Source organism: Natrix helvetica (assembly GCF_964273705.1).
Source record: "Natrix helvetica genome assembly, chromosome: 1".
NCBI classification, from domain to species: domain Eukaryota; kingdom Metazoa; phylum Chordata; class Lepidosauria; order Squamata; family Natricidae; genus Natrix; species Natrix helvetica.
In genome coordinates, this window is record NC_138548.1 from 193,308,932 (window position 1) to 193,453,110 (window position 144,179).

The 144,179-nt window shown below is 42.5% G+C and overlaps 1 protein-coding gene across 1 annotated transcript; it reads right to left on the reverse strand.

The window, feature by feature from the left end:
• Positions 1–19,366: 19,366 nt before the first annotated feature.
• LOC309389230 (complement C3-like) lies at positions 19,367–92,624 on the reverse strand. Its single transcript, XM_081947345.1, has 40 exons — positions 92,476–92,624; positions 78,809–79,001; positions 71,817–71,979; positions 70,228–70,298; positions 69,906–69,991; positions 68,828–68,910; positions 68,287–68,377; positions 67,449–67,551; positions 65,836–65,956; positions 64,123–64,238; positions 63,586–63,732; positions 61,889–62,098; positions 61,588–61,782; positions 61,179–61,340; positions 60,954–61,083; positions 59,640–59,714; positions 55,143–55,343; positions 54,057–54,168; positions 52,128–52,213; positions 51,873–52,012; positions 50,254–50,466; positions 49,177–49,240; positions 48,759–48,845; positions 47,351–47,554; positions 46,685–46,760; positions 46,316–46,478; positions 40,445–40,540; positions 39,150–39,300; positions 37,398–37,561; positions 35,184–35,342; positions 32,641–32,791; positions 30,244–30,298; positions 29,171–29,258; positions 28,539–28,628; positions 26,854–26,959; positions 24,233–24,322; positions 23,990–24,073; positions 22,703–22,786; positions 21,089–21,224; positions 19,367–19,664 (listed from the first exon to the last, which is right to left on the reverse strand). Exons 1-40 carry the CDS (start codon positions 92,544–92,546, stop codon positions 19,523–19,525), a joined length of 4,959 nt encoding a protein of 1,652 aa, XP_081803471.1. The 5' UTR covers positions 92,547–92,624; the 3' UTR covers positions 19,367–19,522.
• Between the last annotated feature and the right edge of the window lie 51,555 nt (positions 92,625–144,179).

Below are 144,179 nucleotides of genomic sequence, written 5' to 3' on the forward strand. Positions count from 1 at the left end.
TCTGACAGGATATGTGGATTGTCTATGAGGAACCGTGATTCTTTGAATGATGATAATTAACTCCTTATGTGTACTTTTGCGTGTAACTAATTATCTTTTAGTGCTTTAGACTTTCTTGTGTAATTGAATAAATATAGTGTGTTGGGCTTTGTCCACCTCAAGTGGTGACCCCGACGTGATTGGAAAGGGAAAATCCAACGGGATTCCCCCCAATGCATCCGCCTTCCACTCTACTTTCGCCAGGACTTGGACCAGAGCTCTTCATCAGTTTGTCGCGGGTCGACTCTGATTCTACGTAAGTAATGGGTGGTGATCTCTCAACAGTTCAGTTAGAACACGTCAAGGAGATAAAGGAGATAACTAGGCGAAATTATTTTTATTTTCAGCTTAATGGGAAAGCAGGTCAGTTGAAAGAGAAAGAAATAAAGAAATTGTTGCAGTATACTTGGGAAAACATACCATCTTATCCCTCATCGGGTAGTATTAAAGTTAATACGTGGAGAAAATTGGGAGCGGTTTTTCATCAAATGCCCCGAGCTCCTCCCGATGTTTTGGCAGCTTGGCGCTCCGTAATGGAAGCCATAGAATCCCAGGAGCGACCTTTGAACGCTCTTTTGCCTCTCCCTACAGAGGGGGCTCCTCCGTACTCAGAGATAAAGTTTTACCCACAGGCACAATCAGGCTGTTCTCCTGAAGTTCATCTTAGTAATCATGGTCATCTTATTCCTTCTCTTGCCACTCCGGGGTCTGTTCCTTCTGCCCCCGTAATTAGTGACCCACAATTAGTTAAATCAGGAGCAAAAAATATTGTAGAAGAGACTTTGAGCATTGCTTTGCAGCAGGGTGAATTAACCGCAGAAGAGGCTATGAATTTATCCCCAAGTGCTTATCCAATTAGTATTGAAATGGATGCACAGTTAAATCCACGGCGGCAGTGGAAACCTTTGCCTTTGCGGACCTTGAGGGAGATTAAAACAGCAGTTAAAGAATATGGCCTTAAAAGTAAATATACTCAAGCCTTATTGGAAGCTACAGCTTTAGGAAATATGATGATACCGGAGGATTGGAAAGGTTTGATGAGGATGTTGTTGACCTGCTCAGTATTTGGTTTTTGATTTGCAGTGGCGTCAACAGGCGATTGCTAGGGGCACAGCCCAAATAATACCTGATCAGATTTATGGTTCAGGACAATTTTCTACAGTAGAGCAACAACGAGATGGCACTCCTGAGGAGGCTTTCCCTGTGATTGTGATGGCTGATTTTGCAGCTTTGAGTAAGGTTGATGACACCCCCGGTGCAGGGAAAAGTTTCACTCTCATTAAGCAAGCTAATGGTGAATCCTATGGTAGTTTTATTGATAAGCTTGGTGGCTTGTGGAAAAAAAAAAGCTTCCTGAAATACCTATGATTGTTTGGCATGAGCAAGCATGAAGGTCTGATTGCAGTATGAATGTGAGTATGTGTCCCCCATGCCCCAGGGAGTGATAAGTGAATGGATCCAGAGATCCACGTGATTGCCTGTGTGAATTCCCCCCCCCCCAATCTTCCTTCTGGGTCATTCTTTGGAGGGAAGTAGGAAAGGCGGGGAGAATGAGTGCTCATTTTTACCATGAGTGTGTGTATGAAACGCCCCAGTGATACCTGTGAATGACTCTAAGAGCAGTTGGTCAATGGAACGGCTTGCCTCCAGGGGTTGTGAATGCCCCAACACTGGAGGTCTTTGAGAGGATGTTGAATGGTTATTTGTCTGAACCCCTCCTGCCTAGGCAGGGGGGTTGGACTAGAGGACCTTCAGGGTCCCTTCTAGCTCTACTATTGTATTGTATTGTATTGCACATTGTTCCAGAAAAAAAGCATAACTGCATGAAATGTTACAATCTTTTTTGCTCCAAATTTCTTTGTTTAAATGCACACGGAGGTATTTTGCTAATTAATTTATGGCAGCTGACGGGGAACCTTTGTTTGGGTTCATCCGTCTGTGTCTGCCACTACTTAAAGTTTTTTATTTGCTTTATTTTGTTTCTCTTTCGTGCCCTTGCCACAGTTGAAAAGATTAATGAGATTTTGAGCATTCCATTTGTAGTTTGCGTAACTTGTCAGCTTATTCTTTTAATATTTTTAAGATAAAAAGACTCCGTTTTAAAATGTCTTGCCATTATTATTTTTAGGCAGTTGTTGAATTAATAACCTTGGGTTTGTTGTAGAAATTGGACCGATTTAATTAATATTATTTTTCCTATTCCAAAATCTGATTTTTAATTTTGTTTTCAGAACAGCTTCTTTCTTCAGTGTGCTTTAACTGACTATGTAGTCTGTATTTCATATCATTTGCCTGAAGTTCTTTGGCTTGCATGTTTAATGACTTCTTTTCCTACCTTGCAATACCGTTGTTCTTGCAACACTAAAAATTGTTGCTACTTTAACTTTTCACATCTTTTTTAACAAACTTTTAAACTATATTTCTGACTTTCATTATGTGTGTCAACTTAGTTTTAATTTTCTAGGTAATTTTTTTAACTGTTTTTTCTTCACATTTTTTTTGATAATTTTTTCATCAAAATGCCTGGGGACTGGCACAATTTTGCCATATGCCACTCAACCAGGTCAAGCAAATTGTTTCATCTTGCCCCCAGTGTTTTGGGGCATCTCCCTCTGGGGACACGGAACTTAATCCCCATGATTTGGCCTCTAATCACTATGGCAAATGGATGTCGCCTATGTTTCTTTTTTGGCTCCTTAGAAGTAAATTCATTTATCTATTTTTTTTGGCCACATTTTATTGAGAAGAAACAGCTACTCATGTTTTTTTCTCACCTTTTTTCAGCCTTTACTGCCTTGGGCAAACTTTTCTTTTTAAAGACTGATAATGGCCTGGCCTATTTTTCATTGGCCTTTTTGTAATCTTGTACTAATTGGAACATTATTTTAATTTTGGGTTTTTTTTTCCTTAATTGGTCCTTAGGGACTGTCTTCTCAAACAAATAAAAAAGGAGGGATTTTGGGTACCTAACAATTTGGTGTACCCCAATTTGGCTAATTTGGCATAGGTAACATAATAGATTTAAAAAGTTGGTTTGCCTCCCCCGCAAGGGGGACGAGGACATGCTGTGCTTGCTTCTACAGATCTTTGTGGATTCTAGCATGTGACCAGTTCTCAAATCCAGTTCCAGAGATGACCAAGATGACTTTACAGACAGCACAGTGGCCAATACAATCTTGCCAAAACAGCTGTCCAGTGATGTGAATGTTTACCTGAAGCCAACCATTGAACAATATATTGGCAAAGCAGGAGACCTTGGAGATGATCTTTGGAACAATAATAATTTTGTAAAGGATGTTGCTAAGACTGCTAAAAAATTGAATCTTACAAATTGTTGGATTTGTATGCATATGCCTGGGGATGCAAAGGGAGGGTTAACATTACATGGGTTGCCTTTTAATTTTAGTGGATGGAAAAACTTTAAGCCTGAGTTTAAGGCCACATATACTATATCAGCTAAGGTTCATTTAAAGTTGAGAGAGAGTGCTTCTATTTGTTTCCAATCATTTGGGTTGTTTTCCAATGCCACCAGCATGGGGAATTGGTCCCAATGTAATAAGACTCATATTTGGAGTTCCTCTCAGAGATGTTCTGCAATATGGAGTCAGCTGACTGCCAAAAACGGGAATACAAAGGGCTCCATGATCTACGAAAGTAATATGACAGTGACCGAGTATTGGGCTTGCAGTTTTATGGAAACTTTAATCACCATAGCTAATTCATCTGGAAAAGTTGCCGTGCCAAAGCATGTGGCTCCTGTGCGGGAACGAAGGATATCGTCAACTCCCTAAGGACTGGAAAGGAATTTGTACTTTTGGTTTGGTGATTCCTGTGGTTTATGCTATTGATAAATTACCTAACACTCGACTTCGCAACAAAAGGGATAACATTGAATCTCCTCTTTCTTTGGGGGGTAATATAGACACACAATTCAGTCGAGCAGTTTTACCTCCATTAGGAGTTGCTATGAATTATAGAGATTTGCATATTTTGAATAATTGGACTGTTGCCATGTTTAATGAAACCATATTAAGTGTTAAACTTATTAATCAGGAATTGAAAGAGATAAGAGAAGTTACTTTGCAAAATCGGTATACTCTTGACATTATTTTGGCTGCTAAGGGAGGTGTGTGTGCTTTGATTCATTCTCATTGCTGTATGTATATACATGATAATTCACCTAATATCACTAAAACAGTGCAAGTTATGGAAGATATGATCAAGAATAATCCGTTCCAAGGGACTGGTTCGGGTGTCGTAGACATATGGGGAGCCATGTGGTCCTGGTTGCCTGATGGGTCCTGGATTCGGAGCATAATTTCCACCGGCATCATGGTGGTTGTAGCCCTTGTGCTGTTTTGCTGTTGTATTCAATGTATTCCGTCTTTGATGTCTGTATGTAGGAATATGGTATCTGGAAAAAGGACAATTATGTACTCAAGCAGCCAAGATGAGCTTATGAAAATCACAACATTTGCAAGTGAAGGAAATAAAAAAGAAAAGGAGGAGTTGTGGGATTAAATTGGCTGTGCTCTTTGTCACGTACTCATGTCTGACAGGATATGTGGATTGTCTATGAGGAACCGTGATTCTTTGAATGGTGATAATTAACTCCTTATGTGTACTTTTACGTGTAACTAATTATCTTTTAGTGCTTTAGACTTTCTTGTGTAATTGAATAAATAGAGTGTGTCAGGCTTTGCCCGGGGCTACTCATCCCAAGGGCAATCCTTGTGTCCGTGTCTTTCATGGGTAGCCGGGAAAATCACCACAGAAAAGCAGCCTCAAACTTGCAATAAATCCCCACAATGCTTCACTGTTGCCTTCAGACACTTATTATTGTACCAGTCTCAAGCCCTTCAGAAAACAAGCTGCCTCCTCCTACAGCCAGATCTTTCAAATTTTGCCTCATCGGTTCAGAGCACCTGCTGCCATTTTTCTGCGCTTGAGTTCCTACGTATGTTTTCATGCATAGTTGAGTCACTTACCTGTATTTCCACATCAGAAATAGGGCTTTTTGGCTGTAATTCTCCCGTGAAGACTTCTCTGGCCAGAAATAGATGGGTGTAGATGGGTCCTACTTGTTTCTTCCAGTTCTGTGCTGATGGCACTGCTGGACATCTTCCAATGTCGACAGGAAATAAGTATGTTCTTTCACCTTGTACATTATGTTTCCTTGGCTGACCTTGACTCTCATCCTAACAAATCCCTGAATTGTGCAAGTGTGAGGATACTGTTTTCAAGCCAAAGAATAATCACACCCAATATTGATTTGATTTAGATTTTTCTTCTGTTCACTCAGTTTGCATTTTGTAAATCGATAAAAATAAACAATCAAAATATATTTTTGAAAGCATTCCTAATTTACAGCATTTTTGCACAACTGCCTATATTTTTGCTTACTTACACGTGTATATACATATACATATATGCATATATACATACACACACATATATATAGTGTATATGTGTATATTGTGCGTGTGTGTGTATATACATACATACATACATGCAATATTAAATACAGCAATTTCTTTTTTATCTTTTTTAATCAAGTAAAAAATAAAAGAACTCAAATATTTTTAAAGAAAAAAGAAAAGAAAACACCTGAACACAATTATGGCAAAAGACCAAAATATGCATTATGATGTCACATTGCAAATCATGCCTTTTTTATATTACACCTGATGATATCACATCTTAATATCATGATGCGTGTGACCACCACCCCTTGTCCCCATCATGCAGGTACATCTGCAAACAGATCTCATCCCCTAACTCAGAAAAAGTACACTTCAGCTAGTGATAGACTGCAACCTCAGGATGTGACTCTCCTGTTGGGAACGTCAAGTGTTACAATTCTATCTGAATGATAAGCTAATTATCAATCATAATTAACACATGTTTATTAGCAGGCCTGAGGTGGCAGCCTCTAAAAGCCTGCTTCCCTTTTGGTCAAAGGGTGTCTGAGGAGGATGCAACGTGTTTTCCCCAGAAGGGCTTCTTCCCAAGGGAAGGAATGGATTGTCCATGCTGCTTTCCCAGATATATATTTGCTCCTGGAAATAGGAGGCGTGTTTCTATGGGATCAGCAGGGTTTTCCTTAAGGCTGGACCACACCAGAGCAAGGCCCTTCCTCTGCCACTTCTGCTCTGAAGACACTGCAATATAGTTATTTTATTAAAGATGAAACGTTTTGCTCCAATGGACACAAGGCAGCACACACAAAAATTCTCCCTTATTTATTTCCACAATTAGTTGGAATGGGCTGAGAGTCAGTGATATATGAGAAAAGCTCATTCAATGAGATTCATGGATGTCTGTAGGTTCTTGCTGTCTTTTTGAATACATCTGAGCTTATCTAGTTCTAGAGAATATCACCCATTTAGATTCTTTCATTGGCACACACCCCCTCCCCCCAAAAAAGGCTACTGCATCTGCAGTCTGTGTGAAGAGAGAGTTAAGACTTGGCCTTGTTTACCCAGCTTGCAACACACTGCACTACCAGCAGCATCACCTTTCCTCTCCATTCCGGGAACCAGCTGGGATCTAGGAGCATTTACCTCCCCTTTCTGACCTTCACTGAAATTGGGAAAGAGTGGACACTCAAAGTGGACACTGAGCAGAGGGTCACTTTACTGGCATGCTGCTAAACATTATTAAGAGGCACAGAACTTTGATCATCTTTCTCTTTGCTTTGGAGTCATGACAGTAGGCTACAGCCTTCCCTCTAAGAATTTACAATGAAAAGGAGCACGTGGCTCTGAACTTTAGAGGGAAAACTAATTCTATTGATCAGATTTCAAGATTAATGGCATTTCCTCTTGCTTTAATATCCCCTTGTTGCTATTGTTGTGCTGATATGCAAATAATCAAATATATTGTGCAAGATTGCCCACTTCATGTATCCTGTGGTTCCTAGAAGATCTACACAAAGCAAGGGCAGATTGCCTGGGTAGCTGAGTTGAACATGACTGTCATACCCTTGTTAGAAGTTTTATATATAATTATGTGGGTTCTGTCTCTGTCTCATGACTCTTCTGTCATGTTCTTATCATCATTACAAATAAATAAATGCTTTGATAATTAACAGTTTTATGCAAATTCATTGACAGCCAGACAGTTTCTTTTATTGACTTTTACTGATTGCCAGAGTAGTTATTTGCATAGGTGTTGTTTCAATGCAATAAAGATTCCAGTTGCTATGGGACTCCAAAGCCAAAAAGACTTTGAAGTATGAACTTGTCAAATGATAAGAAAATTTTGCAGAAATTCTAGAGAAATCGCTACTGGTTACCTGAAAAGAACTGAGAAGCTGCTGTTCAGATTTCTAATGTTCAATCTGAGCAACAAAATCCATTCCCATAATTCTCATGGCTAAAAATCTCACATAACAACAGTCCACTTTGTCAGGGGAAATTTCACCCTGTGCTAATGAGGTCTAGAATCGACGGCTTTCCAAACAGCATATCTTCAGAAAAAGCGAAAATAAAAACCCGAGAACATGTTCTAATGAAAACAAAAGTTTTAATATGAAAATAAGAAAATAAACAAATTTCTCTAATTGTTACATTTTGGCAAGAGCAATTGTCGTCTACCTTCTTGGCAGACGAACAGAAGATCAAAAGGTAAAGAAGTCTCATGGAATGTGTGATGTATATGAAACGTGTTAAGAAGCATGCAAAGTAAATCATTGCTGATAAGGGCCTATGACCTGCGCAGTAATTATTCAGTTCAGCTAGCAAACAATTAACGCAGTGACACCCCTTCTTTTGCTAGTAGGGCTGATGTCATCAAATCATCATATAAGGCACATCTTCTTTCGCAGATACTCATGTGCTGCTGGAGGTGGTTTGTTGAGCACATCAGCAATCTGATCATGTGTAGAAACATATTGCAATTTAACAAAACCTTGCTTAACTAATTGCTTTGTGTTTTGATAACGAATGTCAATGTGTCTGGACCTAGAACCTGTAAAATGTGACTCAGAAATATAAACCACCGATTCATTATCTTCCATCACGGTGATTGGTCCAATCGGACGTGTCCAGATATCTGTGATCAAAGCATCAAACCACGTTAGAGAATTACATGCATCTGAAACACAAGCATATTCAGCTTCAGTAGATGAACATGAAACAAAACTCTGTTTTCTCACTTGCCAGTAAACAGGACATCCATTCAGGAACATCATGTAACCCAGTGCTTCTCAATTATTTTCTGTCATGCCCCCCCTAGGAAGAAGAAAATATTTCGCCCCCCCCCGCCCCCGCGCGACTGTAAATAGTATCATTTGTCTATAAAATTGTTATAAGTAGACCTCTGCATAACATAGCACACCGGTCTTTCCTCGTCTCCCACCGTAGTCACATGCTTTCTTTCCTCTTTCCCTCTTACTTGTCTATCCTTCCTTCCACCCTCCCTTCCTCCTTCCCTTCCTTCCTGCCTCCCTTCCAGTTCCCTCCTTCCTCTTTCCCCCTGCCTGCCTGCCTTCTTTCCCTCCTGCTTATCTATGCTTCCTTCCTTCCTTGCACCTCCCTCCCTTCTGCCTGCCTGCCTTCTTTCCCCTTTCCCTATCCTCCTATCCTTCCTTTCTCCCTCCCTCCTTCCCTGCCTCCCTTCCAGTTCCATCCTTCCCTCCTTCCTTCTGCCTCCTTCCTGCCTGCTTGCCTTCTTTCCTCTTTCCCTCCGGCGTGTCTATCCTTACTCCCTCCTCCCCTTCTTCCCTCCCTTCCTGCCAGCAGCTCCTCCAGCATCCCAGCTGGAAGAAGCAGCACAACAGTCGCCGTTACCAGGGGCGAAGGGGTGGCGGTGGCAAGATCGGGCGACTGCCGCCCCTTTGTCCCTTCCCCAACAGCGGCTGTTGCACTTCCGCTTCCAGACGGAATGCTGGCGGTGGAGCTGCTGGTGGGGAGGTGAGCTACGCGGTGGCGAAGACGGGCGGTCCCATGCTTCCCTCCCTCCCACCCCCGCCCGAGCAGGCTTCTTGCAGAGCTCCAGCCCGCGGCTCCAATGAAAATCCACAGTCCGAAGTGCTGCCACTTCCAGGCGGGATATATTATGCCTCGCCCACGCCTTCGCCGCCGTTGCACCCAGATGGAAAGGGAGCCTTCGCGCCCCCCTTTACGGAGCTTCGTGCCCCCCCGGGGGGGGCGCCCCACTATTTGAGAACCGCTGATGTAACCAGAAGTACGTTTGCGTGATTTCTTATCACTTGCCCAATCAGAATCAGCATAACAACATAACTTTGCATGATCAGTATGTGTTGGTTCTAGCAATAACTTCATGTGTTTAGTGTGTTTCAGGTATTTCAATAACTTCTTAATGCATGCCCAATAAAATTGTGTTGCTTTACCTACGTGTCGTGATAAAAGATTAACACTAAGTGCAATGTCGGGTCTGGTCCAACTACTAATGTATAACAGTGACCCAATGACTGAACGATAAAGTGTTTGATCCTCGAACTCAGGACTAAGTTGTGAAAATCTGTTTGCATGGGTGTCTTTGTTGTGTTAGCATCTTTCATGTTGCAATGATGCAAAATGTGGTCAATTTTCTCCTCTTGTGAAAGACTAAACCCCTTCTGTGTTTTTTCAATCTGAACACCTAAATAAGTGCTAATGTGTCCTAAAGATTTCAGTGTGAAGTATCTCTGCAAACTTTTAGCAAAAATCTCACTCATTTTCTTATTTGGAGCAATATAAACAATATCATCAACATAAACAAGAATTATCTCATATGCATTGTTAGATCTTTTTGTGAACATGCATTCATCAGTTTCAGACTTAATAAAGCCCATTGAATTTAGTTTGTCAGTAAGACATAAATACCACATTAAACCTGACTGTTTCAGACCATAAAGACTTTTGTTCAGGAACCAGGTATCCCCTTCTTGCTTTCGGAATCCTGGAGGGCTTCTCACATAGATCTCTTCATCTAGGTCTGCATGTAGATAAGCTGTGTCCACATCAAATTGGAAAACTTCTAAACCAAGAATAGTTGCAGTGGTTAAAGCAATTTTTACGCTTTCAGTTCTGACTGTTGGTGAGTAAGTGTTTGTGTAGTCCTCAGGATAACGTTGAGCGAAACCCTGAGCTACAAGTCTGGCTTTGTATAAAGACTCACCATTCGGTTTCTTCTTGATTCTGTAGACCCATCGAGTGCCAATGACTTTCTTGTTTGCTGGAGGTTTTGCAGGTGTAAATACATTAAGTTTCTTTAAACTGTCCATTTCATCCTGCATTGCATCATACCATTTGTCTTGCTCCGAATCAGGAAGCTGCTTGATTTGTGTGAACGTATCAGGTGGAAGTGTAACATTGCAAATCAAAGGCAAGATGTTTTTGTCAGTTGCCACGAATATCGTTGTGGAGGGATTCCTTTTGTGACCCTCTTGGAACATCTCGGAACAACAGTCCATTCTTCTTCATCTTCTTTCTCCTCGTCCTCACGTTCATCGCTAGCATCAGCATCCGCAGCTTGCGAAGATGGAACATCAGGTTGTGAAGAACTGGTAGAAGGAATATCTGCCTGTAAATTGTCATCAGGCTGTGTGGCATCTGCAACATAATCTCTAGGAAAATAAACTCCAGGATCATTAGAATGAATTCTGGACCAGTCAATATCTTCCTCAAAATTAGCAGATTGTGAAATGACAATTACATGTTTAGGATCAATAAATTTGCTCCATTTTGAATTATAATCAATACCCATAAATCTCAGTCTCTTTGCTACTGGACCTCCCTTTCTTCTTTGAGATAAGGGAATGTTCACCATAGCGTATGAACCAAAAATGTGGAGGTTCTTGAGATCAGGCTTGTAGCCATACATCATGTAGAAAGGAGTTTGATTGATTACACTGCTCCAAGTACGGTTGACAATGTAATTTGCATATTTGATTGCTTCACCCCAATATATGCTACCGAGATTGGCATCTTCTAGGAGACAACGCATCATGGTTTGTAGAACTCCTTGTCTTCTTTCTACGACTCCGTTATGAGTCGGTGTATATGGAGCGGATGTCTGATGAAGAATTCCATTCTTACGCATCCAGTCCTGGAAATGCTGAGACATGAATTCTGCACCATGGTCACTCTGGATTCTGGCGATGCAAACTTGGTATTGTGTAGAAACAAAAGTTGCAAAGTCTTTAAAGATCTGAAAGGTCTCAGATTTCTCTCTCATAGGATATACAAATCCATACCTAGAATGATTATTTACAATTGTTAGAAAATACTTTCTACCACCAAATGATGGTGGGAAAGGACCCACTATGTCAGTGTGTACCAAATCAAAAATGCGTGTTGACAGGCATGTAGCGTGTTTGGGAATTGCAGCTGCCTTGGATTTAGCTTTCCTGCAAACTGCACAATCCAAAAACACCTTACACCCCTTTAGATCCAAACCTTTTGCGAACTCCGACATCTTTCAAAGAACACGGAAACTGGCGTGCCCCAATCTTCTATGTCACTTGTGGATACACCTGGAATGCAAAGGTTTACCAGTTAGTGAATTTTCAACATTAACAGTTTCATGAGGAACCTCAGGCTTGCTCTGAGCAACCTGCTTCTGTTTTCTCTGTTTGTTGGCTTTAGGAGCCTTTGGAACAGTAACAGGTTCTCTCTCTGGACCAACTCTCTCTGGGCCTGTGCTGTTCATTTTTGGAGTTTGCATACTTGCCTGTGCTTTTGGCTTTAAGTAATAAACACCACCAATCAGCATGGTTTCAGCAACAATATCTCCATCTTTAACTATGTAACTTGCTTTTTCGAGGTGGTGAACCTGGAACTTTAACTCTCTAGACAAATGACTTTGACTAAGTAAATTACTGGTTGCTGAAGGTATGTAATAAACATCAGGGATGAATGTATTGAGCTCTTCAATGTAAACAGTTCCTTTTCCCATAACCTTGCAAGTGTGGTTGGAGAAGGAGTACAATTCTCGATATTCGGGCTCTGGCTCACCCATCTCTGTGAAAAGTTCCTTTCTGTAGGTAACGTGTACAGCTGTGCCACTATCTAAAGTCCACAAAAGACGTCTGTCGTACTTTGGATCAGGTTGTGGAACGTTGGTTATGGCCAATGTTGCGAGTGGAGCTTGTGGATCACGCCTTGGACCACGACGACCTTGTCTTCCGCCTCTACCTCTGCCTCTGGAGTCTGTTCCTCTGGGCTGGTATGTGACGGGAGCTGGAACTCGTTGGGGACAATCCCGGGTGTCATGTCCCATACGGTTGCAGATGTAGCATCCTTGGAGCGTAGCCTCTTCCTCGGAAGAGACGTATAGCTGGAGCTTTTGATGCTGGGGGTCATTGCAGTTGTGGTGTAGCTAATTTGATAGCTTCCTCCTCAACTCCACCTTTTTGGGAGGAGTTTGACTTGGTTGCCATCGAGGATTTGGACAGATTGCGTGGACGACTGCGACCTACCACATGTTTGCTGGACCCGTGTCCCTCCTGGCTTGTACTGGCTTCCTGGGAGGTTACACGCGACTGGCTCCTAGGCCTAGTGAACGCTTCGTTGGGTGAGGGGTCTCTCCCGGCCGCCTTGAAAGAGGCGGTGGTGAGACCCTTGCTCAAGAAGCCTTCCCTGGACCCTACGGAGCTGGCCAATTATCGTCCTGTCTCCAACCTTCCCTTTTTGGCGACGGTTGTAGAGAGTGTGGTGGCTTCTCAGTTCCCACGACATCTGGAGGAGAATGATTATCTAGACCCGCGCCAGTCCGGCTTTCGCCCTGGGCACAGCACTGAGACGGCCTTGGTCGCGTTGGTAGATGATCTCTGGAGGGCCAGAGATAGGGGTTGCTCCTCTATCCTGGTCCTATTAGACCTCTCGGCGGCTTTTGATACCATCGACCATGGTATCCTGTTGCACCGACTGGAGGGGTTGGTGGTCCGGGGCACCGTTTTGCGGTGGCTCGGCTCCTACCTCTCCGGCCGGACGCAACGTGTGTTGGCAGGGGAGCAGAGGTCGACCCTAAGCCCCCTTACTTGTGGGGTGCCACAGGGGTCGGTCCTCTCGCCGCTCCTGTTCAACACATACATGAAGCCGCTGGGTGAGATCATCCGTGGTTTCGGGGTGGGATATCATCTGTACGCTGATGATACTCAGCTGTACATTTCCACCCCGAACCACCCCAACGAGGCCATCGAAGTGATGTCCCGGTGTGTGGAAGCCGTACGGGTCTGGATGGATGACAACCGACTCAGGCTCAACCCTTCCAAGATGGAGTGGCTGTGGGTTCCGGCCCCCCGGTTCAACCAGATAATTCCATCTCTGGCCATTGGGGGCATTCAACTTGCCCCCGTGGAGTGGGCGCGCAATTTGGGCGTCCTCCTGGATGCCAGGCTGTCCATGGATGAACATGTGACAGCCGTGGCCAGGGGGGCGTTCCACCAGGTTCGCCTGGTGCGCCAATTGCGCCCCCTATTGGACCGGGACGCCTTACGCACAGTCACCCATGCGCTGGTGACGTCTCGCCTGGACTACTGTAACGCTCTCTACATGGGGCTTCCCTTGAAATGCACTCGGAGACTGCAGTTGGTCCAGAATGCGGCCGCGCGGGTGATTATGGGGAGTACCAAGTACTCCCATGTGACACCTCTCCTGCGCGAGCTGCACTGGCTTCCTGTGGTCTATCGAGTGCATTTCAAGGTTTTGATTACGATCTTTAAAGCGCTCCATGGCTCAGGACCTAGTTACCTGCGGGATCGTATTCTGCCCCATACATCCCTGCGACCCATCCGCTCGCACAGAGAGGGACTTCTCCAGGTGCCGTCTACCAGACAGTGCCATGGGGCGGCGCCTAGGAGCAGAGCCTTCTCTGTGGCGGGCCCAGCCCTGTGGAATGACCTCCCCCCGGATATTAGGACTACTACTGACCTCCGCTCCTTCCGTGTCAAGCTCAAGACCCACCTTTTCCAAATAGCTGGCCTGGCTCGACCATAACTTCGTAACGCTCCTGATGGGTTTTTTAATTTGGTAATTTTATTAGGGGATTTTAAATTGTATTTTTAACTGTCTTTCACTTAAGTCCATCCTCCTCCATGCACATATGTATATGTCTCTGTTCTCTTGTATATATGTTTGTCTTATGTGTATTTTTTATCCGTTTGATTGTACGCCGCCCCGAGTCCTTCGGGAGAGGGTTGCGGCTAATCAAATAAAATTATTATTATTATTATTATTATTATTATTATTATTATTATTATTATTATTATTTAAAAGTCTGCATATATGATTAACTGTGCGTTGAGCAATAGGCACGTAGTTAATCTTTGCAATGGCATCTTTCCATTCATAATTCAATGAGTTAATGATGATGATGATGATCATTTGGATATCATCAATAACATGGCCACTTTCTCTCAATTCACTTCTCATTCTTTTCAGTTTGGTCAAATATCCACCAATTTGTTCACCAGGTTTCAACTTCGAACCATGGAACTCAGACATGAGCAAACATGAAGATTCAATTAAAATGGGCCTGTAGCAATCTTCCAAAATAGTCCAAATTTTTTGGGCTGTTGCATCAGGTGGAAAGGTAACCTGCAATTCAGTATCCATGGACATCAACAATGTTGTGACCCTAGTCTCTAGGTCTCTTATTGCAGGAGTCCATGGTTGGGCAGGAGGATTAAGCACCATGCAATGGGTACCTTCTCTGCGAAGCAAGAGTGCAATCTCACTGACCCAGCCTTTATAATTCTGTCCTGACTCCTTTAATTTTGACTCACCAGTCAAAGGAGTGACAGAAAATGCCTGTTGAGGGATATGCATTTGAACAACTTGCTGTGCAGGTTGAAAAGCTGGTACTGGCGCTGGCATTTGCCTTTGGTTTTGCCTTGTTCCATCTAGGGAAAATCCAACACCACCAGGGGGAGTTGAAGATTTAACCTTTGGAGGCATTTGCATCGTTGCTTGATCATCTGGACGACTTATAGATAAGTCTGTTGTAATTCCTTTAATTGTTGCTCTAATAAATTTTCGCCATGAGATGGCAGTGCAGCTTCACTTCTTGGCTGCAAAATTTTTGCATGCGTGGCATAAGTAGTAGAATAGAGGAGATCACGTGACCTCGGTGATGTGTACATATCTCTCTGTTCTGATTCGCCTGACACTTTTTTTACCAGGGGGTGTGTCTTAGGCTGTTGAGAAGGAGGCAAGATGGCGTCCTCAGACATTTTGGAAATGGGGAAACCCCTCCTACTTGCCTCTAGTCTTCATTCTTTCTAATTAGCCTGGTCGCTTATCTTTTGAAGATAACTTGGAAGGAAAAGCCATAAATTGGGAAAATCCTTTCTGCAGCCATTTGTTGTCAGGGGAAATTTCACCCTGAGCTAATGAGGTCTAGAATTGACGGCTTTCCAAACAGCATATCTTCAGAAAAAGCAAAAATAAATACCCGAGAACATGTTCTAATGAAAACAAAAGTTTTAATATGAAAATAAGAAAATAAACAAATCTATCTAATTGTTACATTTTGGCAAGAGCAATTGTCGTCTACCTTCTTGGCAGACGAACAGAAGATCAAAAGGTAAAGAAGTCTCTGGAATGTGTGATGTATATGAAACATGTTAAGAAGCATGCGCAGTAAATCATTGCTGATGAGGGCCTATGACCTGCACAGTAATTATTCAGTTCAGCTAGCAAACAATTAATGCAGTGACACACTTTCTGTCATTTTACCCTGGCAATGCACTGCACTTTATTTAAATTTGTTCTGACATTCAAACCTTAATACCAATCTTAACTTTTAAGATTTTCAATAACCAAAGCCTGTATTCTAAATCTTCTTTAGTTTCAGGTTTAAGATGACACATACAGGTAGTCCACAACTTACAACCTTTCATTTAGTGACTGGAGAGGGAGGGAGGGAGAGAGAGGGAGAGGGAGAGGGAGAGGGAGAGAGGGAGAGAGGGAGAGAGGGAGAGAGGGAGAGAGGGAGAGAGGGAGAGAGGGAGAGAGGGAGAGGAGAGAGAGAGAGAGAGAGAGAGAGAGAGAGAGAGAGAGAGAGAGAGAGAGAGAGAGATGAATGGCTTCCAGTGCTGGAGAGGATGGGGAAGGGAAGTGGCCAGGCTGACACTCCCTTTCATTGGGGCATATGGAGCAAGACGGGGCTTCTCTTGCCATCTTTTCTACCCTCCCCTGGCATGGCAGGGCTTCCTGCCCCTCACGTAGCCACACCCCCTTTTATCGATGCAATTTGGGGGTGGCAGATGGGGAGGGGTGGGGTGGGGGAGGAAGGCAATTCAGCCGGTTTGTCAAACTCCAGAAAAAATTAGCTACCAGTTCTACCAAACTGGTATGAACCTGCTGAATCCCACCGCTGCATACCCAGTTCCTGCAACCGTTCTTTATATGTTTTAGTCTCTAGGCCTTTAATCATCCTAGTTGCTCTTCTCTGCACTTTTTCTAAAGTCTCACTATCTTTTTTGTAATGTGGTGACCAAATCTGGATTCATTCCAGGTGTGGTCCAACTAAGATTTTATAAGGTGATACTAATACTTACGTGATTTTAATTCTTCGTCTCTGTTTATATAATCAAGGATTGTATTAGATCACCAAATCTTAAAGACTATGCAGATGGTTTGGAAGGGGTTAGTAGCAAAGCTAGTGTTGATATTGTAGAAATTAATGAAACTGAAAATTACAATGATGTTATTGAAGGGATGTGACTATCCAGCTAAAGTTGTTTCTCTGACATTCTAAGACTTAGATGTCTGAGTGATATCAGGATCTTCTTTTGATGGAAATTCCAGATTGGGTGATAAATCCATTTTCAGATACTGAGGAAGATGGGGTAGTGGAGGAACAACTCATAGAGCTGCAAAATGACATTGAACTGAAGCCAAAGTTTAAGAAATCGTACCAAGAGTTTTGGTTACAGAAAGAAATTTCTGATCGCTATTCTACACTATGAACAGTGGTTAGGAAGCTCCTTGTTGCATTTCCAACATCATATTTGGTGGAACGTGGCTTCAGTGTGGTCATCCAACTTCTCCCCAAGCAAAGAAATCGACTCCAGATTACTGAACATGGTGATTTAAAACTCCTGCTAAGTGACATAAAACCAGACATTGGGAAACTGGTATCACTTCATCAAGCCCATCCATCACATTAAGAATTTACTGAACAGTGAAGCAGGTACTAAATTTTACTGAGTTTACTAAGTTACTAGTTACTAAGGTTCTTGATAAAGGACTATCAGATTTTGAAAACCTGGTATCACTGGATCATGTTCAACAATTTTGTTGAATTAACATTAACTAAAAAGGTTTTTAAATTGGATTTTGAATAAATGTGCAATTGTTGCAGTTTTGAATTTTACTGATACTATCTTCCTTCCGTCATGCAAACCACACAGTCACATGACCCCCCCAGCCATGCCCACCAAGCCACGCCCACAGAACCGGTAGTAAAAAAAATGAATTCCACCACTGGGTGGGGGGCACTGAGGATCAGTTTGTAGCACCAAGGGGGCGGCGGACTGAAAAAGTTTGGGAACCACTGTGCTATTGCTTGCATTATATTGAATTCCAGTATGATATGGTCACTCTCACCCAAGGTTCCTGCAGTTTCAACTCCCACTATCACTACTTCTCTATTCGTAAGAATTTAGTCCAGTATGTTCCCTCTAGTTCCCTCCCCTACCTTTTGGACAACAAAGTTATCAGATAGGTTGGTCAGGAACCTATTCAATTTCTCACTTGGTGCAAAATTAGTCTTCCAGTTTATGTCACATTAATTGAAGTCCCCCATTACTATTGAAGTATATTTCCTACAAATATTTGTTACTTGGTTAACAAAAGTACATCTTTTTTTTTTTGCTTGGTTGTAGTATACACCTATGGCAATGTTATTCTTTTTTTCTTTTATATTGATCCATATGCATTCTAGGAGGTTTTCATCTTTGTAGCAATATAGTGGTCCTTTATATACAATACAACTTTTATGGGGTGTCAGATCCCTAAAAGCAATACTGCCATTCAATTGAGAGAAGGCTGGATTTAATTCATTAGTATTGCCTGTGACAACTGGTATTTTATAACTTGTATCCTGGCGAAGCACCCTAAAACTTGTAACCTGGTGAAGCACCCTGAAACCTCTTGGGAAATGTATGGGAGGGATGGCCATGTGGGTTGTGTCACTTTGATAGCCAATGGAAGATAGCCATGGGAATTTATGCTTATCCGTTTCTCAGGACAGCTGATAAAATAACATTTTAACACCTGCGGATTGGCTAAATCTGCATCTGACGAAAGGGAGGGGTCTCTACTGATTTAATTCTACTTGTCTTGCCTAAGGGTATTCAGATGCTGCTTTGAATCCATTTTCTCTGAGAACTTCAATTAATAAAAGGATCAGACAAACAAAAAAAGAATAATCCTGAAATATCACTGTTTATTAACAATCAACAGGATACCAAAGTAATAACTCAATTATTTATTTTATGTATAAACAATTTTGAAAAGCAGAGCAAAATGATAAAAAACTAAAAAAATCAAGAGGCAAAATAACATATATGTATTGGCTCAAAAATCTGTCTTCTGAGAATTTTCTTCCTATCATTGATTCTTCTAAATTTTAAGTAGGACAGCCAAAAATACTTCATTTCAAGAGTCTTCACTTTCTCAAGTTAGGAGGAGATGCAATCCTTACATAGGGTCTGGTTTATAAAAGACTACAAGTTTATGTTAGGGTCTCCAACTTCACCTGGACAGCTGCTGCACACTTCCTTGACAATCTTAATACATCTTTTTTAAAAAAAGCTTCTCGAAAAAAGGTATCTGTAGACTGTGATCCTCCTTTATTAATACTAAACTGGCTCTAAAATAAATATTTATCATTTTTATACATTATATATAACTGTGAAGAACATTAAAGAGGGGATAGCTGCAATCATCAACATTTCTTTTATGACCTAGATATGAACTTGTGATGCAATTTGTAATGGATGGAAAGCTGTATGCATGGGAGAGTTATATATGTGCATGCCTTTGCAATTTGCAGGAAATGACAAAGCACTTTGAGTATTGCCTTGGGTGGAAACTCAGCAAAATGCAGAGATCTCTATCTATTCTGTTTAATGGAATAAAATTACAAGGAAGTAAATTTATATTCTGCATTGTGTGGAGCTGTGCCACCTAATCCTCTCCCTCAACTTTATTAATCCCAGTTAATATTGATCCACTAACACATTCATCCATCACTAAAACAGTACTTTATAATTTTCTCTGAGAACTTCAATTAATAAAAGGATCAGACAAACAAACAAAGAATAATCCTGAAATATCACTGCTTATTAACAATCAACAGGATACCAAAGTAATAACTCAATGATTTATTTTATGTAGAAACAATTTTGAAAAGCAGAGCAAAATGATAAAAAACTAAAAAAATCAAGAGGCAAAATAACATATATGTATTGGCTCAAAAATCTGTCTTCTGAGAATTTTCTTCCTATCATTGATTCTTCTAAATTTTAAGTAGGACAGCCAAAAATTGTCAGTGTGTTGGACAATTGAGCAAAGTCATCGCACAAACTCTGGAATTCATCATCCTGGCATTCATCTTCATTTGGCCATCTCTCAATCCAGGTGTTCTTTGTAATGAGGTAGGAAAAACTGGAAAGAGAAACAGGATAGTTAAAAACAGCCCTGCAGAGAAATTAGTTCAACTGTCTCCAGTTGGAATAATGTGCTGGACTTGGATTGAATCCAAATATAGTTTTTAAACATTTCATCCTATGAATATGACATTTTAATTTTTATTTCGTTTTTAGGGGGAGAAAAGAAACTTTTCTTTTTCCTTAAAATCTGAATCCTGAAACAACTGAATTCTAGAAAATTCAAATGGCTCCTGCCGTAAAACATGATTGCTACAACAATGGAAAAATACACCCTTGTGTGTTGCAAGATTTGGCAGTATACAGTACAGATATGATGAATGAATGAATTCAATTATAAATCAGTTCTATCTCATAGATTGCTTCTCCCCAGTCTAAGACTTTACACATTTCAGTTGACATAAATAGCAGAAAATTGGATCTGAATGCTAAAGGTGTATGCCGTCAAGAAAAATTTAGAAGTATGTTTGTGGAACCCAAACGGAATGAAAAGAATGGCTCCCAGCTAGAACTTCTCAAAATCAACCAGACAAGGAGAATAAGAGATGCATCAGGCTTGTGATAGTTAAGACAATCCTAAATTCAGGGAGACTTTAAGAAGTTTGAAAAAGTGTGAACAATCCTTATGTTGCTTTGAAAGGTTAAATCACCCAAGCAGTATTTTGATTTTCTTCAGGAAAATCAGTATCAACCTTAATCTTTCCAAAAGCACCTAAAGCACAAGGTACACGTTCCTAAGGATACAGTGATAATCTATCAATTTTCTTTCGTGTATATATTTGAGTGCATAGAAAAGAACAACTAGATGCAACCATCCCCCTATTGAACTATCTGTAAAAACAATGGTGGAAATAATTCAGCACAAAGTGAAAGGAAATGATTGGACTAGTAGGTCTGGGCTGCAAAAATTTGGGCAACCACTACTAGACAGTAACAAAGACATGCAGACAACTTTTATTCTTTGCTGAGTGAAATGTATAGATTCTTGCAGGCCTGAACTGGAGGAACTGGGAAATTTGTGGTTGTGATAGAAAAGACTCATCCAGGCAAGCACAGCTGTTCAGCAGGACATAGAGCATATGGGCTGTGTGGCTTGAAGCATCTGGGCAACAGCATTAGATATTCCCAGAGAGATTTTGTTGGGCAGATGGTGCTATCCATACACGAAGGAATCTAAAAATCCTAGTTAAGGTTATTCCACAGTCTTCCCTACAATGTTATACATAACCTACACAAGTGGCATCCAATACATCTGAAGACGAATGGCTATTTTGATATTAAAAGATTCAGGTTATGATTGCTCTCAAAGATGTAATACAACATTCTAGGGTACTGTAAATATATTGTTAGGGGTTCTGTGGATTTGATAGCAGCAAAAGTCTATAAAGGTTTAGAAAATTAAAAAAATAGTGAAATACGTACTCATCTTTCATGGGCCACAGGTCACTGCTGAGACCCCAGATCAGATAATCATTGTCCAGCTTCAGATTCAGAGCCTCCTGGCATTTCCTTTGACTTACATACTGGCGGGCCTTTGCTTGTGGAGTTCGGTCAGTGCCTGCAGAAATTAGATAGAATCTGAATAAATATTTCAAAAGGGACATAGTCTTACATTGGAAAGTTATGTTAAGTGACCAGAGAAGAAGGAATAGATGCATTTAGTGGGTGCATTGGCCCTTTCTTCAACTTCTGTTGGTCCATATTTATCACCTTGGGGCAAACAAACCATCTTCTCAGCTCTACCTTTTTCCTCAGAGAGGCAACACAGATACTGCAGCACCTGATCCTGAAAAACCAGTTCCCTATCTCAGTACTGGATCCCTTTTCAGGCTAACCTCATCTGTCTGCGGATCATCCGGGGAAGATTCCTATCAACAGAAGTGAAAGGAAGGCCACTTTTGCAGAGGGAAGGAGGCCCATTGACAGCTCCCCCCCCCACCTTACAACAGATCCTTCTCACACTGGTTGGCGGATCTTCTGATTCACTGGAGCAGATTGATCAGGATACAGAAAACTGGTAGAAAGCTAAAAATGGCTCCTTCCTCTTTTTCTGATGTAACTCATCCCTAGCTCCTCATCCTCATGGACAAAAAATCCTTATTTGAAACAGAAACATCCTGTTTAGAAAAACCCTACGGTGAGCTTGAATTACAGTGATAATGATGAGGAGTAAGATGTTTCCTCTCTTTAAAACACAGAAAAAGAGTGGAGAGATCAGTTTAAAGGCAGGCTCCTCTTACAAGCAAGAGTTCACCAGACCTCCACCTGTTTCGGCATCCTTACTGTAACCAGAAGTTTTACAAGGGAGACTTTGTTTTAAGAAAGCAGACCGAAATCCCCTTATTCCTTTTGATAATTCATCATGAATAAGGGAAGTTTGAAGGAATTACTGAAATGCATTTGTGAGGATGATGAATCCCAAAGTGTTACCCAAAAAACTGGGAAATATTCAATCATGCACATTTTGAGAGAACTTCTACCTGACTGCCAATGGGAAATACGGCACTTTACTGTTCCATAGATATGTGAGCTTCTGTGCAATAAAATATGTCCCACTGACAAACTTGAGACATAAGGTTTTTAAAGGCTGCCCTCTTTTACATTTTTAGAGAACTATAGCATTCTCAATCCTGAAAAATTCTGGGAAACACTTAAGATGAAAATTCAGCAGGTAGGTGAAGTTATCCCAATATCTCGATAACTCCCATGCTGTTGGCCTTCTCTAGAAAGCTTCAAGAGCTGGCTTCAAGCCCTTTCTGATACGTTTAGGGGTATGGATGATATCAGCTGGATTCAGCCGGATCTGTTTTTGCTCTTTATTCTTTTTTCCTATTCCTTTAGTAATTTTACTATATTGCATTTATTATTTTGTTTGATTTTACTATACATTGCTCAGAATTAAAGAAGACTGGGGTGGCACTTAAATTGAATAAATTAAATCAAATCAAATTAAATAGATTAATGCGAACTTTCAAATAGGGTTCAAATGAACTTTCAGATTTAAAAAAAAGGTTTGTTTTAGGGGGAAATTCTTACCTCTTTTAATAACTTCTACAACTTTCATGACATAGATATCATTACCGTCTTTTTCTTCTATTCGAAGCAGCTTGGTTTTGTAGACTTTTAAGAACAAAGACAGAAACAATACTCATTAAGACAGCTGATTATTTATTCACCATGACTGGCATAATCAGAGAGGCACAGGTGCTGCTAATTGTCTGTGGAGATTCCCAACCATCCAGGTCCCAAAGGTGATTTTCCAAAAGGCAACTGGATTTCCTGTCTTACCAAGAAAGTCCAGCTGCCTTTTGGAAAAGCACCTTTGGGACAGGCACTGCTAACCTTTCCACCTAGACTATGGGCACTTCCAGGCTGGATCCTTGTGGCAGTCTAGAATCCTCCAAGTGAGGCCGCTGAGTACTAGCTCCACTGTGTGGGGTTCATGGACGCAGGTTGTGTATTTTCTCTTGAGGTGCCCTGGTTCTATGAGTGTGATGCTATTATCAGTCATGTGAGGTAGTCCAGACAGGACCTATGGCCAGATGGACTAAAATTACTTTCCTTTCCCTTTTACAGCCCAAGAAACTAGGAAGGGTTTTTGGGGAGACATTTGCCCCACTTGAATTCCTTTTGGGTAGGCTAAGCTGCCCCTTGTCTAGCCATCTCCCAAGGCCATTCCCAGATACCATTACAGGTTTGTTGGACGGACCTTGGGAGACAAGAGGAAGATCTGCAGCCTACCTAGGCAACGGTTTGATGAGAGGCAGCTCAGTCTTTGTGTTTCAGAGGAGACCCTCCCTAGTTTTCCAGAGACTAGAAGAGGAGGATGGGAGAAATACTTCCAGTCTTCACGAATCTGTTTCATGTAACTTTATGCTAAAGATCCTGCTAATGTGCCTAGTTGCTCTTCCTGTCTGGACTATCTCAGAGGGCTAAGTTTCCAAGAAGTCCTTTCCCCATTTTGTGAAAACTTTCACCTGCCTCCATTTCACAGCACTGTAGTGCTTAAACTCTGAGTTTTGAAGTTGGGGCCATGCAGATTTGAGAGTGAAAACAGTGTGTGTGTAGAGCATGGAATTGCTTTCTGAATCTCGGTGTTTTGGCTCTTATTCATTGATCCAGATCTATTTCTAGGAGCCCTGAATTGTTATGCTACACTGGAGGGTCATATCATATCATAACATATCAACAAGCAGCACCAAAATTTATTATGAATAAATTCAAATTGGCTACTCCAAATCATGACTTCTTGATAATTGGAAGTAGACCATTAACAATGAAAGGCACCACTACATTATTAATAAGATTCTACAATATAAATACCATAATCCACATTTGGCTCGCAGGCTTTTTGAATTCGTAACTGAAGATCAATATTTTTCTGCTGGTTGAGCAAGGAACAGGTTTCTTCAAGAACGGAAAAGAGAAGACAGCATGTCATGAAATGATTATTGAGGTTGCATGTTCTCATTTAAAAGATATTGCTAGGGGAAAATATTCCAAATCTTCCCCAAATCTTCCATTTTGTTGCTCAGATACAAACTTTACTCATTTATTTCAGCATACCTTCTGCACATCGGCAGATGTTACCGTGACATATCCTATTGAGAAGGCCTGTTCCTTTATCTGGATGGTAGAACTTGGTACATTTTTCATCTAAAAGAAGAATTAAAAATTATGTCCATACATCACATTAGGAAGTCTAGGATGATTATAGTTATAATTATTTAGAAGAACAAAGAGTAACCCATTTTTTTCAAAGAGATTTCCAATTTGGGGCATGTCTGACCTGACAATTCAATGGAAACTTATCAAGAATGTTGATTGGCTGATTGAGTTTTGTTAAGCATTTACCTGAGAAGCACAGAGCCCTACAATGCAATAAGAAAAGTAAGAGAAAATATCCCATTATATAATGGAGTTAGGAAGTTGGAACATGGACATCTGCAGAATTCTGCTCCTTTTGTCAAATGGCATTGCATTGGAAGTTTTGGGCATGCATGCAATGCCACAATTAACATACAAAAGGGGTGGGACTTGTGGTGTTTTACATTTGTCATCCGCATCCCCCTTGATGCCTCCTGTATATGGCACGTTTTGAAGGATTTAAAATAGACTATAGGTAGTCCTCAACTTATGACCACAATTGAGTCCTAAATTCTGGTCATAAGTCAGTGCTGTTGTAAGTTGAATCTTCACATGACTAGACTCAATTTTATAATCGTTTCAATTATGGTTGTTAACTGAGTTACTGCAGTTGTTATCTAATCACATGGACATTAAGCAAACCATGTAGTTGTAAGTCTGAATCCAGTTTATCAAAATGGAGGTTTTTTGGCAGAAGACTACCTGTATCCATGATTCTTATGGTCTAATAGAAAACCAATGCCTTCTAGTATTAAAGTCTCCAATTTTAGGGAGCTTCTGTGCAACATTACATATAATACCCTGGCTCTGGTAATACCAATACCAATGCAGAGTATTATTATAGTCCTCACATAGTGATCACAATTGGGACTGACAACTTGGTCGCTAATCAGAAAATCATGTGACTACAATTGACCTTATGAACTTATTTCCCCTTCGGTTGTTAAGCAAAGAGATGCAGTTGCTACATGAAAAATAACACGACTGTAACTTACAATTTTACTTCGCACTTCCAAATTGTACAGTATTGTGGCAAACAAATATGTATGCTAGTTTCAAAGTAGCAATCACATAACTGAGGGATTCTACAATGGTTGTGAATGCAAGGATTGGTCACAAAGTTATTTTTAGCACCATTATGCCTTTGAACAGTTGCAGTGTCCCATGGCCGTTGTGAGGACTACAGATGCCTTATAAGTGAGATTACAGGCCAATAGTTTTCCATTTTCACTGAAGTTAAGAAGAATGAGATCAAAATGGGGACAAATTGACCCTCCAGGTAAATTAGGTATCCTTAGGACGCAGCAAGAAATCTTAGGGTTGCGTCTATATGCAAAATCAGTGCAAATGCTTTGTTCAGCAGAATGTCTTGAATGAGCAAATCCTTTCCTGAAATTAAAGCACAATTCATTGATCTGTGCTGCCAACAAAACTGAATTAAGAACTGGGCATGGGTGATTCTCGGTTTTGGTTTTTCAACTTTGCAAAAATGATTGGTTGGATTGGAATTTTTTAAAAAACAGTTATTTTATATTTTAAACAGTTATTTAATATTTTATAAATGTGTATGCATCTGGAGATTTTCCCCGCAAACAAATGTCTTTTTGGAATGTTGCCTACTGTGTGTGTGTGTGTGTGTGTGTGTGTGTGTAGCTGCACTGAAAATGCTATTCAGAAATAAAAATGATAATGAACTTTCAAAATACTAATTAGAATGGCAAAACTCTTCCTCAGCCATGATAAGCTCAGTTTCCCGAGTCTCAGTACCACTTTTCCCACCCTAAGATGAGCATCAGGTTGCCCACCAGACCAGAGCAAAACAGAACCTTGGTGTCACTGTGGCTTCAGAATGGAACAAGTTGCCACACCCAATTTGCCATGGCCAACTTACTGCATCCAGCTCACCACAGGACTACTCACTGTGGGACAATTCAGCAATTCAATTTAATTATTTCAAATAATTTAAAAATTATTTTAATTTTTGTCATTCACATTTCATTTTGTCAATCCTTTTGCATCTTTTCTTTAATGATTCTATTCTACCTTTTCTTTGATATTAGTGTAGCTGTTGCTCCGTGGCGTTGTGCTATGGTGAGTTGGCTGCAGCAGGTTGGCCATGGCGAGTTGGCTGCAGTGAGTTGTCCTAGACCCCTCTAGCTTTGTTTTCTGCTCCTCAGGAGGCAAGCAAAGGAAGCTGCCAAAATACTGTACAGAGCTCTGTGTCAATAACTTTCAACGTTCTCAAGTGATTTACTCTTCACTTCAGCCTTTATAAAATGGGTATATTTCATAAAGTATCAATTATTGTTGGGCATTTTTGCCTAAGTTTGCCAAGCTCCAGTATGTTGAGTTCCTTGGAAAGAGCCAATTTGGTCTAATGGTTAAGGCACCAGGCAAGAAAGAAGGAAACTGAGATCAGCTATGAAAGCCAGCTAGATGACCGTGGGCAAGTTGTTCCCTCTCAACCTGATTCACTTCACAGAGTGGTTGGTGTTGAGAAAGTAGGAGGATGAAGGAGTGTTCAATACGTCTGCCATTACCTAGATTGTAGTAGCTGTACACCTTGACTGATCCTGGCTGAATGAAGCCAACTTCAAAATGCTTGTGAATCTTAAATTCCAGGCATTCATCCTCAGAGTGGGAGACCTGGGATGGAGAGAGAAGATAATTTTGTGAGTGCTCATTTGCCCACGGAAGTAATAAGGATTTTTCAATATACTGTAAGTTCCATCTGTATAACCAGAGATGCAGTGGAGCAGGTGGAAAAGGATGCTGTATCTGCCAACCAGAAATGGTCAACATTCCATCAATTCAAGGCCTGGTAGTTTTGTGGACAGGGTGAGTTCCTGTCACTGTGCCATACAAACTAAATAAAATAATTATGAAATAAATAAAATAAAATCTGTATAATTTCAAAGAAACTACTTATTCCAAGTTAGGTGCTCAAATTTGACCCAATGATTGAAGGATTAAGTTCTGTAAGTCTGTCCCAGTTGTGCAGAATAAAGGTTAACAATGAAAAAGGTTCATATATGGAGTGGAGCAGCAGGTTGAAATACTGATCAAAAGTTAGAGTACTAAAACACTTCTGACATATCTTCCTTTTGTTAATTAATAAATTAATCTATTTATATTTCATGCTTCTTTTTTTAATATCCAAAGTTCCCCCAGTGCTGTCTTCCCCATTTTGAGTCAGCAGAAAACTAGATTGGCACAAAATTGGCTTAGCCCATTGCCAATTCCCATCCTGCCCCTGTTGCCCCTCTATTAAATCATGACAGTCACTGGACTCTCCTCCAAAGGAATAGGAAATAATGGCTAATTACACAGGCGTTGAAGATCCCCTTGAGCAGTGATTGCATGAAGGGGAAAATACAGTTTCGGCATGGGTTCAAGGAAAGATCCCTTCAGTCTGTCTTAACCAGAAACTGTGAACAAGATGCAGGAACTATATAGAACAGAGTTCCCTTGAGCCATTCGGAACTGGGTTGCGGAAATGTCAGGCGAGTGTGTGCGCATCCTCACTTGTGCAAGCAGTGGGTGAGCATGTGTGTGCATGCTCCATTTGCGTGTGCGGTATGCATGCATGCATGCCACTTGTGCAAATGGAGCTGTGTGTGCTTCAGATTTCAAAATGAATGGAGTGTACTGGCTCACCCATGCTTCCCTCTGCCCAAAATACCCATCTGCCATTTGTAAGTCAGGCTATCTGACAGATGGCAAGATATGCTGTTCTAACTATCCACTGAACCTGTTAGGGGGAGTGACTGAGGTTGTTTCCAAAAGACAGATGGTGCTTGGTGGAAGGGAAAACAAAACTCAAGGAATCTACCAAGGACAGTGCCATTCACCATCCTCATTATTATGTCAGAATATAGATTGGTAGCATAATTTGGACTAGCATATGTTTGCTGACTCAAGGACTGGTGGCATCCACATCACTGCAATCATGGGAAACAGACAGGAGATAGTACTACATTTATCCATATGGATAAATATGGCAAATATGTGATATTTAAATGTAATGTATTCCAAATGCAAGAGATTATTATATCTTTTTCTTACTAGATATATGATCTGTTACAATCAACAATGAATTATGTAGATTTATTTCGCTGAATATTCATACTATTTTTTTTCAGTATAACACTCTTCCGTGTTTGCCTAGCAAACCAAATAACCAACCATGCAACTACTCAAAGAAATTGATTCCATAAGTATTTACCTTGTCTAAGTAAATGATAACAGCTCCTTTCTGAGCCATATTATTGTCCATTTCAAACTTGGAGATATATCTGTCGACTCCTTTCGAAAGCTAAATAATGAAAGGAAAGAAAGGATGATATTTACTTCATGAGTTGCAGATGATTAAAAAACATGGAATTGCAGCCATTTATACTGGCACTGTGTTATATTTATAGCAAAATCTGAGAAACTTTGAGACAGCCAAAAAGGGTTTTAATATTAGTAATTTGCCAAAGAATTCCACACAACCTTGTACAAATCAAATTCTTCCAACAGTCACATTTTGGGTCAATATAGAAATCACTGCTTAAAGTCAACCCCCCAGAAAGTTAAAATAGTTAAAAATTAAAATAACCTTGACTAGATTCACGAAGTTCTGCAGAATCAAGTCTTTAGTACAAGACTTTGATTTTTTTTAAATAATGCCTTTTATGTGTCATTGAAATAAAATTCAGTATCTTATTGATTCATTTACTGGTAATGAACATTCATTCATTCTCTGTGCAGTTTTAACCATGTAGGCAAGTGATTAACTATAACACGTTCTCTAATTCAGCATCTTCAGTGAAATACAGAAACAGCCATTTCAAGCCCCATGCAAAGCTTGCCTACCCTTGTAAGGTCTTCAGCATCAGGGAGAAAACCAGTCAGCATAGAAACATCAATTATTGTCATTGTAGAATCAACTTCTCCCAGATACCTAAAATCAAGAATAAAGAAAAAATGACCAAAGATGGATTTCCTAGTTCACAAACAATTTCCTCTTCATTGCTATGAGGGCAGTTCTGGATTTTTCAAAATGTTTCATCTTGAAGGAGAGAAATCTAGCTATCAGAGGTGAGTTGTAGGCTGTACACCCCAGTAAGGGCATACCGGAGCCAGCCTGGAGCACCGGATACCATTCCGGTACGGTGCCCGCCTGAGGTCCTTGCCGGTCTTTTAAGTCTTCTGCACAAGCGCTCTACTGAGCAGCTGGAGCGTCGCGGAGGATCGCTGAGGCGCTGCATGTACGCGCGCGCTGCCTGCTATGGACACATCTTATAAGCTGGCACTTGAGCCACCGCAATGTATGTGCTCCTAACTCCCATAACAAAGTTCATGGAAGTTTTTGCAAGGTTTATGAATTTGGGTGAAAACTGAACAAGAAGCATTAAGGCATAAAATGGAATGTATTTTTTGTTCTTTAAATGGCAAAACCAAGGTGAAGTCCTATCATTAGTCTTACTCTATAGTTCTCTCAAGTCCAGCTTAACATCTGATGGATTCATGAACACGTTTGTGGAATTTTCCCATCAACATTGAATAAATTTGCCATTACCTTCTCTTGAATTATTTTTCTCAACTTGTGAGTCTAGCCTACAGTTCTAGAGTGCCCTGGAGGTTTCCCATTCATGTACTGGCCATTCAGCTGTAGCATATTGCAATTTCTACATCCTTAAATCAATCTGAAGGACCTGCGGTGACTTAAGTCTTGCTCTTTGTTTCATCCACCAACAACAAAATGTTACAAATTAGGATGGTGCACAGAAAACAGATAAAACAGATCAATATATAAGCAGAGATAGAGTGGAAAGCTGGGGAAAGTATAACTATTTTCTTGAAAAGTAACACAAGTGCTTCCCCAAGTTATTACTCCAAATATCCTGTTACAATCCAACCTTTTCTTTAACATTCAGCATTCTTACCTAGTGCAGATTTTGAGCTTGAGGGCTCCCTTGGCTCCCTTTGCCTGTTTTAAGTCTAAAAATTACAAAAGAAATGGGAGAAATCAGACAAATTCTTAGCAACTTTTTTAAGTGAAAAGTTTGATTGTCCAACTGGCCATAACATCTTCTTGGAAAACAAAGCATTAATCTAATTGTTTTTACTTTCTATTTCTATAATTGATTGGGTTTTGAAAGAAGTCTTGAAAGAAGTAAATAGGGAACGTTCAAATCTAGACCAAAGTGTGTGAGTAGGAATTTTCAACCTGGGTGTAAAATGTCTCTCATCCATCATTTTGCAAGAACCAGATTCATGTTTTCTCTTTACATCTACAGTAAGTGCTATGGCACATGTATGTTTGTGCAGTGTTTGTGTGTGTGTGTGTGTGTGTGTGTCTGTGTGTTATTCTTTATCCTAGAAAAATAGAAAACTGGTGGCAGAAAAACTGGTGGTCCATTGAGTCTGGGGTTTTTGTTTGTTTGTTTATTTTTAATTGTATTTTTTTACTTTTTGTTGCATAATGGATATGTGTTTATCTCAAGCATATTTAAATGTAGTTGCTGATGATTGACCTACTACCTCTGCTGGAAGCTAATCTTGAAGTAATACATTCCAACATTACTTTTAAACTTACCTTCTGTCAGTTTGAGGTTATGCCCCCTGTGTTGTTGATTTTTTTCTTAATATTGAAAATACTTCCTTCTAGAACCTTATTCAAACTCTTTATATATTTAATGATTTTGATCATGTTCCCCCTATCCAGAGGTGGTATTCAGCTGATTCAGACTGCATACCAGTAGTAACGATTCTACGCAGTTCGGAGAACTGGCAAATTGCCCCACTGGCTGGCCTGCCCACCCCGCCTTGCCCTACCCCACCCTATATACAATAGTGGGCTGAAATTGCGGAAATCTTTTGGGAAAAGTGTATTTTTGAGGTTTGATGGCTAATAACACCACTTCTTTTTGCAGTAGTACCATAAAACTATATATGATTGGAAAGATAATTTAATCAAGAATGTAATGCAAAAAACTTTGTTCAATTATCTGTATTCTATGAAAAGTTATAGCCAAATAACTAGAAAAGGGAAGCACAACTTGCTTGGGTTGATATCAGGTAGCTTTTCTTTATCTGATTGTGGCCAATGAGCATGAGTGTTTAAAGAGCCAATCACGTGTCATCTTGTTTTGGCAATGAGCCAATCAGATCACAGTATGATTCAGTTACTGATGTCATGTATTGAAGCTGAGAGGAGGACATTGTCAGTGTGTTATGTGATTGCTATCAAGTTGGTTGTTACAACAATTCTCTCTTAAATAGTAAGGCTACAGCCTATCCTGCTAAGTTCATGCCCCAAACTCTGGAATTCCTTCTGCACATTTTTTTTGACAGCTCATTAGTGCCAAGATGCACAACATCAATATCACAATCCTATGTAGCAGTCTTAACAATATACCTCTTCTTTCTTCTGGCTGCAGAACCAGGCAAATATCTCAGCCTCTTTCAAAACGTGCCTATTCTGTCCTAAATAGACACCTCTTACAGTTGTGTCACCAACCAGAAGGGTACCAAATCATGGACCACAATGCCCTGCCCTGTAGAGTCGTTATCATCACAAACAGCTGAATCTGCCATCTCAGTATCCCTTTTAAGTTTGGCAGGGACATTATAACTATTATGCAGGGATACACCCAAAGCATCTTCTTCACTGCCCTTCTCCTGCAGAGTGTCAGAGTAGTATCCAAGCTTAAGAAGAGTACCAGCAGCAAAACAAGGGTTGTACTGAAGTATTATATTAAGGTATTGTAAGGAGTAAAAATATTAACCTAGTGAGAGTTGCCTTGAACTGTGAGATAAGAGGCATATAAATTTGATAAATAAAATTTGAGTTCTGCAAATGAAAAATGAGATGCACTTGTACTAGTGCCTCAGAATAGTTCACACTTATGAAACCGGTAAAAAATTCATTGACATGAATTGAAAGCAGTCAAAAATCTCTGCAGTTAATCTCTGGAGTTTCTAAAATTAAGAATGCCATTAAGACATTTTTTTTTGTTTTTTAGCATATTTTATCTAAAATTTTAAGAGTTAGTGCAACTAGTTAAGTGATAACAGAACAGTGGAGACTTAGTGGACAACAAGAGGCCTTCTGGCCTATGGCTATTAGACCATCTGTCCAAATCCCAACTAGTTTGTTGACTGCAAGTACTGGATCTCAACTAAGTATGGTTAATGATATTATTTCCTATCAAATGAGAGACTTTTTTATGAATAAATAGCAGAGAAAGCTTGTTCCACATTGAGATTCTAACATTTTAATCCCCCCCCCCAAAAAAAACCTTCATTACAATCTACTAGTTCTAGGAAAGCTAACTTACTCAATTGGACATTTTCAACAGAAACATCAAGATGGAATTTGCTGCAAACATTTTCATCTTCCCGCAATTGTGCGTTATAGAACGTCAAAATTGTCATTTTTGCTTTTCCATCACCTGATGCTGACACAGTGAAGTCTTCATTGAGTTTGGTCTGAAAAGCAACCAGGGTTAGTATGACCATCAATTGCAGTTCCTTGGCTATTTTGCTTTTATTTGATTGCATTTGTTGTAACCTGATATGAGATAGAGGTGGAACAGATTTCAAAATATAAAAAAGACCAAATCAAATATTTGGATGAAGAAACAACATTATATTAAGAAGGGATCAACAAAATCAAATCATAAAGAAAACTCATTTCCTTCCACTTTCTGAAGTGGAAGTTTCATTCCACTTTACAATGAAAGTAAAATTAACCAAATTATTATGCACCAATCTTTGCAATTTCTATGTATGTGTAACTTCATAGTAATATAATGTAGTAGAATAAATGGATTTAATTTTCTGCAATAGGAAGGTATAAATATAAATTATATATAAATTATGAGTGGTGCCATTTGATAATTACATTATATTTGCATAATAAACTTTCAAGCACCTGAAATCTGTGCAATAGAGAAGAGATTAAAATTCCCTCTTCTCCCAACAAAGTGGAGGGTAAAGCTTCTTATAAAAAGGTATTGGTTATTTAGAAATGGTCCCTTAGAGGCCATTGGTGATAGCTGGAAGAAAAAGCAGAGAGGATCCAGTTGTAACTGAGAGAAGTGTGTATGTTTCTTAAATCAAGAATTCCCAATAAAGGGGAGAGACTGTAAGGGCCATTGCTATAGAGAAGGTAATACAAGTTGTTCTTGATGTACAACCACAGTTGGACCAACATTTTGATTCGACCCAATATTATGACCCTTTTTACAATGGTTGTTAAGTAAATCACTGCAGCTGTTAAGCGAATATGGTTTCCTCAACTGACTTTGTTTGTCAGATGCCTGCTGGGTTGAAAAACACCAATCCAGAGAGAGAAGGCTCCCTGATGAGTGACAGCCATGTTCACAGGAAGTCCTCTTTTTTCAACTTACTAACAGAAGGAATCGCCATTCATTTAGCTTATATGACTCTCCTGGATCAGGGAGAGTCCTAGAATTACCCCACAAGACCCTCCATACAGCAGTGGTCTGCAAATAGTTTCAGGAGCTGGTGAGCCATTCAGCTGGGGGGAGATGGGACAGGCCTGCAATCACTTATTTGTTGTTAAAGCAACTGTTTTGGAATTTATTTTTCAAATGGAGAATAAGTCATTTCATTTCTTAACCAATTTAAGGGATTTTATCTGTATTAGTTAAAAGAGATTATCTTTAGTCACAACCTGTTACCCCTTTTTGAGGCACTTGTGCCATTTTTGAGACTATTGTTAAACAAAAAGAAAGACGGTTGTTGGAGACAAGCTAAAATAAGGAAGCCTAGAGGTGGTTTTATTTAATAATCTGTAGCTTTCGATAACTTTGTTGTGGGTGGCTGATATTCCCCAATCTTTATAAATTCTGATTGGCCAGGGAATGGATGGATGGATGGATGGATGGATAAATAAATAAATAAATAAATAAGTGAGTAAGTAAGTAAAAGTAAGTAAGTAAGTAAGTAAGTAAAAGTAAGTAAGTAAGTAAGTAAGTAAGTAAGTAAGTAAGTAAGTAAGTAAGTAAGTAAGTAAATAAATAAATAAATAAATAAATAAATAAATAAATAAATAAATAAATAAATAAATAAATAAATAAATAAATTCTTTGACCATTAGAGGGAGGTAAAAGGATGGGCAAAATTGAGTTTATTTTTAGAAAGGTTTTTGAAAATTCTCTACAGAAAATTATTCAGTTTTAGACCCACTAGTTTCTAAAGATGTAAATGATATTGATAAATGATATTAAATAATGATATTTTTTTTAAAGTTAGAGGGGGAATTATTTGTAGAAAATTATCAAAGCACTGATGCAATTTCACAAATATCTGACAATGTAAAGGACTTAACAGCAACTTTGGAATACAAACCTGACACCAATTTTTATTACGATGATAGCTTGAATACAATAGAAATTTTCCTCTCAGAAATAGAAAACAGCAATAGATCGTTTTAATTTTATCTTCATGTACTAAGTGAAGGTATTATGAAGTGCTCCAAAAGTCCCTCAGAGCCATTAAAATCTCTTTCCTAGGAATAGTTCTTGGAATTACAGACACAATTTCGCAATATTGTCTTAAATACAGCCTTTTGCAGCTTTGTGTGAGGAAAGGGAAGTCATTTAAAGCTACATTGTATGTTTACAAATAAGCTAGTAGTCTTAAGCCAGTCTCCCCTGATCTGATGCTTGAACATGGGCTAATATCCAACCGCCACAATTCCAATAGGGAGAACTGATTTGGGTTTTCTTTCCTGTTTCTTTAAATTCTGTATAGTTTTTCCCAGTTCTCGAAAAAAGATGCATTTGAACTTGAAACTGCAAAATAATTATTTCCAATTAAAGGAGTAATAAATACACTTGCTGAAATACTGTACCTCTGCTGTCCGGGCCAAAACAGCATTGTTACTATCAATTCTGTAGTTTAGAGGTAGTTCTCGTTCTGGCAGCTTAATAACAATATCTAACTTTAAGTCATTATAGATAGGCTTCTGAATCTGATATTCAGCAAGAGCTTGAAACCCCACAACTGTTGCCTGGAATGGGAGAAGGAAAAAATAAGATTGTTTGTCTTGGAGTGTCTCACAAAGGAACTGAAAATAGAGTGATGTAGTTTATCAGAGAAATAAATGTTTGACACATAGGGAAGAACATGGTGATGGGGCTTGCTGCAATAAATACCCAAACTATCTTTCTAATTTGTACAATTGTCTGTTAGACCATTTGATCATAAATGAGAAGATTGGTTACAAACTGAATGAGTAAACAAACAGTGGAGGGTTGACTTACATACACACACATACATCTTTAAAGAGCCTTTTATCTGTAGAACTAAAATATCTATGACAATAGGAAGTCTATGGATGTGATTTCCCTTGGTTCCCTTAATTTCAGTATGGATGAAGGACATAAATCCTAGATAATCTTCATGTAAAAAATCCTTTCAAAAACTATTCTTTGTCCTGCACATCAAAAGATTCACACACTTGCCTGCTAAACAAGTAAACAATTTTCTATCCAACCACCCCAACGAGGCTGTCGAAGTGATGTCCCGGTGTCTGGAAGCCGTCGGGGTCTGGATGGGGGACAACAGACTTAAACTCAACCCCTCCAAGACTGAGTGGCTGTGGCTACCGGCACCTCGGTTCAGCCAGCTGATTCCATCGCTGGCCATAGGGGGCGAACAATTGCCCCCTGTGGAACGGGCGCGCAATTTGGGCGTCCTCCTTGATGCCCGGCTGTCAATGGATGACCATGTGGCAGCCGTGGCGAGGGGGGCGTTCCACCAGGTTCGCCTGGTGCGCCAATTGCGCCCCCTACTGGACCGGGATGCCCTACGCACGGTCACTCACGCGTTGGTGACGTCCCGCCTGGATTACTGCAACGCTCTCTACATGGGGCTGCCCTTGGGACGCGCCCGGAGACTGCAGTTAGTTCAGAACGCAGCCGCGCGGGCTGTGATGGGGAGTACAAGGTACTCCCACGTAACACCTCTCCTGCGCGAGCTGCACTGGCTACCTGTGGTTTTTCGGGTGCGTTTCAAGGTGCTGATTACCATCTTTAAAGCGCTCCATGGCACGGGACCTAGTTACTTGCGGGATCGCATCCTCCCACATACATCCCTGCGGCCAATTCGCTCACACAGAGAGGGACTTCTCCTGGTGCCGTCCACTAGGCAATGCCAACGGGCGACACCAAGGAGTAGGGCCTTCTCTGTGATGGGCCCAACCCTCTGGAATGACCTCCCCCCCGACATTAGAACCACTACTGACCTCCGCTCCTTCCGGCAAAAATTGAAGACTCACCTGTTCCGATTAGCAGGCCTGGCATAATTACAACTGTCCCTCCTGGCAAATGTATTAACTGGTTATTTTAGGGGTATTGTTTTTAACTTATTGTGTGTGTTTTAGGGGTTCAAAATCCTATATTTATATATATTGCTTTGTACAGTTCTTTTAATTCCATTTTTAACCTCCTCCATTCCAACTGTACATATTCAATTTTTATTGTATTTTGATATATTTTGCATGGACTGTACACCGCCCCGAGTCCCTTTTGGGAGAGGGGGCGGTCTAGAAGCATGAATAATAAATAAATAAAATAAATAAAACCACCATGTAAGCATACCCCCTGATCTTTTCTCAGCACAAAACGTTTTCTCCTATGGATGTGCTAAAAAAAAGCTTACAGATGACTAAAATGGAACCTGTGCTTTCTTTCAGTCTATCACAGTTAGTCAAGCCCTATAGCACTTATTCAATGCCTTGTTCTAACTGCTGAGTAGTATACAAAGTACAGTCAGAAAAACACTCCTTATTCTTTTTCTTTTCTTTTCTTTTAGTGGGGGGAGCTGCTTCTCTGTAAAGCTTCCATTCGCTGTTTCTTGTCTTATCCTTAGGAACAATGGAGAATAAATCCACAGCCTCTTCCTTGTGACAGAACTTCAAATATTAAAAGACTGTTATAGTGTCTTGACTTTGCCTTCTCTTCCTTAGGAGAAACATGCAAAAATTCAAACTATTGTTTTGTTTTAAGCAGCCTAATTTAAAATAGAGCTCAGATTAAAATCTGACAATAAAGCAAAAGCTCACTTGGGTTTGTCCATATGTTCCTCCATAATAGTTCTGATTGGTCAGCCATCTGACTACGGCATCGGTCTCCTCAAATTTCTTCATTTTCAGCAGGGCCAACAAGGCATAGGAAGTGGCTTCAATGTTGTGGGTGCGAGCGTTATGTTCTTCCCAACGATTCCTTTCTAAAAAACAGCACAGAAACAGAATTAAGCCAAACAGATGAAAATATTGGTTACTTACCTTGAAGGTGACTTTGCATCGATCCATCTTGTGCAGCAATAGTGCCCATTCCTGGATTGGGAGGCCTTGCTCATGGTCACTCCTGTCTAGGTCACTTCCCAGCTGGACTACCTCAATGTGCTCTATCTTTGAAGGTCACCCAGAAGTTACAACTGCTCCAGAATTCAGTGGTGTTGCAGTTTCAGGTGCTTTGCCCATATCATATTGTTTTGCCATGGGAATTGCACTTGGTCCATTTTCTTTCTGTATGCAATACAAGGTGATGATTATCACCTTTAAAACATACATGGCATACAACCAATTTATTCGGAGGACTGCCTCTCCCTAAAGGTGCCATGTTTCCCTGAAAATAATACAGGGTCTTATTTTCTTTTGACCCCCGAAATAAGCACTTGGCCTTATTTTCGGGGAAGTCTTATTATTTTTGAGGTCCTGGAGGCGGCGAGCGTGGTCACCTCATGGCTGCTGCCTGTGTTGCAATATTTTTGGGGAGGACTTATTTTCGGGGGTGGGCTTATTTTAGCGCATGCACTCAAAAGCCTGATTGGGCTTATTATTCAGGGAGGTCTTACTTTCAGGGAAACAGGGTATCTGCCATTCCACCAGATTTGGTAGGGTTGCCCTGCTCCAGCTCCCTTACCTTAAATATCACTATCTAGCAGGACCTAGAAAGAGTATCTTTTCCATAGCAGTGCCCACCCCGCAGAATGCTCACCCCATGGCATCTGGCAGGCCCCACCCTTCTAGCCTTTCGGAAAGCTGAAAAGACTTGGTTTTCCTCCCAGGCACTGCAGTAGCACTGCAAGGGGGGGACCCAGGGGATTCTACTTCTTAGTGGACCAGAGAATGTTGGTTGAAGTGCCAAGTGTTCATTTTACTGTTGTTTTCATTTTTATTATTGCAGTGAATGGCCCAGAGTTATTTTTCATTGAATGATGGTTTAATAATATATATTTATAAATAATATAATATTTATATTATAAACCAAAAACCAAAAACAAAGCATGTCTCAAATGTCATCTGTATAATCACCCTGTCTCCCTCTCCCTTCTCTCACTCCAGCTCTTTAAATCCATTTATCCACTCCATGCATCTAATGAAATGAGCTGCAGCTCAAAAAAGTGTGTGCTTTTTAAACTAACAGAGCTTTCCTCCTACAGTAAATAATTTGGAAATTAAAACTACACATTTTCTGAAGCTGAACTAGCCTCTGAGTAGAAATACATAGAAACAGTCCTTTAGATGTTTCTGGTAAAAATAAATAAATGGTTTGCCACAACTTTCTTCAGCCTTCTGCTGGGATGAACAACTGGCAGCCTATGGAAAAAAGATCTTTACATCTATTTTTACTTATATTTTTTTTCTACTTGACCAGGCAGCTAGAAGCAAACTGATGCCACTTGCATATGGCTCTTGATGTTATTTTTGGACACTGCCATTTCTAAAAATCTATCCATTGTGTTTCATGTTCCAAGCTAATCTTTCAAAACCCAAACACACCTGGTTTCTTCTATTTAAAATATATTTTACCTGTTGATGCTGCCATGAGTACCCTGTCATCCTTGAGTCGGTCTGCAGCAGCCAAAGCATACGCTGTGAGGGCTGTAGTGTAAGGCCTTTGCAGGTTCTCGTACTTTTTGAGTAAATAATCTGCAGCCTTGTTGATGCTGCTGCCTAGAATCTAGAAGTGAGGGCAGAGGAAAGAGAATAGAATAGAATAAAATAACAGAGTTAGAAGGGACCTTGGAGGTCTTCTAATCCAATCCCTGCCTAGGCAGGAAACCCTACACCACTTCAGACAAATGGTTATCCAATATCTTTTTTAAAACTTCCAGTGTTGGAGCATTCACAACTTCTGGTGGTAAATTGTTCCACTGATTAATTGTTCTAACTGTCAGGGAATGTCTCCTCAGTTCTAAGTCGCTTCTCTCCTTGATTAGTTTCCACCCATTGCTTCTTGTTCTACCCTCAGGTAGAACAATAGCTATTAGGAATGTTTGGAGGACAATTTTAGGCATCTCTATGGAACATCATTTCCATGAGGTATGATTGGTTCCCTCTCAGTTGTTTTTCTGAAAGGCCCCCCAAAACATGGCTTTGTCAGTGAGCCTGAGGACCACAAATGGAGATGAATCCGATCAAGTGGTTGATCTGATTGTGCTGCTGCTGCCATGGGGATGGGGGAGTGGGGGGTGTAAGGGTTATGTTGTAAGCTGGCCAGAGTCACCTATTTGTGGGGTTCAATAAATAATAAAGTGAATGTGTGCTGCCCTCTTCCTGCGTGTATGTTTTACATGCTAGTAATGCACGTTTAGTCATAATATGTGCAATTTTAAGTTTTTTGCGCAGGAAGAGATGTAGAGGATGAATTCATTAGGAATGTCTTCAATGGGGGTTCCACTAGAGAATATCTGTAAAACCTGCAATACTGTGTGATCTACTTGGAGAAACCCTTTCTGCACAGATCTTTCTAAACGTGCCTTTGAGGAATGCTGGTGATAAAAATTACACTGCAGCAGTGAAAAGGCTCTTTGATATTTACAGATCATTAACTGTTCTAAATACCTTGCTGGCTTGAAAGTGTATGTGTATTTTTTAAAGTATCCTTATTGAACTGATTATTTATTTTGGTTTCCTTTGATTTGAAATGAATAAAGTATAAACCACAGCAATGCCGGCTAGGCTACTTTGAGATCCTGAAGGCTTCTAATACCTAACCTGGGGTCAAGAAGGTGGGAAAATGAAGTACTATGATCAAAAAAAAACCTACAGATTTGCTCATATTTTGGCCCCCTCATGCCACTTCCCATTATAGTGTCACATACATTGATATGTTCCTTGCAGATTGATCTGGATTCCAATAATGAAATCAAAACGAATGCTGTTAAAGATGCCTCTGGTTCAGCACCTAAAGTTCCTCCCTAGAAGAAAGCAGTGGGGAGAAAAGAAAAGACCAAAAAAAAGATAAAAGTTAATGCTAATAAATAAACACTTTTCTGTCATTATTCATAGGGGGTACCATGGGGGAGCAGCAAAGAGTTAAGGGATTTTTTGTATCTCTTGACTGCCATCTACATTTCACCATTCAACTTGCATTGTTGTTGAAGAGTTGGAATTTGAGAAAACATTCAACTTTGTATATCCGTATGGGAGCTATAAACTACCCTAACAACATTTTGTGAGGAGAAAAAGAACAAAGGGCAGCAAACTCTGTGAAAGGAATTTTCTGCCAGACTGTCTACAGAAGAACAAGTATTTTGTCATTTTAATGAAACTTTCGATTATTTGCTTTCAGCCACGCATGGCCTAGGCAATTTCAAGACTTTATACTCCGAAGCTGATCAGTTGATGCTACTTCAAAAAAACAAAATAAAATTCTATATATGCCAGAATTGCAGCACTTTGTCTAAAGAGGACCAGAGGGCAGGCAAAGAGCAAAATTGGACAACTTGCTATGGCTAGCATCCACAGCCAGCTTGTCACCGCCAACTCCCCTTTGCCAATTTGCTGCCACCAAGTTGCCGCAGGACAAGTCCACATGATCAACTCACTACAGAGATAACTCATCACAGGCAGGCGGTAGGAGAACCAGGCAGGAGGGGGAAGCAAGCAAGAGGGTGTGCAGAACACAGAGCTTTATTTTCTCAGTAAGCCAAATCTTACCAAGGCTACCCTTTTTGCCCTTCATCCTGCTTCTGCTGAAAACACTTTATATTTCATATCCCAAAGTCCTTGACTTGGTTTATTGAAAGGAACAGTGGGAAGAGCACGATTTGTTTATACAGGTGCTCTTTTGGAGTATTATCAGTAGCTGGACTGGAGTAAAGAGAAAGCCTGGACTTGAAAGATCATAGTGAATTTGTTTGAAATTTAGCAATAAGCCTTGGATGGTTTAGTGGCAGTGTTTACAACCTGGAAAAATGGTGCAACATGAAGAAGACAAGGGATTAACATTGCAAATAATTATGTTAGATATTCAAAAAGTTCTAATAATCACAGAGAGAATTGGCAAGAGATTTGAAATTATAGAACAAAACATAGAAAGAGTGGAGGGAAGAGTTGAGAATATTTACAAAACAACGATGAAATTTGAGGACAGAGTTCAAAAAACTGCAGAGAAATATGAACAGAGTGATAAGAAAATTGTTGACATTGACAGCAAACGGAGAGTGGAGGGAAATGATATGTGTGAATTATTGAAAGGAGAGATCGACGAATTCGAACTTTATCTCAGACTTCAAAATATAGATGAAGAAAGGGGAGAAAATTTGGCAGAAATAATGAGAGTAATTTTGGCAGAAGCACCAATGATAACCAAAGGAAAGATGATGTTAGGAACAGATGGAGGGTTTCAACTCTCTATAAGATATGGAATGAACAATAAGTTGCTAAGAGAAGTCCACATAAGACCTATCAAGAAAACACTTAGAATACAGATTCTACAAATGGCAAGAGACATTGGACTGCACTACTACTGGATGATACAGGATGATGAAATGAAATGTTACAATAAAATTAAGTTAAACTTAGTTAAACTTTGAGTATTATCTATAAGACAAAGTAATAATAGTTATAGTCAAATAAATGATTAACAATGATAATAATGCATTTATATATACTAGATTGATAATATGAAATTTTATATAAAACTACAAGTGGGACTATGGAGATGAGGTTGAAAAGCTTTTTTATAAAAGATAACCAATTTCATATAGAATAGAATATAAAGAAGTAATATCATTGGATGATTTTAGGACAATGTAATGAAATGCCATAATATAAATTTACTTTAAATTTAGTTATGCTTCACATAAAAAGAATGTAATAATAACTATATTCAATAAATGTTTAATAATCACAATAATTGTATGTATGTATGTATGTATGTATGTATGTATGTATGTATGTATGTATGTATGTATGTATATATATATGTGTTTGTGTTACAACCCCTGGAGAAGCCTGTGGCATAGTGGTTAAGACTCTTGCCTAGTGTATAATACAGCCCAGGTTCGAATCCCAGTAAGGGCATGGCTAGCTGATGAGAGCTAAATAGCTCGAAATGGATCTATACTAGTCTCCCTTTATTTTATCAGCACAAATACAATATATATATATTGATGATATTAATAATGGAAAAACATAGAATTGGAAACTATTAAAGAATGTTACCAATACTAGAATAATAGAATAACTTAGAATAGGATATAAAAAATACTTCACTATTGGATATATTGAAGATGATATAATGAATTATTATAATATAAATGAATTTATATTTAGAATACCTTGTTTAAAATGAAGAAACAATAGTGATAATTAAACAAATGAAGTATTATAAAAATAATGTATACAAATATATTTGATTGATAATATGTGGTTTTAGATAAAGTTTAAATGATGACTATGGAAAGGACGCATAAAAACCTTGTAACCAACCGACACACTCTATGTAATTGAAGATGTTTTTATGTTATATGTCTTGTTTGTTTATGTTTGTTTTAAAAAATTAATAAAAAAGAAAAGAAATGGTGCAAAACCAGCAAAGGTCAAGAACTGGGGTGCCCCTGGTTTAGATGAGCTGCATAGATTCTGGTTGAAATAACTAACAAGCTTGCATGCAAGCTTAGGAATCCAAATGAATCAGGTTCTGGAAACACCAGAAAGTGAAAAATGACTAACAACTGGAAGAACCTTTTTGATTCAGGAAGATATAGAAATGGGAAATAAACCTGAAAATTACAGTCCAGTCATTGCCTGCCAACAACATACAAATTATAAATTACTTACAGGCATTATTGCAAACCAAATTTATGGATATCTAGAAAACAAGGACCTGTAGAACAGAAAGGGTGCTGCAAAAATTCAAAAACAACCAAAGATCAACCAATTGTTGATTGATAACTGTTATTGAAGAATTCAAAGAAAAGACAAACAAATTTGTTCATGGCCTGGATTGATTATAAGAAAGCATTTGATTCTGTTCCACACAGCTGGATTGAGAAATGCTTAGATGTTTTTGGAATTAGATGTCTGTCTGTTTGGATTTGAAAGTTCCACAAGATCTTGACCTGTCCATTTTCAAGTGACTTCCGGGTTGCTCGGATGGTCGTTTTAAGCGCTCTGAAGGCTTCAGGGAAGCCTCGGGACGGTCCCTGAACAGGCACGAGACGTGCGTCTCCATCGCCCGGGCGCGGATCGCCTCCGCTGCGCGGCGCCTCAGGCTCGGCATCCTTGCACCGCTCCGCCGAGCCTCTGCGCACTCGCCAGGCCTTCACATCACTGCCGCCGCTGCCGCCGCCACCGCCGCTAGGACGGGCTCGGCCGAAGGGAAGTCCGTCAGGCCTCGGCCGCGCCGCCCTCGCCTCCTCCTCCTCCTCCTCTAGCCGCGCCATCGCAAGGATTAAGGTGAAAGGGGGAGGACAGGGAAAGCGAAGAGGGCTTTGTTGTCCTCCTTCTCCTTCTCCTCCTTTCCCCCTCCGGCTCGAACGCGGCGCTGGGGCCCGGCAGGCAGCGAACGAGTCGGAGCCTGCCGAATGGAGGAAGAGGGTGAGAGGCGGGTCCTGTGAACGGCGGCAGCAGCGGCGGCAATAGTCGCAACTTGGCGGCGGGCTGCCCTGGCTGGGAGACAAAGGAGGGGAAAGGCGGCAGGCAGCCGAGTTGCGACTATTGCCGCCGCTGCTGCCGCCGTTCACAGGACCCGCCTCTCACCCTCTTCCTCCAGTCGGCAGGCTCCGACTCATTCGCTGCCTGAGGCGCCGCGCGGCGAAGGCGATCCGGGCCTGGGCGATGGAGACGCACGTCTCGTGCCTGTTCAGGGACCGTCCCGAGACTTCCCTGAAGCCTTCAGAGCGCTTAAAACGACCATCCGAGCAACCCGGAAGTCACTTCCGGGTTGCTCGGAGGGTGGTTTTAAGTGTTCCGAAGGCTTCAGGGAAGCCTCCGGACGTTCCCTGAAGCCTCCGGAGGGCCTCCGGGGTCCGGGGGAGGCTCTTTTTGCCCTCCCCAGGCTCCTATAAAGCCTGAGGGCGAAAAAAGCATGCAAAAATGGGCGCGTTGTGCGCGCATGCGCACCGGGGGATGCATTGTATTATGGGTGCGGCACACCCGCACACGACCCCCCCACGCTCCCCCACTTGTGGCACGCGAGCCAAAAAAGGTTCGCCATCGCTGGCCTATATACTCAGATGTTGTCTTAACAGCTCTTAGGTTCTTGGTTAGGACTTATACAATAATACAATAGCAGAGTTGGAAGGGACCTTGGAGGTCTTCTAGTCCAACCCCCTGCCTAGGCTGGAAACCCTATACTGTTTCAGACAAATCCAACATCTTCTTAAAGACTTCCAGTGTTGGGGCATTCACAACCTCTGGAGGCAAGATGTTCCACTGATTAATTGTTCTAACTGTCAGGAAGTTTCTCCTCAGTTCTAAGTTGCTTCTCTCCTTGATTAGTTTCCACCCATTGCTTCTTGTTCTACCCTCAGGTGCCTTGGAAAATAGTTTGACTCCCTCTTCTTTGTGGCAACCCCTGAGATATTGGAACACTGCTATCATGTCTCCCCTAGTCCTTCTTTCTATTAAACTATACCCAGTTCCTGCAACTGTTCTCCATATGTTTTAGTCTCCAGTCCCCTAATCATCTTTCTTGCTCTTCTCTTTCTAGAGTCTCTTCTCTTTCTAGAGTCTCCACATCTTTTCTACATCGTGCTGACCAAAACTGAATGCAGTTTTCCAAGTGTGCCTTACCAACGCATTATAAAGTGATATTAACACTTCACATGATCTTGATTCTATCCCCCTGTTGATGCAGCCTAGAACTGTGTTGGCTTTTTTGGCAGCTGCTGCACACTGCTGGCTCATATTTAAATGGTTGTCCACTAGGACTCCAAGATCCCTTTCACAGTTACTACTATTGAGCAAGGTATCACCTATACTGTACCTGTGCATTTTGTTTGTGTTGCCTAAATGTAGAACCTTACTCTTTTCACCATTGAATTTCATTTTATTAGATAGTGCCCAATGTTCAAGTTTGTCAAGATCCTTTTGTATCTTTAGCCTATCTTCTGGAGTGTTGGCTATTCCTGCCAGCTTGGTGTCATCTGCAAATTTGATGAGTTCCCCATTTATTCCCTCATCCAAATCATTGATGAAGATGTTGTACAGGGCCTAAAACAGAACCTTGGGGTACTCCACTGCATATTTCCCTCCATGTAGATGCAGTTTCATTGAGGACTACACGTTGAGTGCGGTTGGTCAGCCAGTTACGAATCCATCTGTTGGTGATGTTGTCCAACCCACATTCTTCTACTTTATCTAGTAGTAGGTTATGGTCTACCTTATCAAATGCCTTGAACTATTAAGTTTTTACTAGTCCCATACTGTGAATCGAATTGAAGATTAAATCTTTGATGATGATGATGATGATGATGATGATGATGATGATGATGATGATGATGATACCATCCAGTTTGAACATCTGGCTGACTGTGCAACAAACTATAATAATAAAATAATGGTATATATCCTGCCTGAATTCCTGTACAGCTGGCCAATATCATTAGAGAAAAAGCTAGCAATGAACCCCTTGCACAGTAAAATCTTTTCTTTAATACCCGGTTTGGGTTTTTTGTTAAGAACTTGGAAACCTCTGGATTTATTTAAATCAAAGAGGGAGGGAGGGAGGGAGGAGACCATACCAGCATTTCTCCATGGATTACAGGGGCATTTTCTTTGAACGCTCCATCTGGTTGTTGCCTGTTCAGAATCAGCCACTTCACACCTCCACAAATGATTTCATGGCTAATGTCTTTTGCAACGTTGGTAGCCATGGCAAAGACTTTTACAACATATGCTGTTAGCCTGTAAAGAAGATAATGCATTAACTAACCATTCCAATGAAGAACTTAATATAAGTAGTTGCTTGCTTGCTTTTGTAAGCCAAATATGACTAGGTTGCTGATGCTGAAACAGAAGTTAGAAAATGAAAATATGTGAACATTTATAGAGGAAGTTAAGAGGAAAGCCTTTCCATGATCTTAAAGTAATGGCTATATTTTTGTCCATACCAAGTACTAGATGGACGGTTTGTAAATGCTGCATAGGAATGGTCTGCTTTCTTGTACACCATCTGCTGAGTGTAACCTGAAAAGGAACAAGATAGGAAGAGCTATGACATTTAGCTCCAGCCATACAAAATCACACTTGCATCCAGACTGGCATCCAAAACAGTTTTGCACTCTTCTTTCTTTGCTGTGAGCCTCATTGGAGCTGCTTTTCCTTTGCACAATTGTTTTGATTTTTGTTCTGGTCTCAGTGTAAAACCATCCCACTCTTCAGATGAAATTCTGAAAGCAACAACAACAACAACAACAACAACAACAACAGGAGTTGAAGACTGCTGTCCTGTAAACCAGAATTTGATAGCAGAACAATACTTTCAAACTCACCACAAGAGATAAAAATGTCTTTCCTTTTATAGAATATTGTGATAATTCCATGAGTCCATATTTAAATATTTCTCAGCAGTTACTATGATCACTCCAGACTAAAGAAGTTATATCCTTAGCTAAGCTAGCAAAAAACTAGCTTGTGAAAGAACAACAACAGCAACAACAACAGCAAAGAATCCCACCATACATTTAAGAACATTTGGCTTTTTGACTTCTGTGGGTTTAATGAATCTCACATTTCCATCACCTGAGGAAAACAAGCCTGGAGACAATTTGCCTTACCAGTCATGATCTGTTTGACAGCTTCAGTCCTGCGATCCACGCCAAAAGCCTCCCACTGCCCTGTTGAATCCAAGTAGTAGGTGGCAATAACCGATGGAGTCATGGTGATCATATTTTGCTCCCCACAGCCATAAGGAGTGATAATGAGATGCCTGAGTTTACTGCCATCAATTGAGTTTTCAATCATCTGAGCCACACGGTCACCTGAATGTGAAAAAATTACCAAGCACGTTAGAAACCGGGTAGTTTGTGAACTTTCTTTAAGCTTCAATATCTTTAGGGCAAATGATTAGTCTAATCTTGCTTCTAACTCCACTAACCCTTCCTTTAGAGCATTGAGCATAGAGTAATTAGGTTCCAGGACTAATTAGAAGGTTTATTAACTAACTTATTTATTTCAGTTTCAAGATCGCCAGACTTATGGTGAAAAAGAAGAAACAATATATATGTAGAAAAGAATAAAGCTGACCAAAAGATTGTCAGGCCTGTCCTAGCTTCAGCACTTAGGAAAGAAAGACCCTCAATTCCATTTGCAGTGAAAGATATACTTTTACTAAAGCCAAGTGGTTACAGTGTAGCAAAAGCCAGATCTGAGGAGTCACACATAAAGCCATTTCTTTTCCCCTCTCCCAGTCCACACACACACACACACACACACACACACACACACACACACACACACATTGGTCATCTTAGTAGTGTCCAGTAAAGTTTAAATTAGTTGTTTTGGTAAGAGGTCTGAGGGTGGCGCTTCTGATGGGCATTCACATTCTGTTCCCATGCCTATGTCCTTGAATCATTTAACTGGTGTCTTTGGTTGGCACATCTGACTCCTGTCATACCCGTTCCCTGCATTTGTCGTTCCCTCCCCCCATACTTTATGGCAGGCTGCCATCAAAGTGAAGTAGGGTTGAAGTGGTGTGATGGCAGATCTGACACTAACTCAATACCAGTACAAAACCAAACTTTTACAGGGACTCCACAAGGAAAACCACCAATTTTTAAAATGACTTTTTGAATGTCATTAGAGTTAGACCTGTAGGGATCTGGGGGAGAATGGCATTTCAGAGGGCAGGCACTGAGCAAAGAAGGAAGGCTTCCTAGGTCCCATAAGATTACACTGTTTAAACATTAGGATCTGGAGCACACCCACTTTGATTTCACCAAATAGGCCAAAGTAATAAGGTTGAATGTTGGAAGTGGGACAAATCGATTGTATCTGTGGATCCAATAAGAAAGGCTCTGATCTACATTTCTACTTACTCAGGAACAGAAAAAAGGGAGATGTTGTTCTATCAAGGAGTCCATCTACAGCACCAGTAGATGGTAGCAAAATTGGGGTGGTGACTATTTCATCTTCTATATTTAACAGATGTAGGAACCTGGGTTTCAAATAACTACCTCTTACCTTGGATAGAAATCTTGGTTTCAATTTCTGTGTCAGGCACTTTGTCATCTAATTTATTGGCTTTGACCGTTTGTTCCTGGGTTCCACCTCAAAAATGAAAAAGAAAATGAGGAAAATTACAGGGAAAGAAAGAAATTACATTGTACATTAGGTACCTCTTTGACATTGTTTCTAATAATCAATTGTAAATTGAATTAAACAGAGTTATCTTAATAGGCACTTAATAGGAAGGAATAGAATTGTCTGTAAGCACATAACTTTTGCAAAGTAAAATAACTTTTATTTTAAACTGTCGTGGTAAAAAGAGCCTCTCCTTTCCCTGGAACTAATAAAGCATGTGGGTGAAAGGACTTTGCCATTCCCAGGACTTAGTAAAAGGTATATTGGGAATTAATGAGTAAGAATTAGAGTTACTCACCAACTCCTTTTGCACTTGGGTCCAGTTCAATAACAGTCATAATCTCTTTCCGTTCCCCTTCAGGCTGTTACAGAAAAAGACACCAGAATAATCTCTTACGGGAGCCTCATTGCAAATAAAAATATCATGCTTGACAGCAAGAAGTACTTCAAAAGAGCAATAACAAAATGCAAATAGTCCCCTGTAGAATCTCTTAGAAATGTAGTAAAATATTCAGTATAGAATTCTGCTTGGATGCTCAATAAGAAAAGACTTAGGTCAGCCTCATATTTTCTTAATAGCCAAATCAGCATGGTCCTCTATTAAGGATTAATTTTTATTTATTCACCCGTCTACCATCAGCTCTTAATGGATCCTTGCCCCCTCCTGTAGCTGAATATCCCGGAAGCCCTAAGCTTCCTTATTACAGATTATGGGGAGAGGGGGGACAAGAATGTTCTTACTTATTCTTACTGTACTGTCTCCCATGCTTTCTTCTTCCCCAATAACAGCTGCTGTATGTTGTCTGTGTAGCCTGCTTCTCAGAGTGACATTCCACATATCCGATGGAAGTTTAGATGATAAAAGCATTGCCAGTCTTTAAAATGTTGCAATGCTGATGTGACTTTTGTTGCACAAGAGCAGCACATTGCTGTTGTTGTGGACAATTTTAGCTGCTTGGTCATGTCTCATACCCATCCTCCCACCCACCAAATCACACCACTAAAGTATAAAGTGTAATTGTTTTATGTGGCAGGGATTTGTTTTTAATTGCAGCTGGGGGAGTAACTCACCAAGCAGTCAGCTCTGCCCCCATTCTGCCACTTTCAAACCAACCAAATTTTGCTATGGGAAGATTGTCAAAAGACAATCAGAACAACTATACAGTCCAAGATGAATAACAGACTAGACCATTTTAACCACCATGGTAGATATGCCATTTTGTGTTGTTACAAGTTACGTTTTGAGACTAAAAAGCCTTTTTCTTGCAAGGGGGGAATTAATTAATAAAGCCATGGTAAAGTCTTTATCTGCAGCAATCTCTGGTTATCGCCTCTTTTTTCCAAGAGCCAAAATGTAACCCCACTTTTTACTTACTACAACTTTCAATTTCTTCCTCACACCATCTGATGCCAACACTCCCCGGACACTTGCTTTGACCTCAATATCATGCAATCCTTGCTGTAATGGGACTATCACAAATGGTACTGCCCTGGAGGACAGAGCTTTAATTGTGAACTGCTCTCGGTATCTTTGTCCTTCTGTGGAAGCACTGCAGAAGGCTGGGTTGTATAACAATTCCACTCGCACCTAGTGGAGATGGAAAAAAGCAGATGAGCCACAAGGCAGTTTTGGCCATAAGAATCATTTAAAATCCAGCCTTCCCACAAATGACACAAACACATTCCCCAGCAAATATATTCCTGCACCAGCAAATCATTGTGATACATGGAAGAAAGGACAGAAGAGGGGTACACACAGAGCACACATACACAGACATCATATCATGCAATTTATCCTTCCTGTCCCTTCATCATAGACTGGTAGAAAATAGGACTGTGTGAATAATTCAGTATGTATGCAAATAAGGCCACACAAATACCTAAGCCCCATAAGTGCACTTCTCAACAGAAAAAACAAATGGAGCAGAGATGATGATCTAAACCAGCATTTCTTAAACTGTGATCTGAGGAGGGGTCCTTTAAAACCCTGACAAGGCCTCACAATATCAGAATTACTTGCCAGGCAGTAAAGGTATTTGCAAACATTTAAAAGAATGTTACTCTTCTCATTATTATGTTTTTTTGTCATGAAAAATATTCTATTGGTTAATATGAATTAAATATTATTGTTTTTATATTATTCAATAAATAAATATTCTACAAATGCATAAATTTTAATTTTAATATAATAAAGATTAATAAATATTGCCCATAGAAATAAAAGCTCTTTGGGGGCCCTCCATAATGTTCAAAAGTGGGAAGGGGTCAGGGATGGGATTCAGCCAGTTCGCACCAATTTGGGTGAATTGGATGTTGATTTTGCCTCTGGTTTGCTGATTGTTGCAAGGACTGCCTGCCCCGCCCACCCCATCCTGCCCTCCCAAGAGTCTCCACATGGCCCTTTCATCATGCCAGGTAAGTACAGGGCACACGTGAAGGCTCTTGGAGGGCCCATTTCCAGCCTCCGGGAGGCCTCTGGAGCCCAGGGGAAGCCTTTTTCATCCTCCTGGAGGCTCAGGGAAAGCCTCCGGAACCTAGGAAGGGCGAAAAATGGGCCTACCAGAAGTACCAGAAGTCCAAAAACAGGTCCATTTCCAGCCTCCGGAGCCGGGGGGAGGCCATTTTCACTCTCCGGGAGGCTCGAAAAAAACCTCTGGAGCCTGGGGAGGGAGAAAATTCCCTCCCTCCCATGCTGCAGGTTGAGGCTGAGTAGGCCATGCCCACCATGGCTACGCCCACCCAGCAAGCGGGCATAGAACCCACTTCTGGAAGGGGTCCTAACAACAAAAAACTTAAGCATTTCTGGTCCAAAGAGCCTTAGCCAAAAGTGCCTACCATTGCCTCCATCACTGGCACTTTATTATTAGTCAGAAAATGCTGTGGCTTAAAGTTGGAAATACATAAAGTTTGCCTGTCAAAGAACTGATAGCAACACAAGTCATGCCCATTTCCTAATTTTTAAACCCACACTCTTGTCACAATCCCAAAACTTACATAAATATCCTCATCAGCGTAGTTGTACAGAACAGCTCGAATCTCCACCTGCTCGTTCTTCACTACTGAATACGGCACTCGAAGATCAATGAAGAAGTCTTTCATGACTGTTATTTCATAAGGTTCAGCCACACAGATCCCTGCAAGGAAAGCCAATGGCAAAGCCCCCCCCCAAAAAAAAACATTAATTCTACTTTAATTCTTAGGTGCTTTTCACACCTGCCAACTTTAGCTCCATCGTTCATAATTCTTTACCTTTGGTGGGTGAAATGCTCACAGCCAGCACCTCCCAGGTTGTGATGGAATCCCTCAGATAAAAAGACAGTGTCTTGCTTGAAATCCTAGAGACAAAATGAAATGTGTTATGTCAGTGGTTCTCACCTGTGGTCTGCAGACTCCCGGCAAGGGGGGGGTCAGAATGTCATCACAGGAGGTCCACAAAGGCTTGAAGAAATGTTATGATTTAAAAATTGAGTTACATATTGTGGGTTTGTGGACATGGTCTGTGGCCACAAAAGGTATTTAAAGGGGGTCACGGTGAAGAAAAGGCTGAGAACCACTATGTTGCATCATTACTATGAAGAGCTATTATAGTATGCACTTGGAAGCTCATGTCAGGTGGACAACTGCTACAGCTACCAATTATACAGCTTCCTTTCTTCCAAAAGGATCCAAGAATCAATGGGAAATACAAACAAGTTCCAAATGGAAGTTGTAATCAGCTATTTCCCCCATTAAATTCTAAGTTTGCAATAGTGGGGTTTCATAATAAAATACTCATTTTGAAAGCAATAAACAGTAATATGGGAAACATATATGACAATGCAATTTGATTGCTGCTGGATAAATAATCAGCAACTACCTGTTCCTAACTTTGAAATCAACTTCAAGGTGTCTCACTGTCACATTTATCTGCATTCCCTTCAAGAGTCTACTGATAGCTTCCAAAGTTGCCCTGTGATGGGAGACGAAGCACAACAAACCAGTCTAGTCCAAGCGGCAAGAACTGAAAAGCAGCTTTCTCCACAACTACCATTTCCTGGTCCTTCAACTGTGCTCCATATAGCAGAACCCAATAGGAAAGATGCATTATTGCTGCTAATGGGGTCCTTCAGCGTGAAGTGGTGTGAGAAGCAGAAAACAGCATATGCCAACTTACATCTCTATTTGGCTGAAACTATTTTTTCCCCCAAAGGATCTAGGTCCTTTGATCTTGGTTGATAACTCTGGATCAACTTGGCTAAGATTAATTTTTCAAAATTCATGACTTTTCACAGGATGATGCAAGTTTAAGCCTGGTGTATCAAGCCTTAAACAATCAATTATGAATGCAGAAAGGCAATTAAATTTATCAGCCCTCCTTAAAGATGTCTTTTTTAAAAGCATTTTTGAACCAGCGAGATGTTAAAACTAAATATTCTCAAAAAACTAAATGTAAAAAAAATGTACATGTTAACAATGTAAAAAAGATGTTGAGACTCTAGAAAGAGTGCAGAGAAGAAGAACAAAGATGATTAGGGGACTGGAGGCTAAAACATATGAAAAACGGTTGCAGGAACTGGGTTTTTGTCTAGTTAATGAAAAGAAGGACTAGGGGAGACATGATAGCAGTGTTCCAATATCTCAGGGCTTGCCACAAAAAAGAGGGAGTCAAGCTATTCTCCAAAGCACTGCAGGGTAGGACAAGAAGCACTGGATGAAAACTAATCAAGGAGAGAAGCAACCTAGAACTAAGGAGAAATTTCCTGACAGTTAGAACAATTAATCAGTGGAACAATTTGCCTCCAGAAGTTTTGAATGCCCCAACACTGGAAGTTTTTAAGAAGATATTTGATAACTATTTGTCTGAAAAGGTGTAGGGTTTCCTGCCTAAGCTGGAGATTGGACTAGAAGACCTCCAACGTCCCTTCCAACTCGGTTATTCTGTTATTAATTGCAATTAATCATCATTTCTACCTTTTCAAAATGGAATTCTGGTCATTGGCCATAATAAACAGTGATTAACAAGTAGCTTTTCTCTTCTAAAGGAGGTGAAAAATAAACCCAGGGTTTCATGCAGAATCTTTTCTGATCCTTTCCTCTTGGAAGAGACACCATCTTCCCCATCCCTGCATAAATTTTGAAATCATTAGATTTTCCTTTCAACTAAAAAATGGGCTAATATAAACAGAAGAACTCCAATACCCTTGACTGTTATTCATTGCATTCAGGTTCTCTGTTAGCCACAACCAGCTCTCAGGAAAATCAGACCTTGAGATGATGTTGTCATCGCTAAAGAATTCATCTTCAAAATCACCTGGAAAACAGAAAGCAAGTTGGTAATAAGGTACTGTTTTTTAACAATATTTTATTAAATAAGCCACAGTTAACTAGATAGTTATTTTCAAAAATAGCAAAATAGTAGGTATTTCTGTATTTTGGTTAATCAAAGTATACTTTCCCTTGCTTTCTATTCTACCAGAAAGTACTGAACATGCAAACTGGCTCAATAGTGCAACATTTCCTTCTTCAAAACTCAAGCTATTCAGAATGAGGCACTCTGCAGGGCAACAGGGACTGCTTCCATCACATACAGTATTAGATGTAGTAGCAAGGACAGGATGAGAATTAATCATTGTTTCCATAGCCACCTACTGCATTTCTTCCATCCTTATTTTATATTCTCTATTAGATTAACATGTAGACATAAAATGAAATTAAGAAATAATGAATTTTCAGTCAGACAGAGAAAACCAAAACTAGAAAAACAATTATCTATCAATTAGCTAAAGAAAAATCAAGGTAATAAGTGTTTCTAATCCTCACCCTATCTTGTAACTACCTCAAAGTGTAAGTCTATAACAATATTGACACAATGCTTATTTCTCCTCTTTTCTTCAGGAGTGTTTACACACATTTTCACATAGAACAAAGGCAGAGTTTCAACCACCCTACTATGGTTGCCATCTTGACCTTTTTTACCTCAGCCTTTAAAAAAAAATCATTTTCAAACCCAATTTTTTTAAATCAGGGTTTTAATTTATAGTTCATTGTTCATTGTTCTAGAATAAAATTGAAGCAGTCTACCATTAAACTACCACCAAAGATAGATCTGTACTGCCACCACTTTCACTCAACAAGCCCTCAAAATCATTTCTCACCAAAAGCTTTCTTCAACCGCTGAGACCCCCTCAAAAGTTGCTTTAGCTGAACCAAAAGGTTGCCACGTTTTCCAGTTATTGGTGAATTAAATGTTCCCTTCTTTCAATAAACCCAGAACCTGCTACTTACTTCTTGCCAGAAGCAACTCGTTCTCCCGTATGTTTTCATCTCTGATCCCTTTGATGTAGTTACAGCATTCAAGGAAGGCGGCTTTACAAGCATCTCCCTCCTGGATGTATTTTGCACGCTTTTCACAACTGTACCCCATGGGGTTCTCATGCATGCCATCTTCACAACATTTACGCAGGTGTTGATCCTGAAACTGCGCCCCTAAAATATACAAAAATTGTGAAACATTAGACAATCCTATTTCTCATAGTCATAGGCATAAAGGGAAACAAGGGACAATGAATATCTAAATAAAATATTCAAAGGAGTTGGTTGTTTATCTTGTCCCAGAGAGCTGCTAGGAACAGCTGAACATCCTTTGACTTTTCACTACTGTAGTTACTAGGGACTGTCATTTTCATAAGATTTATGGCTTATTACGGCATATGCACTTTTGCCAGAACATTCAAACTTATCTTCTGTTTTTGAAAATCAATCAGATGTTGCACTGTATCTCTACCCCTTAAATGGAGCATTCTAGGTGCCATATTCTACCAGGAGGCTTAAGTAAGTCAGCTCCTGGAAAAAACATGGGCTTTTCTTTAGTTTCCCCCCTTTTTTCCAACCAAGCCATCCTGCAACCTTGCATACGGAGGAATCCAAATGACAGTTAATTAATTAATTAATTAATTAATTAAACTTCTAGACCTCCCCCTCTCCCCGAAGGGACTTGGGGCGGTGTACAGGTACAAATTTAAAAACATACACTCGACAATATACATAACTAAAATTGAATTAAATATCCCCTGTACAAATTTATAAAAATTAAAAACTTAAACCTTAAAACCAAACCATAAAATTTAAAAATACAAACTAGGGTGGGAAAGCTGGAATTAGGCCAGGCCGGCTAGGTGAAACAGGTGGGTTTTGAGTTTCCGGCGGAAGGAGCGGAAGTCCAAGGTGGTTCTAATGTCGGGGGGGAGGTCATTCCAGAGGGTTGGGCCCATCACAGAGAAGGCCCTTCCCCTGGGCATCGCCCGCTGGCACAGCCTAGTGGACGGCACACGGAGGAGTCCCTCTCTGTGTGAGCGAATCGGCCGAAGGGATGTATGGGGCAGGATACGATCCCGCAAATAGCTAGGTCCCGTGCCATGGAGCGCTTTGAAGATGATAATCAACACCTTGAAACGCACCTGAAAAGCCACAGGCAGCCAGTGTAGCTCGCGCAGGAGAGGTGTTACGTGGGAGTATCTAAAGACTCCCGAAACTACCCGCGCAGCTGCATTCTGAACCAACTGCACCCTTCGGGTGCATCTCAAGGGGAGCCCCATGTAGAGAGCATTGCAGTAGTCTAGCCGGGACGTCACAAGTGCATGAGTGACTGTGCAAAGGGCGCTCCGGTTCAATAGGGGACACAATTGGCGCACCAAGCGAACCTGGTGAAACGCCCCCCTGGCCACGGCTGTCACATGGTCGTCCATTGACATCCGGGTATCCAGAAGGACGCCCAAATTGCATACCCGATCCACGGGGGCCAGATGTTCGCCCCCAATGGCCAGTGATGGAGTAAGTTGGTTGAACCGGGGCGCCGGTAGCCACAGCCACTCACTCTTGGACGGGTTGAGCTTGAGTCTGTTACTTCCCATCCAGGTCCGTACGGCTTCCAGACACCGGGACATCACTTTGATGGCATCGTTGGGGTGGTTTGGGGTAGAGATGTGCAGCTGGGTGTCATCCGCGTACAGATGGTAATCTACCCCAAACCCACGAATGATCTCGCCCAGCGGCTTCATATATGCATTGAACAGGAGAGGCGAGAGGACTGACCCTTGTGGCACCCCACAAGTGAGCGGCCTCGAGGTCGACCTCTGCCTCCCTGCCAATACAAATTGCTCTCAGCCAGAGAGGTAGGAGGTATCAAAAGCCGCCGACAGGTCTAATAGGACCAGGATGGAGGAGCAGCCCCCATCTCTGGCCCTCCAGAGATCATCCACCAACGCGACCAATGCCGTCTCCGTGCTGTGGCCGGGCCTCAAACCGGACTGGCGCGGGTCCAGATAATCAGTTTCCTCCAAGTGGCGTGGAAACTGTTGTGCCACCACACTCTCTACAACCTTCGCCAGAAAGCAAAGGTTGGAGATGGGACGGTAGTTGGCTAACAAAGCTGGGTCCAGGGAAGGCTTCTTGAGGAGGGGCCTCACCACCGCCTCTTTCAGGACGGCCGGCAGGAACCCCTCATTCAAAGAAGCGTTCACTAACTCCTGGAGCCAGCCTCGTGTGACCTCCCAGGATGCCAGTACAAGCCAGGAGGGACACAGGTCCAGTAAACATGTGGTGGCTCGCAGTCGCCTATGCAACCTGTCCATATCGTCGGAAGTAACAGAGTCAAACTCCTCCCAGAATGGAGCCTCAAGACCCGCCTCCGACGTCCCCTCCAGACCACTAGTAGGGACCAACTCGCTTCGAATCTGAGCGATTTTGTTCTGCAGATACTCCCCAAATTCCTCTGTTCTACCCTGCAAAGAGGCTTCCCGCGGCCTCTGTTGAAGGAGGGAGCGGGTTACCCCAAACAGGGCGGCAGGGCGGTTATCTGCAGACGCAATAAGAGTGGCACAATACTGACGCTTGGCCACTCTTAATGCCACTAGGTAAGTCCGTAAATGGGCTCTCACCTGTGTTCGGTCAGATTCAGAGCGTGACGATCTCCATCTGCTCTCTAGGCATCTCTTGTGGCGCTTCATCACCCTCAGCTCCTTGGTGAACCAAGGAGCCTGGGTGGTTCACTGCCGCAAGAGAGGCCGCAAAGGCGCGACCTGGTCCAAGGCCCCAGTGGCCGCACTATTCCATGCAGCCACTAGGTCCTCCATTCGGGTGTGGGTCAGGGCTACAGGAAATGGCCCGAGCTCCGTCTGGAACCTGTCAGGTTCCATCAGGCGCCTGGGGCGGAACCATCTTGGATATTCCGGTTCCGCCTCCCCGCGGTGGGGAGTAGCGGCTGGAAAGTTGAGCCGGAGAAGTGAGTGATCTGACCATGACAGGGGTGTGATGGCTAAATCCCATACTCCGAGATCACTCCTCCACCGGCCAGAGACAAAGATAAGATCCAGTGTGTGTCCTCCCTCATGTGTGGGGCCCTGAATTATTTGGGTCAGGTCCATGGCTGTCATGGAGGCCATGAAGTCCCGAGCTACCTCGGATGACTCCCCTACCAATGGCAAGTTAAAGTCCCCCATGACCAACAGTCTGGGGGTTTCAACTGCCATCTCGGCAATCACCTCGAGGAGCTCGGGCAGGGCTGCTGATGCATAGCGAGGAGCCAGGTATACAATCAGCAAGCCCAGCTGCCTCCTTGGGACATATGACCGGCCGTACCCATCGACCACGGTCTGAGTTCCTGAGTATGCATACCAAAAACTACTGGGCAGACCAAGGAGAAACCCAATTCGTTCCACTTAGTTTGTATGTCAATGTAATTGAAATTAAAAACACTTAATGCAATTATTCTTCAACAAAGTTCTCCCCCTCGCATAACAGGCAAAAGTGATAATAAGAGGAGAACTTCTGGAGGCTTTCAGGGTTTACCCCCAAGGCTTCTGTGGACGGAATGCTCTCTGAAGGCTTCCAGTTCAACACCTCCATGCAGAACATGTCTTTGGCCACTAAATTCTGGCCCCTTTCACTGGAGGTTTACGGATCTCTCTCGGTATTCTCTCTGATCTCTCTTATTTTACTTTGTATTCTTTATTATTTTTTAAAATAAAGCGAATAATTACGAGTACAGGGGAGGCAGATTTTTTTAACATTCTGAATGTTTTATTTTTAAAGTTACATTTATAAATCCATAATCTGTGACTTAAGCTTACTATACGCTTAAACACATTTCTTCCTAGCTTTCTCCTGAAACAAAGGACATCAGTTCTGGGTGTTCTGCTGTTGTATTTTGTGGTCCTGGTGATTCATAAGTTGCAAAAAAGGCTTTGGGGCATGGATGTCTTTAGGAAGGGGATGGTGGAAGCCCCATACATATAAAAGGGGCAGAGCTTTGATTGTTCAGTTGGGACTGCCAGGTTGATATGCAGGCATCCCCACAGATGGGTTGGGGGCTGCTTGTAGTTCACTGGCCATTGCTTACTTCCTCCTCACCAAGAACAATTCTTGATCATTGCTGCGATCCGAGAACACTCAAAAAACAATGCTTAAAAATTTTGTCTATCAAATGTAATCACTTTAGCTGGAACCAGTTACGTTCTATATTCTGTTTCTGCGTAAACTATTGGGCCATCTAAGTACTTACCCCCACTGCACTCTGAATTCAAGCACCCAAAGTTATTGATAAGTTAAGAATGATCCTATCTCATAGAGAATATTAATTCTCTGCCCCTTTGCTTGAGAAACAAGGGAAAGAGGGATACCCTCCATTCCTTTGTCCATTTCCTGACTGATTCAATAAGTGCAAATGGACGGCAGTTTTATTCTTTTACCTCAGAGTAAACAGAAACTTCATTATTTGTCACATACCTTTGCTTGCCTTGCTGTCAAGCAGCAAAACAGAGCTGCGACGCCTCCGTTTGGCAGGCTGAGGACACTTTGCATCTGCACGAGGCAGGGGAGAAGAGATACCACCATTATTCTTAAAAGTAAGAAGATAACTTTCAGCATCTATAATTCCTGTGAAGATTAATTTTACAATTGGATTACAATAAGGAAGTAAGGGTGTGCCTTCTGTGGGACTTTCTCCCGTTTAAAATAGATTGGGAATGCAGTCTGAAGCCTTAATCATGTGTTAATTAGATCTATATCAAATAGATCCAAAGCAGCTCATAGAAATGTCACTTTAGTGCTGGGAAGCTGTAAGGTAGAAAGCATAGCTCAACCCTTCATTGGGTCTGACTTGAAGGGCTCACAGTTGAAGGCCAAGGAGCATCTCCAGCTTTTTCATGTGTTGCTGAAGTCTCCCCCCACCCTTGAAATAAAATGATAGGAAAAAGCAGGAAAATACCAGTGCAGGATTAGAGTGGACCCCTCCTAAAACCACAAGAATAAAGTAGGATGCCTGCACTATAACTCTCTCCTCTACAGCCACCCTTAGAAACAGTGATCTGGAATTTGTCCTACGATTTGAGTAACATTTGGTAGAAGATGTTGGAACCATTGCATGCAGTTCAAGACCCCAATGGCAACATTCTGTGCTTGAGATGCTGAAACATACTTTTCAGGTGCCAGGAAAACAAATCCTTAGAGGAATGGGACATTTTAGCAAAAGAGAAACATTAAAGGAATGTGTGCTAATTGGCACATGAAAAAGGCAACCTTGACGTTCACAGTAAGCCTGACCAAGATTTCTATGGCAACCGAACTGATATTTTTCTTTTATTACCGTAATACAATAATTCTTTCTGGGACATAGTAAGTGAAGAAGTAACATGAGATTTGTTAATTATGAGTGATTATGTATCACTTAGGCTTATGTATGACTCTTATTATTTTTTCCTCCTTTCTGAAATGTATAGATATGAGTGAATCTTTTCGTCTGCTGGAGTTTCTTCTACTATTTTCTAGAGGTAGATCCTCCAGTGCACACTGATAACAATATGTTTTCTTTTTCTTTCTTTCTTTCCTCCTTTCTTTCTCTCTCTCTTTCTTTCTTTTCCAAAATACCCATCTCAACCAAGTGACTCTGCAGTGAGCCTTGACTATTTGCTTTGGGACTTGTGAGTTGATTCCCATATGACGCCAGTAGTATTTGATGGAGGAAATGCTCTTCTCTTGGCTTCTAAATTGATTGGAAAACCTCTGTCATCACTCAGACATTAACACCCATCCCCAAAATACCTGATCTTTGTTTGGTGTTGAGATTAGTGCTAGTTGTCAGAGTCAGTCCAGCATCTTCAAACACACCCAGATTGTTCTGGCCGCTGCCAGCTGTACAGCCAAAGTCACTCTTTTCTATTGTGTCCCATATCTAGTGCACATCAAAGAAAAAAATGTTCCTCTTCTGTACTATAAGCCATAAAACCCTTGAAAGCTGTTTGTAGCTTAAGAAGTTTCTGGCCTTACCTTAGTTTGGCTAATCTTATATTTATCATTGAGAACATATACTGCTTTGTCCACAGCCACAAGACCGACCCGAGCACCTGGATCCCCTTCCAATTTGATTTTCATTGGATCTCCTGGCTTTTGTATTCGATTGTCTCTGGAAGACGCTCCTTTCACAACCAACTGTTTACACAAAACAAAGAACAGCTCAAATATCTAACAGACAGGAAAAATGCCAATTCAAGGAAAAATAGTTGGCTTTCTCTATCTGAACTAAAATAAATGTTTTCAGAAAATACAATTTAAATTGTATTTAAATTCTTTAAAATAAGCACATCTGATTTATGCTCCAATTCTGATGAGTTCTGATGCAGCTATAATAAGGTGTTTGCCATGACTGCTAAGAAAGCTACTGGGAAGGCTGACTTACCGTTCCCATGCAGGTATCCTTCACATCCACCCAGACAGAGTCAGCCACAATTTCATTGTTTCCCACTTGGTAGTAAGCCACAAACCGGAAGGAAGGGATGAGATCTGGAGTGATACGCAGCGTCATGGTTACCAGATTCTGCCCATCTCCCTTGGGTTGCCTGCCAACCTTGAAAATCTTCCCCTTAGTCAATATCTGAGGGTGAACAAATACTGATTAATGGAAAGGTTAGAAATGATAGATGAAGCCAGTATGAATTGAAATGCAGCCCTTGGATTTCCTCCAGGTCTATAATACTTACAAGGTATGTGAAATACTTGATCTGGTTCAATGAAGTTGGATTGCCCCTCACATTGAAATTTATAGGTAAGTTATCTCCGGCCTTAATCTCTGTAGATGTAATGGCTACATGAAGATAGTTTCCAGATCCTCCATGGGTTTGGTAGGCTGTGGCTGTCATGGACCTTGTTGCCTGGCGTTCTCTTGGGAGGTCTCCATGGTTGGTTCTAACCTAGACAGGGTAAATATGAAGCAGTAACCTAATTAGGAAGCAACTGTGACTCCTTTTAAGGCTGGCATTGAGTGATGTCCACATGCAGACTGCTGAAAGAATACAGTAATGGCTAGAATGGACTTGGCTAGCATCCTGTTTTCATTAAAAAATATATCTGAGATCCTGTTATTTGATCTGCATCTTTAGGATAAAAAAGAGCTCTGTGTTACTATGAGTGTAGCAAATTCTATATTGTAATTGGGATTTGGGGAGTGGGCATAACTATTGAATAAAACAATTGCAAAGTGAGTAGCAGCCTGAGGATCAGATAGGATGATGAACTGGCTACAAAGAGCAAATGGGATATTTAATGCCAAACCAAATCAGGGATTTGCAAGAATAACTGTTTCTCTGAAAGAGTATCACTACTTCTTAATACTGAGAAATACTGAGAAAAAAGAAGAAATCACTTTATTTTCAGGGGCATTTATCCACGGGGTATATTTTCTATTTGTTTTCCCTTAAAAAACAAATTTTACCCAGGGCATTAGGAGCTGCCCGAGGCCATTTATTTCCCCACCTTCCTTTCTTTTTATAGATCTTACCAGACCATACAATATACCATGATCAGCTGACTTTTACAAGTAATCCTTGTAAAAAGAAAAAAAGATGAAGAAAGGTTCTCATTATATTACACTCAACTCAACAGCAATAGAGATATCAACCTATATACAGATATCAACCTATATACAATGATCTCCCTTACTCTAACAGACATACATAATGTAATTGTCTCCATTCCTAGCTAAGATGACTCTCCAGTGACACAATGTGCATAGGGGCTTCACAGCGTATATTTCTTTCTTTGCCTGTCATAGTTGTGTGGATTGTCTTGCAAAAGTGCATAAAAACAGAGTTTGCAGCACAGCCAACATATTTCATCACTTGTTCCCTCTTGAGCCACAGCAGAGCTGCTGCTGGCATCCAAGTGCCATTGTGCAGAATTCCACAATGCATAGGCCTGCTGGTTCTGTCTCTGCTCTCAGAGTCTGACTGTGTAGGGGCAAAGCGGGTGAGTTTATGTCACTGACACTGTATCTCCTTCGCTTTCTTTGTAACCGGTAACTGACAACCTTCTCTTCAGGTCATTCTATTGGGTGGTGCACAATTTATACATCAGACTGTGATGGCCCCATGTTCCAACATAGATGTCAGGCCCAAAAGCAAGAAATACACTTTTCCCAAGTTGAGTCCTCTATTGCTTTCAAACCTATAGACAAAATCTTGTCAGACCGAGGGGTCTACTATCTTTATCTACAATATACTCTGAGAACTATTAGGGAGCGGCTGTATTCACCCAATTTCTCTCACACAAAGCATCCGGACTGAGTTGCCACTTACTCCTCTGCAATGTCCCTCTCCCTCCTGGGAATCTGCTTCCTCAAGACATTCCCTCTCTCATCAGCACACTGAATGGGATTGCACAGAAAGTCAGAGTGACTTACAGTGACCGGTAGGCTTTGAATGTTCAGTTGTGTGTTCAGGATGAGCTTAGCAGTCCCATCGCTCAAAGTGGTTCCCTCAGAACGAATGTCCTCTGATATCACTGGTACATTGGCAGCTGGTGAGCCATCGGGGTTGGTAACATACACCTAAAACAATCCAGAAGAGGTGATTCAGCATAGAAGATGGCAGCTTCCTCTGAATCTAAATCAGCTTATTCAACTATTATTTATTAAAAAGATTTATATGGCTGCCCAGGTCACTCAGTGACTCCAGGCCGCTTAGAAATTGATTTACTAAAGCTTTTTTGTAATTTATATTGTAAGTTCTATGCGGACACATTACAGCAAAACATCCAATATGCAAATACCAATCAATCAATCAATTTACAGAGGCAGAGTCAACCCCGAGGCAAGCTAAAGCCTCCACATGCATCTTGAACAACCAAGTCTAGACAGCTCTTCAGAAGCCCAATAAAGTGGAGGAAGATATTGCTAAGGTGGTTTTTTGACGAAACAGGAGACTTCAATTTCTATTACCGTCAGTTCATATGGCATTCCTGGCTTGAAATATTTGGGGGTTTTTGTGAAGTAGATCTGATAGGGAGATGTCACAATATGAATGCCGCCTTGCTCAGTCACTACCATATCACTGCCTGCAAAACCAAAAGAATGAATGCAACTTAAAATAGAAAATAAAACTGAGAAATGCAAGAAAAAAACCATGCAAAGATTTTGAAGCACTATTAGTTTCAAACCAAATAAACCCAGTACTTTCACATTTTGCAAGTTCTCTCTCAATGTTTCCTCTCTCCGTACCCCTTTCTTTTTTCTAGAAAACAGTTGCGTCATATTATGTGCTGATTGTAAGTTTTATTATCCTGTCATGTAAATGGTCTAAGAAGTTACAGAAAATAATGTGGCAAATGATCATTTATAAATAGAAATTTGGCATATTAAAACTTCAGAAGATGTGGATTGGGATTTATTAATATATTGTTTCAATTGTGGCTTTGTGACTAGACATACGTTTCCCTTAAAATGCTTCAGAAACAAAGCCTGGATATAATTCCTCACAAGACTATAGATTTAAAACTGCTTGAAGAAAATTGACCCCCAAAATTGAAATTGGAAATTGAAATTGACAAATGTCATGTGAAATATTAGCACCATAACTTTTCTCCAATTATGCCCCTGATAGAAGTTCAATATTTTCCAAAGATTTTAGAGCACTTCAAAGAGATGAACAAATGCAAATTTATATAGGACTGATTTATAAATGGAGAAACGATTTCTGATAAAGAGAAATGGTAGAGATCTAATGCTTCAGGACCAAATATGTACAGGCTCTATCATTTGTTAAAGATGAAAAAATAAAAAAGACTTACTTTGAAACAATAATTTCTGAACTAAAGGCAAATAGCAAACAATCATGTCAAAACCTTACATGATATCATTAAAGGGTTCCAGAATGCAGTAAAACGTCTATAAGAATAAGAACTTGGAAACAATATTGAGAATATGAAATGGAAAGCTTTATGGAGGAAGAAACCTTTACCTTACTGTGGAAGAATTATAAAAAAATATTCATATCATACTCCAATTTTTAGAAAAAAATTGAGGACAATATCTAATAATGATACAAACCCTGACATATCTGGTAGCATTGCCAAAAACCCAAAATTTTAATCATTTTTTACAGAAATGAATAAGATCTGTTATGCCACCTGCCATACCAATTTCACAAGTGTTTTATTGGTGTTTCAAGAAGACAATGAAAATATTAGAAACAAAGACAATATCAGATTGATACTGGTTTCAGGAAGCACATGTATAGCCCAGGAAGAGAAGGACATTAATATTCCAAATTTAGTCCTAACACTTCAAATGATTAGAAACAATTTTAATTGAAAAAACTAATATAGTTCATACAGGGCAACATTTTAGATAGAACATCCCTTTTAATCTAATTTGGAAAGTTTTGATTACTAAACATTTAGAGTCAATTAAGAGACATTTATCCACAATAATATTGTGGATTTTTGTGGGATAAAGGTGAATAATCATTGTGAAAGGAGAGGATTTAAAAGCCAAGTCACAAATCAATGATGTATTCTGGTGATGGATTGCTTTCTTTTATTTAGTTGTTTTCAATCCCTGGTATTTAAAATTGTTGTCTGTTACTTTTTTAAAGTGTAATATGTTTGTATTCAAAGAAACAATGTACCCTTCTCTTCTCCCACCCCTGCTCACCAGATTCTGTTATCACTGTTACAGATGCATACAGAGTATGCCCAACAAGCTGATTGAGATTTTGAAATCGAGAACGTAGTGTGCGTCTTTCTAGTGTTGCTTCCCCATCTCCATCAATAATCTGAAAATAAATGAACAATAAGGAAAAAATAAGGAAGGAAATCAAATGGTCTGCCACAATGTAGAATAAGGAAGATGACCTTGATGGAAATATGCAAGCTATTTGGCCAAAGCAGCAAGAAATAAATATGTTTTAAACAGTGGGGAAATTCAGCACGTTCTGACAGGTTCTGGAGAACTGGTAGCGGAAATTTTGAATAGTTCAGAGAACTGGCAAATACCACCTCTGGCTGGCCCCTGAGTGGGGAGGAAATGGAGATTTTGCAGTATGCTTCCCCTGCTATTCCCACCAAGCCACACCCACAGAAACGGTAGTAAAGAAAATTGAATTTCACCACTGGTTTTAAGTCCAGAACATGCAGATAACATTCAGAAGAGACTCGGGCACACACTCTCTTATTCACTGAATTATTAGAAGGAGAGGGGATTATAGCACAACCAGGTTTGTAAAATGCTGTTATTAAAGCCAATCTCAGTAATGATAGCTTAGCCTTCTAGTGAAAATGTTGTAGTACAGTGGTGGCGAAACTTTTTTGGCTCATGTGCCATAAGCGGAGGAGTGCAAGGGGTCGTGCGTGGGCATGCTGCACCCATAATGCAATGCACGCCACCCATAATGCAATGCACGCCATCCCAATGCACATACGGGCATGACAAGCACGACACCCATTTTTTGCATGCTTTTTTCACCCTCCTCAGGCTCCAGAGACTTTATAGGAGCCTGGGGAGGGTGAAAACAGCCTCCCCTGTCCCCCCCCGGAGGCCCTCTGGAGGGTTCAGGAACTTCCCTGAAGCCTCCAGAGCACAAAATACCAGCCTAATGGCAAACCGGAAGTTTCGGAACGGACTTCCGGTTTGCTCATAGGGCCGGTTTAAGCCCTCCGGAGCCTTCAGGAGCCTTCTAGAGGCTTCCCTGAAGGCTCCGGAGGATGAAAAACAACCCTATGAGCAAACCGGAAGTCACTTCCAGTTCGCTCGTAGGGCTATTTTTAATCCTCCGGACAGCCCTACGAGCAAACTGGAAATGACTTCCGGTTTGCTCCTGGTGTCCTTTTTCATCCTCGGAGCCTTCAGGGAAGCCTCCGGAAGGCACCTGAAGGCTCCAGAGGGCTTAAACTGGCCTACGAGAAAACTGGAAGTCTGCTCCCAAACCTTCAGTTTGCCCGTAGGGTCAGTTTTTTGCACTCCGAAGGCCTCAGGGAAGCTCCTGAAGCCTCCGGAGGACCTCCGAGGGGGCGGGGGAGGCTGTTTTTGCCCTCCCCAGGCTCCTATAAAGCCTCTGGAACCTGGGGGGGGGGAATGGCTTTAAAAAAGGCTGAACTCAGCTGTGCGCACTGACCAGCTGACAGGGCAATGCCTCGCGTGACCTGACAAATGGCTCCACGTGCCACCTGTGGCACACGTGCCATAGGTTTGCCATCCAGGTTCTAGTAGATCTGACACACAAACCCACAAGCACACTCCTATATGCAAACACCCCTGTTACATTTTACCGGAATTCTTGTGAGTGAGTCTGGAATACTCTTTTTGCCACCATCTATTTTCACTCCAAAGAGGACAAAGGCCACACCTTCCACTTTCTTTCCATACAAGTACCTGTAATGACACAGTGAAAATAAAGGCCCTTAGTGACCTATTTTTCACAACTCCTTATTTTCTCAGCTCTACTCATTCAGGCATTTTCCTCCAAGCCTTTGCTACTTCTGATGCTAAAGCTGGGCAGGGGAAAACAGAACTTGAGGGTGGCACGAATGATAAGTTCAGTTCCTTCATCCTTCTGCCTATTTTATTTTCTGATTTGTAAATTTCACTTTTCTCTCCATTCCAACACTCAAGGTGGCTTGCAAAAATGAAAAGTATAGAGTAGAAAACACATGACAATTAAAACCTTAATACAATTGAAATCAATCATTAAAATAACTAAGAGTTTGCTGAAAGGAACCTATTTGTAATTTCCTAAATAATGGGAAAATGGCATTAGGACATTTTTTATTATTATAATTTTCCTGAAAAATGAATTTGATTACTCTCCCTCTGATCATTTCTATGACAGAGCTACTACTCTATCCTAAGATGCAGTATTAACGCTATAAGTGATCATTGGGTTTGGTATCATAAGTAGTCAGACTAATAAAGCTAAATAAAGTCTAAAGTCTATTTTTTAATATTATGAATATTGTATTTTTGAAATAAATTTCAAGTAAATAAGTTCAGATCAGGACTAATCATATTTTTCTGAATATTATGACCCAAATTATGACCCCTTCATGCAGCTGTTACCCAGTGCCAAAATAAATTTCTTTAGCTACTCATAGTTGTAAATAAGCATACGTTGCAGTGATAGACAGGTGGAAATCTGTATTGCCGTCAATGTAAAGAAACTTCTCTGATGGTTGCAGACGAACTTCAAAGCTTGGCAACACTACAGAAAAAGAAACAGGTGAAAAGGTAGAAGTCCAGCACTGACAGGAAGATGGATTTACTCAATATTATTTAATATATTTTATTATTTATTTATTTATATCATACCTTTATTATTTTTACAAATAACTCAAGGCAGTGAACATATCCGACATATCTCTCTCCTCCTATTTTCCCCACAACCGTGTGAAGTGGACTGAGCTGAGAGAGAATGACTGGCCAAGGCCACCCAGCAGGCTTTCATGGCTAAGATATTAGTAGAGCTCACACTCCCGGTTTCTAGCCTGGTACCTTCACCACTAGGCCAAATTGGCTCTCACAACTTTCCAGGCGAGATCATAGCAGCCATTTCCACTTTTACAAATGACAGGAAAAGGTTTTTAGAGATAAAATCGATAAAACCCAGGATCAGGAACTAGATTTGTTGAACAGAAATGATCCTTCTTCTTACCATATTCTCTGACATCAAAATATGCAGTATAGCTCTCCTCTGGGGAATCTTCATATTTGGCCACAGCCTTCCATGTTCCAAAACTATAGAAAGAAAAAGAAGAGATTTTTTATTGCTTTCACTTTACAATCGATTTATGACAATAAATAAAGAATAGCAGAGTTATTTCAAAGGGACTTTGAAAGCCTTCTAATCCAACTCTCTATTTAAGCAGAAGACCCAATACCATTCCAGACAAATGGCTGTCCAATCTTTTCTTGAAAACCTTCCACATTGGAGCACCCACAACTTCTTTTTTTAAAAAAAAGTTTTTTATTTTTTCATTTTCATACAAATAACCACATGTATACTGTTACATAACCAATATTATTTTGTATTGTTAAATATTTACGTCAATTCGTCTTACCATCAACCCCCAAGAACGATTATTGGCTCTTCTGCTCTCCATACACCATATTTGTACCCTATCCATCACTTTCCTTTCCCTCTCTCCTCCTCCTCCCTACCTCTTTTCTTCCCTCTGTCATCTCTTCTCTATTTCCCCTTCCTGTCTCCCACCCACAACTTCTGAAGGCAAGGCAATATGATATGAACTAGGGATCCAAGGCCACTTCTTGATATTAATAGGATCATGGAAAATAAGTATAAAAGAGGAAGAAAGTGCCTGATTCAGAAATTTTCAGTTTCATATTTGTGGAAACTGAAATGTGACTCTTACTTCTGCAACAAATTTCTTCTTACTCATTGAACTTAAATGGTGGTGATGAAATTGTATTTATTTGTCCACTCAATTCCACAGAATTGCCATACAAATAACATTATAGCCCCACCTGTGCTGCTCCAGGCTCTCCAAAAAACAAGAGGAAATAGAAATGTGATGGACAAATGCAAAATATCAAACATGGATTTTTCTTACTTTAATAATCGATCTAAAAAGCAAGCTAAAAGGGAACATACAATACAGCTAAAAGGGAACATACAATACCCAATCTTTAATAGATGAATGTTTTTTTCCCATCAAGAGTTTCAGCTTAGTATCAAAACAGGTTGCCTTATGACAATATCCATGTTAAATTACCTGACAAGCTCTGGTAAATTATAAGGCCGGATCAAGGGTGAAGATGGGTTGACTGGATTAGAACTGACAACAATGTCATTTGGAGTCTGGACACAAGGAAATAAAATACAGGTGTGTTGAAAAAATACAAATTGCATATTATTTCCTATGCATTCTGTAACATCAAACTCCAGCTGGAATACTAGATTTTCTATGTGATGACATAATATAGAGAGTAAATGCAACCCAGCAAGTTGGGGCACTAGGTTATAAGAAGAATCAACAACCACTCCTTGTTCAAGGAACTATACTAATCACACAGGATTGCAGACACGATTCTCACCTTAAAGTCGACAATCACAGTTTTATCCATCCTGTGCATGTTGTGATCCATAGAAAAGACACGATAGCGCACTAAGAAAAAAGAGACCAACTGTAATTTGTGGTAGCATTCAAAAGATACTGTATGTGCTTGCATCATGCTGGTCTGTGACCATAATAAAAAAAATGATTGATTGATGTGCTTGCATCCTAAAAAAAGTATTGTCATAAATTGTCTGATATTTTGTAGCTGTCAACTGTCCACATGATTCATGCAGCAAATAAGGACCCTTGGAACATTTTTATTACCAAGAGTATAATTTACTGAGTCAACATGGATACAGAAGTAGCAAAGCCAATATTAATGTTTTCGTGAGCAAACAGCATACTGTAGTTAAACATTCCCCTTTATTCCATCCAATCAGTATCGTCAGTTCAGTTCAGTTTGTTTGGGTAATGGACTCTCCGCTTAGTAGACTTTCTCAGCAGATGACCTTGGTTCTCAAGCTCCAAGTCAGTGCTCTTTACATTCATTCCCCTCCCATTATGCCTCCCCTGCATTCCAATCAATTCCCTCCCCCATTCTTCTTGTCTGGCTGTAAGCGGGGTTTGCAAAGTGAGCCAAGCCTCAACCATGACAGCTGTCTTCCAGAATCAATGTAAATCCTAAAAATCAGATGTGGGACAGTTTCTAGAAAAAACAGCTGATTAGCTGGCTAAAACAACTGCATCCTCAGGCACCTTAAAGACCAAGGGGTTTATTATGGCATAAGATCCAGAAGATCCAGACTGAAGATTACTTCAGTCTGGATCTTCTGGATCTTAGACAAAAACACCACCTAGTTCTTCAAAGGAAAGCTAAAGAAAAAGCCTTTCACCTTTTATAGCTTGCAATTAGTCAGGGTGACATCTTCTTGGATTTCTCCATTCCACTCCTAATTTGTGAATACCGTATTTTTCAGAGTATAACTTGCACCTTTTTCACCCCTAAAAGAGTGTGGAAATTTTGGTGCGTCTTATACACCGAATACAGCCATTTTTTGCCTCCCAAAGCCCCGCCTCTGCATCCCATTTTTGTGAAAAATGGGCAAAAAACAAGTCATTTTTCACCAAAAACGGGGGCGTTTTTGCCTTCCCCCACCCCCCTAAAAGCACTCTCCAGGCTTCAGCAGGGCTGGGGGAAGGGGAAAATGCCCCCGTTTTGTTGAAAAAATGGAGGTGTTTTTGCCTTCCCCCAGCCCTGCTGAAGCCTGCAGATTGCTCCTGGGGACTGGGGAAGACAAAAACTTTTTTTTTCTTACTTACCTATTCAAAATCATGGTGTGTCTTGTACACCTGTGCATCTTATAATCCAAAAAATATAGTACATTCCACTGGACCATCTATCAACGTGTTTCTTAAATCTTTTTTGAACTTTCTAAACATGATTTCTCAATATTACCAATGTCAGCACTTACAGCACTTACTTACATTCTTCCCTTCCTCCACTCTCTGGAAATACCTTGAATAAATGACAAATCCCAGGTATGGTTTTGTTTATAGGATTATTCATCACATAACCACAATGGGTCCCCAGGGGAGTGAAGAAAGAGAGGCAGAAAAAGAGTTTACCTGGAGAGCCTGGTGTATAGATGCCTTTATCTGTCTGGATGAACACAAAGCCACTCTGGTAAGAAAGGAGAATCACCTTTTCCAGGTTCACTTGAGGACCAGTTACTTGCACAACCACATACTGATTTTGCCTGGAGTCCTTATTCAGTTCCTTTGCAGGAATCTGGATGAGAAGATGAACAGAGCAGAGGCTTCATCACTAAGGGCCACCTGAGGCCTCATTCCTTAGCCCTAGGCAACAACATTAAAACATTGATCCAGAAATTTCTACTGGGTCAAAAATGAAAACAAAGACGATCACAGAATGCCAAACATCGGTGCATTCAATCTTAAAACCATATTTCTTGCTTTTGCTAAGTTAGTTTCTCATCTTTCCTGGCAGAAGGCTATGGAGAGGCCCTATAGCTATGATGGTGAACCTATGCCACACGCGCCACAGGTGGCAAGCAGAGCCCTCTCTGCAGGCACGCAAGCCATCGTCCCAGTTCAGCTCCACTGCACATGTGTGCATGTCTCCCACCAGCCAACTGATTTTTGAGTCTCTGTCGTGCATGCCCGGAGGGTCATATGCGGGAGATGTGCATACATGGGGGGGGGGGGGGGTAATGCGCACATGCATGGAGGTGGGGGAGCACGGGAGTGGTCCATTTTTGGTCCCAGGAGGCTGCAGGGAGGCCAACTGGGCCCAAAACGGGGCACGGGGTGTTCGCGCTCATTTGCGCTGGGGGCGAGAAGAGCCACACACACGTCTGTGTGTGGGAGAGTGTAGGGTGGTCATGTACACATGTGCAGGGGGTGGGGTGCACGCATGGCATTATGGGTGTGGGCATGTGCATGCTTTCAGCACGCAACAACAAAAAGGTTAGCCATCACTGCCCTATAGTGTCCAGCTATAGCAGCACAGTCAATGAAACTAATGAAGAACATCTCCCTGAGATCTCACCTTGCCATTCTGCTATTACAAGTCACGTTTGGTATCCTTTACCCACTGCTGTGTACCCACAACCTTTTTCTCCTTGGCCTTTCTCCCTCCTCATTTGCGCACCAAGAAAACTCAGCCCCTAATTCCAAGTTCAAGACAAATGTGAAGGAGAGTGAGGGGACCCTCACCCCAAATAAACTTTTCTGGTCGACCATCTGAACCTGGAGCAACATGAATCCGAGCCCATAATGAATCCTGCCATCTGGGTTACACACTGTAGCTCTACAATCAGCTATTCTCTCTTTTCCCTTTATGATTTTTCATTGGGCAATTATTGGATTAGCCAAATACACAGAGACACACAGACTAACATACACAACGTTTACCAATATGAACAAATCTGTCCATAACTCCAACCTAGAAGGTCTGAAAGTCAGGAGGTTAATTTCTCTTGATGAGATTATGGTCCAATTTGCAGACCTTTTCTCAGTTTTTCTGCTCCTTCAGATGCCAGCAGCTGTTTGACATTATTTGGATTTAAGTGAAGTCTTGGATGGGATTTGGTCAGGGAATAACATTTCAACACTGAAGCCCTCTGGAATATCCAGGACTATTGGAAACAGATCGGTCATAGAGATATACCATTCAGCATTATACTTTTTTCTCCCTTACCATTGTTCATGTTGAGAGTGAACATAGTTCTATCAGCACACAGGCTAAGCCAATTTCTCCTCCCTGGGTAAGGAAGAACAAAAGTTGCCCAGAAGCCTTTGGCGTTTCCTGAAATGTCTATATTTTAAATCTGAAAATGCGGCTATTTGGCCCACTAACATCCAACTTTTACTAACTGTTCTAGCTTGGTAGAACTCGGGTGACAGATAGAGGTGAGCCAGGACTTCAAAAGCAGCTAACAGCTTTATTGAATAACAAAGGTTGCCAGCGTGGCTGTCATTGCGCGCGTGTAGCTAACAGGCAACAGCTGTGCCCTGCTCTGACAGCCTTTATATATGCCGGGCTGTCAGACCGGGAACCAATCAGCATCGAGCACAGCGCCCTCTGGTGAAACGGACCAGAGGGAAAACTATAATACATAACACTCCTTCGCACTTAGAAAGCACATGCATAGTCATTTAAGGACCTTGGGCGGTGCCGAACGCGCCCGGACCTTCTGGGGAGAACTTCTGCCCCAGCCTCCGGAACTACTGATCTTCTGGGCCCAGACCTTTCCTCCTCCCTCCTTGACATCTCTGGAGACTCTTGGGGAAGAACAGGTAAGGCCCTTGGGTTTAAGTTATTACCACTTGTTGATCAAGCAGGGGAGGTAGACTGGGGCCTAGGTTCCTCGTAATCTGCTGTTTGCAGGGGTAGGCCCTGCCTATGGTTTGCGTCTGTTGCAGTTTCTTGCCGGCTTCTCAGTTGGTTCAAATGCCGTTTCCACACCTGGCCATCCTCCAGCTCTACTACGTATGAGCAGGGGCCCGTGATCTGTTTGACTACCCCTGGAACCCAAAGGGGGTGGCCTGCGTAGTTCCTGGCATATACAGCAGCGCTAACATCAAATCCCTTGAGCGTGCTGTGGGAGTCTAAGGGACGCCCTGGGGCATAATCAGGGTGCAGCCGGTCTAAGGTGGTCCTGATATGCTGTCCCATTAATAGCTCTGCCGGGCTCTTATTTGTGGTGGAGCATGGAGTGGCATGCTGCCATAGGAGGAATTTGTCAATGTCCTCCTGCCAGTTTTGGGGGCCAAACCTAGCTAAGGCATCCTTACCCGTCCTCACATCGCGTTCTGCCAGACCATTGGCCGCGGGGTTGAAGGGGGTAACAAATGTGTGTCGGACCCCTAGCTGAGTGAAGAACGAGCTCAGGACGGCTGAGGTGAATTGGGGCCCATTGTCAGAGATGACAAGATCAGGTAACCCATGGGTGGCAAACAACTCTCTTAACACCTTTACAATAGCATTAGCAGTAGTGGAAGACAATAATGCAATATCAACCCATTTTGAATATGCATCTACAATAACAATAAACATTTGGCCCTTCACTGGGCCAGCCAAGTCCATATGTATTCTGGACCATGGAGCCTTTGGTTGCTCCCAGTTCTGGATGAGCGCTCTGGGCCCTGCTGGACGGGACTCCTGGCATCGTGAGCAGCCAGAGACCCATCGCACAATGTCCTGGTCAATTCCCGGCCACCAAGCATAGCTCCGGCCCAGTGACTTCATTCGAACTATGCCTGGGTGGCCGTCGTGGAGGGTGGTGAGCACCGCTTCTCTTAAGGATGCAGGGATGACAACTCGGCTGCCCCACAGTAGGCAGCCTTGAAGTGCAGAGAGTTCGTGTTGTCGCGTGGAGAAAGGTTGCCACTCAGTGCCCACTGGCTTAGGTGGCCAACCGCGCATAGTCCAGTTCAGCACCGTGGAGAGGAGCTTGTCCCGATGCGTGTGAGCAGTCACATCAGCTGCTGTGATCGACAGGTTCATCTCGTCGATGAGCAGGACCTCGGCAGCAGGAGCAGGGTCAGTCAGCGTGATGGGCAGGGGACATCGGCTTAAGGCGTCGGCATGGCAAATATGCTTTCCTGGCTGGTGGAGCAAGGTGTAGTTGTACGCAGCCAGGAACACAGTCCATCGAGTAAACCTTAGGGAAAGAATCTGGGGAGTCTGCCTATCCCCGGCGATGATTCCCAGCAGGGGCTTGTGGTCAGTCACTATGTGGAAGTGGCGGCCATAAAGATAGGCGTGAAAACGCTTCACCCCAGCCACTATAGCCAACGCTTCCCGATCAAGCTGGCTATAGTTCCTCTCGGGAGAGGACAGCGTGCGGGAAAAGAAAGTAACGGGGGCCTCCCTACCAGAGGGCAGCCGGTGGCTCAAAACAGCCCCGACTCCGTAGGGAGAGGTGTCGCAAGTTAAGACTACAGGAAGCGCCTCGTTGAATTGGTGGAGGACTCTGTCAGAGGTTAGCAATTTCTTAACAGTCTCAAAAGCAGAGGCTTCCCTTTTACCCCAGATCCATTTGGCTGAGCGGTCAAGTAACCTGTGGAGAGGCTCCACAACGGACGCCTTGTGCGGCAGAAAGATGTTATAAAAATTTAAAAGTCCAAGTAAAGCTTGCAATTCAGCTTTTGATGTTGGCGTGGGAGCCTGTTTAATGGCCATCACCTTTTCTGGGGCTGGATGAATTCCTTTGCCGTCAATTAGGAAACCCAGAAATTCTACTTGGGGCACCGCAATTTTGCATTTTGTGGTTTTTAGCTTTAAACCTACGCTTCAGAAACGACGAAGCACGGTGCGTAAACGGGCCAGGAGGTTGGTCAGGGAACGGGCAGAGACCAGGACGTCGTCAAAATATGGCACGACGCCTGGTATGCCCTGCAATAGCCTTTCCATCAAATTTTGGAAGAGCCCCAGTGCCACACTGACTCCAAATTGGAGTCGGTTGCACTTAAATGCCCCTCTATGCGTGACAATTGTTTGGGCTTCAGCAGTTGCCTCATCCACAGGCAACTGCTGATAAGCTTGGGCAAGGTCTAATTTTGCAAAAATGGTGCCCTGGCCCAAAGAATGCAGCAGATGCTGCACTACTGGCATGGGGTACGCGCTCTGTTGCAGGGCGCGATTAAGGGTACATTTAAAGTCCCCACAGATTCTCACCGACCCGTCCCCCTTAACTGGGATGACTATTGGGGTCTCCCACTTAGCATGGTCTATGGGCTCTAATACCTCTTGGGCCAGCAGCTTATCTATTTCCGCATCTACTTTTGGTTTCAATGCGAACGGCACTCTACGCGGCTTCAGCCTTCGTGGAGGCACCTGGGGGTCTAAATTAAATGAAATGGGGGTACCAGTGTACCTTCCCAGACCCTCGCCGATCAGGGAACTCCTTGATGAGCATATCCAAATGAGGATTGCTCTGGATCTGATTGATGCCAGTGATGGCTAATCCAAGGGCTTCAAACCATTCCAAGCCCAGCAAGCTTGGCCGTGGCCCATTGACAACTATAAGAGGCAGCTGTTTACTGTACTGCTTAAAGGAGACCTGACAATTGTATTTTCCTAGGACAGGAATGGATTTCCCTTGGAAATCCCTCAACCTCAACTGACAGGGTTTAAGGCTGGCTTTAGAAATTGTGGGCACCAGTCGCTTGATGGTGGCCCAAGACACAATGGAGACAGCTGACCCTGTGTCAATCTCCATTTTACAGGGGCTGCCTTCCAGTCTCACTGTCAGGAAAATCTTACCCCGTGGGCTATGGACAATCATGTCCACTTCAGCTTCTTCCCTGTCATCTTGCACTGAGAAACGGGAATCCTTTTTCCTGTAACTCTGAGGCTTGCCTGATCTGAAAGGTTTTTTAATATTTTGGCTGCTATTTTGCGAGCTGCCTTCAAGCGCGCTTGCGCAAGGAGCTGCAGCTCTGCAGACTCTAGCCAAATGGCCTCTTTTCCCACAGCGGAGGCAGGTAGCGTTTTTAAAACGGCACTCCGCTCTATCATGCCTGCCTGCACACCCGGGGCAGTTAATTTGGGGGTTGCTCTTACCCTGCCGACCTCTGGCTTGCTCCGTTTTCCAACGATGGATGTCATCGTTCCCATCGGCCCCGTCGTTGTCGAAAACATCTTCATGATGAACCTCTGAGTGTTTATCGGGCGTAGGGAGCTTAGAGAAACCCTGAATCTCGTCGGTGGATTTATTTGAGAGCTCCACTGCTCGAGCTTCATCCAGAGCCGTCTGCAAGTCCAGCTCAGGTTTGGCTAGCAGGCGACGCTGGATGCGGAGGTCTCTAACCCCGCCCTCACAATTTGGTCTGTCAGTGCCTCATCCAAATCCTTAAATTTACAGTGGAGAGCAGCAGCCCTTAAAGCAGCCACGTATTCATTTATAGACTCTCCCTCACGTTGGAAACGCCTGTAGAAGGCAAATCTCCTAGTGGTGCGAGATGGAGTGGGAGCGTAATGGCTTCTTAGTTTCTCAATTAGCTCATCCCAGGACACTGTATGAACCGAGTGAGGGGCCCCTAAATTCCCTGCCAAATTGAACATTTCAGTTCCACATAAATTTAGGAAGCACGACTTTTTCCGCTTTTCAGTTAAATCAGTATAGTCGTTGGCTTCTAAAAAACATTCAAATCGGGAGATAAAAGAGTCCCAAGTCTCCGTGGCCCCATTAAACACAGCCAGAGTGTTAATCGATGCCATTCTGAGGAGAATCTTCTTCCTGTGGGGGGTAATCTGTGGCCTGCTTCAATCAGTGACTCACTCAACCTCTCGTCGAGTGTTTTCCTCTGAGGGAAAAATTCAGCTCTGTGACTCAGCTCAGCTTAGTCACTTCAACAGCTCTGCCTGGGCTCCTCTTCTGTGTATCCCACCCTCGTCGCCAATGTTCTAGCTTGGTAGAACTCGGGTGACAGATAGAGGTGAGCCAGGACTTCAAAAGCAGCTAACAGCTTTATTGAATAACAAAGGTTGCCAGCGTGGCTGTCATTGCGCGCGTGCAGCTAACAGGCAACAGCTGTGCCCTGCTCTGACAGCCTTTATATATGCCGGGCTGTCAGACCGGGAACCAATCAGCATCGAGCACAGCGCCCTCTGGTGAAATGGACCAGAGGGAAAACTATAATACATAACACTAACCACTAAACTTAGCCTGATTCAGAATCTCTAGCAGAATCGCTTTCTAAAAGCTAGCTTAGCAGTTTTGTTTATTAATCACTTCAATTTTGCTATACTTCGTATCTGTCAGGTTTTGTTTTGGCTTCCTATGGTTGACTTTTGGTTTTGATACTGATTTTGATCTAAATATTTACAATATTTTACTTGTTTGCTGTGAAATGCTATACACAATCTTTCAGCAATTGTGGCAATAGGAACTGTAAAATAAATACTTTGCTTTGGGGTTTTTCCTCCCTCGAGTTATATTCTCAATTTCTCCCAATATCTGACACTCTAGACCTGTTCTTTCTACTAAAGTGCATGACACTTCCTCTCAAGTAGAATGAACAGGATTTTAGCTTGCTTTTTTTTTGTAGGGATACAATAGGCTCTACTGCAACCATTACTATGCACCCACCTTTATAGTTGGAGTGACAAGCATGCCTCCCACTGGATTCATTTCTACTCTGGTTTGGAACAAGGTTTTCTGCTTCCGTGGAAAATCCTGAACCAAGATGTCAAGCGATTTTGGAGCATTTTCTCCATGTGCCTCCACCAAAATTTGCTCTTCTGTATCTGTTCGCAGAACACCAGGGGTAATGAGGGTGTAGCTGCAGAAGAAGAAAAGAACATTTCCTGCGTTATTTTGCTTAGGAAAAGTGAGACACTTTTAGAAAAGTGAAGAAATAAACAGAAAAACTACTCTTTGTGACCCAGAAACCTTCCAAATACAGTTGAACAATTAGTATCTTTATCTATATATCACTTACAAGAGATTTGGGTGCCGTTTGGGGGTTATAAAATGGGACCAACCATTACAGTAAACTCGGTGGTATTATAATGGGATCACATTATAATAAGCAATGCAGTGTCCCCTTGCAGCTTAAAAAAGGACAAGCTTTTCTATGAAAGAACAGAGTTTGATCTCAGATTTGAAGAAGAAAAATAGAATTGTGCCTTCTCCCAAGATTAGGCAATTCCCAGCCTGCATACAGTCCTCCAGTAACCCATCTGCACACCACTGCACCTGAAAATATATTGCTGAAATTTAGCTGCAAAATCGCGGCTGCAATTTTGACAAAGTGAGATCAAGTTGTTTTTTTCAGGAATTAGGAATTCCCATCTTTAACCCCAAACCTTTGCCTAAAATGAGGTGGAAATTTTGACCTACTCCTCTCAGTGACATCACTGCAAACCACATAGTCTCCTGAGACTCCTCACCATTCAGAAGTTGCCACCACACATTCTAATCCACACACCAGAATTCATTCAAGACATTAGTGCTGCAGTGTTGCAGAACAGATTCATTCATTTCATTCATTTATTGAATTTATAGACCGCCCCCTCTCCCCATGGGGACTCGGGGCGGTGTACAGACAGAAGCTAAAACCGTATATACAATGACAATATTAAATACCCCTTATTAAAAACAAATTAAATATAGGTTCTGTACAGTGATAATAAAAATTAAAATAAGTTAAAAGGACAACCCCTTAAAATTTAAAATGCCGGCCAGGAGGATTGAAATTAAAACTACGGTTGGGCCAGGCCAGCTAATTGGAACAGGTGGGTCTTGAGTTTCTTGCGGAAGGAGCGGAGATCGGTAGTAGTTCTGATGTCGGGGGGGAGGTCATTCCAGAGGGTCGGGCCCATCACAGAGAAGGCCCTACTCCTGGGCGCCGCCCGCTGGCATTGCCTAGTGACAGCACCCAGAGGAGTCCCTCCCTGTGAGAGCGAATTGGTCGCAGGGATGTATGGGGTAGGATGCGATCCCGCAGGTAGCTAGGTCCTGTGCCATGGAGCGCTTTAAAGGTGATAACCAACACCTTGAAACGCACCCGAAAAGCCACAGGTAGCCAGTGCAGCTCGCGCAGGAGAGGTGTTATATGGGAGTATCTAGTACATCCCATGATTACCCGGGCGGCCGCATTCTGGACCAGCTGCAGCCTTCGGGCGCATCTCAAGGGGAGCCCCATGTAGAGAGCATTGCAATAGTCCAGGCGGGATGTCACAAGCGCATGGGTGACTGTGTGAAGGGCGTCCCGGTCCAATAGGGGGCGCAATTGGCACACCAGGTGAACCTGGTGGAACGCCCCCCTTGCCACGGCTGTCACATGGTCATCCATCGACAGCCGAGCATCCAGGAGGACGCCCAAATTGCGCACCCGTTCCACGGGGGCCAGTTGTTCGCCCCCAATGGCCAGTGATGGAACCCACTGGTTGAATCGGGGCGCCGGTATCCACAGCCACTCCGTCTTGGAGGGGTTGAGTCTGAGTCTGTTGCCTCCCATCCAGACCCGCACGGCCTCCAGGCACCAGGTCATCACTTCGACGGCCTCGTTGGGGTGGTTCGGGGTGGAGATGAACAGCTGAGTATCATCAGCGTACAGATGGTACTCAACCCCAAAACCACGAATGATCTCACCCAGCGGCTTCATGTACATGTTGAACAGGAGAGGCGAGAGGACCGACCCCTGTGGCACCCCACAAGTGAGTGGCCTCAGGGTCGACCTCTGCTCCCCTGCCAGCATGCATTGCGCCCGGCCAGAGAGGTAGGAGGAGAACCACCGCAAGACGGTGCCCCTCACCCCCAGCCCCTCCAGACGACGCAATAGGATACCATGGTCGATGCAGAATCAACCTCAGAAGCTAAGGGCTAATAAATTACATCTTTCGCAGACAGATTTTGCTAACTCTTGTCTTTAAATATGAATCTATCTCGGTCTCCAGACAGACAGCTAGCTCTAGTACTGCTAATTAAAAAGCATGATGAAATATGCATTTGTTAGATCTGTATAGCTTTATAATCTAGGGTTGTATGATCGCAGTAAGAAGACGCCTCTATCATAAAACTGTAGAACAGCTGTTGAAGAAAACTGAAAAGGGCAAAATGCAGTTTGGGTGATACCGCTGAACTTGTCTTCCCTGTCTGCTCTGTTTTCAGTCCCTCTTTCTTTTAATAAATTCAGAAGGCACCTTTCCCAGTATGGTGCTTTTGCAGTGTGTTTGCTATCTCAGATTTCTCCTTAGCACCTGGGACTGGGGGAAACTTTCCGATCTTTTTATTTTATTTTTTTAACATTCAAAAATTCTGTTAGATCGGGTAATGGTTAGGCACACACAGGTTAACGGTAACAACAGCTCTTTTTTAAGTATAACAAGTAAGAACAATCCAGCAAAGGTTGAGTCTGACAGCAGCCCTTTTATAGGGAGCTGTCAGACCCTTCGACCAATAGGATTAAACATCTGTTCCCGCCGGAACAGAGGACCTTGGTGGAAACCACTGTAGTTAAAGCAAGAATCTAACACCCCTCCCCTCTTGGATGGAATAATCCTACTCGTTACGTAGTCACGCACGTAGGCGGGCTTTTGGGTAGCTCTGCCAGACCTGCGCAGTTCAGTTGGAGGGTGTTCTTTGGACAGATTGGACGGACCTGTTTGCTCTGCAGCTCCGCTTGGTGGAAGCTCCTGGAACCTTTCACAGGCCGTGGCTGGAGCTCCTAGAGCCGGTTCGCTCAGAGCTCACTGCGGGCCCGCAACATAACCAGATAAGTTTCCTGGTACCCTCAGGCTTGAGCTGGCTGTGGAAGGAGCGAGTGTTTGCTCCGCTTGGGTAGGGCTTTGGCTAACTCGTGCAGGAGTTACCTCTGGTTGTCTAAGAATGGAGTTGGAGAGGCGGCCACGGAAATGGTCAATGTGCCTTCTCATATTCTGACCGTCCTCGAGCTCTAAGAGGTAAGAGCGAGGCCCGGTGATGCCTACCACTGTGGCAGGAATCCACAGAGTTCCCCAGGCATAGTTGTGGTCATATACCGAATCCCCTACGCTAAAAGTCCAAATCTTGCTTGTGGAGTCAGGGGGCGATTAGGCAGAATAGTTTGGGTGTAGCTGGTCTAAGTGGGACCTTAGCCGACGACCCATGAGAAACTCGGAGGGGCTTCTCCCTGTAGTGGCACTGGGTGTGATGTGCCAAATTAGCAAATAGTGGTCAACCCGTGTTTGCCAATCTCCCAGGCCCATCCTAGTGAGGCCCTCTTTTGCAGATCTCACCATTCCCTCCAGCTGACCATTGGAGGCCGGATGGAATGGCGCGACCAGGGCATGTCTGATTCCCTGAGCTGCTAGGAAGGTCTCAAATTGCATGGCCATGAATTGGGGACCGTTGTCAGAGACCAAGCCGTCGGGCAGGCCATGCGTGGAGAAAAGTCTCCGTAGCACCTTGATGACCGCTTCCACCGTAGTGGAGGTTATCAGGACTAGCCATTTCAAGTAGGCGTCCACAACTACGAGGAATGTCTGGCCATGAACTGGGCCAGCAAAGTCAATGTGCATTCTAAACCATGGTGCTTGAGGTCACTCCCACTCCTTAGTGGGTGCCTCTGGGGGAGCTGGTCTGGACTACTGGAACGGTGTGCAGGTAGCCACCCATTCTTCGATCTCCCTGTCCATGTTAGGCCACCACATGTAACTCCTAGCCAAATACTTCATCCTGACAATTCCAGGGTGAACTACAGGTAAAGTCCCTAATACTGCAATGCGCAGTTTGGGTGGAACATCGACACGGTCCCCCCACAGTAAACAGCCATTTACAACCAATAATTCATTGTGTTTGGTAAAACACATTTTGAAATCAGCCCCAACAGGCCCCTTGGGCCACCCCCTCCACACCAAAATTTGTATGATGGTGGTGTCCTTCGCAGAGTGACGGGCAACGTCACTGGATGAGACAGACCCAGTCTCAAGGCAGTCAATGAGGAGGACTGGTGTCTCGGGGGTAGGGTCAGCGAGAAGTTCAGGCAGCGGGCAGCGGCTTAAAGCATCAGCATGCCCCAAAGTGGAGCCTGGTCATTGGACGAGGTGGTAGGAGTAAGCAGCTAGAAAGATGGTTCATCTGGTCATCCGTGGTGATAATGACACTGGGGGAGGTCGGTCCCCAGCCAGTAAGCCCAATAACGGCTTGTTGTCTGTAATTAGTTCAAAATCACAGCCATATATGTACTCATGGAACCTCTTTACTCCAGCCAAAGCCTCGCAGTCCAGCTGGCTGTAGTTCTGCTCTGCAGCAGACAAGGTCCAGGAGTAAAAAGCAATGGGAGCCTTGGTTCCGTTGGGAATGCAGTGGTTGAGGACGGCATCAACGCCGAACGGGGAAGTGTCGCAGGTCAGCTCCAATGGCACGGTCTGGCTGTACTGTACCAGAAAGGAATCCGCCGACAGGAGTCGTTTTACCACGGCAAATGAGGCAGCCTCAGCTCTGCCCCAGGACCAATTCATGTTCTTAGCCATGTTCTTAGTAAGGGCTCAGCAACAGTGGCTTTCTGTTTAAGAAAGATGCTGTAGAAATTAAGGAGCCTGCCTGCAGTTCGTTTTGATTGCGAGGTGTGGAGGCGTCCTGGATTGCTTGAATTTTTTGGGTGGTCAGGTGAATCCCAGAGCCAGCGATTAGGTACCCTAAGAATTCAAACCTTGGCACATTAATTTGGCATTTTTCTTTCTTGAGACGGAGGTCTTTGTCTCTAATTTGAGCCGAAACAGTTCGTACATGTTTGAAAAGTTGCACCTCATTTGCAGACGATACTAAGATGTCATTGAAATAGGGGATGACTCTTGGAATCCCCTGCAAAAGCTGTTCCATGACGCTTTGGAACAGTCCTGGGCGATACTAACGCCGAATTGCAGGCGGTGACATTTTAATGCACCCCTGTGCGTCACAATGGTTTGGGCATCTGTAGTAGCGCCATCTACTGGCAATTGTTGGTATGCCTACGCCATGTCCAATTTTGCGAATATTTTTCCGGGGCCTAATGAATGTAGTAGATGCTGTAAAATGGGTACAGGGTAACCGCTTTGTTGTAGCGCTTTATTGAATGTGCACTTGTAGTCCGCGCAGATGCAGACAGACCCGTCAGATTTGACAGGTGTCACAATAGGAGTCTCCCAGCATGCGTGATCAACTGGCTCTAGGATTCCCTGGCCTATGAGCTTGTCAATTTCCCTGTCAATTTTTGGGCGGAGAGCAAAAGGTACTCTTCTGGGTTTTAGCCTTATGGAGGCTATATTGGGATCCAAATTAAATGAGATTGGAGTCCCCACATACTTACCCAGACCAGTGCCGAAGATGTCCTCGAACGCCTTGAAAATGGCTTTGGCACCGTCGTCTTTCAAGGCATTGATACCAGTCACTTCTAGGCCCGCAACATACTCGTTGATCAATTCGCCCTTCTTCTGGTTCCTGATGTTGAACTCATGCCGGTGAACGTGCTTGGATGGCTTGGGGGCATAGTGGGTCCTCAGCATCTGCTGGAGCACGGACCAGGTGATTGATTGTAACAGCGTTGGTTCAGAGAGGTCTTTCGCTGTTTTGAACACTTCCCAGCCACAGTATCCGAGGAACATGTTCTTCTTGCATCCTTCAGAAAGGCCCATGTGGTCATTGGCCTCGAGGAAGCAGTCAAATCGTAGCATATACGAGTGCCAGTGATGTACGCATGTACTCTTTTGCGCATCTTGTGGAGCGCTGCAGAGTTTCAGTGGATTTGACAGCTGATTCAGATGCCCTAGCTTCGTCCAAGGCAATTTGTATCATGAGGTTAGATTTAGCGAGTAACCTCCTCTGTAGATTAATGTCCCGCACACTGCAAATTATGCGGTCCAGAATCAGCTCGTCCAGGTCTTGGAACTCGCAGTACACTGCGGCCTTTCGTAGCACCGCAAAGTACTTGTTGATCGATTCGCCCTCCTTCTGGCTCATGCCAGCAAATGTGCTTGAACGGCTTGGGGGCATAGTGAGTCCTCAGCGTCTGCTGCAGCATGGAACAGGTGACTGATTGTAATGGCGTCGGCTCAGAGAGATCTTTCGCCGTTTCGAACACTTCCCAGCCACAGTATCCGAGGAACATGGAAGGCCCATGGGTTCGTTGGCCTCGAGGAAGCAGTGCTTGGTGACTGGGTCATATGGAGTCGGTGGGGCGTGCATCGCCATTTCATGTTCTGAGGGCGTTTTGAGTTTGCCGCTCAATAATGGCTGCTCGAAGCCGCATTGAGCTCTGGGCTGGATGTACTTGCTGGATTGCCACGCTCTTTTTGGTTTGCTTAGTTGTCTTCCAAACCCACCTTCGTTACCAGTGTTATGTCAGATTATGGATAGGCACACACAGGCTAACGGTAACAACAGCTCTTTATTTAGTACAACAAGTGAGAACAATCCAGCAAGGGTTGAATCTGATAGCAGCCCTTTTACAGGGAGCTGTCAGACCCTTTGACCAATAGGGTTAAGCCTCTGTTCCTGCTGGAACAGAGGACCTTGGTGGAAACCACTGTAGTTAAAGCAAGTATCTAACAAATTCCAATTTCAGTTGAACAGTGTGTTGTCAGGGTACAGATCATTTCAGGAAATAATAAAGTGTTTACAACAATATTCATTGCATAAATTTCAATTCTTTTAATATTAATAACAGTAATAATCATACTATTTATTAACCAAGTTAACCTATCTTCCTTATATCTCTAATCTTTCACATATTTTCCTGTTCCTAGCTTCTGTTTTTGTCAGCTAGTCATTGATAAAATAAGTCCCAAGTCAAAAAATATTCAGTGTATTTTTCCCCCTTAATTGTAAGTGATAGCTTATCCATTTCTGCACATTCTAATATTTTTCTAACCACATCTTCATCTGTTGGGATCTCTTCACTTTTCCATTGTTGTGCAAATGCTATTCTCGCTGCAATCAATACATGTAAAATCAGATATACATTCCCTTTGTTATATTTGTCTAGTAAAATGCCCAACTGGTTTCAAGTCTATATGTTGTTTTGTCATTTTTTTCCAACCATGTATGTATTTTTGTCCAATATGTTTTGCTTTTTGACATGTCCACCACATATAATAGTACAAACCAGGCATCTGGTGACATTTCCAGTATTTTGCAAATTTATCCTTAAATATCTTTGCTAACCTTGAGGGTGGGAAATGTCATCTATAAAACATTTTATAAAGATTTTCTTTCTATGCAGTAGACATTGTTAATTTATAATTTCTATCCCATAATTTCTGCCATTGATCTAACTCAATCAAATGGCCAATTTTTAGCCCATACTATCATTGTCTCTTTTACTTATTCATCTTCCATCTTAATACTTAACAAACAATTATATATTTTCTTTATTAATTTTTCACCTGTCCTTGTTACTATCTGAACTAATTCTGTTAATTCTTTATTTAAACAAGAGGGGGTATTCAGCCGGTTCGCACCAGTTCATGTGAACTGGTAGCGGAAATTTGCCGTGAGTCGGCGAACTGGTAGTGACCGCTGGCTGGCCACACCCCCAAATCAGTCACCTGGTCACTGTTCGCTCACCCACCCCACCCGCTCGACGCTCACTCACCCCACCCATCCCAGCCCTATATATGTTCCCTTCGCTTCGCCACACAGCCCAGCTACGCGCCTCACCAGTCGCATCCATGCCTCACCCACTCTCCTCAACTCACTAAAGATAACTAAGCATTCGGGCGGGGTCAGGGGCCAGGATCCCAGGGATGCACCATTCCCCGAGTCCCGGGAGCTGCCGCCCACCTCAACTGGATTGGGGAATGCGCCATTCCCTGGCTCCAGCCTTGCCCCGGAGTGGCCACCGACTCACCACCCGCTCCCCCATTACCAGTCACACATGTGTGGGATCTCAGATTTCGCCCCAGCAGCTGGGACTGGGGAAATCTTTCCAATCTCATCATCACTCAAATCTCCCTCTGCACCACTCCTTGTTATCAAGATCTGTCTACAGAATCACTGTTCTGTCCTAGCTACATGTTACTTTGTGTGCAGCTTGACATGCAGCTATCCTCCAATAAAATAGACTGTATGTGTAGATCTGGATGCTTTATTAAAGAAACAGGATGGGTAAAAGTTGGAAAAATAGAAACACATACAATAATAACCCAAATACAAAATAAGCAGTGTTGAGTTGCTGGTGATCTTTATATGTCTCACACCTTGTGTTAGGATACTCTGGTGGCTGACTGAATAGGAGTTCCTCTCAAGCAAATACAGAAGACAGTGCAGAAGACTCGTTCAATTGCTCTTTGGCCTTTGCTGATGTTTGTGCTGTGATTATAGGCTGCTGCACCTTACATAAACTTTATGTTGGAGCTGATTTGTGGTTTTCTGCACCTGGGCTGCTGCACACAGAGGGCTTGCTTGGGCTTGCAGTTCTTCTTCCACAGAGAACCTCAAATCAGGTTCATCATCATTAGATTTATATCCTGCTTTTGTTTTCTACAAATCAAGACAGCAGCATATATAAGTTTGTTGCCTTCTAGTTTTTCACTCTGGGAGGTGAATTGGGCTGAGAAAGGGACTGGCCCAAAGTTACCTGCCTAAGGAAGCGCTAGAACTCATAGACTCCTGATTTCCAGGCCAGGACTTTAATCCCCACATCAAACATATACTAGTGTTAAAGCAGTGCCTACCCACTTGATCCAGCATTTTCCAAAGGCAGCCTTCAGTTCTACAAATTTGGTTTAGTTTGTCAGCCCCAAGTAAGGGCCAGGAGGAAAAAAAAGTACTGTCTTGCCATTTTGTAATAATGGAATGTCAACAGTTGAAGGCTTTTACAGAAGGGAAAGAAATGGGAGGTTTTCTTGTCAGGCCGTCTCCATAGTAACACCATAAGCATATTTATTACAAAAGCAAATGTAAAGCAATGGGGAAAAGAAAAACATTTTCAGATGGCAGATTAATGAACACATTATCTTGTGTGAACGGGAGATCAAGGCTGTGTAAATCAAATCACTCTAATGTTATATATTGCAAATAAATGCCTTGTTATCATATCTTGATATCTTTAGTCACATTCTATTGGCTCTGGCTATGTTTGCATTTAAACAAAGCAATTTGATAGTGAGGCCTGCTGGCATTTCCTCCTTGCAGTCTGATTACATGCGCAGTTTCTCATAAACTGTCTCCTGCAGTGTAATTTAATTGCCTTCTCAGAGCTATCTGGTTACTTTTCCAAACTATGGGTGTTAGATACTTATACCAACTACAGTGGTTTCCACCAAGGTCCTCTGTTCCGGCGGAAAGAAAGGTTTAATCCTATTGGTCAAAGAGTCTGATAGCTCCCTATAAAAGGGCTGCTGTCAGACTCAACCTTCGCTGGATTGTTCTCACTTGTTGTTGTTAATAAAGAGCTGTTGTTACCGTTAAGCCTGTGTGTGCCTATCCATTACCCAATCCAACAAGGAGGTACATGGAGTAACCATATACCCCATAGTAACCAATAGCTGTTGCAGGAATGTATCCTCACATACACCTAATAGATGATAGATAATAATGATTGCACTTCCACTATGATATCAGAGTGCATGGATTGTCAGAATTGGCTTATTTAGATGATGCCCATGTGTAAGAAAGTTGGGTGTTGGCAAAGTCAGGAAGGTTAGGTGACGGGAAATTATTGGGCAGGGAGGCAATAGAGGCAGGCTAGAAATCCACAATGGCACAGCCAATTTCAAGCTGAGGTTCATTTCTGAGAAAGAAATATTGTGCCTGTGTGTCATGAAGTGACATCAGAAACTCATGCATGACTCCTACTATTAAAATTCCCCAGTGCTGCGGATTGTTAATTCAAACAGTATTAGAAATTGTATTTATTTATGTATTTCTTTATCAATCCTTTCAAATATATACAAATTATTGCCATCTAATGTGGGCCCCCATTTCAAAAGCCCTAAAAGAGGACTATTTTCACTTTCCTCCAGAATGATTGGCATTTGAGTTGAATTGAATTGAATACTTTATTTGGCCAAGTTTGATTAGACACTCAAGAAATTTATCTCTGGAACAGAAGCACTCAGTCTACTTGCAAGGCAACAAAGAAAACAATAACTTGGGGATCAACCTGCTCTCAAGTAAAACTGCTACTGAGAAGCCCATTTTAAGAGGGACTTTCTGGTGAAAAGTGGGCTTCCTGGCTAGAGAATGATGGTGAACCTTTTGGGATTAGCGTGTCAAAAATTTGGGAAATTCCTAATTTGACACTTCTTGCATCTCTCACACATGCACTTGCATGACCCCAATGAAAGAGGCTCAATTTTTAATATATTCATTATTTTAAAAAATACAGCGCAATTGTGTGAGTGTGTGATTCCCTAGGATCTGTCTTGTGCTGCTTTCCTTCAGAAGGCCTTCTCTTTATGTTGAGAAGCCCCTGTGGTCTCCGCATTACCTGAGGCCTTCCTTCTTGAAGTGGCTTTGGAGAAAGCTCTTCTGTAGTCTCTTCTGCCCCATAAAACCCTATTTTATTTATTTATTTATTTATTTATTTATTTATTTATTTATTTATTTATTTATTTATTTATTTATTTATTTATTTATTTATTTATTTATTCAATTTATAAGTCGCTCCCTCTCCACAAAGGGACTCGGGGCGGCGTACAATCAAATATACAAGCATATGGCACGGAGGAGGTATACATAAAAACATTTTTACAATTCATAAATAATAATAATAATAGCCACAAAGTTAAAAAAGCAGTAACAATAAAGTTAACAACAATTAAAATACCCTAAAATTTAAAAATTTACAATTTAAAATTGCCAGGGGGATTAGAGAGTAGAGTTCTAATTAAGCCAGGCCGGCTAGTTGGAACAGGTGGGTCTTGAGTTTCTTGCGGAAGGAGCCGAGATCGGTAGTTGTCCTAATGTCGGGGGGGAGGTCATTCCAGAGGGCTGGGCCCATCACAGAGAAGGCCCTACTCCTGGGCGCTGGAGGAGTCCCTCTCTGTGAGAGTGAAACCTATGAAAGTTTATCCCTTTCTTGTGTGATTTTTGGAGACTTTGGAGGTTGCATGAGAACATGATCTTCTTGCATGGAGATAGGGACTTCCCCACACAAGAACTAACCTCTGAAAACCACTTCCAAGAATAGTTGTTGGTTGTTGGTGAAGGGTGACTTATCAAGAATATTGTGCTATGTCCTTTGACATGTGTGTCATAGGTTCTATTGTATAGCTAAACCCTTTTTTATATAAAGGTTTATATAAAATATATTCCTGTGTATTTATAATTCAACCACCTTACCTAGAAGGGATATATTGAAGATAGCCAGGTCAAGTGATGGATTCTTGACAACACGTCGCCATCTCCTTTATGAATGAGGGCATCATCCAGCCCTCAACTATGAATATGCCACCTCTATGTCCAGCTACCGTTTCCTCCCTTGCTGTAAGAATCAGCCAGGAGGGCCTAGATCTACCTTACAGATGACTAAGCTCATTCCACAGAGAACCATGCCACAGGCCTGGACAAATCCCAGATGATTTAGCAGGATGTTACTTCTCATGTATCATGAGAAGATCTTGCCCATCCAGCATCCAACTTAGAGCAGATATGAACAAGTTTATCCATAAAGTGCCTGGCCATCAGGATCTCCCAGGCCCACTGTACTAAAAAAAAGTACAAGACACTTCAACAGAGCAGAGAAACACATTATGAAAGACTAAGAATGTTCACCCTGCACACCTTCATATGTTTCCTTGGATTAACAAAAATGTATTTCCCCGTAGCCAAGAACTGAATCTCAGATAAGGTTTCATGGTGATAATTGTCAATAATTAAGTTAATTGTGCTAATCCACATATGCCTTTACAAAACACTGGTTTCTTCTGCTGCAATGATCACATACCCATTATTGAACAGCTGTTGCTTGTGTTATTGTAATGGGCTGACAGTTGTAACCATGCATATATTGCATTATATTCTTCACATCAATCCAAAGAGCAATTGAACATGAACAATTAAAATTTACAATTCTTTTTATGGACTTTTAAGAGCTGATCCTTTAAAACAATATCTTAGGCAGTCTGACCATGGATTTTGTACATCTAGTATAGTTTCACCCATTATTATTGTTAAACAAACAAACAAACCCAACAAAATCCTTCCTGAGTTTCTGCTTATTGAAACCCTAACAAGGAACTAGCCATTGAGGATCATACTCTGGAGGGAAAGGTAGGAGGACCTGTCCAAAAGCACAAGCCTCGCTTTTTACAATACCACTTGAACACACACCCCAAACACAACTGCCTTCCCAAGGTGAAAAGGAAGTGGCCCCTGCGTTAAAGGTCTTAAACATTGTCTCCTATTTGGAGCTGTAGTGTTTAGGTTTCTGTTCCTTTAAAAGCAATAAATCGATTTGGATTCCATGCCAAGTCCCTAACAAAGTCCCCATCTAGCATAGTGTTGAGATCTGTTCTTGGATGTTCCTGCTTTGGGTTTACACCTACAGAGAGTTTGTTTGCAATCCTAAATGGGACCAGAACTGACCGCTTACTTTTCTTTCCTGCAATAAGAGTTGTTATATGTATACTGACAAATCACCTTCCCCGCCTCCTCCTTCTCCTGTCTTTTGCTTTTTCAGTAGATGATCCTCCATACTGGGACCAGAGAAATATGATCAGCCTAATTGCTGCTATCACTCATACATCATTTAGTTACACATACTGTATGCCTGCTACAAAGTCATATCTGGTTTTCCAGTATAGGTACACACAGCAAAATAAACATTTTCTCAAAACAAGTAGATAGGCCAGTCTCTCTGTCACTGAAGTCTTAGCAATGATGGCAAAAGGTTACTTGAAGACATCAGAAACAAAGTGTGTGGGACGGCTGTTTTCTATATATTCAACTTCATTGTTTTCTGGAAGTTGCTGACTCTGCTTAGCAATGGTTATAGATGCCCCCCCACCCCCAGCCATAAGTGAGAGCAAGAGGTCTTTATATTTGTCCGGGGAATCTTCACTCCAAGGACAATTCCTCAGCTTAGAACTTCATAATCATCAATAAGGGGAACTGTCAGTTCCCCTTATTGATGATTATAATACTTTTACTCCTGTCATGGGGATATATTGGACTTTCTGAGAAAACTCCAAAGGGTTTGAAGACACCTGCAAGTAAATTCATTACCCTGCAAAGGACCACAGTTTTGGATGTGATGGTTGTGTTTAGCACAGACCATCATGGAAGAGAAAGCCCACAAGGCATGCCCAGCACTGCTTTACTTTCCCTGCTGAAATATCTATGATACTTACAGACCCCCCTGGGAAGATGCTGGAAAAGCAATCAAAAGAGCAGCCACCAGATACAGAGCCATCCCCTCCATTGTAGTCCAGAGGGACCAGAGAAGTGCTGACAACTCCAGTATTTATCCAGAGAGCCTGCTTTGAAGCCAAGCCCCTTTGCAATTGCTGAATGTTTAATCAGTACATTGGGGGTGGGGGAGAGATGAGGAGGAGCTTGAGTAAGCAGGGAATTTCAGAGGAAATTAATGAGGCCCTTAAAAACCACAGTGGATTATCTTTCTTCTCTCTTAGTTCAACATGATTGCTAAATAGCATTTTTTGTGCAATTTGTTCTAGATATTCTGCTATTATGCCTGCAAATATCTCTTTATCTTGAGATCAGGAACTCACAAACTCCCTTTCCTTCTCTCCCTCACACATATTTGAAAGAGCTTTGAAGTAGCCCTAATCTGCCACTAAACAGATCACAATAAGTTTATTAAGGCATTGTTGTTTTTTGAGCAGGAAAAGCCATTTATTTGGAGCACATGCTTTGAGGATTGGTGATATGGGACAGTTATGTTGTGGTTACTTGGATGTCTACAACCAGATATGGTAGCTCTGGGTATTCCTACTGTGGAGTCCCATTTCAAATTTCTCTCCTCCCTATTCATGCACATATGTACAGTATTTACATCATTTAAACTTAAGTAAGAAGAACAATTAAAACCAGTATAACTTTATAAGAATGCATTTGCGAGCACTTTATTTCAAATTTATGGGAATATATGAAACTAGAGACAAAAGCAGAATGATTAGGATGAAAATATTTTTTCAGAACAACAATCTTACTATTTCTGAAGATTGTTCAGAGACAACAAAATGACAGGAAAGGCCTGGCATAACCAAGACTGAAATTAATCTTAACTAAGATTCCAGGGATTTAAAAGTTTACATAAGATATTCCATAACGCCAAAATTAAAATTGCTTTGGCCTCCTGAAGACACTTTTTTCTTTTACAGTGATATATGAACAAATTTAAAAGGTTATTTCACTGTTTGGTTTACAAAATTAATAGTTTACTTGTAAAGTTAATAGTTTACTTGTAGACAAAACTACATTTGAGAAATAATTGCATTTGGTTATTCAATAGGGTCCTAGGTAGATACTATTTTTAACTTCTCCCAAATATATCATGTTGATTGATTTAAATTGATCTATCCACTAGGTCCCTCCTGAGCCATACATCTCAAAACTTGAAAGCAAAATGTTTAAGATTGAACTAGACATTGAAAATCTATATAGGAAAAATCCAGATGGCTTTTTCTTTTTTCAGCAACATCTCTTTGGGGATCCCAAAGATGCTTTTCCAAAAGGCAACTGGACTTTCCTGGGGTTTTTCCTTGAAAACATTTCACTTGTCATCCATGAAGCTTCAAAAGGGAGGGAAAAGTCCAGTTGCCTTTTTAAAAAGCAGCTTTGGAACAACCATGACTGGATGATTGAGAATCTCCAGACATTTGTTTCTTTGGGGATGTGACTAAAGGAACTAAATTTGATCCACAACAACTCCATGCCTCTCAAGTGCCCTCTATAGGTACAGGTATTGTTAGTAAGCACCCCCTTGGAATTTTACAGAAGGAAAGGAAATATATTTGAAGTGGGAAAATAACAGGTGGTAAAGGTCTTTGAAGATTGCTTCTCTGGCCCCAATTAATTCTTCCTAAATTTATTTGCATCAAATAAGAACTTTCAGGTTCTGATATGCACATTCACATGTACTTCACCCATTGAAGCAAGACTTTGCGTTTTGTTCATCAGGGATTATGGCTTAGTCTTTTATCAATATATAATCAATTCTGATTTGTTTAAAAAAGGTAAACCATATGTGAAACAAAGCCTGCATTTATATGTAGAAACAACTGACTCTGTAATTAAAACTTATGAGAATACAATTGAATCTTACAAGGTCAGTGCATTAATAACATGGACATTATTATTGCATATTATTGTATGTTGCCAAAGTAGTTTGTTTATGAGATGGAAGACTATATAATTTAGTTTAATTAATAAATAAAAATAAAACAAGTTATATGTTGCATGACTCCCAGTGAATCTAGATGTAGGACATATTATTAAACTAGAAACTGAAACTTAAATGACAGAAACTATTCAATAAATGAAATGGGTAAGTTCCCAAAATCTTTTTGAATAGCACAGTGAGGTCTTGAATTTTCCCCAAGTAAACCCTCACATGGAAATCCATGCCAAATTCCTCCACACCAAAAAAAAAAAAAAAAAAAAACCCACAGGGCTAATTAGCCAAAGAATGTCTAAAGATTCCTTTGCTTAAACATATTTTACCTTACATGCTACAGTTCTCAGTAGAATTACACCCAAATTGCAAAAACAGGCGTTCTCTGGCATGGTCTTACTATGTGTTTAATTAGAGTGCACATTAGAAGTCAAATGGGCTGCAGTTATTGCCAGACCAAAGATTCAAATAAGATAGATAAGAACATTTTGTAAGTTGCATTTACAACTGCACACCAATAGAGTTAATCAGGAAATATAATTCATCAGGTGGTTTCCAGTAAGAGGTTTTCTTATCTCCAAAGACAATCAATTGCACCATACCTAATCCTTTTACTCTGGCTTGCTGAAAAGTATATTTAGGTGTGGAAACTGTTCTGCGACTTCTACATGTGTTTGTAACTGCAAAGGCAGGTGGAAAACGAGAGGCAGTGGACCCCAAAGTGATTTGAATAGTCAAAAAGAGACACAGCACCCAGCTGAGGCAGGAGACTTTGCTTTCATCCTCCTGAGTTTGTGGCAGTTCTTAATTAGCTTGATCCCATCATTTGATCAGAAACTCTTCAAAAATTTTAATGAAATGAAATGAAATGAAATTTAATTTGTTAGCCGCTCCCTCTCCGAAAGGACTCGGGGCGGCGTACAATAAAACACATACAATATACATATATATACAATACATATACAAATACAAATAAATACATACACATACATGTACCTGGAGGAGGTAGCACTCATAAAATATATATAAAGATAAAATTAAATAACTATTTAAAACGCCCTCAGTTAAAATTGCAAAATTTAAAAAACCCGTCAGGAGCAATAGGATAAAACTATGGTTGAGCCAGGCCAGCTAATTGGAAGAGGTGGGTCTTGAGCTTTACACGGAAGGAGCGGAGATCAGAGGTAATCCTGATATCAGGGGGGAGGTCATTCCACAGGGCTGGGCCCGCCACAGAAAAGGCTCTGCTCCTAGGCGCCGCCCCCCGACACTGTTTGGTGGACGGCACCTGGAGAAGTCCCTCTCTGTGCGAGCGAATTGGTCGTAGGGATGTATGGGGCACGACGTGATCCCGCAGATAACTAGGTCCTGTGCCATGGAGCGCTTTAAAGATCGTTATCAAAACCTTGAAACGCACCCGATAGACCACAGAAAGCCAATGCAGCTCGCGCAGGAGAGGTGTTACATGGGAAAACCTAGTCTTCCCCATAATCACCCGCGCGGCCGCATTCTGGACCAGCTGCAGTCTCCGAGTGCATCTCAAGGGAAGCCCCATGTAGAGAGCATTGCAGTAGTCCAGGCGAGACGTCACCAGCGCATGAGTGACTGTGCGTAAGGCATCCCGGTCCAATAGGGGGCGCAATTGGTGCACCAGGCGAACCTGGTGGAATGCCCCCCTTGCCACAGCTGTCACATGGTCATCCATGGACAGCTGGGCATCCAGGAGGACGCCCAAATTGCGCGCCCGCTCCACGGGGGCTAGCTGTACGCCCCCGATGGCCAGTGATGGAAACAACTGGTTGAACCGGGGGGCCGGAACCCACAGCCACTCCGTCTTGGAGGGGTTGAGTTTGAGTCGGTTGCCATCCATCCAGACCCGTACGGCTTCCAAACACCGGGACATCACTTCGACGGCCTCGTTGGGGTGGTTCGGGGTGGAAATGTACAGCTGGGTGTCATCAGCATACAGATGATATCCCACCCCGAAACCACGAATGATCTCGCCCAGCGGCTTCATATATGTGTTGAACAGGAGTGGCGAGAGGACCGACCCCTGTGGCACCCCACAAGTGAGGGGGCTTAGGGTCGACCTCTGCTCCCCTGCCAACACACATTGCGTCTGGCCGGAGAGGTAGGAGCTGAACCACCGCAAAACGGTGCCCCGAACCCCCAACCCCTCCAGTCGGTGCAACAGGATACCATGGTTGATGGTATAAAAAGCCGCCGAGAGGTCTAATAGGACCAGGATAGAGGAACAACCCCTATCTCTGGCCCTCCAGAGATCATCAACCAACGTGACCAAGGCCGTCTCCGTGCTGTGCCCAGGTCGGAAGCCAGACTGGCGCGGGTCTAGATAATCATTTTCCTCCAGATGTCATGGAAACTGAAAAGCTACCACACTCTCTACAACCTTCGCTAAAAAGGGAAGGTTGGAGACAGGACGATAATTGGCTAGCTCCGTTGGGTCCAGGGAAGGCTTCTTGAGTAAGGGTCTCACCACCGCCTCTTTCAAGGCGGCCGGAAGAGACCCTTCGCCCAACGAAGCGTTCACTAGGCCCAGGAGCCAGTCACGTGTAACCTCCCAGGATGCCAGTACAAGCCAAGAGGGACATGGGTCTAGCAAACATGTGGTAGGTCGCAGCCGTCCACGCAATCTGTCCAAATCCTCGATGGCAACCAAGTCAAACTCCTCCCAGAGTGGTCTCTCAAGACTCGCCTCGGACGTCTCCACTAGACCACTGAAAGGGACCCATTCCTTCCGGATTTGAGCGATTTTATCCTGCAGATATTTCCCAAATTCCTCTTCGTGTGTAAAGGGGCTTCCCGCGGCCTCTGAGACAGAAGGGAGCGGGTCACCCGAAACAGGGCGGCAGGGCGGTTCTCTGTGGATGCAATGAGAGCGGCACAATATTGACGTTTGGCTGCTCTCAATGCCACAAGGTACGTCCTTAAATGGGTTCGTGCCTGTGCTCGGTCAAATTCGGAATGGGAGGATCTCTTGCGGCGTTTCATCACCCTTAGCTCCTCGGTAAACCAAGGGGCCAGGGTGGTTCGTTGCCGCAGGAGAGGCCGCAAAGGCGCCACTCGGTCTAAGGCCCCGGTAGTCGCGTTGTCCCATGCGATCACCAGGTCCTCTACCCGGTGGCGGGTCAGGTCTACAGGAGGTGGCCCAAGCTCCATCTGGAACCTATCTGGTTCCATCAGGCGCTTGGGGCGGAACCATCTAATATCTTCCGGCTCCGCCTCCCCGCAGCGGGGGGTAGCACCAGGGAAGTCAAGTCGGAGAAGTGAGTGATCTGACCATGACAGGGGAGTGATGGTTAAATCCCCTACTCCCAGATCACTCATCCACTGGCCAGAGACAAAAACAAGGTCCAGCGTGTGGCCTCCCTCGTGTGTCGGGCCCTGAATCAATTGAGTCAGGTCCATGGCTGTCATGGAAGCCATGAACTCCCAACCCCCCTCGGACGCTTCTCCCACCGATGGCAGGTTGAAATCCCCCATCACTAAAAGTTTGGGGGTCTCAACCGCCACCGATGCGATCAGCTCGAGGAGTTCAGGCAGGGCCACTGATGTATAGCGAGGAGCCAGGTATACTATCAGCAGGCCCAACTGTCTCCCTGGGCCCCATCTCACAACAAGGGACTCACACCCGGATGCCTGCCGCACAGTGGACTCCCTCGGCTCTAAGTCTTCCTGAATAATCACTGCTACCCCACCGCCCCTTCCCTGGGCCTGAGGCTGGTGAAATGCTCGATAACCTGGTGGGCACATTTCCACGAGGGGTAAACCTCCCTCGTGGCCCAACCAGGTCTCCGTTATTCCTGCGAGGTCCAGCTCCCCCTCAAGAATTAGATCGTAGATGAGGGGGGCCTTATTAACAATGGACCTCGCGTTGCATAACAACAGCCTCAGGCCCTGGGTCTGCAGATCCTGACCACCTAGTATGCGGGGGTTGGTACAAGCGACTGGGTGTGACCAACAACCACGGTCTCCCAACCGACTACTGGTTCTTAAACTGTCCTCGCGCCTGCCCCTCCCTATGACCGTTGGAATCAAAGAGCCCTGTATTGGAACGATATCCTCCCTCTCCTCCTCCTTTCCACTCCCTCTCCTCAAGACCACACCTGGTGACCTGGCTCTATCATCACTCCTGACCTCCACCCACCCCCCAACCCTGGAACCCCTACAAATTCTTAAAAAACGCTTTACTAAAAAACCCCTTAATTTACGCTTCCTCCACCTCTCTGGGTTAATAAACCCGTCCTCAAGGTGGGCCCTCGAGAGGGCTGGAGGCCAGACCTGCGAGAGAGGGGACTCCCGCAGCTGCAGTAAATCCGACTTCATGTGTATAAGAATCATATAAAAAATCATAGGGGCAAGGTTAATTAGTTACAGATGCTGAAGATGTATCATAGTTTGTAGTAGATATTATCCTAACCCTAGGTGGAAAGGGTAAGTTAGTGGGCTAGTCGACTATCCGAGTTTCTCTAGGGAGGATCTCGGGATGGTATAGGAGCTGGTAAAGCAAGATGTTAAAAGGCAAAGCCCAAGACACGATGGTAAAAAAGTCAGTACTCGATAAAGGCAGGAGGGAAAAAGGCACACCTTCAGCAAATGTCCACCTATCCCCCTGGTGTCTCTCCTCCATGACCAGGCCCAGGAAAAGATGGACACTTGCCTCCTCGGGACCCCTGTAGCTCATCTTCGCAGGGGCTCTTGTTAGATGTTAGACATGTTAGATGTTAGACATGTTAGATTCCACAACCTTAGATTTCAGGCTTGCCTGAACAGCAAGACAGCAATAAAGTAGCTATATTAAAGCCAACTGGTGTTTCTTACATTTCCTTCATGTCATAGGAAGCTTTGTAACTAAAGAGTAAAACTGATTCTCATAGTAGAATCTGTTGTTCATACGAGCCAGAGTTTATCTTGGCTATGACCACCTTGGTATTCAATGCAGCGCCACTGTAGACCTGATGCTCGAAGTTAGTATGCCATGTTTATAGAATGTTTGTCCATAACCAGGTTGCTTCTTGGGATGAATGCCAGCTTGGAGATTGGGCAGCCAGAACCCAGTAGAGGGGCTTAGTGCTTGTTCTTGTGCTGCTATGATCAGTGCCTCAATGCTGCCGTTTAGTCCAGCCCTTTCCAAACATTGATAGGATTTCCCAAAGTCAGCATGCCTGTCAATGGTCCATCCCATGCAGAGTCCTTGGCACAGAACTTGCCCTGCTAGATCTTCCTCCCATGTCTACTGCTGCGTCAAGCATTCTCTCAGCAGCTCATCTTGGGATGCCACCTTAATGATGTATTCCTGGGTGCTCTGGGTTTTGCCCAGGACAGTGACTAACACACACACACATACAACACATACATCTCTCCTTGATGTTTCCAATATTTTACTAATTGAGTAGCAAGACCAATTAAGGCCAGTCAATGCCCTAAGGACAATCCAAGACAACCCTTGCCCTTTCCATTGCTTAATTTACAAAACTTTAGACTCAGTAATGACTGGAAGTTAAAATTGAGTATGGCAATGAAAGAATTAAGGGTATGATAGCTGGAAGAAAAGGCTCTGTGATGTTCTCCTCCCCCTACCCTTGGTGCCTTAAGCACATTCTTCTTTTGCTAAAAGATTAATCTAGAGCTACTCTATAGCCACTAATAGAAATATTAACCGTGCCTTCTCAGAATTTTAGTCTTATCAAAAATGATAAAATACCTAGACATAATAAATAAATAAATTGTAGCAGTCTTTCACTATGTATCAGGATAGTTTTCCTTGGTTCTTTTGTGTCCATTATAACCCTTTGGAATGGATGTCCTCTGCTACATAGACAAAGCCACCTGTCAGGCCTGGAAGCCATCATTTACATTGGGCCTCAGCCTCAGGCCTCTCACATTTTCTACTATGTGAAAATGAGAGGGGGGATTACATGGAATATGGAGATATAACCAGAGGTGGGCGTGGCCAGCGCGTGACGCATCTGACTCTTGGGCCGTGAGATTGACACCCCTGCATTAAAAGAAGATAATTTTCAGGCCTGGAAGCCATCTTTTGCATTGGGCTTTCAGGACTGCCACGTTTAATGGTGTGGGGAAATGGGAGGTGGGATTGTATGGCATATGGGAGATATATAATCAAAATAACATTCCTTTCTCAAGAGTCAAGGACACCTTGCCCTGCACCTGGAATGATGTGACTGGGAGGCATCTCCATTTGGGACAGTGCCTGATTGGACCCTGTGATGGACATGTGGGTGCTGGGCAGGGACTTGAACTTTCACTTGGGTGGGGAAAACCTGGAAACTTTCAGATTCAGGTTTTCCAAATGTGCCAAAATGGAACTTTGAGGAAACTCAAGCCTCAGAGTCTTCTTGCATTGGGGGTGTTACTTGGAACCCTGACATCACTGTTCCTAACCACAATAATTGGAAATGTGTAATGTATCTGTTTTAAAGTACAATGCCCTCCTCTAATCAGAAAGAAAAACAATAACTTTATTCATAGGTTTTATGATATTTTACAACAGTCAAGTAGTATCAAATTATGATCAAATTACATCTTTCCTGATATTGAATAACGTCATTACCCCCACAATAAAAACAAAAAGAGATTCTGACTCACAGTCTATTGCTGTATTTAATCATAACAACAACATAATATTATAAAGTATTTATTTATTTTTTTATTTCAATTTATCAGTCGCCCCCTCTCCGCAAAGGGACTCGGGGCGACGTACAATTAAATCAAAATACAAATGTGGCATGGAGGAGGTAACACCAATATTTAACAGTCAAGTTAAAATAAATAACAATAAATTAAAACAATTAAAACAGTTAAAAACCCCAAAATTTACGTATAAAATATTAAAATAATTAAAATTGCCAGGGAGGTTAGAAATTTCTAGTTAAGCCAGGCCGGCTAGTTGGAACAGGTGGGTCTTGAGTTTCGTGCGGAAGGAGCGGAGATCGGTCGTTGTCCTGATATCTGGGGGGAGGTCATTCCAAAGGGCTGGGCCCATCACAGAGAAGGCCCTATTCCTGGGTGCCGCCCTCTGACACTGCCTGGTGGACGGCACCCGGAGGAGTCCCTCTCTGTGAGAGCGAATTTGTCGCAGGGATGTATGGGGCAGAATGCGATCCCGCAGATAGCTAGGTCCTGTGCCATGGAGCGCTTTGAAGATGGTAACTAACACCTTGAAGCGCACCCGGTAGACCACAGGGAGCCAGTGCAGCTCGTGCAGGAGAGGTGTTATATGGGAGAACCTCGTTCTCCCCATGATTGCCTGCGCAGCTGCATTCTGGACCAGTTGCAGTCTCCGGGTGCATCTCAAGGGGAGCCCCATGTAGAGAGCGTTACAGTAGTCCAGGCGAGACGTCACTAGCGCGTGAGTGACTGTGCGGAGGGCATCCCGGTCCAATAGGGGGCGCAATTGGTGCACCAGGCGAACCTGGTGGAACGCCCCCCTCGCCACGGCTGCCACATGGTCATCCATAGACAGCCGGGCGTCTAGGAGGACGCCCAAATTGCGCACCCGCTCCACGGGGGCCAGTTGCTCGCCCCCAATGGCCAGCGATGGAATGCACTGGTTGAACCGGGGGGCCGGTAGCCACAGCCACTCCATCTTGGAGGGGTTGAGTCTGAGTCTGTTGTCTCCCATCCAGACCCGTACGGCTTCCAAACACCGTGACATCACTTCGACGGCCTCGTTGGGGTGGTTTGGGGTGGAAATGTACAGCCGTGTATCATCAGCGTACAGATGGTATCCCACCCCAAAACCACGGATGATCTCGCCCAGCGGCTTCATATATGTGTTGAACAGGAGAGGTGAGAGGACCGACCCCTGCGGCACCCCACAAGTGAGTGGCCTCAGGGTCGACCTCTGCTCCCCTGCCAACACACATTGCGTCCGGTTGGAGAGGTAGGAGCGGAACCACCGCAACATGGTGCCCCCTACCCCCAACCCCCCCAGCCGGCGCAGTAGGATACCATGGTCAATGGTATCAAAAGCCGCTGAGAGATCTAATAGGACCAGGATAGAGGAGCAACCCCTATCTCTGGCCCTCCAGAGATCATCTACCAAAGCAACCAAGGCCGTCTCCGTGCTATGCCCGGGCTGGAAGCCGGACTGGCGCGGGTCTAAATACTCAGATTCCTCCAGGTGACGTGGGAACTGCTGAGCCACCACACTCTCTACAACCTTCGTTAAAAAAGGAAGGTTGGAGACAGGACGATAATTTGCTAACTCCATCGGGTCCAGGGAAGGCTTCTTGAGCAAGGGCCTCACAACCGCCTCTTTCAAGGCGGCTGGCAGGAACCCCTCACTCAATGAAGCATTCACAAGTCCCAATAGCCAGCCTCGTGTGACCTCCCAGGATGCCAGCGCAAGCCAGGAGGGACACGGGTCCAATAAACATGTGGTGGCTCGCAGTCGCCCACGCAACCTGTCCAAATCCTCGGTGGCAACAGAGTCAAACTCCTCCCAGCATGGTCTCTCAAGACTCGCTTCGGACGTCCCCCCTGGGACACTGAAGGGGGCCCACTCCCTCCGGATTTGAGCGATTTTATCCTGCAGATATTCCCCAAATTCCTCTGCCCTGCCCTGCAAAGGGGGCTCCCGCTGCCTCTGTGACAAGAGGGAGCGGGTCACCCGAAACAGGGCGGCAGGGCGGTTCTCTGCGGACGCAATAAGAGTGGCACAATATCAACGTTTGGCCGCTCTTAATGCCACAAGGTAAGTCCTTAAGTAGGTTCTTACCTGTGTTCGGTCAAATTCGGAGCGAGAGGATCTCCATCTGCTCTCTAGGCGTCTCTTGTGGCGTTTCATCGCCATTAGCTCCTCATTGAACCAGGGAGCCAGGGCGGTTCGTTGCCACCGGAGAGGCCGCAAAGGCGCAACCCGGTCTAAGACCCCGGTGGCCGCACTATTCCATGCAGCCACCAAGTCCTCCATCCGGGAGCGGGTCAGGTCCACAGGAAGTGGCCCAAGCTCCGTCTGGAACCTATCCAGTTCCATCAGGCGCCTGGGGCGGAACCATCTAGGACAATCTGGTTCCGCCTCCCCGCGGCGGGGGTAGTGCCAGGGAAATCGAGCCGGAGAAGTGAGTGATCTGACCATGACAGGGGCGTGATGGCTAGATCCCCTACTCCTAGATCACTCGTCCACTGGTTGGAGACAAAAACAAGATCCAGTGTGTGGCCTCCCTCGTGCGTGGGGCCCTGAATTACTTGAGTCAGATCCATGGCTGCCATGGAAGCCATGAACTCCCGAACTGCCTCGGATGCTTCTCCCATCGACGGCAGATTGAAATCCCCCATAACTAAAAGTTTGGGGGTCTCAACCGCCATCTCAGTGATCCGCTCGAGGAGTTCGGGCAGGGCCGCTGATGTATAGCGAGGAGCCAAGTATACAATCAGCAGGCCCAACTGCCTCCTTGGGCCCCATCTCACGCCCAGAGACTCACACCCGGATATCTGCGGCACAGTGAATTCTCTCGGTTTCAGATTCTCCCGTATAATTACCGCTACCCCATCACCCCTGCCCTGGGCCCGTGGCTGATGGAATACACGGTAGCCATGTGGGCACATTTCCACCAGGGGCAGACCTCCCTCGTGGCCCAACCAGGTCTCCGTTATTCCTGCGAGTACTTATGTAAACCAGTGATTTCTACATAATGCTTAATATATGATGTATAAGAGAGCAAATTTAGTGTGATGGTTAAGGCGCCAGACTAAAAACAGGGAAACCAAGAGTTCTAGTCCTACTTAGACATAAAGACAGCTGGTTGACCTTCAGCCAGTCCTTCTTTCATTCAATATGGGAAGAGGCCTGTCACTGCGTCAATTGTTTGCTAGCCGTGCTGAAGATTTACTGCGCAGGTCACAGGTCTTATCAGCAAGTGATGTACTGCGCCTGCTCACACACATTCCAAAAGAGACTTCTGATCTTCTGTTCGCCTGCCACGAGGCAGGCACATAGCTCTGCAGAGATGTAATTAATTTGGATAGTAAGGTTTTGTTTTATTTTATTTTCATATTAAAGTTTGTTTTCATTAGAACATGTTATCGGGTTTTATTTCTTATCAAAAGATATGCTACTTGGAAGGGCTGGCGATCCGCACCTCAATCGAAGGTTGAAGGCAAATCTCTTCCAAAATCTTACTTAGAAATGCATCTAAGCAATCACCAGGAGTTCGTATTGACTTGAGGGCAACAGAAATAAATTTATATGTATGTTTCATCGTTCCAAGTAATGAACTCAGGGAAGTCAGAGCTCTGATGCTTTGTCCAAGTTCAAGAAATCCTTTATTGAGTACATCATATTGGCACTTAGAAAGGTGAAGCTAGCTCTAAATTATTCCCGTGCTTAGGGATAGTTAAAAGAATAAGACCACCCCATGCCCTTTTGTCCCTCGGGTCACATGGGCCAATCAGTCCAGATGGGCCAATCAGCCCGGCTCAACTTCAACAGGTGTCCATTAACATGATCTTGGTTCTGACTTCCGGTTCCGGTGGCTGACAGCGACGGGCAACTTGTTGCTCGCTCCGGCTCCCCGGTGGGCTTCCCCACTTCTTGGGGGGCACAGGACGCCCCGCAAAGGCATCCTGCTGGAGGGGCGGCACCGCGGGGGATCCCTGGATCGGCGGCGACCGGCAGGAGGTCCCCCGCCTTGCCCAAGGCACCGGGGAGCAGATCGGAGGACCCGTGGGCGTCTTCGCTGAGAGGCTGTGTGGAGAAAAAGAAAACTGAAGGATGCGGTGGCGGAGCGGTGAGGCGTAGACTCCCTTCATCCCCATTACCAATTTGAAAATTCGTCAGTTGTGCAAACTTCTTTTTCGGTTTGACTTGGAGAGGCGTGGCTGGCGGGGAGGGGGATTTCCCCCCCCCTCGGACAAGCGGCTGGAAACAAGTGTGCTCTCAGCCCCAAGGGAAGGAGGAGGGGGAGAGCCAAACCAAAGATGCCACACCCTAACTAAGTGGATTTTCGGATTTATACCTATAAAATAATCAGATCTGGAAGCTTTGGGATTTTTGAACTTTGAAAACTTTATTTGTTGCCTTGAAACCCGAAGCTGGCAGGGCAAGATGGCACACTTCCGTTGTCTTTATGAAATGTGAAACTTGACTCCACCTTCCAGACTTCAGGCTTCCGGTCTTTGTCTCCGTGCTACCTGGATAACTCTCTTGTTGATTGTTTGCCTTTGAACTCCTTGGACCGAAAAACATTTGCTCATCTGCCAGGGTGATCAGAAAATTCCCCTCTGCCTGGACTCTCTGTCTTCTGGACTCTCTTGGCTGTTCTACTCTTCTGACTGATCCTTCTCTATACTGACAGGACTCTTTACTCTATAAACAATGGCATCTAAAAGACCACCTCCTGGAAAGTCAGGCTTTGCTGCCTCTGCCCCAACATCTGCAACCTCCAGTCCTAGCACACAATCAATGTTAACAGCCTTCAAGCAACCTAAATCTACGGACCTGGAATTTCATCAAATGTTTCAACAAATTCTACAGGGACAAGAGGAAATAAAGAGACAATTGAAGGAGATGAAAGAAGAAATTAAAGAGAACCAGGATAAAATTAATAAGAACTCACAGAGATTGGATCTTTTGGAGGATGGGGCGGCTGAGATGAGGGGGGGGATAGAGGGTGTGCAGAAGGGAAACAAAGAACTTGACACCCAACAAATGAAAATAGAGTTTGAGAGAATGTCTTTTTATCTTAGATTTCAAAACGTGATGGAGACAGATGATGAAAACATAAGGGACATCATGACAAACATTTTGGCTGAGTATATTCAGAAGGAGAAACAACAGATGGGGTGGGAAATAGACCTGGCTTATAGAGTAAACTCAGCTTATGCTAGAACACACAATGTTCCCAGGGAGGTACACATTAAATTTCTTAGGAAAAGTACAAGAGATGAAATCCTGAATGCACAAAGGGGGCAAGCCTTGACATATAAAGATAAGGAGATAACCATCTTGAAAGAGATCCCCAAGAAAGTGAGGGAAAAAAGAAAACACTATTCGCAATTGGCGAATAAATTATACCAGAAGGGGGTGTGGTTTAGATGGTTGATGCCTGAAGGTATGTTAATATTCTGGGAGGAGACAAGAGTTAGGATTAATACACCCATAGAGGCGCAGGCCTTTATGGAGAAAAATAAACTGCTCCTAGAAAAACCAGCTGACTCTTCAACAGACATACAAGACACGGGAGGGGCCGGAGCTCTGCCAGCGGGGGGAGATGGGGCGACAACAAGAAAGCTCAGATCACACAAATGAGTAAGAAAACCAATCTGATATAAACTGATCGAAATTACCAATTGAATTTACCACACTGACTACATGTTATTATGTTATTACTTAATATTGAATTTTATGCAAATGTATACTATGAGTTTGGAGGGGGGGTGCATCTACCGTATTTCGCAGCTGCCAAAATTTGTAACTTTTCCCTTACCTTTCCCCTTTGTAAAATATAAAAAAACCAATAAAACTTTGTTCAAAAAAAAAACATGATCTTGGTTCTCAGACTGCCTGGTAGATGTATGGCTAGCCAGCCAAGGCACCACATTCCTGAGTTCCCCTCATGCTCTCCCCTCTCCCCCCTGAATGGCAACTAAGAAATGAAGCAGAAGTAAGTATGGCTTCAGCTGAAGTCGTTTTGCAGGTTGACAGTGTGTGTGTGTGTGTGTGTGTGTGTGTGTGTGTGTGTGGTGTATACAGTACTGTGCAAAGGTTTTAGGCAGCTATGCAACAGTGCTATAAATTTAGAATGTTTTCAGAAAATAGAAGTGTTAATAGTTTATTTTTATCAATTAACAAAATTGAAAGTAAATGAGCAGAAGAAAAATCCAAATCAAATCAATATTTGGTGTGACCATCCTTTGCTTTTAAAACATCACTTCTTCTAAGTACACTTGCACAGTTTTTGAAGGAATTTGGGAAGGTTCCTTCAAGGTTGTTTCAAACATCTTGGAGAACAAACCACAGATCTTCTGTGGAGGTAAGCTGCCTCAATACTTTTGTCTCTTCTTATAATCCCAAACAGACAATGATGAGATCAGGGCTCTGTGGGGGCCAAATCATCACTTCCAGGACTTCTTGTTCTTCTTTACACTCAAAATAGTTCTTAGTGATATTGGCTGTATGCTTGGCCCCATTGTCCTTTTGCAGAATAAAATTGGAGCAATCACATGCCTCCCTGATGGTATGGCATGATTGATAAATATCTGCCTATATTTCTCAGCATTGAGGACATCATTGATCCTGACCAAATCCCCAACTCCATTTGCAGAAAAGCAGCCTCAAACTTGCAATGAATCCCCACAATGCTTCACTGTTGCCTTCAGACACTTATTATTGTACCAGTCTCAAGCCCTTCAGAAAACAAGCTGCCTCCTCCTACAGCCAGATCTTTCAAATTTTGCCTCATCGGTTCAGAGCACCTGCTGCCATTTTTCTGCGCTTGAGTTCCTACGTATGTTTTCATGCATAGTTGAGTCACTTACCTGTATTTCCACATCAGAAGTAGGGCTTTTGGGCTGTAATTCTCCCATGAAGACTTCTCTGGCCAGAAATAGATGGGTGTAGATGGGTCCTACTGGTTTCTTCCAGTTCTGTGCTGATGGCACTGCTGGACATCTTCCATAGTCGACAGGAAATAAGTATGTTCTTTCACCTTGTACATTATGTTTCCTTGGCTGACCACTATGGCTATAGTCCTCAACATTGTTGGTTTCTTTGTGCTTCTTCAAAGCTTGAACAGCACATTTTGAAACCACAATCTACTTTGAAATCTGCCTAGGAGAGACCTTGCTGATGCAGTATAACTACCTTTTGTCTTGTTTTTCTGCTTAGTTTGCCATGCTGTACGCCTGTGACATGAAACTGTCTTCTATAACCTCACCTTAGGACCAGAATTTGGCTGTTTCTCACCCAGTTTTAAGCATCCTACAGTTGTTTCTGTTTCAACTTTGTTTCAACCTACATACAAAATTGATGATCATTAGCACCTGCTTGGTATGATTGGTTAATTATACACTTGACTCTCATCCTAACAAATCCCTGACTTTGTGAAAGTGTGACGATACTGTTTTCAAGCCAAAGAGTAATCACACCCAATATTGATTTGATTTAGATTTTTCTTCTGTTCACTCAGTTTGCATTTTGTAAATCTATAAAAATAAACAATCAAAATATATTTTTGAAAGCATTCCTAATTTACAGCATTTTTGCACAACTGCCTATATTTTTGCTTACTTACATGTGTATATACATATACATATATGCTGGTTTTGTTGTATTCGGGTCTTTTCCTGTGTAAGGTTGAGATTGTCTTTGCAACGTTTCGGCAGGATCTCACCTGCCATCTTCAAGCGTGGGCTCAAAATGGGAATGGAGCTGCCGTCTTTCTGTAAGTCTTGGTGGGAGGGGATGGGGTGCTGGCTTTGTTTCAGTAAGTGGAATGATTGGTTGTGTGGTTGTATCATGATTGGTAGATTGGTGCTGATTGGTGCAGGCTGTGTGTGCATTGTTGTTTTGTATTGTAACGGCTTGGGTGGTGGGTGGTGTTCGTTTGTTGGCTAGGGCTGGTTTCCAGATGTTTGGTAGGCGGGAGGTATCATCACGTTTGTTCATATTGTGGGGGTGTTTCTCTATTTCGATGGCTTCCATGATTATTCTCTTGTGGAGGTGTTCTGTTTTGGAGATTAACCTGGCTCCTTCAAAGTTGATTTCATGTCCTGTAGCTTTAAGGTGCTGGAAAAGGGAGGAAGTTTTTTCTTTTTTTCTTACTGCATTCTTGTGTTCTGTGATGCGTGCATTTATCCTCCTGTTTGTTTGTCCTATGTATATTGCTGGGCAGATTTTGCATGGTATTTTGTAGACTCCTTGGTTTCTAGCTGGATTTTGTCTTTGGGGTTTCTTAAGATGTTGGCTATTTTTTGGTCAGTGGTGAAGGCTGTCCTGATATTGTGCTTGTGGAGGATTTTGCTGATTTTATCTGTGGTGCCTTTGATGTAAGGGAAAAGGGGGATGCCATTGTCCTGTTCTGTGTCTTGGTTTTTTGGGGGAGTCTCCTTTTGGATTAGGTTGGTGATTGTTTTTCTTTGGAATCCATTGGAGATTAATACATTTGTGAGTTTGTGTAATTCAGTTTTCAGGTGGTCTTTGTCAGCTAGGCGTTTGGTTCTGGAGATGAGGGTCTTGGCTACAGAGTTGATCTGTGCAGGGTGGTGATGGGATTGTGCATTTAAGTAGCGGTTGGTGTGTGTTTTTTTCTGGTAGATGGTGTGTCCTAGGGAGCCATTGGGGTTTTGTAGATTAGGACATCCAGAAAGGGAAGTTGGTTGTTTGCTTCTATTTCCATGGTGAATTGTATTTTGGGGTGTAGGCTGTTGAGATGTGTGACAAAGAAGGAACACCACTCAGACCCATAGTCAGCTCTATAGGCTCACCTCTACAGAATCTTGCCAAATTCCTCGCCAAACAACTCCAACCCTATGCAGAATCCATCACATCACATGTACAAAACTCACTCCACTTCATAGAAATGATAAAGAAACAAAACTTACAACCCAGCAACCTACCCCAAAATACAATTCACCATGGAAATAGAAGCAAACAACCAACTTCCCTTTCTGGATGTCCTAATCTACAAAAAACCCAATGGCTCCCTAGGACACACCATCTACCAGAAAAAAAAAAACACCAACCGCTACTTAAATGCACAATCCCATCACCACCCTGCACAGATCAACTCTGTAGCCAGGACCCTCATCTCCAGAACCAAACGCCTAGCTGACAAAGACCACCTGAAAACTGAATTACACAAACTCACAAATGTATTAATCTCCAATGGATTCCAAAGAAAAACAATCACCAACCTAATCCAAAAGGAGACTCCCCCAAAAAACCAAGACACAGAACAGGACAATGGCATCGCCCTTCTCCCTTACATCAAAGGCACCACAGATAAAATCAGCAAAATCCTCCACAAGCACAATATCAGGACAGCCTTCACCACTGACCAAAAAATAGCCAACATCTTAAGAAACCCCAAAGACAAAATCCAGCTAGAAAACCAAGGAGTCTACGAAATACCATGCAAAACCTGCCCAGCAATATACATAGGACAAACAAACAGGAGGATAAATGCACGCATCACAGAACACAAGAATGTAGTAAGAAAAAAAGAAAAAACTTCCTCCCTTTTCCAGCACCTTAAAGCTACAGGACATGAAATCAACTTTGAAGGAGCCAGGTTAATCTCCAAAATAGAACACCTCCACAAGAGAATAATCATGGAAGCCATCGAAATAGAGAAACACCCCCACAACATGAACAAACATGATGATACCTCCCGCCTACCAAACATCTGGAAACCAGTCCTAGCCAACAAACGAACACCACCCACCACCCAAGCCGTTACAATACAAAACAACAATGCACACACAGCCTGCACCAATCAGCACCAATCTACCAATCATGATACAACCACACAACCAATCATTCCACTTACTGAAACAAAGCCAGCACCCCATCCCCTCCCACCAAGACTTACAGAAAGACGGCAGCTCCATTCCCATTTTGAGCCCACGCTTTAAGATGGCAGGTGAGATCCTGCCGAAACGTTGCAAAGACAATCTCAACCTTACACGGGAAAAGACCCGAATACAACAAAACCAGCATACCTACACCCGTGAAAATCTACGAAAACAAATATACATATATATACATACACAAACATATATATAGTGTATATGTGTATATTTTGTGGCATTTACCTCCCCTTTCTGACCTTCACTGAAATTGGGAAAGAGTGGACACTCAAAGTGGACACTGAGCAGAGGCATTTTGTGGCATGCTGCTAAACGTTATTAAGAAGCACAGAACTTCGATCATTTTTCCCTTTGCTTTGGAGTCATGACAGTAGGCTACAGCCTTCCCTCTAAGAATTTACAATGAAAAGGAGCACGTGGCTCTGAACTTTAGAGGGAAACTGCCCCCCCCCAACTGAAAGCTGTTTTGAAAGAAACAAGCAGTAATTTATCAACTTTGGAGATTGATAGCATTTCCTCGTATGCAAATTAATTGACAGCCAGCAGGTCAGTTTTATTGATCTTTACTGATTACCAGATTATGTACTCACAAAGGTTGTATTTTATCAACACAATAAAGTTTTAGGTTGCTATAGGACTCTAAAGCTAAGAAGACTTTGAACTCAGAACTTATGAAATGATAAGAAAGAAAAACCTGCAGAAATTATAGATAAATCTCTTTGATGACCTGAAAAGAACTGGAAAGCTGCTGCCCAGATTTCTAATGTTTGAAATCCATTCCCCTGGTTCTTATGGCTAAAAAGCTGACATAACAAGAAATTATACTCTGTCATTTTACCCTGGCAATATACTGCATTTTAATTAAGTTTAACCTGACATTGAATGTCAGAATAAGTTTCAGGACCCTAAATTCCAAGCTCAGCTATTAAAATTTCCAATAACCAAAACCTGTACTGTAAATATACTTTCAGTTCAGGTTTAAGATGACATAGTAGCGAATAAATTATACCAGAAAGGGGTGTGGTTCAGATGGCTTATGCCAGAAAGTATGTTAATATTCTGGGAGGACACGAGAGTTAGAATCAACACAACTATGGAGGCTGAGGCCTTCATGGAAAAAACAAAGTCCTCCTAGATAAATCTGATGACACTACACGGGACACACAGGACACGGGAGGTGCCGGAGTCCTGCTGGAGGGGGGGAGAAGAGGCAACATCGAGAAAGCTCAGATCACAAAAATGAACTGAAAATCTGTTTGATATAAAATGATTGAAATTATTTGTAGATAAAAGGTTATATGCTGACAAAATATTATTAAGTAGTAACAAGTTAATGTAATAATAAATGAAAGTTATGAGAATGGGGGGGGGGGGCATTTCCTGCATAATGTAGCTGTCAAAATTTGTAACTTTATCCACCGTCCCTTTTCCTGACTATTTTTTGTAAAACCAATAAAATTTTGTTTTAAAAAAAAAGATGACATAGTAGGTCAGAATTTTGGCTGAAGAGTTAATGGATATTGGTTAGCCAGGTTTTTTTAGCTTATGTATAGACAATCAGTCATGGGCTGGAAGAGGTTTTTTTCTCTGCTCTTTGGCATTTTGTAGTATATCTGAGCTTTATCTTTTCCTGCTAACACTATGAAGATACACCTATTCAGAGAATGTGCTGTAGATTTTAGGCAATGTTACATTATCTTGTGCTAGATTAAAAACTCAACAAGGATTTTATGAAAACAACTAACTTCACCAACGATGAATATATTTTGCACAGCAATTCCCATAATTCCAAGGAAATACGGACTTCCGGTTCCGGCGGCTGACGGCAACGGGCAAGTCCTTTGCCCGCTCCGGCTCCCCGGTGGGCTTCCCCGGTTTCTGGGGGGCACAGGACGCCCTGGAGAGGCGTCCTGCCAAAGGAGCGGCTTGGCGGGGGACCATGGCATCGGCGGCGGCTGGTGGGGGCTTCTCCGCTTCGCTCCAGGCATCGAGGAGCAGTCTCGGAGGGCGCGCGCACGTCTTCGCAACAGGCTGACCGGACGATGTAAAAATAGAAGGAAGCAGCGGCGGAGTGGTGAGGCGCTTCCCCTCTTCATTCCCTTTTTCTTGATTTGATGGACCTCTCAGCAATTTAAAACGTTAAACTTTCGGATTTCCCTGGAGGCGCGGCTGGAGGGAGGGGGCTCTCCCCCCTTGGACAAGCGGCTTGGAAAAATTCTGCTCTCACCCCCAGGGGAAGGAGGAGGGGGGAGAGCCAACTAATGATGCCTCACCCCTGTAAAAGTGATTTTTCATTGGATTTAGCTCCATAACCTATTGATGACCTGAGAACTTTGTGAACTTTTAAAACTTTACTATGCCTCTGAGCCCAAAGCTGGCAGGGCAAGATGGCACACTTCCGTTGTCTTCATGAACTGTGAAACCTGACTCCACCTTTAAAATTCAGGCTTCCGGTCTTTGTCTCCGTGTCACCCAGAAGAATCTCTTGTGTATTGTTATTTTCTTGAACTCTCTGGGGGGAAAATTCCTCTCTATTGCCAGACTGATTAAAGAAACTCTCTTCTGCTTGGATCTTCTGCCTCCTGGACTCATCTGTCTGCTCTACTTCTCCAGCTGTCCATTCTCCATACTGACTGATCTCTCTAACTTATAAACTATGTCTCCAAAAAGACCACCCCCTGGAAAACCTGGCTTTGCTACTTCTGCCCCGACATCTGCAACATCCAGTCCTGCCACACAATCAAAGATCACAAAACTGATGCAACCTAAGAGTACAGAGATGGATTTGCAACAAATGCTTCAGCAACTTATACAGGGCCAGGAAGAAATTAAGAAACAATTAAAGGAAATGAAGGAAGAAATTAAAGAGAACCAAGTCCAAATCTACAAGAACTCACAGAGACTGGACCTTGTGGAGGGTGGGGTGGCGGAGGTGAGAGGGGGGGTAGAAGCAGTGCAGAAGGGAAACAAAGAACTTGATATCCAGCAAATGAAAACAGAATTTGAGAGAATGTCCTTTTATCTTAGATTTCAAAATGTCATAGAAGCAGATGGGGAAAATATAAGGGACATTATGACTAACATTTTAGCTGAATATATACATAAAGAAAAACAACAGATGGAATGGGAGATAGATCTGGTTTACAGAGTGAATTCAGCTTATGCCAGAACACACAATGTACCCAGGGAGGTCCATATTAAATTCCTTAGAAAAAGCACAAGAGACGAAATTCTGGGTGTACAAAGGGGGCAGGCACTGACATACCACGACAGGGAAATAACCATCCTGAAGCAGATCCCCAAGAAAATTAGGGAAAAAAGGAAAAATTATTCGCAATTGGCGAATAAATTATACCAGAAGGGGGTGTGGTTTAGATGGTTGATGCCTGAAGGAATGCTGATATTCTGGGAGAAGACAAGAATTAGAATCAATACACCCATAGAGGCAAAGGCCTTTATGGAAAAAAACAAAACAAACCTAGAAAAAACAGAAGACTCTACAATAGTTATGCAGGACACGGGAGGGGCCGGAGCTCTGTCAGCGGGGGGAGAAGGGGCAATACCAAGAAAGCTCAGATCACAAAAATGAATAAGAAAATCACATTGTTATAAACAAACCGAAAGTAGTAATGAAATTATATGTAGACCATATATTACAATATATAAACTGACTGAAAATATTTTTAGAACTAATATGCTGATTTTATATGATTATGTATTAATGTTTTATACTCAGATGTATTCCATGAGTTTGGAGGGAGGGGGCGCCTGCCACACTTTGCAACTGCCAAAATTTGTATACCCTTCCATTTACCTTTTCCCCTATAAATGTTTAAAAAACCAATAAAATTCTTTGGAAAAAAAAATTCCAAGGAAATACAACCCAAGAGTAAATTGAAGAAAGCTGCACTTAAAATTTCTAGAAAACATACATGTTGCATGTCACTGCGTTAATTTGTTTGTCAACTTGAGCTTATATTCTGAGTTATACAGAAGACTGAACAGTTTCTTATCTGACAATGATTTACTGCGCATGTCTCATAATACGTCACACATTCTTTACTTTCCATCTGATCTTCCGTTCGCCTGCCGAAGGAGGTGGGCAACATAGCTTTGCCAAAATGTAAGATTTAGATAGTAAGATTTGTATTATTTTATTTTATTTTATTTCATATTAAAGTTGTTCATTAGAATATGTTCTCGGGTTTTATTTTTCTGCTTATTCAGAGATATGCTACTTGGAAGGCCGACGATTCACACCTCGTTAATTAAAAGGGGGGAAACTCCCTCCTTCACAAATGGTAGCAGAGGATGGTTATAATATACAGCTTGTTCCTTGTTAGCTATCTCCAAGAGATAAGTGACTAGGTCTAATTAGAAAGAATGATTTATAGCTATTGAGATACACTTATTGAGATATGTTTAAACTCACTTTCTAACCATGCCAAAGAAGAAAAAGAAAAAGGAACGCAGAGATGAAGCACATTCCGAAGGCTACCTCCACTCTGATACAGAAGTAGAGGATTTTTCAAGCTGGCTTCCAAGTTTCCAAACTTCAGCAACCAGACTGGATGAAAAATCTGCTATGGGAGAAAGATCTCAAAAAAATGGGGCTGCTCCAGGAGATGAAGCATACAGACCGAGGTCAGTTATACTCCCTTCTGATTATGCATGCTCCCAAACTCTTAGAGATTATGAAACGCTTGATGCTTGGCCAAAGCTCTCGCCGGCACAGCAAAATCACTCCCACACAGAAAGAGAAACTTGCAAATTCTTCCCAAGCCCTGAGCAAGATATGAAAAGCTATCGTGACCAGATAGATCTTTTCGAATATCAGCTTTTTCAAGCCAAAAAAGAATATGACAGATTAGAGGCAAGTAGGAGGGGTTTCCCCATTTTCCAAATGTCTGAGGATGCCATCTTGCCTTTTCTTCACAGCCTAAGACACACACCCTGGTGGATACTGTGTCAGGCAAATCAGAACAGAGAGATATGTACACGTCACAGTTGCCACATGATCTCCTTTGTTCTCCAATATATGCCACACAGGCAGAAATATTGCAGCTAAGAAGTGAAGCTGCACCGCCATCTCCTGGCAGAAATAATTTTCTAAATGGAACAAGGCAATACTTAATGCAGCAAAGGCAAATGCCAGTCTCTCAAGCAAGCCAAATTAATTTTGCTGCTCAAGCAACAAATGCACCTGTAACACAGAGACCACAGGTCACGTTACAGCGCCCCCTGGTTCAACAATCAGTATTTTTACCTGCACAGCAAGCTGTTCAAATGCATATCCCTCAACAGGCATTTTCTGTCACTTCTTTGACTGGTGAGTCCAAATTAAAGATGTCAGGACAGAATTATAAAGCCTGGGTCAGTGAGGTTGCACTCTTGCTTCGCAGAGAAGGTACCCATTGTATGGTGTTTAATCCTCCTGCCCAACCATGGACTCCTGCAATAAGAGACCTAGAGACTAGGGCTTGCACAACATTATTGATGTCCATGGATACTGAATTGCAGGTTACTTTCCCGCCTGATGCAACAGCCCAACAAATTTGGGCCATTTTGGAAGATTGCTACAGGCCCATTTCAATTGAATCTTCATGTTTGCTCATGTCTGAGTTCCATGGTTCGAAGTTGAAACCTGGTGAACAAATTGGTGGACATTTGACCAAACTGAAAGGAATGAGAAGTGAATTGAGAGAAAGAGGCCATGTTATTGATGATATCCAAATGATCAGCATTATCATTAACTCATTGAATTATGAATGGAAAGATGCCATTGCAAAGATTAACTATGTGCCTATTGCTCAACGCACTGTTAATAATGTATGCAGACTTTTAATTGAGGAGGAAGCTATCAAATTAGCCACACCACGTCTGCAACAACCGCCAGCGTCAAGAGGTCCAGTTAGACATCCCTTCTGAGGAAGAGGCTATGCTCCAAGGATGCCAAGATGCTACATCTGCAACCCTATGGGACATGACACCCGGGATTGTCCCCAAAGAGTTCCAGCTCCCGTCACATACCAGCCCAGAGGAACAGACTCCAGAGGCAGAGGTAGAGGCGGAAGACAAGGTCGTCGTGGTCCAAGGCGTGATCCACAAGCTCCACTCGCAACATTGGCCATAACCAACGTTCCGCAACCTGATCCAGAGTATGACAGACGTCTTTTGTGGACTTTGGACAGTGGCGCAGCTTTACACGTTACCTACAGAAAGGAACTTTTCACAGAGATGAGCAAACCGGAACCCAAATATTGAGAAATGTACTCCTTCTCCAACCACCCTTGTAAGGTCATGGGAAAAGGAACTGTTTACGTTGAAGAGCTCGATACATTAATCCCTGATGTTTATTACATACCTTCAGCAACTAGTAATTTGCTTAGTCAGTGTCACTTGTCTAGAGAGTTAAAGTTCCAGGTTCACCACCTCAAGAAAGCAAGTTACATAGTTAACAATGGAGATATTGTTGCTGAAACCATGCTGATTGGTGGTGTTTATTACTTAAAGCCAAGAGCACAGGCAAGTATGCAAACTCCAAAAAGGGACAGCACGGGCCCAGAGAGAGTTGGTTCAGAGAGAGAACTCGTTGCTACTCCAAAGGCTCCTAAAGCCAACAAACAGAGAAAAAAGAAGCAGGTTGCTCAGAGCAAGCCTGAGGTTCCCCATGAAACTGTTAATGTTGAAAATTTACTAACTGGTAAACCTTTGCATTCCAGGTGTATCCACAAGTGGCATAGAAGATTGGGGCATGCCAGTTTCCGGGTTCTTAGAAAAATGCCGGAGTTCGCAAAAGGTTGGATCTAAAGGGGTGTCAGGTGTTTTTGGATTGTGCAGTTTGCAGGAAAGCAAAATCCAAAGCAGCTGCCATTCCCAAACATGCTACATGCCTGTCAACACGCATTTTTGATTTGGTACACACTGACATAGTGGGTCCTTTCCCACCAACAATTGGTGGTAGAAAGTATTTTCTAACAATTGTAGATAATCATTCTAGATATGGATTTGTATATCCTATGAAAGAAAAATCTGAGACCTTTCAGATCTTTAAAGACTTTGCAGCATTTGTTTCTACCCAATACCAAGTTTGCATCGCCAGAATCCAGAGTGACCGTGGTGCCGAATTCATGTCTCAGCGTTTCCAGGACTGGATGCGTAAGAATGGAATTCTTCTTCAGACATCCACTCCATATACACCAGCTCATAACGGAGTCGCAGAAAGAAGACAATGGATTCTACAAACCATGATGTGTTGTCTCCTAGAAGATGCCAATATCGGTAGCATATACTGGGGTGAAGCTATCAAATATGCAAATTACATTGTCAACCGTACTTGGAGCAGTGTAATAAATCAAACTCCTTTCTACATGATGTATGGCTACAAGCCTGATCTCAAGAACCTCCACATTTTTGGTTCATACGCTATGGTGAACATTCCCTTAGCTCAAAGAAGAAAAGGAGGTTCAGTGACAAAGAGACTGAGATTTATAGGTATTGATTATGATTCAAAATGGAGCAAATTTATTGACCCTAAACCTGTAATTGTCATTTCACAATCTGCTAATTTTGAGGAAGACATTGACTGGTCCAGGATTCATTCCAATGATCCTGGAGTTTATTTTCATAGAGATGATATAACAGATGCCACGCAGCCTGATGACCATGATTCACAGGCAGATATTCCTTCTACCAGTTCTTCACAACCTGATGTTCCGTCTTCGCAAGCCACAGATGCTGATGCTAGCGATGAATGTGAAGACGAGGGTCAAGAGGGTCACAAAAGGAATCCCTCCACAACGATATTCATGGCAACTGACAAAAACACCCTTGCCTTTGATTTGCAATGTTACACTTCTACCTGATACATTCACACAAATCAAGCAGCTTCCTGATTCGGAGCAAGACAAATGGTATGATGCAATGCAGGATGAAATGGACAGTTTAAAGAAACTTAATGTATTTACACCTGCAAAACCTCCAGCAAACAAAAATGTCATTGGCACTCAATGGGTCTACAGAATCAAGAAGAAACCAAATAGTGAGTCATTGTACAAAGCCAGACTTGTAGCTCAGGATTTCGCTCAATGTTATCCTGAGGACTACACAAACACTTACTCAACAACAGTCAGAACTGAAAGTGTAAAAATTGCTTTAACCACTGCAACTATTCTTGGTTTAGACATTTTCCAGTTTGATGTGGACACGGCTTATCTACATGCTGACCTAGATGAAGAGATCTATGTGAGAGGCCCTCCAGGATTCCGACAGCAAGAAGGGGATACCTGGTTCCTGAACAAAAGTCTTTATGGTCTGAAACAGTCAGATTTAATGTGGTACTTATGTCTTACTGACAAACTAAATTCAATGGGCTTTATTAAGTCCGAAACTGATGAATGCGTGTTCACAAAAAGATCTAACAATGCATATGAGATAATTCTTGTTTATGTTGATGATATTGTTTATATTGGTCCAAATAAGAAAATGAGTGAGATTTTTGCTAAAAGTTTGCAGAGATACTTCATATTGAAATCTTTAGGTCACATTAGCACTTATTTAGGTGTTCAGATTGAAAAAATACAGAAGGGGTTTAGTCTTTCACAAGAGGAGAAAATTGACCACATTTTGCATCATTGCAACATGAAAGATGCTAGCAAGGACACCCATGCAAACAGATTTTCACAATTTAACACATAAACCGAGTCCTGAATTCGAGGACCAAACACTTTATCGTTCAGTCATTGGGTCACTGTTATACATTAGTAGTTGGACCCGACCCGACATTGCACTTAGTGTTAATCTCTTATCACGACACGTAGGTAAGGCAGCACAATTTCATTGGACATGCGTTAAGAAGTTATTGAAATACCTGAAACACACTAAACACATGAAGTTATTGCTAGAACCAACACATACTGATTATGCAGAATTATGTTGTCATGCAGATTCTGATTGGGCAAGTGATAAGAAATCACGCAAAAGTACTTCAGGTTACATGATGTTCCTGAATGGATCTCCTGTTACTGGCAAGTGAGAAAACAGTTTTGTTTCGTGTTCATCTACTGAAGCTGAATATGCTTGTGTTTCAGATGCATGTAATTCTCTAACATGGTTTGATGCTTTGATCACAGATATCTGGACAAGTCCGATTCGACCAATCACCGTGATGGAAGATAATGAATCGGTGGTTTATATTTCTGAGTCACATTTTACAGGTTCTAGGTCAAGACACATTGACATTCGTTATCAAAACACAAAGCAATTAATTAAACAAGGTTTTTAAAAATTGCAATGTGTATCTACACATGATCAAATTGCTGACATGCTCAACAAACCACTTCCAGCAGCTCAACACGAGTATCTGTGAAAGAAGATGTGCCTTATTTGATGATTTGATGATATCAGCCCAAGTGACAAAAGAAGGGGTGTCACTGCGTTAATTTGTTTGTCAACTTGAGTTTATATTCTGAGTTATACAGCAGACTGAACAGTTTCTTATCTGACAATGATTTACTGTGCATGTCTCATAATACATCACACATTCTTTACTTTCCTTCTGATCGTCCGTTCACCTGCCGAAGAAGGTAATCTCATATTTTGGATTTGACAGTCCAGATGCCTCTGTAACTTCTCCAGTTTATTTTATCCATTAAGAGCAATAGATTCCCACTAATTATATAAAGCCAAGCTGATACAGAAACTCCTTACAATTAATTCTACGTCACCCTATTCCTTTCTGTAAGTGAAGCTTTGAGACCACTTAATGTAGAGAGGGAGAAATTATCCCAACAATTTCCCAACTATTTCTTAGTCGAATTTCTTATAGTAAACTAAATGGATTGCCATTCTTACAACCACTATCCAATATGAATGAAGGCAAATATATATATGTCCCAGGATAATGTTGCGGGAACCAATCTGGGCCAGTCACCAGGACCAGAAGTTTTGTCTGTTGAGCTGTGGGACTCATGCTGGAGCCCATCCTCAGGGAACCGCTGCATGCTATGGGCTGTTCTCTGTGTGGTATTTATATGGTGGCTGTTGTGTGCTGTTGTTTTCAATCACAGCCTCAGGAGTCCCGCATAATGTCTTACTGAAGCCTGGCATCATCTATATAAATTGGGATTACAATTCTGAGAAGCCTCATCCAGCCTGGAAAGCACAACTTGAAGAAAGCTGGTCTAATTCCATTTTCATTTACGATAAGTATATAGTATTTTACTTGCGCTTCAGCTACAGCTATTGTCACTTACTTGCAAATTCTGTGACTTACAAACCAGCAGTACAAGAATAATTCCTCCTTTATCGTCATCATCATCATTATTAATAGGTGAAAATGAAGCAGTGAGCTTGTGACTATCTGATCTTAACTCCTCCATAAAGCTCTCTACTCTGTAACTTGGGTGCCCTCTTCTGCTTTGAAATGAATGTTACCCAATCTTAAACAGCCGCAACTTTGAAGACTGACAGGAAAGATCCCCTCTCTGAATCATTTCTCTGTCCAACTCCTATTTTCTGCTTTGGGATTATTAATCCATCTTTTGTTCTTCTCATTTCCTCATCATTTTGATGTTCATCTCCAACTCCATGATACTCCAATAAATTTTCTCTATCTAAATTTCATTTACTTATCTCTTTGCTTTATGCTTTTTCTCCAGCAGTTTGAAAAATTGCATTTCTTGCTTTTTCTCTTTTCTGTTTTCAATTCTGACAGATTTTTTTTCCGGTTCAGAAGTACTGCAATTCCCAGAATTCCCAGACAGTTCTCAATGTAATTGTCCCCAATTTAATATTGTTTACTTTTCTCTAATGATATATTTTTGTGTGCATTTCTTTGATTTGCAGACTTCATTATGAAATCTGGAAAATGTGGTTTTTTCTCACTATAGCATGTTTTGTTGCAGTCATACACTTGGAAATGAACATTTTATAACTTTACATCAATATGTGGATTGAACAGATTTCTCTCCCTTTCTGTTTTTTTGTAGAACTGCAGTCAGGAAGATTGTTGCCAAGTATGAAGATAATTTGCAGGAAAAGTTTGTCATGGAATTTGAAATAAAAGAATATGGTTTTATAACTATGCCCAGGCTAAATATATAAGAAACCCTAAAGTTCACTTAAGAGGGATGTCTTTAATGACAGTCCTTCATATAGCGTGGGTTTCAAAAAAAATGTACTACCTATTATGTGGGCGTGGCCTATTTTGTGGTCGTGGCTTGGCAGTCATGTGACTGTGTGGGCGTGACTAGGTGGGTGTGGCCTTGTGATTGCGTGGGCATGGCCAACTCGATGTCACTCACATGGAGGGGCACCTCGCCTGGCTTCTCCTTGCCCCTCCCTTCCCAGCCAGTCCTCATCTCGTCTTGCATGTTATGGTGGGAGAGGAAGCATTTTCAAAGTCATCTTCCCCTTGGTAATAGCCAATAAGATGAGATTTTGCTGTCAGAAGACCACCTGATGTACATTTCCAAATATTGTTTATCACCATTCTCTTGGTCAGACTGAGTGGAGAGATTTATAAAGAATAACAGAGTTGGAAGGGACCTTGGAGGTTTTCTAGTCCAACCCCTGCTGAAGCATGAGATGAGACCCTATACTATTCTGGACAAATTTCTTCTTAAAAACCTCCAGTGATGGCATACCCACAATTTCTGAAGGCATCCCATTTCTCTAATTGTTCTGTCAAGCAATTTCTCATTTCTAGGTTGGATCTGTTTGATAAGTTTCCAACTCACAGATCCATCTCACAGTTACTTCCAGTTGAGCCAGGCACCACTTATTCTATACATTTTTTCTTGCCTGTGTAAAATCTTACTTTACTCTCAATTAAATTACATTTTGGGTGAGAAATGACTCTATAGTGGTATTCAGTTTACTACAATGATTTTTGCAAACTGCATTAAAGCTTGAAGAATATACATCTGCTTATACTGATAAAGATTATTCTTTTTGAACATTAAAGCATACAGTCAATCAAATATTTCCAATCCTACAATTGAAAACACATTAGAAAGGCATTTTCAAAGCAGTTAGTGAATGTTTTACCATTCTTTCTCTTCTCCTTTAATTAAATCTTCCTGCTTTATTTTTTTTCCTTGGGCCTTATTGCAATATTTCAAAATTCTCACAGATCCTTCACAAAGAACCTGTTCGAATTTAACTGAATACAAAACAATCTTTCTGATCTGGAATTCTGGTAGCTGGAATCGTCTTCGCTGTCAGAGGTTTCTTGGTCTGCGGCCTCGTGGTGAACAAGCGCCTGTTTCTGTGTGGTTTGTGGCACGTTGTGCTGGCACTGCAATGCTTCTGTGGACTTGTCGGCCGACTCGGACGCCCTGGCTTCGTCGAGTGCGATCTGCAGAGACATGTTTGATTTTGCTAGCAGACGTCTCTGCAGGTTGATGTCTCACACTCCGCAGATCAAGAGGTCTAGGATTTGGTCGTCCAGGTCACGGAAGTCACAGTATGTTGCTGCCTTTCGCAGGGCCGAACATACTGGTTAATGGACTCTCCTTCCTTCTGGTTCCGCACGTTGAATTCGTGGCAGCGAACGTGCCTCGAAGGCTTGGGCGCGTAATGTGTTTTTAAAGTCTGTTGCAATGCTGCCCATGAAAGCGCTTGGATCGGAGTTGGCTCCGATAGGTCTTTCGCCGTTTTGAAGACTTCTCGGCCGCAGTAGCCCAGGAAGAGGTTTTTCTTGTGGGAGTCTGGAACCCCCATGAGGTTGTTTGCCTCGAGGAAGCATTCAAACCTCAGCATGTAGGATTCCCAGTGTTCAGCCACTGGGTCTTACGGAGTTGGCGGGGCGTGCATAGCCATTTTCATTTGTGGCGATTCGAGTTTGCCGCTCAAAATGGTTGCTCGATTCCGCACCGATGCTCCGGGCTGGATTCACTTGCTGGATTGACTCGTTGTTCGTTTTTTGCCTTATCTGCCTCTCGATCCCACCTTCGTCGCCAATGTTAGATAGGGCAATGAGAAGGCAGACTCAGGTCTAACGCAACAACAGCTCTTTATTACAACAGTCAAGTATGTACAATCCAGCAGCAGTTAGGTCTGACAGCTCTCCTTTTATAGGAAGCTGTCAGACCTCTCAACCAATCAGATTAAACCTCTGTTCCCGCCTGAACAGAGGACCGGAGTGGAAACCACAGTAGCTTGTGTTAATATCTAACACCGCCATATATCTGAAACCTTATTTTCCCCCTTGAATAGGTGGATGATGAGAACATTGGATCAGAATGCTCCTCTGCTTCATATGAACATATAGGTTCCATGGGAGAAACAAGATTTACAGAAAGACGGCAGCTCCGTTCCCATTTTAAGCCCAAGCCCGAAGATGGCAGGTGAAATCCAGCAATCCAGCCTGCCAAGGTCAAGATAGCACTCTGGGCAGCAATCCAGCTACAGCGACACCCCTTGGCAGCAATCCAGCTACCAAGCTCCAGATAATCACTTTAGCAGCCAAGGTCCAGGGAACAGATTGACAGTAATCCAGGTAAAACCTTTAGGAGCAATCCAGCCTGCCAAAGTACGACACAGATCTGAGCTTCTCCAACTCCAATGATCAGTTGATTCCTGCAAAGGGTGTGTCCACAAGCAGTCCCTTTATAGTCTGGAGAGGAGTCTAATGATCAGCAGCTGAGAGCCATTATCTCCTGTAATTGCTCAATTGCTCCTTACGCCGGGTAGCACGTCGGTAACGAGCATCTAATAGCTCACTGCTGATGTCTGACTCACTGTCCTGTGACTCCTCCCCACTGCTCCAAGGCATGACATCAGGAGCCCCCTTCCTTTGGCTTTCACCATTGCTCCATGCCTCAGGCGCCCCCTGGTGGCCAACCAGCCTCTCTGCGCCCTGCTCAGCGTCGGAACTCTTTCCAGGGTCCCCCACCTCCTCTTGAGCCGACTCGGAGGACACCTCGCTGTCGGAGTCTGGTGGCAACTCCAACGGCTCCTGCTGGGCCACAACATATATATATATATATATATATATATATATATATATATATATATATATATATATATATATATATATATATATATATAATTATTTTTAATTTTCAAAACAGACACAACACAAAGAATCCTCCTTCTTTACATACTGTAGAAAGTGTATCAGTTGGTTATAAAGAACTTTCATGCATCTCTTCCATAGTCATCAACCATAATTCATATTAACTCAACTGTTTTAACTCAGATATATTTATACATATTACCATCATCATACCTCCATTTTCATTTGACTATAATTGTTTAAACGTCCTTCATCATAAAATATACCAAGATTTAAAACATAACCACATATTGGCATTTCATTTGCTATTTCTAAAATCCTCCAATAACACTGAATCCTTTTGGCCTATTCTGGCTAATCATCCATAATATTTAGTAACAAAAATTTCTAATCCTCCTTTCCAAATCCCTGCTTTCAATTTACATCTACTTTCCTTATGTTGTACCCATGCATATATATACATTGTTATCATTATCCCTCCTTTATTTAACTGTGTCCTTTATTATAACATTTCCCCCCTAATAAACAAAACCTAACTAAATTTAACTTAATTCTTTTTTATTAACCTTTATATATAACCAAAAAAAATTCTAATCTTCCTTTCATAGATACCATTCCATATTAATATCCAATTATTACTTATCATAGCAATATACATGTATACATTATTATTATTATTATTATCAATTATTTATTTAACTATATCTATTGTCACTAAATTTCACTAAGTTTAACTAGTTTTAGATTATACCCTTTCATCTATCAACCTGTATTTTTCCAGTAGCAAAACAATCACATGTCTTCTGCCATTTGTGATATCAGTCCTCTAATCATCTCCTTAATCAAATTTGTATGGACTTCTCTTTGCAATTCATTGCTTATTAAGTCTCATGTAATTTCGATGCTCTTCTTCTGTTTCCTTAATCAGCCTATCTTTAATTGTCAGTGGTGTTTTCAACGATGTTGCTAACATAATTTCTCTCTTTAAATCCATAAATTCTTTTATTTTTTTCTTCTTCTGTATCTTGCCATCTAGGGCAGAATTCCCCTCCATTTAATTCTTCTTTCTGTATTCCACTCTTTCCATTTCCAGATACAAACTAATCACCATAGATATCAACGGATTTAATTTCTTTGTAGTCATTTTTCTCTTCGGTTTTTGGGACTCTAACCTCCACTTTTTCCACTTGATAAACATCTCCAACTTCTTCATCATATTTTACTGTTAGATGCTCTAGATTTTCCAACTTCTTCTCCGTCCTCTCAAATGTGTTTGATAATTTCTGAATTTCTAACAATATCTTTTGCAAACTTAAAGTTTCTTTCTGCTGTTGAGATTGTGCCATTATCTCAAGATGACAAACACTGCTGCTCTGGTTTGGAAGGGTTTTACAAGATTAAGCATAAATTCACAATAAGGTCTTATTTTCACTTTTATCTGGTTAAAGATATACTTCAAAGGAACATCTGTATGCTTTTCTTCTTATCACTCTCTATAAACAAAACAGTAAAACCTTGAAGTACCTTGTGTATTGAAAACAAAATACTTTTACTTTCCTCACTGATTATTCTGGCTTGGTTTCAAGGTTCAAGGTTTTACACGCAGTAATGAAGAAGGAGAATTTTAGTCCATAGGTTGCAAAAAATAATAATGAAAAAAGAAGAAGAAGAAAACTTAATCCCTTTGGTTTAAAAGGCTTGCATAAATTCCATTCATGAAAATAACATTTAAAAAGTAAGATAATCCCCTGTCCAAAACCATTCAAAGCTTAATTCCGCCGTTTATTTCTTCTGTTCTCAAATTTAAATTAACTTTAAGTTTTTTATAGGCAGTTTCTTTTAAAACAGTAAAAATTCCTCACCAGCTGGAAACACTTTCTCTTTCCGTATTCTTCCATTTTGGAGCTGCCCCGACTTCATCAGCCTTATGGCTGGACTTTTTGTCGCCAGCTTGAAAAACTTCTCTTGGATTGAGCAGGGACTTTGCGATGTCCCTGAGATCAGCAAGACGTATTCTTCCTGTTCACTGTCTCTCCGGGACGGTTTAGGTCCGATTGGACCACTCAGTGGCAAAAGTATCAGCTGCGGTCTTGGAGTATCGAGACCGCATGTCCGTATCATCGCGACATTGGCTCCTCCTCCAGGCATCTAATTGTTAAAGTTACTCAGATTTATTCAAAGCTGGACTCTCTGGGCTGGTTAAGTGGTCTTCCAGGTCTTGTTTGGCTACCTATAACCTCTGATTAAATATATGGTATCTTCAGAACGGTTAACCTGTTCGTCCCATGTGGCTTATGAAGCCCAGGAGGGAGATATGTGATGGAGTCTCTTTGGGAAAGGTAGTGGTCCTACCAGACTTGAAGGAAAAAGGTAATGTGCCCTCTTCTTACATCTATTTCTGGATATAACCATCCTGGACAATTTTCACCCAGATGGCAACTGTGAACATTAGACCTTTGCACAGGTTGAACATATTTGTTCATGTCTTGGATGACTAAGTGCAATAAATTATTGCCATATGCTATACATGAGTCTATCCTTGAAGACCACCCAAAACACTGAGCAAGATGGGCAAGATTCACTCTGTCATATAATTTCCCTGCTGTAGGATCATGGTCTTCTTGAAAGATGCACTACTTGAAGAAAGTGTCTTCTAAAAACTGGCAGTAGATTTGGGAGTTGCTTTTGAATCCACCTTCAACTGAAAAGGTCCAACTAGCTCATCTTTAATGATACTAGCCCATACCATTACCCCACCTTCACCTTGCTGGCATCTGAGTCGAAATGGAGCTCTGTGTCCATTACTGATCCAGCCATGGACCCATTTATCTGGACCGTCAAGAATCACTCTCATCTCATCAGTCCATAAAACCTTTGAACAATCTGTCTTTAGATACTTCTTGGACCAGTCCTGCTGTTTCAACTTATGTGTCTTGTTCAATGGTGGTCAGATTTCAGATTTCCTTACCTTAGCCATGTCTCTGAGCACTGAGCACCTTGTAATTCTGCGCACTCCAGGTAGGTTGCAATTCTGGAATATGACAGCACCGGAGGATAATGGATTCCTGGTAGTTTCATGTTTAATTCTTTTCTCTGCATTGAATTGGTCCACCCCAAGTAAGACAACAAAGAGTAATGTGGCACTTATTGCCTTCCATGACCTTCCCGCCCCCCAGCAAGGTTTGTGAACAAAAGAAAATGGCATTTCCTTTCTGCTAATTGAGAAACATAGGGACACCATACACTCAATATCTTGGCTAACATTTTGGAGAAGCCTTAGCCTTTAGAGGCATGTTTCCAGAATCCCTCAAAAAACTGACACCAAAATATATGCTTAAATTATATTTAGAGTTTATTAATGTGCAACAACAAGGAAACCTAATAGATGAATGATAAGACTTAAAGGAAAGGACTGGATTTCAGTGAGGAAGTATAAGAAAAAAGGCAATCGTTAAGTAATCCATAAATGAAATTAAGACTTAGAGAAAAGCTAGCTGTGAAAGAAACCTGGGTAATCTGCCTTGAGAGTGTGCTGTTGGAAGAAATATCCATCTGGGTTCACTTCCAAGTGGGGAAAAAGATGAGGGATTCATGGAAGTTGCTTGGAAAGAAGGTTTATTGGTGATGGACAGGACCACATGGTTTGAGGTCTGGGGGCGGGAGGAGGAGATGCTGAGAGTGCCCTGGTTTTATATCCTCTTTGGGCTTTTGAATTTGAGCTTGTATTCTGATTGATTGTTAGACTCCCATGGGGCCATGCAGGGGCAACTCTGGGGCAACTCCCAGGCTTGGCTGAGTCTTGCTGGATGATGTAATCTTCCCAGGTGCCATGTGGTGAGATGGGTAGAGGGCTAATCCTATCATGTCCTGAGGGCCTTGTCTTAATCCCATCACCCTGGAGCTGAAGAGGGGGCAGGGAGCTGCAAGAAGTTGCTTTGTTTTTAAAAACATGTTTCTCCTTTTCCCATCCAGGGAAATATAATATTCTGCCTTTTTAACATTTCCTAGAATATTTCATTTTTCTAGGAGAGGGTTGGGTACTAACTTTCTACAATGTGAAGTAAAATAAGTCTCAACCTTAGAAACTTTAAGATGTATGGCCTCTCAGAATTCGCCAGCTAGCTTCCTGGGTGAGAAATTCTGGAAGTTGAAGTCCATTCATCTTAAAGTTGTTAAGGTTGAAAAACACTATCGTAATGGAATTTTGCTTACTCACTGCATTAGACGTCAAGTTTACAAGTTTAATTTAGATTCTAGAAGACTTTGCCCTCACACTGGGACAAACTTAAATTCCTTCCTTAACTTCCATACAGCCAGCTGTTACCTTCTGTCTCACACTAGGAAGATCTTTGAGAGAATATTGGTCAACGTATTCGCAGCATCACCCAACCCACTATCAACCAATGAGGCTTCATCAAAGGCTGTGGAACAAATGATGCCATCTTTGCAGCCCATCAGCTCATAGAAAAACACTGTGAGAAGAGACAACCACTACACATGACATTCCTAGACCTGGAGAAGGCCTTTGATCAACTGATTTGGTATGCTCTCCAGGATCACGGAGTACTTGAACCACTCATTGACTGGGTCAAAATGTTATATAAGAACAGTCACGTGCGATGCCCAGCATATCTCTCCAACAGATTCCTAGTGTTTGTGCACCACAGCTCTGCACTGTCACCACTTCTATGGATCCCATCATGCATGACCTGCAGCAGAATGTACCCTGGACTATGCTCTATGCTGATGATGTCATGCTTGCTCCCACCATAAGAGGTGAACTACATTAACAAGTCCAAACATGAAATTATTGCCTTAATCATTTCAGAATTCATCTCACATCAAGAAAACTGAGTACTTAAGAGACTGTCACCACCCCTGGAATGCTTCAAATCAATAGAGAAAACTAAAGAAGATGGACATTTTTCAGTATCTGGGATCCCATCTCCAAGGTAATGGCAATAACCATGGTGAGGTGCAAGCAAGGGTGAATGCAGCCTAGATGTATTGGCAAGAACATACTGATGTGTTATGTGACAGACGAATGCCAACCCATCTTAAATCTAAGATTTACAAGACACCCATCTGCCCTGTTGTACTGAATGTCACTGATTGCTGGGCAGCAACAACAGGGACCAAAAGCTCTCTCCATGCCATGGAAATGCCAATGCTCCATTGGATGTCAGGCATCTCCCTTCTTCACCACATCACAAATGACACCATTTGACAGCATTTTGGTGTGGCACCAATTACAGAGAAGATGAGAGAAGGCCACCTCCGCTGGTATGGACATGTCAAGAGAGCCGCACCTTCCACCATTGCCAAGACAGCCTACCAACTAGAAGTCGATAGCCAGCAACCTCGCGGGTGTCCAAAACAGTGATGGCAAGACACCATCACTAAGACATGTATGTTGCAGGCCTATGCCATGGAGATGCAGCTGACCATGCAAGGTGGTTTTCAATGATCCAAAAAGCGGACTCTGCGTCTGCAAGAATATGCTAGGAAGAAGAAGAAGCCAATTGTTGCTGATGAGGAGAGCTTCAGAATAAATGACAGCCAGAAGAGCACAGGTGGGTGGGATATAGGTGGTGAGGAGTTGAAGTGAAGGCAAGCAGAAGCAAGGCAACCAAACACAGGTAAGAGCCTATTTACGGACCTACCTTGTGGCTCTAAGAGCGGCCAAACGTAGACACTGTGCCACTCTTATTGCGTCCGTGGATAACCGCCCTGCCGCTCTGTTTCGGGTGACCCGCTCTCTCTTATTTCAGAGGTCGCGGGAAGCCCCTTTGCAGGGTAGAGCAGAGGAGTTTGGGGAATATCTGCAGGACAAAATCGTTCAGATCCGGAGTGGATGGGCCTCCTTCAGTGGACCAGGAGAGACGTTGGAAGCAAGTCTTGAGACACCATGCTGGGAGGAGTTTGACTCTGTTGCCCCCGAGGACTTGGACAGGTTACGTGGGCGACTGTGAGCCACCTCATGTTTACTGGACCCGTGTCCCTCCTGGCTTGTACTGGCATCCTGGGAGGTTACACGAGGCTGGCTCCTGGGTCTGGTGAACGCTTCACTGGAGGAGGGGTCCTTGCCGACCGCCTTGAAAGAGGCAGTGGTGAGGCCCCTGCTCAAGAGGCCTTCCCTGGATCCGGAGGAACTAGCTAATTACCGTCCTGTCTCCAACCTTCCCTTTTTAGCGAAGATTGTAGAGAGTGTGGTGGCGCAACAGTTCCCACGTTACCTGGAGGAAGCAGTCTATCTTGACCCGCGCCAGTCCTGCTTTCGACCCGGTCACAGCACGGAGACGGCCTTGGTCGCGTTGGTAGATGATCTATGGAGGGCCAGAGATAGGGGTTGTTCCTCTATCCTGGTCCTATTAGATCTATCAGCGGCTTTCGATACCATCGACCATGGTATCTTATTGCGCCAGCTGGAAGAGATGGGCATGGGGGGCACCGTTTTGACCTCCCTCCCGATATTAGAATTACCATTGACCTCCGCTCCTTCCGACAGAAGCTCAAGACTCACCTGTTCCGACTAGCTGGCTTAGCTGATTGACAGTTCCATCTTCCACCTCCTGGCAAACATTTTATTGGGGAATTTTTTAAGGGTATTTTAATATTTGTATTTTAACTAAGAATTGTACAGTATATTTTTTACCTCCTCCGTCTACGTCCACGTCTATGTCTATGTCTATGTTCATGTCTATGTATTTGTATATGGTTTTTTAAAAACATGACTGTACACCGCCCCGAGTCCTGCCTAGGAAAGGGTGCAGTCTAGAAATAAAAGTTATTATTATTATTATTATTATTATTATTATTATTATAAGGCAAGAGAAGTGTGAAGTCCTTACCTATTGATGGGACAGACCATGCCAATACCAGAACGACTATCAGAATACTGTCACTGAGCTATGAGGTCATGTGATGTTTATCTTAACAACCATTTCTCTTAGTGTTAGATAGGGTGAATGGATGAGACAGACTCAGGCTTCAGCAACAAACAGCTCTTTATTAAGTGACAACTATGTACAAACCAGCAAAGACTCTGTCTGGCAGCAGACTTTTTATAGGGCGCTGTCAGACCATTCGATCAATCAGATTTGAATACTGTTCCTGTCGGAACAGAGGACCTTGATGGAAACTACCATACTGTTTGTCAATATGTAACACCTAGGGATGGGAATTCTGGCCCCAGTGAGGGTTGTTGAATATAGTTTCAAGGTCAGTTGTGTGTGCATTCTGATCTAACTGAATTCTCTAGAAGCATGCCATGATAAAGGTGCCCATTGCAGTTATGTATTCAGGTAAAGGTCATTTGTAGGGCCTTAGCTGTGTACATATTTATTCTTTTCTGTTAGGAATAGATATATTAATTCTAGAGTTTAATTGGTTTACTTTTTAAAGTAGATGCAAGAGGTTGCTATGGTAGGGTTTATATTGGATTTTTTTGCATGTCAGAAGTTGTTCATCGGCAGGTTATCACAAACAGCATATTACTCATACTGGACACAAGGCTTTCTCCTGTTTGCAGAAGAATTATGTGGTGGAAAGGTGGCATGTTTTTGGTAACCAACAACATTGCTGTTAGGAAAGCTCTCCGTTGGGAGAGCGAGTGCGTTCACAGAAGCGTTGTGAGAGTTGTGTTGGAGAATACACAAACCAGCATACAGAGACACTGCAGTTTAAATTGCTTTTTACTTTTATGGAAATAGATGTATCAGAGTCCATCAAACAGTCCAAGTCATACACGGATAAGACAGTCATCAACGTCTTTCAGTTAAGGGATAATCCAAATAACACAGTCCATAATTGTTAAGTAATTAAGCTCCCCGTTAGGAGAGTGAGTAGTGCAGAGAGGCGTAATGAGAGTGGTATGGAATAACACACACAAACCAGCATACAGAGACACTGAATAGTATAAAAATATAGTAGTTTACTATGTAGAAATATAGAGGTATTCAGAGTCCGGTTAACAGTCCAAGTCATACACGGTTCAGTAATTCAGTTATCAAAATAGTCAGTCTAACAAACAAAGTATAGCTAAACAGTAGCAAGACTCAGTAACTCACGAGCAGTATCAAACAGTATCCACAATCAGCATCTAACAAAACAGAGATCTAACAGCCATTCTGGCTCTCTCTTATAGCTGCTTGAGGTAACAAACCAATTACATCTCTTAAGCATTTAAAGTAACAGTAAAGTAATCATAGCTTATATACATTGCCAAGCCAAGCCTAGGGTTACATCCCTAACAATAATCATACAAACAGTCCGGTACACAAAGTTTGCTAGCAGTAGCAAAACTTACAATAGCTCACGCTGATCACTATATGGCACTTCTAACAGCCAGCTTCCAAAACCCTCAGAGCAGTTCAGAATCTAACAGTGATTCTGGCTCCATCTTATGGCCAATTGAGGAAACAGCAGCCAATTACATTTACAGCATGATTTAAAGAAACAGGTACAGCATTGTTATATGATGTATATATTGCCAACCCAACCGTTAGATTATATTCCTAACATTCTCCCATTTGGGTAGGACAATATATAAATCTAACAATCTTAAGCCATATTCCTCGCAACAACGTTTATGCTTTATATTACCTTGGGCCTTAGTAAAATGATCTGCAATGTTATATTCAGACATGCAGTACTTCAATGACACTAATTTACCATTTACACTTTACCTTACATTTAAATATCTTAGATCAGTATGTTTTGACCTAGTTTTTACAGCAAGACTAGATGCCATCTGAATTGCTGCTTGATTGTCTTCATAAACAACAATAGGCTCTTGTATGTCAATCCCCATATCAAGTAGGAGTTGTTTATAACAAACCAAATCCGTACATAATAATGACAAACATGAGAATTCAGCCTCCATAGTTGATAGACTTAAATGTTTTTGTCTAATAGACCGCCATCCAATTAGAGCTTTTCCCAGGAATACAACAAACCCTGATGTTAATTTCCGCATAGACACATCTGTAGCAAAACTTGCATCAGTATATGCAGTTAAGCTCAGATCATCTTTAGGTTCTAAATACAATGCATAATGTACCGTGTACTTAAGATATCTTAATATCCTCTTAGCAGCTTGCCAGTGCCTTTCAGTAGGTTCAGTATTAAACCTGGCTAATTGATTTACACTATATGCTATGTCGGGCCTTGACCAATTACTCAGATACGATAAGCTACCAATTAATGATTGATAAATACCTTTATCAAATACAAGGCCTTTTACATCATTGTGGCGAAATTCTAGACTCATTGGAATTTTTGCAGGTTTACACAGTTCCATCCTAAACATTCTGAGTAGCTGGTTAATCTTCTCGGTTTGTGAGATTTTGTATCCTCCCCTAGTTTTATCTATTCGTAAACCAAGATATTGCCTAATCTCACCGAGATGTTTTATACTGAACTTCATCCTTAACAGTGTTATAATCTCATAGCTTCTTGCTCAGTTTCAGTGATTAACGCTATGTCATCAGTAAACAATAGCAACAATGAAATTACACTATTACTTTCTTTCTTAAACAAACATGGCTCAGCCATGCCAGCTTTAAAACCTATCTTAGTTAACTCTTTAACTATACATTGATTCCATTCATATCCTGATTGCTTCAAGCCATGCAGACTCTTTTTCACCCTCCAGCAATCAGTTTTACTATCAGTTTTGAATCCTGCAGGCTTCTGTAAATATATAGTATGTTGCAACGGTGCATGCAGATATGCTGTCTCTACATCTAAATGATTAACTATATATTCATTCTTAGCTGCCCACACTAATGCTGCACGTAACGTTGTAGCCTTTAAACTAGGTGCAAAGTCCTCATCATAGTCATTGGCTGACTGATCAAACCCTTATGCAACTAACCTGGCAGTCCCATCTACACTATTTTTAATTTTGAAAATCCATTTACAACCAATGGCATGTTTACCTGGTGGTAACTTTACATTTTCATATACGTCTAACTTTTGCAATGAGTTTAATTCCTTTACTATTGCATCTTTCCAATCCACTCACCCCCTCCCACCCCTGTCTTTGCTGAATCCCAGTTTGACCCTCCCTGCCCAGAAAAAGCTCCCCTGCAATCCATCAAACCAAAGCATAGAAGCCTCCTCACCAGCTCACAGCCCAGTATAAGGGCAACCCCTACAAGAGAATTGCAACTTCACTTAACAACTGTGGCAAGAAAGGTTGTAAAATGGGGCAAAATTAACTTAACAACTGCCTCACTTATTTTGGCTCAATTGGGGACATACGTTGAGGACCATCTGTATACAGTATGCATACCAGATCTATAATTTAACAGGCTAATTTTAATAACTAACCATTTTCAAAGTTGTACATACATATCATGTAAACAAAGGTTTTTTGTTTTGTTTGTCTGTCAGACTGTCTAGATTAGGGATCTTTTGGACCTCAGGGACCACTAAATTCATAATTTCAATCCCACAGAGCATTAATACAATCTGCCTAATGACTGGCTAGGTGAGTGTGGCTTGGTGGTCACATGACTGGGTGGGTGTGGCCAACTTGATGTCACTAACGTCAAGGGGAGCCACGCAGGCCTCTACTCACCCGCCCGCCTTAGGGCCCCAATAGGAAACAGTTGTTGGAGCTAAGCAGCCACCACAAGAAAGAGTTGGCAAAATAGCTGGCTCAGTTCAAATTGGATCTGACTGAGAAGCAGGCTCAGCAGAAACACCTCACTGAGGACTACGAGCATAGGCTTTCCAAGCAGAGGGAAGACATGCGGGAGTGCAAGGCCAGGTACTGGTGCCTGGAGGCTCAGCTGGCTGAGATGGTCAGCCAGTTCCAAGCCATGATGCAGTCCCACTGGAATAAGGCCCTCCAGCTCTTTGCCACCAGCGGCACCAGGCTTCGCCCAAAGCCTTGCACCAGGAGGCTGAAGCAGACCCCAAGTTGGAATTTCTGCCCTCCTCTGACCCGCACAAAAAGACCCCAAAGGGGGAGACTCTCTGCAGCAGCACAAGCATTCATGCACATATCCAGCCCAGGGGCCCTAGTTTGAAGACCCCTGATTTAGTGCAATATAAAAAATGTAAATAATTTTTCTGCCAACTACCAAAATTTTCTCATGGATCACCAGTGATCCACGGACCACCAGTTGGTGATTATGTGATTTGGGACTCTCTTTAGAATAAGAATGAACAAGTTCACTGTTTCTCAGATACCCGGGTGTGAGTCACTTGGTGTGAAATGGGGCCCAGGGAGGCAGTGGGGTCTGCTGATTGTATACTTGGCTCCACGCTATACGTCAGCAGCCCTGCCCGAGCTCCTCGAGCTGATCTCGGAGACGGCGGTGGAGATCCCCAAACTTTTGGTTATGGGGGATTTCAACCTGCCGTCGACGGGAGCAGCATCCGAGGTGGCTCGGGAGTTCATGGCTTCCATGACAGCCATGGGCCTGACCCAACTAATTCAGGGCCCCACACATGAAGGTGGCCACACACTGGACCTTGTTTTTGTATCTGAGCAGTGGACGAGTGATCTGGGAATAGGGGACTTAGACATTACTCCCCTGTCATGGTCAGATCACTCCTGTCTCCGGCTAGACTTCCCTGGCGCTACCCCCCACCGCGAGGAGGCGGAACCAGTTTGTCCAAGCTGGTACCGCCCCAAGCATCTGATGGAACCTGATAGGTTCCAGTCGGAGCTTGGGACGCTACCTGTAGCCCTGACCCGCGCTCGGTCGGAGGACCTAGTGGCCGCTGGAATAGGGCGACGGCTGGGGCCTTGGACCAGGTTGCGCCTTTGCGACCTCTCCTACGGCAGCGACCCACCTGGGCTTCCTGGTATACCGAGGAGCTGAGGGTGATGAAGCGCCAGAGGAGACGTCTAGAGAGCAGGTGGAGGTCCTCACGCTCCGAGTCTGACCGAGCACAGGTAAGAGCCTATTTACGGACTTACCTTGTGGCATTGAGAGCGGCCAAACGTAGACATTGTGCCACTCTTATTGCGTCTGCGGATAACCGCCCTGCCGCCCTGTTTAGGGTCACCCGCTCCCTCTTGGTGCAAGAGACGCGGGGGGCACCCTTACAGGGTAGAGCAGAGGAGTTTGGAGAATATCTGCAGAACAAAGTCGCTCAGATCCGGAGCGGATGGGCCCCCTCCAGTGGTCTGGACGGGCCGTCAGCAGTGAGTCTTGTGAGTCCACTGGGAGGAGTTTGACTCTGTTGCCCCCGAGGATTTAGACAGGTTGCGTGGAAGGCTGCGACCCACCACATGTTCATTGGACCCGTGTCCCTCCTGGCTGGTACTGGCATCCTGGGAGGTGACACGAGGCTGGCTTCTGGGCCTGGTGAACGCCTCGTTGGGTGAGGGATCCTTACCTACCGTCTTGAAAGAGGCGGTGGTGAGGCCCTTACTCAAGAGGCCTTCACTCGACCAAATGGAGCTAGCTAATTATCGTCCAGTCTCCAACCTCCCTTTTTTGGCAAAGGTTGTTGAGAATGTGGTGGCGCAGCAGTTTCCGCGTCACCTCGATGAATCCGATTATCTAGACCCACGCCAGTCCGGCTTCCGACCCGGGCACAGCACTGAGACAGCCTTGGTCGCGTTGGTTGATGATCTCTGGAGGGCCAGAGATAGAGGTTGTTCCTCTATCCTGGTCCTATTAGATCTCTCAGCGGCTTTTGATACCATCGACCATGGTATCCTTCTGCGCCGGCTGGAGGGGATGGGAGTCGGAGGCACCGTGTTACGGTGGTTCGACTCTTACCTCTCCGGCCGGATGCAATATGTGTTGACAGGGGGGCAGAGATCGACCCCGAGGCCACTCTCTTGTGGGGTGCCGCAGGGGTCGGTTCTCTCGCCCCTTCTGTTCAATGCATACATGAAGCCGCTGGGCGAGATCATCCGTGGTTTTGGGGTTGAATACCATCTGTACGCTGATGATACGCAGCTGTACATTTCAACCCCAAACCACCCCAACGAGGCTGTTGCAGTGATGTCCCGGTGTCTGGAAGCCGTCGGGGTCTGGATGGGGGACAACAGACTCAAACTCAACCCCTCCAAGACTGAGTGGCTGTGGCTTCTGGCACCTCGGTTCAGCCAGCTGACTCCATCGCTGGCCATAGGGGACGAGCTACTGCCCCCTGTGGAACGGGCGCGCAATTTGGGCGTCCTCCTAGATGCCCGGCTGTCAATGGATGACCATGTGGCAGCCGTGGCAAGGGGGGCGTTCCACCAGGTTCGCCTGGTGCACCAATTGCGCCCCCTACTGGACCGGGATGCCCTACGCACAGTCACTCATGCGCTGGTGACGTCTCGCCTAGATTACTGTAATGCTCTCTACATGGGGCTTCCCTTGGGACGCGCCCGGAGACTGCAGCTAGTCCAGAACGCGGCCGCGCGGGTTATCATGGGGAGGTCTAGATATTCCCACGTAACACCGCTCCTGCGCAAGCTGCACTGGCTACCTGTGGTTTTTCGGGTGCATTTCAAGGTCCTGATTACTATCTTTAAAGCGCTCCATGGCTCAGGACCTAGTTACTTGCAGGATCGCATCCTCCCACATACATCCCTGCGGCCAATCCGCTCTCACAGAGAGGGCCTTCTCCAGGTGCCGTCCACTAGGCAATGCCAGCGGGCGGCGCCGAGGAGTAGAGCCTTCTCTGTGATGGGCCCAACCCTCTGGAATGACCTCCCCCCCGACATTAGAACCACCTCGGACTTCCGCTCCTTCCGTCAAAAATTGAAGACTCACCTGTTCCGACTAGCTGGCCTGGCATGATTATAAATGTTACATCTATGAACTCCTGGTAGTATATTCTCATCTGGTTATTTTAAGGGTAATGTTTTAGTTTTAATTGTTTTTAGGGCTTTTAGCCTCATATTTATTTATTCTTCTGTACAGGACTCTTAATTTTAACCTCCTCCACATATATACATACATATATTTATAGCCCTATTTATATTTGTATTTTATCTGTGATTTATTGTGGACTGTACACCGCCCCGAGTCCCTTTTTGGGAGAGGGGGCGGTTTAGAAATGTGAATAAATAATAAATAATAATAATTGGGTTTAAGGTAAAGAAAACTAAGGCAAATCCCAGAATACTTTGCTGGAAGTAAAGAGAGGATTTAGGTGGATCTGAGGAAATCTCTCACAAGAAGGGCAGAGATCATAATGACAGAGTACACATTGCAGCCTAGGATTTCAGAATCTGACTGATTTTTGCACTGGTGGGTGAATAGAAAGTGGTAATTGTCTGCAAAAAGAGGGGGGGCATTACCAGCAATATTTTATTATGGAGCAAGAAAGTTAGATTCAGTTGTTTAATGTGTTGCATAAACTCAAACATTGTGCTTCGTACCATAAACCATGGTTAACCAATTGCATAGTACAATATGTGAATTCTCGCGATATCTGGATGGATTTGAACAGTGGTAGGATTTGCTGTCCACTACTGAGCGGCTTCAGGGGGGAAAGGGTGGTGTTTTATAAGAAGGGTTATATCTTCCTCCCCTTTCATTCTAGGTAACATTGTGAGTGAGACAATAGAGAACTCCACTGATGGAGTCAACCGGAAGCATCCCATTTGGATTCCCTCAGACTGAGGGGAGCAGAACATGATTGGTCTGATTCCTGCAGTAGTTGTTGCCCACTATCTGGATCCAGTGGCAGAGGATAAGGGTGGAGTGCTGTGCTGAGACCAAGAGGATCATAAAAAAAAAGGTAAGACCAGTGTTAGGAATGCTAAATCACAAACTGAACTTGTAATGGGTTTTCAGACAATAATAGCTTGATTATGTTCAGACATTTTCCAGGGAAATATTTAAATTAAATATTTGAATTTTTATGGATGAGTTTGCCTACTGTTAGTAAACACAAAGCAACACAGAGTTTTCTGAGCAGGACAGCAGAGATGGGTAAGGGTTAGCAAAAAAAAAACAACCCACCTTTGTTAGTTGTAACTCTACATTGCTATCTTTCTTTTTTCTCAGGATATATACAGCAGCTGGCCTATAGGAAAAAAGAATAAAGCACTATAGGTTGCAAGTGAAAATAGGAAGGTGTGGGGAAAATATGTTAAAGTTCTATAACATGATATTCTCCTCGTGAGTCAGGAAAAAATGTCTAACAGGCTATCTGGGTGGTTTGAAAACTACTATGAAGCCAACTAGATCAGGGGTGTCAAACTCACAGTCCGCACGCCGGATGCCTAATGCACTGGCCACACCCACCCCTGGTTTAGTGAAGGGGGGAAAGTTGCAATATGTCACGAGACGACAATGTGATGCTGTGAGCTTGATACCCCTACCCTAGATGATAGGCTGAAAATCCAGATGGATCTTGACAGACTTGAACACTGGGCCCTGTCTAACAAAATGAAATTCAATGTAGAGAAAACTCTAACACTTAGGCAAGAAAAACCAAAAGTATACATATAGACTGGGTGAAACCAGGCTTAATAGCAGTAACTGTGAAAGGGATTTTGGAGTCTTATTGGACAACCAATTAAACATGAGCCAATAATGTGTGGCGGCAGCCAAAAAAGCAAATGCAATCCTAAATTGCATTAACAGAGGGATACAAGCAAGATCAAATGAGGTACTAATACCACTCTATAAAGCCTTAGCAAGACCACACCTAGAACACTGCACCCAGTTTTGGTCACACTATAAAAAAGATGTTGACACTCTAGAAAGAGTGCAGAGAAGAGCAACCAGGATGATTAGGGGACTGGAGAGTAAAACATATGAAGGACCATTACAGGAACTGGCCATGGCTAGTCTAGTGAAGAGAAGGACCAGGAGAGACAACAGTGTTCCAATATTTGAGGGACTTCCACAGAGAGGACAGGGTCAAGCTATTTTCCAAGGCATCTGAAGGCCAGACAAGGAATAATGGATGGAAACTGAACAAGGAGAGATTCAACATTGAAATAAGGAGAAATTTTCTGGCAGTGAGAACAATCAACCAATGGAACAGCTTGCCTTCAGAAGTTACGGGAGCTTCATCACTGGAGGCTTTCAAGAAGAGACTGGACTTCCATCTGTCAGAAATGGTGTAGAGGCTCCTGCTTGGGCAGGGGGTTGAACTAGATGACCTACAAGGTCCCTTCCAACTCTGTTAATCTGTTAATTTGGGGTCTTACTGGTTTACAGTTGCTTTGTAGCAATTATGCTACATTACTACCCTTTTTTCCACAACATTCTTTTTTTTCAGTGGATGGAGAATAATCTTCTCTTTCCAGTTTGACTCATAATGCAGCTGAACTACAAGTAGATAAAATACTGCAGATGAAGCCCATTTTTAGACATGCATCACCTGGCTGCAAATGTTTTGTTTCAGCCACAAACACTTTCATTTGAAACTCTAAAGCACTCTTAGAAGTTAGAATAGAAGAGGAATAAAGAACCTCTGATTCATGGACCACATCTGGCTTTGCAGTCTTTTTATTTTAGGCCACTATTCTGCTTCCAACAACAGCCAGACAGGCCCCTCAGCAGCAAAACATAATTGTGATCACTAACCCATAAAGAGTGAGTCTACTCCCATGCACAGATGCTTCTGGAAGTATTATGGGTTAGGGGGTCACAACAGGTTTCAAGTCAGTGAACTGGGTTTCTGCTCTTGTATCCTTTCAGGGTGGATACCGAGATTTTAAGCCCCTGAAAGCCTTTGTAATAATTGCTATGCCCGAGTCTAGAAGCATTTGTCAGATTAATGTACCAGTGAGTAGAATCAGTGGCCAGGTCACTGGTTGCATCAGAGCCAGAACATCTTCCTTGCAAAATAATTTCATATGAAGGTCGAGCCATTAACCTTTCTACTTCACAGCTTTGCTGCTATGCCTCTGTTTCCCCTTCTCTCCCTTTTCTCACAAATATAGCACACTAAGGCCATCCGCATTTCTGCACTGTACTTCTTTAAAAGCAGTTTTGAAGTCAGCATGATCTTCTATTAAGCACAGAACACTGAGAACAGCAAACATAAGTTTGTTTACACCAGCTGATTAACAGCAGAATGCAAAAGGAGCATTGAATACCTGAGTTGCTTGGATCCTGGTGTCATAAAAAATCTCACACTGTTCCAGGGGTTGACAAAATTGGTAGATCATCCTCTCTGCAGGGTTTCAGTGCATGTTATAGGTCCTTTGTCTGACTGTTCCCCCCCAAAAAAATCTGAGTAGTTGCAACAAAGAGAAATTGCTAATCTGCCAAGGAAATTTTCTTTTGCATTGTGAATTGGGAATCTGGAAATATATTAGCATAATTACAACTATGGTTGTGTTGCTGGAGTAGTTTAAGTAGGAGAATGCAGGTAAAATCGATCCAGGGTATTTTTAGTAGATCCCTACAACTCTTCCTGTGTTGGCCACAAGCAGCCAAGTGCTTTTTGGATTATTCTTTTCTTCAAACAAAATATTCTGAAACAATATTTCCCCAGAAAAAATATTCCAGTCTATGCTAAAGAAAATCACAGCAGCCTGCTTTAGGGAGGATTGATTCCCTGAATGGGAAACCAGTATCACTCTTGGGCTGCATAAATGCAGAAACTACTATTGTAAAGGAGAGTAAAGAGTTAGTCTGCTGTCCTCTATTGGTTGTCTTGGTTTTGCAGCCGAAATAGGGTAGCCCACGTACAGTATATGCTTGGGATAATTGTGATTTGAAGTTCACATCAACAAATCCTGAAATTAATTATTTCAGCTCTCAAACATGTCAGGATCCCCCTTGTCTGGAGGAGCTTTTGAACAACCCATGGAGCTGTCCATGGGCTTCTTGGGCTTGTAGGGTTTGGGCAAGATAATAAATCAAACAAAAGACTGACAGGAAACTGGAAAGCTTGCAGATGATTTACTCCATTGTAATTACTTTTATGCGCTGTCTTTGCTAGGGAGAAATAAGGACACCAGGAAGCTGATTGGCTTTTCCACAGGAGACTGAGTCTCTTCCGAAACAGCTGCTGGGATGAGGAAGACTTCCAAAAGAAATATAAAAAAAAACCCATCAGAGGGCACATCTAACAAAATGGAGCTTTGGGAATATAAATATAGCTTTGGAGAAAACGTTTAAAAAGTTTAACTTTTATTTTTGCAATACCAAAAGACAAACTTTAAAAAAAAATGCAATCTGCAAGGAAACTTGGAAATGTACATTCACTAATGTATATAGATACTCTTATAACTATTTATCCATTTTTTGTAACTGTTAAAACTTTATTGAATAATATACTGTATACTGATAGAAATATTCATTTCCCCGTTTTAAAAGATATATCAATAGTTCTCTAACTACCCTGACATCAACTGGGAAACAAACTCTGCACCAAGTGGAAGATCCAACAGGTTCCTAACAAACCTAGCAGACAACTTTGTTTCCCAAAAAGTAGAGAAGGGAACAAGGGGATCATATTGGACTTAATTCTCACTAACAGAGAGGAAATGATAGAAGGTGTTGAAGCTACAGGAATCTTGGGGGCAAGTGATCATGCAGTATTGGAATTCAACATTATGCAAACACAAGTAGTAGAACAAAGTGAAACTAAAGTCTTCGACTTTAAGAGAGCAAATTTCAATAAACTTAGAGAGAGCTTGGGGAAAATTCCATGGATGAGAATCCTCAAGGGGAAGCTTGGGAAATTTTGAAAAATGAGATTACAAAAGTCCAGTTTAATACAACACCAATGAAGAAGAGAAATAACAGCTCCCAAAAGAAATCAGCATGGCTGCATAAAGAACTCTCTGACAAATTGAAAGACAAAAAGGATAAGTATAAAAAGTGAAAGCACATAACTAAAGCAGAATATCAGCAAATAGCCCGAGCCTGTAAAGATAAAGTGAGGAAAGCTAAGGCTCACAATGAAGAAAGGCTTGCGCCAAAAGTAAAAAATAACAAAAAAAGCTTCTTCCAACATGTTAAAAACAAGAAAAAAATCAAGGAAACAATTGGTCCATTGTTGGGAGAAAGTGGCATGAAGGTGACAAGCAACAGGCAGAAAGCAGAACTATTTAACTCATTTTTTGCATCTGTCTTTACACAAAGGGAAAAAACAGTCCAACCTATCAAAAAAGCACCACAAAAAACAAATTAGGAACACAAGTTAAAATAGGAAAGAAAATG

Bases quoted from the DNA above. Each gene is read 5' to 3' on its own strand.
- LOC309389230 (XM_081947345.1), bottom strand. From the start codon at position 92,546: ATGGAGGGGATGGCTCTGTATCTGGTGGCTGCTCTTTTGATTGCTTTT. The intron at 49,241-50,253 runs GTAAGTAAAAAG...TTTCTGTAACAG, and splicing joins GGAAGAAATTGAAAGTTGTA to CCTGAAGGGGAACGGAAAGA. The intron at 40,541-46,315 runs GTATGGTCTCCT...GCTTTCTTCTAG, and splicing joins TAATCCATGGAGAAATGCTG to GGAGGAACTTTAGGTGCTGA.